Source organism: Saccostrea echinata, unplaced genomic scaffold (genome assembly GCF_033153115.1).
Source record: "Saccostrea echinata isolate AGI-Se365-2 ecotype Australia unplaced genomic scaffold, CSIRO_AGI_Sech_v1 ptg000054l, whole genome shotgun sequence".
In the NCBI taxonomy this organism is placed as follows: Eukaryota; Metazoa; Mollusca; class Bivalvia; order Ostreida; family Ostreidae; genus Saccostrea; species Saccostrea echinata.
In genome coordinates, this window is record NW_026889803.1 from 22,426,660 (window position 1) to 22,570,838 (window position 144,179).

Consider the following 144,179-nt stretch of genomic DNA (forward strand, 5'->3'; position numbering starts at 1 on the left):
TCGCCTAATTGCCATTCAGCTCAATCCCTGAAGGCGATAGAATTAGTACTATTGGTATTTTTCAGCACTTTTAAGTTGATCATCAATTGGGATCATACAAGTAAATCTTAATTAACTTGCATAAGTTATACAAACATTGTCAATTACCTGGTTACCGGTACTCTATTATTTAGTATTTTTATGAGACGCATAATTTCTGATAATTACTTAATTATTACAGGTCTTCCAATTATACCCATTTTTTTAAAGTCTTTGACCCTTTCTTCTGTTTTATGTGCTTCGAATAAAAATACGAGCACATGGTGTGCAACAATATGATACCTAACAATTTAACAATTTTAAAAAAAAAAAGGAATAAATGAAGGGCATATGGTATATAAAGGTACAAACTACGTGTATTATAATTTTATGAATTGTTAGGCCATTATTAAAAATATCTTTGTTTCCCCTAACCGGACCCTAAAATCTGAAGTTTGGTAGGTAGGTAGGTAAATAATTTTTTTTCTGAGAGCAGCTTTGAAAATAAATTCTGAATTTCTTATAAAAACCGGTTTTGATGAAATTTGTATTTTATAAAAGTTGATAAACATTAAAAAAAAAAAAATAGAATAATCTCAGACCTGTTTACCCATATTGTTGTCTCTCAGTATTTTTTATCAGATTTGTCAGTGAGATTTGGCATTTGTCAGTAAGGTTTCACTTTCCATCCATTTTACATACGTTTCTACAGAAAAACTACATTTCTGATTACCAAAAACATGGTTTAATAACAAAGAAAAACATGGTTTAACAAAATTTACTAAAGTGTTTGAATTCTTTCTCTTTTTCTACCGATTAAAAAGCGTCAAACCAAGACAGACTAACTGCTAAAATCCAAATGAACGGATTTCCGATCTCCGTATTTTCATAATAGCAAAACGTGAGACGTACTTTGGACTCAAAATCCATACAAAATACGGCGAAATCATAAGAGTAAACAGGTCTGCAATCTTCTTAAAAAAAAAAAATCAGTTGGCGGGATTTAATTGGGTCAGTCGAGTTAGGGTAACAAAGGTATTTTTTATTTTGGCCTTATAACGGGAACAATTTCTTTCTTTCTTTCTTTTTTTTTTTACATCGGGTTGTCCAGACATATTTATCTGTAACTATGTAAACGCATTCAAAGTGCTAACAATTATTGATCTGGAATTTTACCTCTGACAATTTTAATTTTTATGGACATGCTCAATTCATAAAAAATTAATGTGTAAAAATTTAAATCAACCTATTTTAACCAAAATTCATAAAAATTTACAGCAGTAAGAACAAGAAGTCTGTGAGCCAATGCTCACTATTAATACCCCCGCTGTGATCTGAATATACACTCTGATGTAAATGTACATAAGTACAGTTAAGGACAGACACAGGGATAAACAGGAAGTTGATATTGGATTCAAACAAAAATAAATCCCACCATATGGCATGCCTAAACAAACAGTGTGCTATAATTTCATACATCTGCAATGAGTAATTGCTGAGAAAAGTGCAACAAAAATTTGTTATGTATGGTACGAAGAAGCACACTGATAAACAGGAAGTTGACATTGGATTCATATAACAAGAGACCCATGGGCCACAACGCTCACCTGAGTTACTTTGGCCCTTCTGTTCTTCACTAGACTTCCCCCATATAATACACCTATTGTGGTCCAATCCTATCCCAGCAGGGTTCGACACTAACTTTTTTACCTTGGTGGACCGCAGGTCCACTAGTCAAAAATTATTGGTGGACCTTCTTAAATTCTGGTGAACCTTCATAAATGTTTGAATTAATGAATGAATTCATTACACAAGGCTTGAAACTAACTTATGTACCCAGTCCAGTCAGACTAATAAAGTATAAGTTAACAGAATCAAATCAATTAGTCAGGAGTTTTCAGCAATATTGTTAAACATATTTTCAATAATTAAAAAAAAGAACACAATCTAAATCTTCAAACAATGGTAAAAACCTGCATTTATTTCGCTTCCAACGGTAGATAAAAGTTAAATCCTAATTGTTCATATAAACAAGTGAATTTTTCATGTATCTAATGGCTAAATTTTTTTTTTTTTACTACGATGCAAAACAAAAGTATATGTATTTATTTATTATGTATATGTATTTGTTTATTATTATTTTTAATTATTATTCATTCAAATAAACTGCGATCATATGATTCTTTTATGTGATATTATGTATAGCAGAAAAAAAAACAGGAACTGCAGATACATGTAATGTATTCATAAAATATAAATCACGCCTGTTTGAAGATCTAAAAAATAAACAATGCATAAATGCAGCTGTCAATCAATTCTAATTATCTCTAAACCTCCATCAGTGTGCATTCAGGCGTGAAGTGATTTCCTGTTACCCAGTGTACATTTTCACACCTTTCTGTGCATTAAACAAACAAAGGACTGACTGATTAATTTGGCACGAATTTTACTTACTCCTTTTTCAAGGTCTGTGTTGAATGTTCTTGCGTGTCAATGTTATTGTTATTGTAGTCATCAATATTATATGTAAAATATATAATTAGTCGCTAGGTTCCCCTGATTAAAACAAATATTACCACATTTATTTCTTGTAACAAGTATGGATGAATTAATCATTTGATTTACGGATGTCGATTTTTAGGGGGAAAAAAAGGAATTTTACCGTGGTTTTTTAATACTGTGTTAAAATTTTAAGTGGACCGACGGTCCACCTAGTCCAGAACATTTGGTGGACCTTCCAATTTTTTGGTGGACTCGGGCCGCCGGTCCACCGTTAGTGTCGAACCCTGCCCAGGGGTCATGATTTTAACAACTTAGAATCTACACTATCCCAGGATACTTCCAAATAAGTTTCAGCTTTTCTGGCCCAGTGGTTCTTGAGAAGAAGATTTTTTAGACCCCACCCTATTTTTGCCTTTACTTGATTATCTCTCCTTGTAAGGGGACTTGGTCCTTCATTTTAACAATTTAACTTCCCCTTTACCAAAGGATGTTTTGTGCCAATTTTGGTTAAAATTGGTCCAGTGGTTCTTGAGAAGAAGTTGAAAATGTGAACAGTTTACAGACGAACGGACGGATGACAGACAATGGGTGATCAGAAAAGCCCACTTGAGCTTTCAGCTCAGGTGAGCTAAAAATGAATCCAACCATATGGCATGCTTAAATAAAGAGAGTGCTAAAATTTCAAGCCTCTGCAATGAGTAGTTGCTGAGAAAACTGCAACAAAATTAGTTATGTATGGTATGGACAGACACAAGGATAAACAACAAGTTGACATCGGATTCGTACAAAAATGAATCCCACCATATGACATGCCTAAACAGAGAGTGTGCTAAAATTTCCTCTGCAATGAGTAGTTGCTGAGAAAACTGCAACGAAAATTAGTTATGTATGGTACGGACAGACACACGGATAAACAGGAAGTTGACATTAAATTTGTATAAAAATTATTCCCTCCATATGGCATGCCTAAACAAAGAGTGTGCTAAATTTTCAAGCCTCTGCAATGAGTAGTTGCTGAGAAAACTGCGATCAAAATTTGTTATGTATGGTATGGAAAGACACAAGGATAAACAGGAAGTTGACATTAAATTTGTATAAAAATTATCCCCTCCATATTGCATGCCTGAACAAAGTGTGTGCTAAAATTTCAAGCCCCTGCGATGAGTAGTTGCTGAGAAAACTGTGACAAAAAATTTGTTATGGACGGACAGACAGCTAGACAGACAGACACACACACACACAGACACACAAGGGTAAAACAGTATACCTCCCTCTCCTTAGCGGGGGTATTATTATTGATGATGAACTAGAAATGCTTAACTTATACAAGGATGATAGAAATCAGACAAGAAAGCAATGGGAACATGTACATGACTCAGCATCGGCAGCTTCTCTCCTCCTCATAGATGAAATCGAGTCCTCCCTTCATGAATGGAAAAGAAAACTGGCATATGTTGATCAATATCACAATCTCAGCATAAATATCTACAGAAATGTTTCTCACATATCTGAAGTGCGAAGGAATGGATCAGACATATGGCTGTATTTGGTGCATTTCAGGAATGATATCAGGCCACCAATATGGACCAGAATTGAAGGCATTTCGCTGATGATGATTTCTAGGTTTCTGCAACGCATCACCGAGCAAAGGGCTCAAATGGTCAAAGTAATGGATGAGCTTTTTGGTCGCCCACCTTGTACTTGTCGTTAAATTTACAAATCACAGTTAAAACAGTTCTTATGCAAATTTTCTACACCTGTCAATCCCACACAACTCATACACAGTCCTCACATATCAACTTATGCAAGTTCAATTTTACATAATTATGCAATTTACAATTGATTTACATTGTTAGTATTTCACATCTGAAATGTTGATCAACAGTCCTCACACATTAACTTATGCAAGTTCAATTTTACATAATTATGCAATTTACAATTGATTTACATTGTTAGTATTTCACATCTGAAATGTTGATCAATCTCAACTTCAATTTTTATTTTTCCTTTTTCATAAATTTAGGCATTACACTAGAGAGGAATAATAGCTGTTCCTTGGTGCTAGTTTGGAGTGCACGCCAAACAAATTTATTGTTAGCTTTTATTTCTCTCCAGTATTCAAAATTAACAGACTAAGTTCTTGTAATTCTCCAAGAATTTCTGCAGGTTAGACTATATTCATTCTTGTAGTTACAGGAACATTCTAAGAGTTGAACATACATGTATAGTGCAGTTCTATACTACTGGTTCTAGGTCTTATTTTACTCTCGTGGTAAAAGTTTTCTACCTAACTTAAACCAGTTTTCTGCACTAATCTTTGGGCAACATGAATTGGTTTCAACATTGCATCCAGTTTTCCAGTTGTTAATTAGCATAATGCATCTTTAAGGAATGTACTTAGTGTATGTTGTGTACTTGTGAATTTATGTGCCAGCCTGAGTTACTCCTTAAACTGCTGGAGAACAGTACAGTACATACATGTAAGTACTTAAATCATTTATCTTGTTTTCAAAATTGTCATCTTTAGGTTGTTGTGTAAGTTGTAGGATATGGTACGTGTCACCTGCATAAGGTTTTCCCTGTTGTGTATTTGATTGTGATTGTACAATTCTTCCATTTACTGATGAGCATTACAGCAATTTGGAATCCTCAACAATTCCATGCAGCCTTTCAAAATTTAGAAACCAAGTTCAACGTTAAGATTGTTTTAAATCATATGACATTCAACTAGCCTTTTAGTCCATCAACTCACTGATGCAAAATTGTGTTCTGATCACCCGCATCACCAACTAAGCAAGCATTAAGAAGTACAACATAAATCCATAAATACAAAAGGTCGCCCACTATATATGTGTAACTTGTAAACAAGTAAAACATTTTGAGTGCAATAAGTGAAATATTAAAGTGAATTAGAAAAATGTTCAATGTTGACCACCAATCAAGCCAGCATTAAGAAGTACAACATAAATCCATAAAGACAAAAGGTCGCCCACTAAATATATATGTATCTGCTAAATAAGTGTCACCGGGTTCACAGGTGCGTGAAAGTCAGTCAATATATCGGGTCTCAGTAGCTCAGTGGTTAGAGCGCTAGCACGGTATGCCAGACGCCCTGGGTTCGAGTCCCGGTTGAGACTTGATTTTTCACCACCTGTGACATTTGACGCCCAACGTATAAATACCCACTATTCCCTTTGAGCATGCCTTACAGCATTTCCTTAACTCATAGAATTCGAGGACAAATTTCTACAAAGAGGGGGAATATGTCACCGGGTTCACAGGTGCGTGAAAGTCAGTCAATATATCGGGTCTCAGTAGCTCAAGGTTAGAGCGCTAGCACGGTACGCCAGAGGCCCTGGGTTCGAGTCCCAGTTGAGACTTGATTTTTCACCACCTGTGACATAAGTAAAACATGTTGAGTGCAATAAGTGAAATATTAAAGTGAATTAGAAAAATGTTCAATGTTGAATGGAAATGTTATTTGTGTGGTTCCTGATTCCAAAAAATATCCAAATCTTCAGCTGAGAATCTGACTTTGACATGATCTTTTAGTGAAAGACAGTTCCCGTGACATTATAAAAGTGTCTTAATTACGATGTCCAAGGACAACAGCTCAAATAGGAAATCAGAAACTTTCAAATGAAAAACTATGTTATTTTCAATATTTGACTTTTAATGATCTTTCATATGAGTGACTTCTAAGCGCACTTTCTTTTCATGTTCATCTTTCATTTCAATGACATGTTCATCTCAATGTTACAATGTATATAATTTATTTTTGAAGGGTTTGCTATGCTGCATAGTTCATATTTACAAATGTGCATACTTGATCTTATACTTCTCATGGTCTCCACCAATTTATCATAAATTTTACAGGAGTAAAATTAGGTGGGCAAGGGGGATGTATATATAGCCACTAACCAAAAGGTTAGGGGTCATACAAAATGTAAATTTAGAATTTTACTTTATTTCCCTTAATTTACAATATCTATTGATATCAAAGTTAAATAATTGATACAGTATTAAGGTCTACCAGATGGCTTGGCTATCACATTATTATTAATCCTTATGATGTGTAATAAGTTAATCTTCTTGGTCAATTAAGTTGCCTAATTATCTCTTCTTAAGGCATGACAGGTGTGACAACAATTATCACTCTACCTGTTCATGTCACCTACTCAATCATTGACAAGCCCATTTGAGTAAAATCAAATAATTACTAGAACTACTCTAAAACAAAATATATATTAAATAAAAAGAAGAAGTAGTCAGAGATGAAAGTGAGCTTGAGTTAGGGCATGCAGCTAGCAGACCCAGTCTTAGATGTGTATCTATAAAGTACATATATAGTCCTGTAATAAAGACTGGATAAGACATTCTTATGTCTTAATCCTTGAAGGTTTTATGTCAAGGAGAGTAACCAAGTCTTATGGTTACTGCGTGACCAAGTGTTGTAGGGTGCACTACTTATTCCGGGTGGACCCCTACCCTCCCCTGGTGGCGGTCACAATTCCGATATTCCGGTCTTGATATTCAACTTTGAAATATGACCCCTGGGTCAATTTTCCACCCAGGATCAAGAAATTCGACTTGAGCATCTGAAAAACATACTGCAAGCTTATGTTAAAATCAAGATACTCATAAACTCCATGAATCGTAGAATCCGAGCTGCATCTGTTAAATTATATGCATGGTAGATATACTCGCTATATTTCAATTTCAGAGTGGGCCAAGGGGGTGGATACTTTATGAATGCTTACCAGATTTTTAAATGTGTAAAACTTGTGAGGGAAAAGTGTGATTATGTTTGAATATACATGTATGTGCAGGGTTTCAGATTGATGTCGGCCATCGGCCATTTGCCAAAAAAAAAAAATAAAATTTAACTGCCAAAATGGCCTATCAGTTTAACAATTAACAGACGTGATGGCCACTTAAATTCTGTATGTAAAGACTGGTCATATTGGGTTTTTTTCCATTCAGATCCGATTAATTTCCTTTTAGTACTTTCTGCAATTGCAGATTTCTTGTTGCTGATATGCTTCTTTACCAATATTAACATGGAGTAGTGGACAAGCACATGCATCGCCGAAGAATAAACTTCTCATGGAATATAATATTTAATGGGCAATAAACTCTGCAATTTCGGAATTAGAACTCATTTGAATACAGTCAATGAAACTGAAGAATAAAAAGAATAATTTAAACAAGAGGCCCAGGGGCCACATTGCTCACCTGAGCACTCTGGCTAGCAAAAAGCAAAGATCAGTTCAGTCTTGAAAAGTTTTGATAAATAATGGCTATGCTGTTCTTAAGAAGACAATTTTTATTGATATATCATTTGTATTCCTTTGTATTAAACTATGATCCCCTGTTATGGCCCCTCTATTCTCCTGGGGGGGTCATGATTTAAACAAAATTTGAATCTACATTACCCGAGGATGCTTGGATTTAAATATGACTAATTATGGCTTTGCTGTTCTTCAGAAGTATATTTGAAAAGACTTCCCTTTTCCTATGTATTCCTATGTAAAACTTTGATCACCCATTGTGGCCCCACCCTACCCCTGGGGGGTCATGATTTAAACAAACTTGAATCTACACTACCTGAGGATGCACCCATAAAAAAAAACCAATTATGGCTTTGCTGTTCTTGAGAAGAAGAGTTTTACAAATTTTTCCTATATATTTTATGCAAAACTTTGATCACCCATTGCGACCCCACCTTACCCCTGGGGGTCATGATTGGAACAAACTTGAACCTACACTACTTGAGGATGCTTCCATGTAAATATGACCAATCATGGTTTTGTTGTTCTTGAGAAGAAGATTTTTACAGATTTTTCCTATGTATTTTTATTTAAAACTTTGATCGCCCATTGTGGCCCCACCCTACCCCCGGGGGTCATGATTGGAACAAACTTGAATCTACACTACCCGAGGATGCTTCCATATAAATATGACAAATCATGGCTTTGCTGTTCTTGAGAAGAAGATTTTTAAAGAGTTTTCCTATTATATTCCTATGTAAAACTTTGATCGCCCATTGTGGCCCCAACCTATCCCCGGGGGTCATGATTTGAACAAATTTGAATCTACACTACCTGAGGATGCTTCCATATAAGTTTCATATTTTCAAGCACAGTGCTTCTTGAGAAGAAGATTTTTAAATGATGCCATTAATTTTTCATCAATTCATGATTATCTCCCCTTGGAAGAAGGCTTGGCCCTTCTTTTGAACAAACTTGAATCCCCTTTACCCAAGGATACTTTGTGGCAAGTTTGGTTGAAACTGGTCCAGTGGTTCTTGAGAAGGAGCTGAAAATGTGAAAAGTTTACAACGACCACGACGACAGGCAACGGACAAATTTTTATCAGAAAAGCTCACTTGAGCGCTCGGCTCAGGTGAGCTAAAAACGGATAAAATCACACCAAATAGATGCGAAGATTTCGAAGTATATGGCTTAGCATTAACCTTAGGTATGACGCAAAGTCACCAAGCACAGGCAACATGTACGATCCTCTCTTTAGCCTCGGGTAGTAGAGAGCTCTGAGTGAACCCTGGTCTGTGCATGGCTTGAGAGAATGGGCATGACGGTTATCAACTAGCATCACTTAATGAGAATCCGTTAAAAACATGACTTTTAAATGTATAAAAGGCAATTTTTTTCCTAAATAAAAAAAAAATACGATTGAGTTCCACTTGTTCAGTATTTTATTTCTGAAGTTATTTACCTGACTTCATTTAATTACGCAGTTAAAGAATTGCTAAAAGAATTGTATATTTTCGACTATTAGTTGGCTATAGATAGAATGTTCTGTCTTTAAAATGATGTCTTATGGACCAGACCTGTCCCGAGACACAGTTACATTATTCTATTACTTGGCCTATAATTTTAGGAGAATGGCATATAATTTTTCTGGTAAATATGCCAGGTGTCCTATAGTTGCTTATTTCAATCTGAAACCCTGTATGTGTGACACGAGTTATGCAGCTTTTTTTTTAATCCCATTACCTAGGACTTAAAAGAAAATTCATCTGACGAAAATCATATTAAAAAAAAAAGATTCCATCCATCATTTATGAAGAAGATATAGTTGCTGTTGGAGAAGTCTTGACTACTTTTACCTTTATTATTTGACAGCAAATACTTAATTTATCACAAAGTAATTCCATCTAAAGTGCTCAGTTGCAACTTGTAACAATGACATCTTTAAGAACTCACTCACACCAGCTACTATAAGACTGGAATTATTTTCTATCACATATCATCAACTGTAAAACTGTAGAAAAGTTGCAGTTGCGACCAAAGGTGACTAGAAGTTCATTCTCAGACTTGTAGAACGCTGGGGCAGGGGGCACTTTTTCTGAGTATAGTATTTCGCTATAGTAAATATTTTGCTTTAGATGCTGCCCCCAACTTTTTGTTGCTGTAAGGTCGAGCACAGGCAAATTCCAGGACTTGGACATTTTTTTTTTTTTTTTTGCTTGTCAGATTGTTTTGGGAAGTTAACCCCCCCACCCACTTTTTTTATTTGCTTGTCAGATTTCTTTAGGAAGTTGCCCCCCACCCCACTTCTGAAACCGTTACTTCGTGCCCGATTCTGGATAAATATTGCTCAGTGGTGAGCTAATTTTTGTGTCGCCTGCAGAACAGAGCAGCACTAAGGGATCACTTTACCCGGCGTCTGTCTGTCTGTCTATCTGTCTGTCTGTCCGTATGTCACACCCTATATTTCAACAACAGTAAGAGGTATGGATTTGATATTTTGCACATATATTCCTTAGAACTATGGCTTTTGTAAATTACCATGGTTACTGACCTTGTGACCTTTGACCTACTTTTCAAAAAGCTCATAGTGCCCATAAATGGCATATTTTTAACATTTAAGAGGTAAGTCTATGCTATATAGCATGTGCTCTGTTTGTCATAAGACAATATGAAAAATACCAACATAACAATCCACCTGACCTTGACCTTTGACCTACTTTGCAAAAAATATCTCGGGCAGTTTAATTAAACTCATGACTTTAGAATTTTGAGAGGCAGGGTTTAGATGATTTGCATTTATACATGTTTATGAGCTCATGATAGTGTACTCTGAAACCATATGACACTCAGTTACCAGACAAACTAATACTTAAATACTATAAAAATACATCGGGATTGGTATTCCAGAATGGATCTTGTAGACTGAGAATTGCAGTAAAGACAGACTGAAATCTCTTTTAAATGATTATTGGAACATGTTTAGATCATAAAAAAGTACTTTGAAACTGTATGCTTTTCAGTTACCATACAAACATATTTAAATACCATAAACATAGGTAATCAGAGATTACAGAGCTCACCTCGACGAATGTTGTCTTTAAGTAAGGCAAAGTCCCACACTAAACTAATAATCTAGGAGTGTGCATCCCTAGATGCAACATTTATGCAATTTTGGTCTGATAGGGCTTGCAGTTACTTGGGAATAGACTTATCTGAAAACTTAAAACTAGTCACTCATCCAGAAAATGTAAGTCAAATCCAGCATCCGAAGCAAGTTTTGAGATTGTTCGTCCCTTGATGCATCATCCATGCAAGTTTGGTTCAGATAGGCCTTATAGTTACTTGGAAATGAGATCTCCTCCAAAAACTTTAACCTGGTTACTCATCCAGAAAATGTAGGTCAGATCCAGCATCCCAAGCAAGTCTAGTAGTGTGAATCCTTAGACGTATCATCCATGCAAGATTGGTCAATGAAATGACATCTGCTCCAAAAACTTTACCCTGGTTACTCATCTGGAAAATGTAGGTCAGATTCAGCATCCGAAGCAAGTTCAGTAGTGTGCATCCTTAGATGTATCATCCATGCAAGTTTAGTCAGTATAGGGCTTATAGTTACTTGGAAATGAGATCTGCTCCAAGAACTTTAACCTGGTTACTCATCCAGAAAATATAGGTCAATCCAGCATCCGAAGCAAGTTCAGTAGTGTACATCCTTAGATGTATCATCCATGCAAGTTTGGTCAATATAGGGTTTATAGATACATGGAAATGACATCTGCTCCAAGAACTTTAACCTGGTTACTCATACAGAAAATATAGGTCAGATTCAGCATCTGAAGCAAGTCCAGTAGTGTGCATCCTTAGATGTATCATCCATTCAAGTTTGGTCAATATAGGGCTTATAGTTACTTGGAAATGAGATCTGCTCCAAAAACCTTAACCTGGTCACTCATCCAGAAAATATAGGTCAGATCCAGCATCCGAAGCAAGTCCAGTAGTGTGCATCCTTAGATGTATCATCCATTCAAGTTTGGTCAATATAGGGCTTATAGTTACTTGGAAATGAGATCTGCTCCAAAAACTTTAACCTAGTCACTCTTCCAGAAAATGTAGAACAGATCCAGCATCCGAAGCAAGTTCAGTAGAGTGCATCCTTAGATGTATCATCCATGCAAGTTTGGTCATTATAGGGCTTATAGTTACTTGGAAATGAGACATGCTCCAAAAACTTTAACCTGCTCCAAAAACATTAACCTGGTCATTCTTTAGCTGAAATTGCAGCATCTGAAACCCTGACTGGTACAATAAAACACACTAGAAGCATCCTCCATGCATCTCTGACTAATATAGGCCATAGAAGTACTTGAAAAGAAAACTGCTCCAAAAACCTTAACCTGGGACGCCGACACCGAGGGTATTATATAAGCTCCCCCAACTTCGTTGAGGTGAGCTAAAAATGCATCGGTATTGGTATTCAACAATGGATCATGTATACTGACAATTGCAGTAAGACAGACTGAAATCTCTTTTGGAGGATTGAACAAACTTGAATCTACACTACCTGAGGATGTTAACCCTTTGTGTGCTGACTTGTTTTAAGTGAATGGTAGCCTCAGTACTGAGTTGTTTTGGAATATTGACAAAATTGTCGCACTGGCTTACTTGAATGCAAATATCTTAAAATTTTGACAACCAATTTGCATGAAATTTGGCAAATATGAAGCAAATATTGTGTTTTTTGAATTGATAAAGTTTTTTTCTAAAATTTCTTATATTTGATGTTGCCATGGTAACAAATTTTTCAAAAATACACAAAAACAATGATTCTTGAGTTTTTTTTTTTTAACTTATAATGTTCAGAAAAAAAATGTTGCTTTGATAAAAAATAAATCATTTGCTTCAAAAACTGAATCTTAAATTTAATATTAAATATAAATTACCGGGTAGTCAAGAATTCAATGTCATAAATATGTTGTGGAAAGTCATTGTATACTTATCTGAATAAGGAATATCTTTAAGTGAATACTGAATTACACATAATACGTTTTCAGTTTATATCCAAAAAGAGCATAATTATAAAATTCCAGTTAGCCTGTAAATCCAAATCCAGTGATCTTTTTTAGCAGTATTGGCAACCATATAAGAAAATTTGATTCCCAGTTAAGAAATATGCAGTCTTCGGGTCAGGAACTCTTGGTTCAAATTTGGTACACCGATAACGAAATTGTATCTTATAGCCCCAGTTATAGTCTATTATTCTTATACCTGTAAAAATCTTTCTTACTGTGCTTTTATAGAGGAGAATGCATTTCTCCAATATTGCTTGTAAAGTATTAGTTAACATTCATCACACCCCCCCCCCCCCCCCACTTAATACTCCCTACTCTTTAAGAAATGGGCATTTATTTTGGAAGTTTTATTCCTAGCTGGCAACAATGATTGCTAACATAAATTGCTAACACATCAACTAGAATATATGTTAAAGATATTTAAGCACCTTAAACAGTCATTTACAATATCTTCAACTTTATAAATATGCCGAAATAACTTTGTTGAGATCACTGATGAATATCTGATTCAGTTTTGATACATTTCAATGTTTTCAGTGCATTAATGCACTATCGATAAGTAATGTTTTATCACAATTATAAGCAAGAATTGAATGAGCTCCTATTTTTTTATTTTGACCTGTCCTTGAAGATCTATCTCCTTTTGTCTTGATTCAATAAAAAATTAATTTAAAAATAAATTTCTATTTGTTTAAACAAAATTCTATTTAAATATTATTCCTAATGATGAAATACATTTTTTCACCAGGGCATTTGTTTGTAATCTTAATAACTATTTAAATTTTCATATTTAAAAATTAGCTTATCTTTGGAGACCTCATTGTTGTGTCAATCTTTGTGGATCAATAACTGCTCAGGTATTTGTATTTTTTTGAAAATTTCTCTTGGAATTAAAAAAATATTCTCTTGAAAAAACCTAGTTTTTCTACTCTAAAATGCTTTAGACAAATGTGGCAGAGTATTCTTTATGAGACTGATATTTAGTGAAAGTGAATCATGGATGGAATATCTTAAAACAGGGATGTTGTAGAGATGATTGTTACATGCATGAATGAATGGCAAGGAAGTCAGATCCTTAGAGATTGAAGCACACTGTCAATGAGGGATGTAATGTAATTCTTGAGGGTTCATGGGCCCTATATACTTGTAAACTACAGGTCATATGATGTATTGATAGGTGAAAATAAACATTGAGTTTGAGAAATACAAATCCACCTGGCTTCATAGCATTTTAATGATGTACATGCAACAAAACTATTCACAAACTCCTCATTTAAAAGACTTTATATGATCTCCTTCCTATTCCTAAAAGTGATAATATATATAAACACTTAGTTTTGTCCGTTGACAACCTTATCCATGAAGCGTGGCCATGTGCAAAAAATGTCACCCTGGTAGTGGTAATTATCCTCTCACAACAGAGATGGTGGGGATATAGTAAAGTGCTTGTGTGGGGGTTGGGGGGGGGGGTGAATTAGTTTGTTCTTGTGTGCAAGGTTCTTTTCAAGGTAAAGAGGTACTTCCATAGACAAAGATGACAACTCGTCGATGGCTGTGTTGTTCTTAAGAAGAAGATTTTTAAAGATATTTCCTATATATGTTCTTTTGTAAAACTTTGAACCCCCACTATGGCCCCACCCTACTACTGGAGGATGCATTTTTTTCTATAACTTTGATCCCCCCTGGTGGCCCCACCCTACCCCATGGGGTTCATGATTTGTACAAACTTGAATCTACACTACCTCAGAGGATGATTCCATATCAATATGAGTAATTGTGGCTTTATTGTTTTTGAGAAACACAATTTCAAGATTTTTTCCTATATATTCCCATGTAAAACTTTGATCCCCCATTGTGGCCCCACCCTACCCCGGGGGGTCATGATTTGAACTAAGGATGATTCCATATAAATATGACTAATTGTGCCTTTGTTGTACTTGAGAAGATTTTTACTATAATTCCCATGTAAAACTCTGATCCCCCATTGTGGCCCCACATTACCCCTGGGGGTCATGATTTGTACAAATTTGAATCTACACTACCTGAGGATGATTCCATATCAATATGACTAATTGTGGCTTTGTTGTTCTTGAGAAGATTTTCAAAGATTTTTTTCTATATATTCCCATGTAAAACTTTGATCCCCCATTGTGGCTCCACCTTACCCCTGGGGGTCATGATTTCTACAAATTTTAATCTACACTACCTCAGGATGATTCCATATCAATATGACAAATTGTGGCATTGCTATTTTTGAGGAAAACTATTTCAAGATTTTTCCTATATATTCCTATGTAAAACTTTGATCCCCAGTTGTGACCCCACCCTACTCCAAGGGGTCATGATTTGAACAAACTTGAATCTACACTACCTGAGGATGGTTCCATATCAATATGACTAATTGTGGCTTTGTTGTTCTTGAGAAGAAGATTTTTCAAGATTTTTTTTCTATATATTCCCATGTAAAACTTTGATCCCCTATTGTGGCACCATCCTACCCCAGGGGGTCATGATTTTAACAATTAACTTGAATCTACACTATGTAATGAAGGTTTCACATAAGTTTCAACTTTTACAGCCCAGTGGTTCTTGAGAAGAAGATTTTTAAAAGATACCACCAAATTTTCATTAATTCTTAATTATCTCCCCTTGGAAGAGGGTTTGGCCCTTCATTTGAACAAACTTAGATCCCCTTTATCCAAGGATGCTTTGTGGCAAGTTTGGTTGAAATTGGCCCAGTGGTTCTGGAGAAGAAGTCGAAAATGTGAAAAGTTTACAGACGGACGACGGACAAAATGTGATCAAAAAAGCTCACTTGAGCCTTCGGCTCAGGTGAGCTAATAAAAAGCTGATCAATCTTAGGTTTATTTACACCTTTAATGAAGCTACAAAGCTGGCGACACATGCATTCATTGGAACACTCTATAGTCAGTAACTAATATTGAGATACATATATCCCATGATTTAGAACTTCTTGAAAAACTGATGATAAAATTTTTTAACTAATGCCTATTTAGCTCGATTCCTTTCCTTTAACAATTATGCTATGTTATGACCTTGGATCATAATCTAATGAAGTTACCGTCATTATGTTATCATATTTTTTTAAAATGATATCAAAAATTAAAAGTCTGTAGCAAGAAAACTAGAAAAATATAGATAGAAAATAAAAAAAATATATATATCCAGAGTATGCTACATGTGTCAGAGACAGATATCTTATTTTGGTGACAGCTAGGGCCAGTTATAAGTTTACGAAAAAGGAAGATCCGGTCTTTACAAGAACTGGAGTGTTCCAAGGAACACATGTGGTGTTCCAAGGAACACATGTGTCACCTGCTTTGTAGCTTCAAGATGTAAATAAATCTAAGAGTGGTCAATTATTTATTTGTTACTAGCATTAGAGTTTATGCATTTGTCTGCAAAGAAATTAAAATATCCACAGATAGTATATGACTGCGTTAGAATTTGACAATCAAAGAAAATATGGTTCCTAAACCCTCAAACAAACAATTGAATTGAAATTATAAGGAATAATAATTTATCATTTTATGGAAAAATATAGGGGTGATTCGAGTGTGCTCAAAATGAAATTCCCGAATTTAAATGGGGGTTCTCAAATGGGATGAAATGTGACATTGCTTTAAACACTGAGACATTATCATCCGAACACACCATAAACCTCCATATTTTGTTATTTGAGTATATATATGATATCCATTTGAAATTTGTTAATTGCATAATTATATGACTAATCATGGCTTTGCTGTTCTAAAGAAGAAGACTTTAGAATTTGCATAAAAATATTATCTATAGAGCCAGCAGGGAACTATAATTCTTTGATAAGATAAATTAAGATTTTAATTGTGGGTATCCATTAAGACAGCGCTGAGACTTTGATATCATCAGTTTTAATTGCACAAATAACAATGTGTGCCAAAAGCACAAGCCCGATTCCCAAACACTTTCAAAATTAGTCTAGTAAAAAATTCAGTCGGACTAGCAAATGAAGATTGGCACTAGCCCGATCAGACTACTAGAATTTTCAGTGGTATTTGTTTATTTCTTTTTCAGTATTTTAAACAAGAGTCCCACAGGCCTTATAGGTCACCTGAGTGTCATGCAACAACTTCGCCACAATTAAATTGGATTCATGTTTTAAACCAGAGGCCATGAAATTCACAATTTCAAAAGAGGCACACTTGCTCATCATAATTTAATATTTAGTAAGCTTACTTAATACCCAGAAAGAGAGCAGAGGATTATCAAAGAATTAATGCATTTTCACTATGTAATCATTAGAGCCCTGCCCTAACAGCAGAACCATGACCCAGGGGCCATAAAATTCACAATTTTGGAAGAGGCATCCTTACATATCATAACTATACTCTTAGTTCATCAGCTTAATACCCAGGAGAAAAGAAGACTTTCAAAGAATTATTGCATTTTTACTATGTAATCATTAGAGCCCTGCCATAAAACCAGAACCCCTGACCAGGGGCCATGAAATTCACAATATAAAAATAGGCACCCTTACTCATAACTATGCATTCAGTTTATTTGCCCTGGATCAGAGAAGATTTTTAAAAGAAATAATGCATTTTCACTATATATTCAACAGAACCCTGCCCTAACACCAGAACCCCAGACCCTGGGGCCATGAAATTCACAATTTTGGAAGAAGTACCTTTATCATCATAACTATGTATTTATTTGGTTTTCATAATATCCCAGAGCACAGAAGAAGCTTTTTAAAATAATAATGCATTATCACTATATCTTCAACAGAGCCCCAACCTAACACCAGAACCCCTGACCCTGGGGCCATGAAATTCATAATTTTGGAAGAGGCACTCTTTCTCATCATAACTATGTACTTAGTTCATCAGCTTAATACCCAGGAGCAGAGGAGAAGATTTTTGAATAATTAATGCATTTTCACTATATAATCATTAAAGCCCCCACCCAACACCAGAACCCCTGACCCAGGGGCCATGAAATTAACAATTTTAGAGGAGACACCTTTCCTCATCATAACTATGCATATTGTTTGTTTCCTTAATACCTAAGAGCAGAGGAGAAGATTTTTTAAGAATAATGCATTTTCACTACATATTCAACAGAGCCCCACCCTTGCACCAGAACCCCTGACCCTGGGGCCATAAATTTCACAATTTAGGTAGAGGGCTCAATGCTTATTACATTTATGCCAACAGTTTGCCTGCTTGATGTCCAGGAGTAAAGAAGAAGATTTTTAAAGATTGCATAAATTTTGATGGTTTTAGCCCCGCCCCTCAGGCCCCAGGGGGGCAGGGCCATGAATTTCCCTTCACATATAGATGCTATATGCCAAATTTGGTTGAAATTGCTTCCGTGGTTCCAGAGAGGAAGCTGAAAATGTTCAAATGTTAACGCACGACGGACGACGCACACCTACAGACAAAGACAGCAATAAGTCACCTGAGTAAACTCAAGTGACCTAAAAATTGTCAAAAACATTTTTGTCTGAAACATAAATTAGTTATCTTGATTGAATAATTACGACTTTCTCAGTGATTTTATTATAATCTCTCCAATCTTTTTTTGGTTATTTATAATTTGTTGTTTCCTGTTGCCATGTTTGCATAAAGCTTAAAAAAAGGAAAGAAAAAGTTGAAATGGAGACTGTCACTGACATCCCAAAATGCTTTGAATTACAATAAAACTTGAAAGTTTGAAATGCATGGATAGATGGAAGGACAGTAAGCCAGGACTCAGTTACAAACATATTGTGATGTATCATATATAATGTTTATAAGTACATCAGACTGCATCCATGTGCAAAACAAAACTAGATGCTGTCATGAGACAGTAATACCCGCACTAAGATATTCGCTTCTAAATCCACACTCCTTAATATTGGGCTTACCAAGGAACTTTTTTCAGTAATTGGGTAGGTAAAAACCTGTTTGAAATGCCACACCCAATCAATTTTGTCACACCCCCTCCCCCCCCCCCCCCCCCCACACACACAATTTGCCTGTTTTTGGAAATAGGCCTAGATAGCAAAGTTATGTAAAAACATCATTGGTAATGATAATTTAAAATTTCTTCTTTTACTTTACATGTATGTGTACACCTTTTTCGGCTTGCATCACCTTACTAGTATTAGTTTGAAATGCCACACCCAATCAATTTTGTCAACCCCCTCCCCCCCCCCTCCCCCCCCCCCCCCCACACACACACACACACAATTTGCCTGTTTTGGAAATAGGCCTAGATAGCAAAGTTATGTTAAAACATCGTTTGTAATGATAATTTAAAATTTGTTCTTTTACTTTACATGTATGTGTACACCTTTTTCTGAAAATTTCTACATCACATTGGGCTTGCGTCACCTTACTAGTACTAGTTTTACCATTATCATTTTTTGCACATGGTGCACACATCATTTATACATGTATATCAGTAGGAATTGATTCATTTTGCGTTTTAATTGGATTATATTTCATGAAGTTGACGGGACCTATGACAGTCGGTAAGTACAAGTTTAAGTATAGATTGGGGTAACATAAACTGAAATGCAATTGGTTAGGTTAAAGTTTAACAAGAGGCCCATGGGCCACATTGCTCACCTGAGTACACTGGCTAGGAAAAAAAGCAAAAATCAGTTCAGTATTGAAAAGTTAACAGGGGAGAGAGGGGAAGGGGGGGGGGGGGAGAGGGATGGGGGATTTTAAACTACCTGACAATGCTTTCATATCAATATAACAAATAACTTTGCTGTTCTTGAGCAGAAGATTTTTTCCCATATATTCATTTGTAAAAATTTGATCCCCCATTGTGGCTCCACCCTACCCCCGGGGGCGCTCATTTGAACAAATTTCATTTTATACTACCCAACGATGCATCCATATCAATTTGACCAATCATGGCTTTGCTGTTCTTAAGAAGAAGATTTTTAAAGATATTTTCCTATATATTTCTATGTAAAACTTTGATCCCCCATTGTGGCCTCACCCTGCCCCTGGGGGTCATGATTTGAACAAACTTGAATCTATACTACATGATGATGCTTTCATATAAATATGACCAATCATGGCTTTGCTGTTCTTAAGAAGAAGATTTTTAAAAGTTTTTCCTATATATTTCTATGTAAAACTTTGATCCCCCATTGTGGCCTCACCCTACCCCTGGGGGTCATGATTTGAACAAACTTGAATCTACACTACCTGAGGATGCTTCCATATAAATATGACCAATCATGGCTTTGCTGTTCTTAAGAAAAAGATTTTTAAAGATATTTTCCTATATATTTCTATGTAAAACTTTGATCCCCCATTGTGGCCTCACCCTACCCCCGGGGGTCATGATTTGAACAAACTTGAATCTACACTACCTGAGGATGTTTTCGCTTAAGTTTTATCTTTCCTGGCCCAGTGGTTCTTGAGAAGAAGATTTTTAAATGATGCCATTATTTTTTCACTAGTTCCTAATTATCTCCCCTTGAAAGAGGGCGTGGCCCTTCATTTGAACAAACTTGAATCCCCTTCACCCAAGGATACTTTGTAACAAGTTTGGTTGAATTTGGCCCAGTGGTTCTTGAGAAGAAGATGAAAATGTGAAAAGTTTACAACAACAACAACGCCAACGACAACAGACAACGGACAAATTTTGATCAGAAAAGCTCACTTGAGCCTTTGGCTCAGGTGAGCTAAAAAGGATCAAAGATCATCAGATGCCACAATAGACAAATTTCACATTCTGAAGAGTTATCTCCCATTGTCGACATTACATTCATTTTTTAGTCCTTTGTAAGTTACAGGCGCAGTTCCAGGAATTTTTTCCGGGTGGGGTGGGGGGCACTGGTCCATACCTCAGTCAAAAAAAGATTCCAACCCAGAATTTCCTGAGAAGCAAAAAATAAAAACAATGATGGTGGGGTCCATGTTTTTTTTTTGAGGGGGGGGGGGGGGATCCAAAGTCATTTTTTATTTGCTTCAGTGTATACTTTAAATAACTCTGCAAATTCCAAGGGGGGGGAAGGAGGGGACCGATCTCCTTGCCACTCCCTGTCACTGAATGACAAATGATCATGTGACTCAAAAATAGTAGAAAACTTTTCCATTTGACTATACATACTTTTGCATGTTTCTTGTGTTATTATCTTAAGTACATCTAATGGTATAAAGTAGGGATGTCAATCTTGTCAATAATTCATATTCGAATATTCAATGAAAGTATTCGAATATATTCGAATATTTGATAAAATAAATAAAATCTGGTTTATTTTAAATATGCATGATCCTACTCTCATGAAAGGTTTAGCGTAGGTATTCTTATATTGGAAGTAGACCGGTCCTTCGGATGAGACAGTATAAACCGAGGTCCCGTGTCACAGTAAGTGCTGGCATGAAAAAGATCCCTCACTGCTCAATGGCCTTGAGTGCCGAGTATAGGTCAAAATTTGTAGCCCTCCACCGGCAAGTGGTGGCATCTCCACATGAGTGAAAAATTCTCGAGAGGGACGTTAAACAACAAACAATCAATCAATATATTGGAAGTAAATTGTGTGAAGGCTTTTGTAAGTGTACAATGAGGAATTCCATTTGATATTTGTCAATGTTTGAAATAAATAATTGATTTAAATGTAGAAAAACATGATTTTAACAAATTTAATAATTTAATAAATTTATAATAGCTCCAACTGAGGAACCAATCGTCTTACCAAAGGCAGGATAGTCGTATACTGTTTAGATTTCAATACATGTAATTAATTACAATTATCATGCAGTCTAATAAGAGATGTGATTATAATCTTTAATAAAATATTTTTAAAATAAAAACAAATATTTCCATAGACAATTTTCCTAGGTAATTAATTAATTTACCGATGAATATAAAATTCAGGATTATGTACAACCCGAGATAATCAAGTAATTTACACATTTATTCTGAAATTGAGCCCTTTACAATAATAATTACAGACTAATTCTATCAGACACTCATTCAATGATCAATTAAATTTATTTTGATAAGTATACTCTTCACGTCTTTTAGACATTCTAAGAAGGTTTTCATTTAATCAAAATTTATTAATCACAGTACTTCTTTTTACGAAATCTGTAAAACACTGAATATTTGAATCTTAAATTTATATTTGAATATCAACTCATCGAATGAATATTCGAATATTCAAATATTCATTGACATCCTTAGTATAAAGGTAATGAACCTCTGGAGGTCATCCCCACTCTCTTAACGAACTGGAAATGTTCACAATATGAACGCATCAAATTAAATAAAAGTGCATCAATGATAAAATTGCTTGACATCTCATTCATGAATTTGGGTCAACCCACCCTCCTAGAATTTAGGAATGAAAATCATTCAAAGAGATGCACCATTAAACTATATGTATATATTCACATTTTTTTTATGTCAAAACAAAGTATTTAAGCTTGCATACATGAACAAATAGGGGTCTGTGAAGAGGAAGGGGCGAGGGGAAGGAGTTATCTTATGTCTTTATTGTTGAAAACTCCTAAAATGAATGTTAACCTCAAATCTGACTTGTCTTCATTATATACAATATATATGTACATGTTTATTAGTCAACAGATATACTTCTGGTCATATCTCTAGTTCTCCCTTGAATCAGAAATGATGATATAAATATTTTAAGAATGATTAAGAGTTGAAAAGGTTGTGCATCTTAAAATTGATTAAGCTCTGTGGTTGAATGAGCTATACCAGTTTAGCTTTATTTTGCTACTCAAAACACCTTGATTAACTATTTATAATCATACTGAAATGTGTAGTTTTTTAACATGGATACAAGTCATACATTTTCAGCTTCTGAAAACAATACTTGAAAAAAAACCCCTGTTTTTCAAATACTGTAACTCTTTCCAAGTACTTGTGATCATAAGTTTTTAGCTCACTTGAGCTTTTCTGGTTTTCTGATCACATTTTGTCTGTCGTCCATCTGTCCGTCTGTAAACTTTCACATTTTTGACTTCATCTCTAGAACCACTGGGCCAATTCAACTCAACCAACCTTGCCACAACACATCCTCAGGTAAAGGGGATTCAAATTTGTTCAAATGAAGGGTCACACCCTCTTTCAAGGGGGAGATAATCAAGAATTAGTGAAAATTTAATGGTATCATTTAAAAACATACGTCTTAACAAGAACCACTGACTGGGCCCAAAAAGTTTAAACTTATATGAAACTTTCTTTACAATAACATAGACTTAGTGTAGATTCAAATTTGTTCAAATTATGACCCACTGGGGTAGGGTTGGGCCACATTTGGGGATCCAAAGATATACTTAGAAATATGCAGGAGATTTTTCCATCATAAATTTTCTTCTCAAGAACAGCAAGAGCATTATTGTCCCCCGTTTTCATGAAAGGCAGGGGACATTAAATCTCATTTTTCTGTCAGTCTGTCCCTCTGTCAGTCTGTTCATCTGTCAGTCTGTCCGTCTGTCACAAAAAATTTAACCTTGGTCATAAGTTTTGAATGATAATAGATAGGGCTTTCATATTTCACATGTCCCTTACAGAAATTTCTGATAAGTGACTTATAAGTGATTTATTCTTTTACTTATAAGTTGTTTATACTGGACTAATACTTCACTGATACATTTAACTTATAAGTGACTGATAAGTGACTCATTAGGATTTTATATGCAAATGAGGTGCTTGACCTATAAGTGACTTATAAGCCAAGTATTAGCCACTTTTGCTTTATGCAAGTATAGTCACTTATAAGTGACTTATAAGTCAAGTATTAGCCCTTCATACTTCATCAAGTATAAGTCACTTATAAGTGAAGTACAGCACTGCCTTTAAGATCTTAATATAGAACAGAACTTCCAATCATGCAAGGGTTGCATGATGATCAAAGTTTTTTTTTTAAATATACATACGCATCTGCACTTAAGATGAAATAATCAAGTTAACATTTTATGAAAAAAAAAATTCCCTCTCATATGACATTCTTTGATGATGCAAACTTTATATATTATTTCAGTTCACAAACAAAAATGCTGGACAAAAAGAAATCAATTAAGATTTATTTAATGACCTTGAGGCTTCTTCAAAATTATGAAATCTGAAAGCAACTGAGTCAATTGATTCAAAATTTCAGGCAAAGGAAGTTAAAATAAAAAAATGATGTAAATAGACCCTACTTGTTTACCTGATGTGAAGGCATACTCAAAATAAATTTGAAATCTCCAACAACATCCTTTCACAGAAACTAACTTAGTTTCAAATTCTTGTTGTTTATCTCTGCAGAGACAAAGTTTCTGATTGGTTAGCTTGAATACCCACAATGCATCTCAAGCGAAGTCTAGTATAATGTAAAAATTCTAAGTCCACACTTATTCTGGCTACTACCATACTGATCTTCACTTATAAGTGAAGTATAAGTGAAATATTCACTGATATGTGGCTAATCTTCACTTATAAGTGAAGTATTAATAAAATCTGTTCCTCACTTATACTTACTTTGACTTATAGTGCACTTATAAGTAAATTTCAAAACTTATAGGTGACTTCTATGTTTCTCATAAGTGAAGTATAAAACACTTATAATTTTCTTTTGGTTTTTTCTGTAAGGGGTACATTACCTATGACAATAACTTTCCAAATATACTGTACTATGATTTTTGGCCCCATGACCTTGACCATTTTTTACCTACTTTTCAAAAGTTTTTACATTATTTTAAATTGATCATTTTGAAAGAGAAAAAATAGGGCTTTCATATTATACTTGTATATTACCTGTGACAAGACCTCTCTAAATATATCATGACTTTTGACCCTGTGACCTTGACATTTGACCTACTTTTCAAAAATGTTATATTTCCTTATAACTTTTGATTGAGAAGAGATAGGACTTTCATATTTGACATGTACATTACCTGTAACAAGTTGTTTCTGAGCATGCTATGATTTTTTTTACCCTTGATCTTCATTTTTTACCTAATTTTCAAAAATTTTAACTTTGGTAATTACTTTTGAATGACATATGATAGGGCGTGCATATTTGACACAATATGCCATGAATAATGGCATCCTATCCACTAAGACACCGAAAGCAGGGGAGCACAATTCTTTAAATTTGCTTGTTAGTCATTTTGGAAACATCCTCATATAGTGTAGATTCAATTTTTTTTTTTTACAAATCATGACCTCCGAGGGTAGGGTCAGGCCACAATAAGGGATCAAAGTTTTATACAGAAATAAAAGGAAAAAAAATCTTCAAAATTCTTCTTTTCAAGAACAACAAGAGCATGATTAATATGGAAACATTCTCAAGAAGTGTAGGTTCAAGTTTGTACAAATCATGACCCCATGGGTTAGGGAGGGGCCATTTTTTTCCTGCCCTTATTTGCCATCCACATTGATATGTAAATTTTAAAACCAATTTACACATCCACAGGACAAAACCATCATCTTCCAAATGATCATGATTTAAGGCTAATGCATAAAATATATGGTAAGTTTTGGGAACCAGGGTGTTTAAACATGTTAAATATTTTTTAAAATATCTGACCCCTATTTGACCCCCAGGGTGAAAATAAAAATTCTGAAACCTTAATGCACATCTACAGGACACCACCAACCATCTCCCAAATGGCTTCTATGTAAAATGTAAGAGGAATTCTGGGAACCAGGGGCTTTTTGCATAAAAAACATCATTTTTCGACCCCCATTTACCCCCAGGGTGAAAATGAAAATTCCGAAACCTTACTTCACATGTACATGACACCACCAACCATCTCCCAAAAGATGATTAGGCTACTGTGTAAAATGTAAAAGGAGTTCAGGGAACCATGGACTTTTTGCATAAAAAATGTCATTTTTCGACCCCCATTTGACCCCCAGGGTGAAAATGAAAATTTCCGAAACCTTACTGCACATCTACATGACACCACCAACCATCTCCCAAAAGATGATTAGGCTACTGTGTAAAATGTAAGAGGAGTTTGAGAAAGAAAAGTGTGACAGATGGATGGATGGACAGATGGACGGACGGACATGAGTAACAACAATATACCCGAACTTTCTTTAGAAAGTGAGGGTATAAACAGGACTAGGTCATTTCAAGTTTTTTCTATATTTAGAGTCCGCGTGCGCTTTGGTTTTTGACACCCCAATGACCCCATATCAGAAAAAACAAGCAGAATCAGGAGTCTTGAAATGGATTATTCTGGTCAAAATCTTTTATTATAATAATTCTGTCAATTTCTCTAAACATTTGTCTTCAATATGTCATATTATGAATATTATAAGCATAATTTAAGACCTTGACTTTGCTGAAGGATATGATAATAAATTCATAAAATATAATCCTGTGAATGATGTCTTTTTATGACTATAAAGTCTGTTTTATTTTGTGAATAGCAGAGTTGGCAGAATGTGCCGGATTACCGGCGATCTAGATTTTATACATGTCCGTAAAAGTTGAAACCATGCAGGACATCGTGTCTGGAAATTTATTTCACCAGTGTGAAAATAAAATTAATTTCAGTGTTCAAATTATTTATTTTTTATTATTATTTTAATGAATCACAACAATACAAACATTAAATGAAAGATTAAATTCTCAATATAAGGATAGGTACATTAAACTTTAAACAATATAATTTTTTGGTTTTAAATTTTACATGGAAGATGCCCATTTCCAGTTGCGAGATTCTGAAAAACGCACACTTAGGAATGTCGAGTGTTAAATATGAAGAAAACTAGCATGGAGCAGTGTCATGCCCTTTTTTCCAACACCATGTCCTTCTTTCCTCGCCAAAAAATGTATAAACATGCCCGAAAGTGGCGATATTTACTAGCTGCTCTGTTTATTCGTGCATACTGATTTGCCCTTCTGTTTATTTAATGCACGCAAAAGTGTGAATTCAGGGCAGGAAATCACTTCTCGCTTCAGCAACCTGGTCAAGTAACATGCCTCAGGCTATTAGGGGATAGGAGATAACATGAGAAAGCATATGATCATTCGATTGCATTGATTACGCAAGGATTTATATAAGTCCAATATGAAAGATTGATATACTTGTAAATAGTTAAATAATTTAAATCAGGACCACATTTTTTATAACCGCAAAAGTAGAAAAAAAAGAAAAACATAGTTGATGAAGAAAAGATCAAGACATCTGATTTTATCTAAATAAAGCCAACTTACATTGTACCAAAACATGAATACATGTATTATATGAGAAACAATAAATTATGAAGTTAGTTTTTTTTTTTATTAAAGGGTTTTTATATGGCCTTCCAGTTAATTTTATTTTTTTTGATTAGTTTTTACTTGATCATGTTTTTAGATTATTTTCTGGACAAGCAAAAATGTGCCATTACTAGCCAGACTAAGCTAGTGCTGAAAAAAGTTTTTGGCGCACACTGAAATAATTAAAATTTGATAATTTAAAATATTTAAAACAATGTTCACTGAGGAAGTTCATATACGATAATCAATTATGAAAGAACATTTTGTACAGTTGTACACAATTAAACATAATTAAGGCAATGGTAGCATAGATTCAAATGAAATGTTTGAAAAATAAAATATCACTGTTGAAGTGCTTAATGTATTTAAGGAATACCTGTCTAATTTTTTGGTTTCATGATGTGATCAATTGATTGGCTTGCGTGATAATTTGCATAAATGCCGAAGGCGTTTATGCATAAAATTATCACACAAACCAATCGATTGATCATCATCACGAAACCAAAAAATCCGACAGTTATTCCTTATATTTACATGCTTTTGATTCTGCAAATTCACGTGCTACAAGCCCCGCTTCTGTCTCTATCTGTCCCGCCCCGCACGTAATTTTTTTTTTCACCACGCCTATCGATGGACCAGTAGATTTATGTAGAAATAAAGTATTTTTACTATTTGAAATTTTACCTCAGACAAAGACATTGGAAATGTAAATATTAATACATAAAGGTTATCACATCACAAACACTAAAGTACAATCATTTGTGGTACTTGAGATGCTTATTTTTGGCACTTGTGATTGAAAATTTGGGACACCTGTAAAATTGTATTTGGGGTACTTGTATTGTACTTAGGCATTGGTAAACATCTTTTGGGCGCTCATCCACGACGTGTTCTGGTTTTGGAGTGAAACGACAGTAACACGACTAATCATGACTTTGCTGTTCTTTAGAAGAAGTGTGGCATGCATCGTACCTGTGTATTTGAAAATTCATTAATAAAAACTGTAAATACTTTAAGAATCTTCTATGGATATTGTAAAGAATAAAATTTATTCATATTGGCATTAACACAATGAGAAAATTTTGTGTAGGAAGAGCAGTTTTCAATAATAAAAAATATAATCTGCCCACCCAACCCAATTTTTAAGCAAATTAGGATGAGAATCTAAATTTTAAATTTATGTGGTCTTACCCCACCCAATTTTTACTATTTCATAATTATCTCCCTTTGCAAGAGGGTATGGTCCTTAACTTGAACAAATTTGAATCCCGATACTGACTGTGCCAAGTTTGGTTGAAACTGGTCTTACTAGTGGTTCTGGAGAAGAAGATAAAAATATGAAAAATTTACAACAGATAAACTTTGATCAGAAAAGCTCACCTAAGCCTTCAGCTCAGGTGAGCTAAAAAAATTAAAAATAAAACAAGACACTAGACAGAATAAAAGATCTTGTACATGTTAAGACAGGGAAGTATACACATCCTTGGTTTCGAATGCCCTTACATTACATAAATGCATAACTTTATTATGTCATTCTTCTTTTTGCTCTTAAATCTGAAAATGTTTTCCACTATATCTAGATAACGGTAGATCTATGCACTTACCTTTTTAGTTTAAATAACAATATTTCTCTGTAAAGTCCCATATAATCTACATTTTATGCAGCCTTGTCCCTTTGATTCTTCATTCAGTGATAGTTCTATGTAAATAAATCATAATGTATCACACATCTTTGGATGCATTGTCAAAACATATGAAAATAAGATTTAAGGTAGGTTGCGGGTTTACTGCATAAAAATTCTTACGAGAAAACATATCCTGAAAATCTGATATAATGTTCCTTAGAATTTGCCGCATATTATCTGAAATTTTTATTAAATTTTCTGGTTTTAATGCTATATTACTGTAAACATGGTATAGTTTTCGGTGCTATTTTTACACTTTACTATAGAAATACATAGGAAAATAGCATTTTTAGAACAATTTAACCGAAAGAGTTTCTTTAGAAAAGGTCGGATAACTTTTTAAAGACAATGTTCTTTTTATATCAATCGCAAGCCAGTATATAGTCTGAAATCTCAAACATTTGTTCTTTCTTGGTTTTTTTTTTTCTTTATCAATTTTTCATCGGCAAAATGTAAAATACTTGCATTCAGCTTATACATAGACAGCTTAATTTTGTTATATAGAAAAAAAAATGTATTTGATACTTGTATTTCGTAATACATGTAGTATATTTTTATCTGTTTACGGCATCATAAAGGTCCGATATGCCAGGTGTTTGTATGAATTTATTTTAACATGTTTAATGCATTTCACTATGACAAATTAATTCCTTGCTAGCCTGCATATAGAGAACGATTTTATCATATTCAAATACAAAATAATTTTTAAGAAAAGAGGAAAATGCAAATGTAATTAAGTTTCATCCGTATTTTTTAGTGTTGAGGATTTATTTTATCCTAAAAAATAACAAATTTGGTGTTTTTTCGGCTGTGATGAGTAACCATGGCGACTATGCACCTTCCCTTCGTTGCAAATTACGTGCATACATAGAGCCTTTCAATTTTTCGGCTTAGCAATTTACGGTTACTTTCTTTTAGCATGCCATATCTTTAATTTAGCATTGACTCATTTTGATTGACCTTTAGAAGTTTAGTATCATTTACAATATATATTATTCCTTGCATTTTGCATCGCATTTATCATGTTTTATTAGTTTGTTCTTAAACATTACACATACATGTATAATCAGAGCAGAATTCAATATAATACTCTTGGTTCATACATTTACGAGGTTTACGGACAATAACATGTACTTTCTACGCTTCGTACGGACTAGATTCTATTGCTAAAGTAATTTTCAGAGAAATAAAAGGGAAGGAATGCAATGTCGCCTTTGTGACGTAACTGAAGTCATAATCAAATGTGCACAAAACAACAGCTCGAATCGTCGAAATTGTGTACCGAAATTGATGACAAAAGCAAACCCGCGACCTACCTTAAGACATCGTAGCTATTGGACACTTGACGCGAGCTTGATATCATACTATAGTCCGCGTTTCCTCTTACCGTGCAAACGATTATAAACACTTTAACTAATTACTATTAGATTTTAGAGAAACTGTGGATTAAATAAGTGTTATCAAAAACTTCATTTAAATTTTCTACATAACTGCAGACTTTCATTCTTAGAATGTTTCGGACAAAGATCTGTTAGAGTACCTTTCAGGTTTTTTGATGGTATATTCGTTGCTACAGCAAATATGAAATCGGCGGCCGGTAAAACTAGTACAACCGACTCCCGATTCCTGACTCTCGGATCGACCTTCAGGTAATTGAAGACCTACAAACGGTCCTATAAAAATGTGGAATGTAAATATTGAAGCTGATATGATTTTCAGATTAAGCATGTCTTATATTTACAATATATACAAGAAAAAGAAATATATGTAACAAATGAATGCGAACTATTTTTTACGAATATACAATCTCTCACGGGTAACACGAATCACCGGAATGCCCGGTAATCACCGAAATGCCCCTTAAAATCACCGAAATGCCCAATGAAATCACCAAAATGCCCCTTCATATGATTTTACATGATGTTTTACATAAAAAATAATGCTCATATTCCTCATTAATGCATAACTGCTCGTAAAATTAAATATTTTCATGCGTTGCATCTCGGTGCGTATAGTAGTTCAAAGGGCGATAACTCGTATTGAAGATAAACCATCTTCGATATTGCAGAAAATTAATAATGAATTCTCTTGTAAATAATCAGGTGACAACTGATTATTATTCATACTTCATAAACTTAAAATGATAAATAAATGCTGAAATTCGTTCATAATCTTTATTATTACTGGTGCACAGTGAGTCAATAACATGTCATCAAAGCAGATAGCAATATATAATAAAACACAGAATATGTGAAGCTACTATTTCAAAACATCACATCATTTACATCTAAAAATATCAATGATGTATGAATAAATATAGATTTAAAAAATATTCATACAGCATATAAACCCATTAAGCAACTATAAGGGAGCGTCTCAGACACATGACGCATAGCTACTATTCTAAATCACATAAAATCAATAAAATTAATAATAAAAACATATATAATACATATAAAAAAAATAATCATGATGACAAGATGTGTGGCAATAAAAAAAATGCAGACTATTTCTGCACATGTGATTGCTTAATTTACTGGAAAAATCTTTTTTTCATGCGAATTTCAAGAGATTAGTAGTAACAATGGAGTCCCACCCATTTCTGGGCATCTCAACAACAAGATACGGCGTACGCACTGTTACTATTAACCAGCTGAATCATTCGGAAAATTTAATTTGTTTTGGTTTTTTTGAATGTTTTTGTCCTCTCGTTAATTTTTCGTTTTTGCTGGCCGATCTTTTTGCCTAGTGACCTGGGTTGAACTACAGTCATTGTACCGTCGGTAGAGGTTACAGTCATTTTGTCTTTTGGAATAAATAGAATTGTCTAAATCGTCTGTAATGTCTGTCACGTTCCTCTGTTGTTTTAGAGACCCAAACTGTCCTTGTTACTCCAAAGTGTTCATAGGTCTTCGCAAGTCTAAACTGTCCTGTACCTACGATTGCCTTCCTAATGTCTTTAAATTGGGCCTCTATGAGAGTTGTCAGGATGTTTACAAGGTCCAAAAGGGGTTTTGGTTTCCAATTTATTGCCTGCTTCAAGATATGATTGAGAAACTCAGAATTGTTATTTGTCCACGCGTTTTCTACTAACCCAGTACATAACGGTTTGTTCACTTTATCCTTCAAATTTGATTTAAGTTTGTTTTGAAAGTACCTTAGAAATTTGCCTGACAACTCTCTAGATGCGTCTTCAATGTCATCGGATTTCGCGTCGAAGCAAATACTATCGTCGGCATTGATAAGTCCGTCACTTCCAAAAATCATGTCTAAAATCTTTTGCCTATCAACCTTGTCAACGCAGTCATCAATCAGCTTCTGTTTTGTATTTTGAAAAAGATGACGTTTGCAAAGTAGATGGGTAGATTCGGGAAAAGCTGAGATAACTGCGTTCACAAGGGCGTGTTCTTCGTCTGACCCAAAAACAAGATTTGATTTGTCTGTCCCTGCTAGTTTTGTTCGGAGATGATTAAAAAAATTACTATACGATTCAAAATCACTGTTGTCATGTATAAATAATGGTCCTAGAAAAATTGGTGCGTCCCCCGTATTGTCAGAAATTACGCTAACTTGTTTGTAGCATGTGGCTGTTACGTGCATATCGCACAGATTGAAGGTTTTATCAATTCCTAAAATTGAGTGGCCTGTACAACACAAGTTTTAAGATCCGCAATCTGCTCGTCAGTGTACAATATAAGGCATGGTGCCTTACCCTGATCCCTAACGATTGATTTTACAATTGAGGAGCCATTTGCTACTAATTTATCGATTTCGCTTATGTGATCGGCTATGTTTCGTCTATGAACTACATGTCCGTCCTCAGTTCGTCTGTCCTTCTTTGTATCGTTTAATTTTTTGTCATAGACCTGTCGTTTACTTGTTGGCCCACTTAGTTCGTCATACTTAATTGAGAGTTTGTTGTAAACCTCGGTTGGTTTGCCGTTTTTAAGTAGGTTTGACATTTCGTTCATAACGTAGGAAGGGGTTCGAACATACTCGGTTTTTCTTTTTGAATTTCCATGTGGGGCCAAACCAGGAAATTTGCCTAAATACTCGACTACTGCAACATTTGTTGAGTCATCTGCGTTTAACCAAGAAACCCTTTTTTTGTAGGAGGAGTCTAATTTCAAAGTAGTGTAGTGACGTGACAAGATCAAAACAGAATTTTGTGCAGGTTGGGGCTCTAAAGGGACATATTGTCGTTTTCCCTTTACCTTTTTTTGGAAACAAAACAAGCCATTTTTTAGAAAGACGGTTTTCAGTTCACTAGCCGGTGTTTTTATGTAATAAGTTTTTGGGGTTGTACCTGAATTTGTATTCCAGACACCGCAGTCGTCAGAAAAGGAGCTTTTTTCGCCATTTGAACGTTTCTCTAAGTTTTTTGCATTCTGAACAACGAAATATACATCAGATTTGATGCCTGATGGAATTGTTTGGTGGGCTTCAGAAAAAGTGTAATTTTGTAAACAATCTATGAGGTCATTTACGTCTAAAAAAGAATTGTGAAGACACCCATTAGCAAAATGATGGACGGACTCGTTTTCAACAAAATTAGAAAAATTGTTTTCCACACTGTCGTCCTCGCTTTCTGTGACCCTTATGCAGTTTTTCTCTGCATTGACATTTATTTGAGACTGATCAACAACGTTTGTTTCTAACTCATTTACATCGATTTGTTCTGAATGATCTACAACATTTGACTGATCTAAAGCGTTTGACTCATCTGCAACATTTGACTGATCTAAAGCATTTGACTCATCTACAACATTTGACTCATGTACAACATTTGACTGATCTACAACAATTGACTGATCTAAAGCATTTGACTCATCTACAACATTTGACTCATCTACAACATTTGACTGATCTACAACAATTGACTGATCTAAAGCATTTGACTCATCTACAACATTTGACTCATATACAACATTTGACTGATCTACAACATTTGACTGATTGTTTTATACTGATTCATCTACAACCATTTGTTCTACAACATACGACTCATCAAGTGTGACAACGGAACAAGGTTCCTCAGTTATCAAACTAATCAAAGGTACAAAATGATTGGGAGAAAAAGAATGACCAGAAAAAATCATTTGTGTTCACATGAGAGTTACAACGGGTTGTTCTGAAACATTGACACCTCTACCCACTACTTTCCTCGTATGAGGCTCAGAAACAAATTCTGCCAACAACTGAGGTGGGTAATAAGATCTTATGGGTTTGCCTAGTGCGGCACTTAGAGCATACATATGCAACATGCTAGAATATGAATTTATTTTAACAGAGTCAATTGTAATATCTGAGTAGGTACCACACACGATTCTGTTGTCTTTGATCAGGTCGATATGCTTTCTGTGCGCGGTATCATAGTACTGGGGATGGGTCAGGATCTCAATGGAAGAAATTAATCTTAACAATACATGAAAGGACTCAGTCCCAGTTAGAGCTTTTGACACAGATCTGTACATACAGTTACCATCACCTATTGTCTTTGCTGGAAACACACTAGCAAGAAGAACAGGGTGATACATTCTTAAAATGTCAACAGACACAGAGTCGATTGTTAAACGAGCTTTATTAATTTCTGTTGATTCGGGAAATTTTACACCGTAAGTTTCCAGTAACAAGGATTCAGATGTCGCAGCCGCTTTCACCACACTGGGTTTGCTGCCCAAAACCGCCAAGAGCCTGAAATAAAACGATTGAAATTTATTAACTGTATAATCTCAAAAATGACATTGAACGAATGTGTACATGTGCATCAGACACTATATATTTTTTATAACAATACTAAGATTGTTATTCCCCATTTCAAGAATTTAACCTACACTCTAAGGATCTTGAGGACTTTAAAATTAAACAAAGATTTGAAAATCTGTAGATATAAAAACTGATTATATTTATGTTGTTATGCGGAAATAAATTAGATATAAGGGATGTTTCCAGAAAGCAAATACCTACAATATTTATTTAAAGCTGGGAAAATACGTAAATAATTTGTACAGAATTATGGGTCATCTTTTGTTTATCTTACCGATGAATAATTTTTGATTGTGAATCTTTATTAACAGCATGTTTATAGTATTATTTATTGTCTCCGTATTGACTTAGTATACAAGGAGATGGTATCCATATGCTTTGTCTGTTTCCAAATAAATCGAATGTACGTTATTTTTTAATCTCCCCCTTGCTTTCCCCCTTTCTTTCATTTTCATTAATTTTTATTGTTCCCCCCTCATTTTATCTTCAATTTTATACTCTGTAACCCTTTCAAATTTAGTTTATAATACCTGACTTTGTAAAACTTCAAATATGTACAATTTTTACATTTGTTCCTTGATCCCAGATGGAGAGAACTTCTTTGTATATAATGAATAAAATACTTCTTAAACTAAATGTCTATTAACTATCAAGGGAAATGTCTTATATAATTATTTATTACCGTACGTGGTAGGAATATTTCTTTTAATTCCGTAACGAATGTAACATACTTGACCTACATGTGATAAACTCTTTTTATGCATTTGATTTCATAATCTAGACAATATTCTGATATGAGAAAATGTAGTTTTAAATTGTAACATTCATTACATACCGGTGTATTAGTCGTATTACTCTAGTATACGAAGCCATCTTATGCTATATATATTTGTTGCATAATGTTGCGTAATATTCCACAACACCCCATTGCAAATTGAAAGTTGACATCTATTATGTACCAGGCACCTATATACTGGCGTTGGTATATCAGCTGTATATAAGTCCTTGTATCTACGGAGCAGTAAAAACTGTCCTTCATAATTAAATATCAAGAATTATGAACAAGTCTCTTTAAAAATTAAATATTTTTTTCTGCATACACATTTTCCATACACATTTATGCCTCTGAACACATTGCTATGATGATAATCAATTTCATAGTTTTTTTTATTATTATTTATTTATTTTTATTTCAGTATTTTTTTTTTTTTTTTTGTTTGGTTGCAAATGATTGTTTTAACCCATTAAATGCATGAGAAAAAGAAATTGGTTCCATCAATTATTCTCTCTTCATTAGTAAAGAACTAATTAAGATTGTATTTGGTGATAATAATTAAATTCTCAATATTATCTGATTTATAATTAGCTTGTATAATTGTGATAATGACCCAAACGATGAGCAGTGGAACTTGTGAAGAGCGGCAAGATTAAAACTTGAATTGTCCCTTTTTGAAAAATAAACTTTTATTATATATTTTTCTACAATTGATATTCAAATAAATTATCAATCAGATAACAATGCATTTGGTTTTCAGTTTATAAAGTTTATAAAGTTTTCATACATGCTTCAATTAGCGAGAGTTATCTTTCTTTGATGTTAATACGTATATCTTCAAATAAAAAATCTTAGAGTAAAAATATGAAAGTTTTATTACGTAGATAGACTTTAGAACATATGATATAATCAATATTTATTAATTTTTTTATCATTTTATAACAATATAAGGGGCATTTCGGCGGCATTTCGGTGATTCCTTGGGGTATTTCGGTGATTACGGGGCATTTCGGTGATTCATAGTACCGATCTCTCACCAGAGGGCGTATTATAGTTAGAATAATCTAAGGAACATACTAAAGACCTGATATATTAAAGACCTGATATTGACCTGATGAAAAAAAAAATTATCAATTTAAATATTATATTTCATATTTTTGGGGAAAAGTGTTTATGAAGATAGATGATGCTATTCTGAAATTCAATTTTAGGGGACAATTCTGAGAATTTTTGCATATCAAGGTTTATTGTCTGACGTCATGGCGTCAGACAGTACTAGATTCAGCCAAGGCTTGTTGGTCAAGTCGTTCAATAGAATTCTTGTGATAACTTGATCTTGGAAACTTCATACTATCTTAACTATCAATTAGAGATTATGAGAAGTAAAGGAAACATACTAAACACCCAAACAAACTATGCAAAGCATTGGACCTGATGTCATTATTATCACATTATACATTACAGGTTACATATTACATAACATTTAGCCATTCTCTAATGTATCATTCATCTCCAGCAAAACAGCAGGAGTGAAACTGGCCAGGTCCACACTTGTCGAATATCTTTATCAGATTAACTAATGGATGTTTATTTTCAATGCATACTTAGCCTCTCTACCTTTAGAATTTTAACAAATTCTAAACATATTCATAACTTGCAAACATTTGATTTATTCATAGCTTAAAAAAATCAAAGTGAAAAATAGATGTCACACATTAAAAGATGTTAGCTCATTTTTAACACATTTATTTTTTTAATTACATGTAAATATTTTATAATTTTCAAAACTGTTCAACTATTGATGTTAACGTATACATTTTTTATGGGTTGTAACTTTTTTTTCAAAAGCACCGGTTATAATGTATCTATGAACAGGCCCGTTGGAATAAATTTTACAGCGGCGGCGGTGGTGGGAGGGGGGGGGGGGGGGTTGCACAGCCAAACATTTTCAGATTAGGGTGGGCACTATCAAGGGAAAATTCCTTACCGAGCATATAAAAGATATCAGACGTTTTTACTAACATGGTTTAGGGTACATAATTTAAGCATAAAGTAGTTATGTATATAAATCGGCAAAATTATTGGGGTACTGTCCCCGAATCCTTCCCCCCCCCATTTCTACGGTCATGGAAGAAAAAGAAATTGAAAGTAATATAGTTTATATGGAACAAATTTGTGTCCAAGTTTTATTTTATGTTGATGCCACTTAATTGAACTTTTGTTTCTTAGCAAAATAATTTATTTCTGGACTCGGAGTCATGTTGATTACATTGGATTTAACTTTTCTTGATTCTAACTTTGCGTGATAAATTTTTGCTCACGTCAGACAAGCTTTCTAGGAAAGCTAAATCTTGTTATAGTCTATAAATAGTCCCTATGTAATCTATACAAACGTAAACAGTTCATAAATACAAAATACATGGTTACTGTCTTGAAATATAAGCGATATTTGGGCGAGGGTAAGAAAACGTGATAGAGGGCGAGGCTTGCCGAACCCTCTATCACGTTTTCGACCCGAGCCCAAATATCGCTTATATTTCAAGACAGTTTCCATGTATTTTGTTTAACCTGCAACATATTTTACGTGTCCTCCAAAACGAGCTATTTTCAATCGATTTAGGTACATCTCCTCTGCATTTGAAACTAAGACGCCATGGCGTAAACATTGCAATATTCATGACGTCACAATGCTTTTAGAACGTCGGAATACATCCACGAGGCTTTATTAAAAAATAAGGGGATGAAGGACACATGGTCACATGACTCTGTTTAACTACGTCATAGTCTCCGTTTATATAAGTGCAAAACGTGTAAAGCCTGTTCTTGTATAATTTTTTAACATTTTTTTAAACTTTGATAACCATCATATATTAAAAAAATAAAAAGTTTTTAAAGTTCTTGTAAACATTAACAAATTATGAAAAAGATTGATCCACTCCTCTGTTTCCCTAAACTGCGCGTCCAACAAGTCGGTGACGTCATACACTATCTGTTAGTACAGCAAGATCATACTCAGTGAATACAGGGGCGGTATTACTTTGTGAAAACAGGTCTTAATCATTATATGATAAAATATTCTGAGACACGGGGAATACAAAAATTATTTTTGCATGGCTGATGACGGAAATCTTATGTAGGTATATCTCCTTTCGCTTATTTAGCTACATGTGACGTCATAGTTGGTTTTTCCCGTACTCGAGAAATGTAAACATGACACGTTTTTGTAATGCTTATGCCCTCTTTAACGATGTCCTGTGCAATATTGAGGTCAGCTTCACCATTCGAAATTTTTACAGTTAATCAATAATTTGAAGGACTTACATTTCAACGTAAATTTAAAAATATTGAATGATAGCATTTTTGGTAAATTACGTTTTTTGTTGTTAAAGTTGTCTTAAAAAGTACGTAATTTTCGCTATCCAGATGCAATGTGATAGAAGGAACTTGCTTTTTCGAATTTTAAACCCTATTCATACTATGAAATATTTTAAAAGAGACATGTCCACTTACATATTTTTTATCTTTGCTTAAAAAATCCCATTATGGACAGAGTAATGGGCCCGGAAACATGGAGAACTAAAACTCTACCTAGATACTGTAGGGCATAGTATTTGTCAATCAATATCTCTAAAATAAGGTTAGAAACCTAATGATATAACTGCTTTAAGATATGTGGGACATACTTAATAAGAAATATACAAAATATGAAAAAAATTGAATGACAGGTATTTTTTCACCTCAAGGTCCTTCTTCCCCTTAAGGCATTGACCGAATAAAGCTTTGGTTTATTAGGTTACCTTTATTAGGTCAATGCAAGGGGTAGTCGCCTCGGTCAAAATTGATATTTTTCTGGTGAATAACAAACCATATTCACCACCGAAAGAGTCCATTAATTGTATAATATTCACACAAAATTTGTTGACCTGATAATTTTGTAAGACCTGATATTTTTACTACTAAAGACCTGATATTTTATAAGATCTGACATTTTTTAAAGACCTGGTGGTTTTAAATGACCTGATATAGTCTTAGAACATAATTTTAGAGAATCCAATCAGATTTCAGTGTTTATGAGATGAATATTTGCAGAAACTCATAAAAAAAGATTTTAATGATGACCTGATAATTTTTCTACTAAAGACCTGATTTTTTTCATGACCTGATATTTTCAAATGACCTGATATATTCTTATAGAATAGTTTTAGATATTAAAAATATATTTCAGTGTTTATGTGAGATGAACATAATTTTAGATAATTAAAATAGATTTCAATTTTTATGAGATGAATATTTACAGCAATTCGTGTGTGTCAGGGTGAGTGTGTGTGTGAGATTACCCGTATTGAAATATATATATTCACTCAGTCCATTGTATTTTGTAACTTTTATTCTTGTATAGAGAGGGTACATGTATTTATAGGCATTGCCTGTTGCCCAATCTATAACTGCGTCTCGGGACAAGCCCTCACCATGTATACTGACCCGGATTCATTTTTCAACAGCTTGGTAATCTCTTATCGCCTCAACACGTTGAAAATTGACCCTGATGAATATTGACCCCAACTACAAAGCTTTGACTTGTTTTTGAACTGGAAGTTGTTTTACGGGGATTATCTCAATCTAATTAAAATTAGATGTTCTGAATCCGCCATCACTTTGAGAAGCGGTAGCGGATTCGGAACATCTAATTTTAATTAGATTGGGGATTATCTGTGTCTATTTAATTTATTGATATTTCAGTTTTAAAATTTTCCTTTTTCCGGAATAAAGGAAGTAAGCATATTAGCCCGAATATGATATAACTTCACGGTTTTAACTTATTTTCATGCATGGCAACCTTACTTTTGACACCACTTTTTAAATTTCACAGCATACGTAATACAAATCTGTGAATAGGGCATAAAACACGGGCCCCTGGAAATCCAGAGGAGGGATCATCCGCTTTAGGTCTATGGTGGGATCATTAGTGTTTAGAAATGTGTAAGCATCCCCTGTTGATCGGTGTCGCATAATATTTGGTCCGCCTAGTTTAAAGGTCCTAGGGGACCCAATACGATAACATATATTAAATAATTTAAAAAAGATTAATTAAACAAATTCATTTCGAATCAACAGGGACCTATATACTATGTCACATTGGGCTCAGATTCAGGGCAGATTCGCCCTAAATCCATTGTAGTCCACCTGGCCCTAGTGACGCGGAGTACACGGAGCAAAACTGGGACAGGGAACCAGGCTATAAAGTACCAACTTCAAGTGAAAAGTCTAGAAACGTCCCGAATCAGTCAGCGGTCCCTCTATTATCGCCAAACCCCCTAACTCCGTCACTACCCTAACTGCGTCACTATCGGGAAACTCCGCGCTGTTTGTAAACGAGTGCGATTGTGACGTCATTTTTTACATGCTGAAAATCTAAAATCAAATGTCGATAAATTTTCACAGTCAAGTTCAAGAATGCGTCAAAAATAAATAACAATTACACCTGATCTATTGTATCAATCATATTTTATGTAAAATCAGTAAATACTTTTTCCTTTATGCGCTATTCCATCGATACTTCTGACAGGTGCATCAATATGCTCATTTTTACATGTCAGTCATTTTTATGAAGGTCTTTGCCAAAGGATTAATATGACATGCCATATTGAATAATTTTAAAAATATTTTATTTTTCGTCTCAATTTGTCGTAATATGCTACATGTCGGAGATAACGTAGCGTGACGTTATTACATAATGAAATACGTTAAATTAACGTTATTTTTTCTGTTGTCGATACTTTTCCTAAAATACAATTTAATACTATTTTAAATTTTCAAAACTAATTTTCTATGTTTACAAGTTTAAGATGAAGGGAAAAAAAGCTAAACTGGGAAAAAAATTTCGAATTAATACGTTGACATATTGTAGAGGGCCCTGGTGACGGAGTTAGGGTTCACTGGACGTTCACTGGACGTAATGTACACGGATGTGATACTAGTTCTATTTATAGCAGTTTTGTATAAGCCCGATAACTGATTTTTTTAAAATAGTTCTGAAAACAATGTTTAAGTTCATTGCCAAGCGTAGCAAACAAGAAACAAATCAAAAAATAATTCAGAGAGTAACCGGGCGTGTTTTCCGCTTATGGTGACGGAGTTTGGGTAGTAGGGGATATATGTCTCTGCCTGAAACGATAAATTGAAATAATTCTTAAAATAATGAAAATATACACATATTATTCAAAGATTTATCTTTAATATATCAAATTAAAGTAGTAACACATATAAAAATCAGTTTATTTGCATTAAATTATAAAATTTTACCAGCGTACTCTTAAGTACTCTATCGTACTCTAGCTGTTTAGTAGGACCTTGGGAAAGGCCCGAGAAGTTGCGATGATGAAATCGCTTTCTTTTTACTTTCACTTTGTAACAACGCTTTGTTCAACTTGTTGGAAAAATTTCAGAAAAGCTTGAAAGGTAATCAATATACATTTAATCAAAAATGTTTATCTTTTGTATGCAACTTAATTTTAAGAAATATTTCTTAAACTATTAAAACTATATAAAAGTTACTTCTTGAGTGAAATAACAAAGAAAACCAGCCTGGTTAACATGAGCACAAAGTAAAGTAATCATACTTATCCACTCCTCATCACACACATGGTGGTGTACATTTATTAAAACAATGGAAATACATCTTTTCCTTAAAAGTGTTCAAACGCAGCAATTAATGTTAAAACTATCTCTGTTTGAGATTGCTTTTTAAATAATACCTAAAATAAATATTAGCAGGTCCAGCACAATCTCTTGATTAAGCTATATAGCTTGAAATAGCTATATAGCTTTATTAAGCTATTTATATGCAGGTTTTCACAAAAATGTTATTTGTACAAAATAGACAAAAAGTCGCAAGTATTTGACTATTCATATATGCAATATGGGTTATCAAATCAACAACCCAAATCAAAGATAGTTCTAACATTGCAGCATTTGAATACTTTTAAGCAAAAGATGAATTTCCATTGTTTGGGTAACTGTACACTACCTTATGTGCGTTGAGGTATGGATAAGTATGATTGCTTCTCATTGTACTGAATTCTATTTCTTACCAATCAATTATCTTGTTGACCATAATTGACCTCCTTTATAATTTCATTGAAGAAGTAACTGTATCAATTGCTTTATATAGCCCCAAAACTTTTAGAACTTTGAGTACAAAGTCTCTTAAGGAGACACAATTTGATGAGTGATTTTTACATTGCATTATTTTCATAAGAGTTCAAGGTTGAATATCATCACTGCACCAAGGTGCGACTTTCTGTGCATACTTGGAAAATAACACATTTGAGAAAAAAGTGGGATAAAATAGCTAAATCAAGCTATTCTGAATAGCTAAATAAAGCTATATAGCTAAATCAAGCTATATAGCTTAATTAAAAGAGATTGTGCCGGACCTGATTAGTAGACATTTAATCGCGATTTTTTTGTCCTTTTAAAATAGAAAGCAAAATTGTGAAAAGTTGCCTTGAAATAGCTAAATAAAGCTACCTGAGGTAGGTAAATAAAGCTACGGTAGGTAATTTTAGCTTCTTAGCTAAGTGTACTGATTGGACTGGACCTGATATATATATCCCCTACTACCCAAACTCAAACTCCGTTACTATAAGTGGAAAACACGCCAGGTTACTCTCTCAATTATTTTCTTTAATTTGTTTCTTGTTTGCTACACTTAAACATTGTTTTCAAATATTGTTCTCAAAAATATTTTAAACTATCTGTCACCAGGGCCCTCTACAACAGCTGTACATTATGTCAACAAATTTATTGTATTTTTTTCCAGTTTGGTTTTTTTATCCCTTCATTTTAAACTTGTAAACATTGAAAATTAGTTTTGCAGATTTGAAATAGCATAAAATTGTATTTTAGGAAAAGTAACAACAACAGAGAAAAAATAGTGTTATTATAACATATTTTATATTTAATAACATCATGCTACGTTATTTCCAACGTGTAGCATATTAGGGCAAATTGAGACGAAAAATAAAATATTTTTAGCCATATTCAATATAGAATTGTTTTGATTTATTTGAAACAGATACTCAAAAACTGGATAATTATGTCAATAAATATTATTTATAGAATAAACCCTTAACTTTTATTATTTCAATGAATATTATTAGACACCAATTTCTATTTCTATAGAAAAAAATAGGTGGTCTAAATTGAGTTAAGCAAGTGACTTCATGAATTCACTATCCAATTTTCATTACTTTCTAAAATCCAATACATGTTCAAAACTTTCTCCTCAGATTATTATGAATACAAAGTACAAATTGTTGAATCAATAAAAAATATTGGTGGGAACAGGTATATTGACGGAAATGTGAGGGGTCAAATTATCTACCGTACTTTTTTATAAATTTACCCAAGTTAAACCGATTCCGACTGGAATTATATAAAGAAGAAAGCTAATATTTTTATTGTGAAATCAGAAATGTGGTTGTTTTGTTTTAATATGGTTTAAAAGTTACTTGATTTATTTTTAAGCATGTTTTCTAGCTGGCAATTGCCTTTAGTTTAATAACTTAATAATTTTGCATTAATTTGGATCAGGATCGGTTTTATTTTAAAAGTTAAAATTTCCTAAAATGGGCTCTTCATTGTATTTTATCATAAAAATATACTTGTATTTTATTTCTTTTCTGTAAGTAAGATGTTCTAGATGATTCTATTCAGAGATTTAAATAATTTTACATATATCTTAATTACTAAATATTTTTCACATCCATAAATATCTTTTTAATCACATGTAAAACATCTGTTTGATTTCTTAATACACACCTATTTGATAAGATATTTATTTCATACAACAATTAAAAGCTAATTTTAATCTTAATAAAATATCTCATTTCCAAGCAAAGTAATTTTTAAAATTATCTAGATCTAGAAAAAAAAGAAAATCTAAATAAAAAACCTTTAGTGGCAAAATTATATATATACATGCTTGTACTTTAATCCAGCAAGTATTTTTATATATTTACATTTCCAAATATTTTTCCTTAAGATTCTTTGCAAATTAAAAGACTGTTCATTTTCTCATAAACTACCATGGATGAGCATGAATATCTCTATTGTTACGTCATAATACCATACATGACGTCAAAACTATAGTGCAAACCGTTTTGCTTTAAAAATGACAGTTGAATTGTGGCAACTCATCAGAAAAATAATGTAAATATAAGAAATGAATTTAATTTTTGAAAATTCATGAGGTACATGAACTACGACGCTTCACGCCAGCATACTTATCATGAAGCGCTAACGCGCTTCATGAAATATGCCGGTGTGAAGCGTCGTAGTTCATGTCCTCATGAATCTTCAAAAATTAAATTCATTTCTTAAATGAATAGCCTCGGCTTTAATCCAAGTTTTTCATCCATTCATTGTATATATTAACAAATATTTTCCTGTTATAAGAAATTTAATTTGAAATGAATAAGGAAAATACTGTACATGTTACATACATATAATCATAATAATAGAGTCTAGAAATGATCGCACGAAGAAAAAAAGCGCAGGGGGTGGGTGGTCTGGGCGGCATCAGTGTTGTAACTGGTTTGATAATAATGAAATATTTTGGAATTTCAATTTACCAACATACTGACTTATTTTAATTCTATATGTGGAACAATTGTCAAATTTTAAAAAACGAAAATTAAAAAAAAAGTTTCACTGAATCATCTTCTGTTTTAGTGTCAGGTTGAAGTTATCAGAAATGTTCATTATAAATTACAATTATTTTTAGCAATTTTAAAATACCAGTACATGCATATGCTAGTAAATCATTATATACAAATTCAAATAAAACAGTTTAATCCTATTGTGATTACTGTAAAGATGTTTTGTACTTTTATCAATTTACAGACCTGCATTAAAAACATCTAGCCTAGCTGAGGTGCCATCCATGAATAATATACATTCTGGATCACAATATTATTTAACATCACATATGAGGATAATGCACTCTGAAGAGTAATTGAGAAATTGAAAAAGAGAAATTATTTAACTAAACATTTTGAAAATCTTTTTCTTAGCACATTTACATTATGAGTACTTTATTGTCACAGTACCGGCGTGGAATGGACAACACGTTTTCGTGTCAGTTATCTTAGATTACCTTTGTTTACATTCTATTATAATTTACTTGTATTTGTGTATACTGACCTGTGCAACTGTTTTAAGTTTCTGTGGTAACTTTCTCTCCTGTTGTGGAAGAAGTATATAACAAAGCTTTATGATAAATGTGATGACTTTATTTTTTTAATTGTCAACTTCCCTTACTTATGCAGATATACCCTTATCACCTGCATATGGGCTGTATATCTCTCAATTAATTTGATACGTAAGAGCATGTTCTACGTATGAACAATTTCTAAAAGTGGTAAGTTATTGACGAACAAGTTGATGAAACAAGAATATCAACAGTCTTGTTTCAAGTCATCATTCGTAAGTTCTATTGGTGATACACATGTACAACAGTGTGCGAAACTAACTTTTTTAAGCTATAGACAATTGGTCTACAATAATTTGAAATTCTATAGACCTGAGAAATTTCCTATAGACCCAAAAATTATATATCCAGGGTTCTCCATCATTTGAAATTTTACTGTGTTGCAGACTTTACGTGAACCACTAATATTCCAAATTCACAACTATTAAACCACAATTCATTATATTTACAAAAGCATATACATACAATTTTTTGAATCACCTATTCGTTACACAAATGGTATGGTTGTGCATATTAATAAAAAAAATTAATTAATGGATATTTAAAACAATTAGAATGTATTTATACAATAATTTACATTCAATGTACCACATGTATTAGACAAACCAACTGTACCCCCCCCTTCCCCCCCCCCCCCCCCCCCCAACACACACACAACTTAAAAAAGTAAGTATATATTTTTTAAATAAACTTATATAATATACTTGTATCACTATCTACAAGTTGTACATATATATTAAACCTTGATATTTGTGTGTATATACATGTGTAACTTCATGTTTAACACATGCTCTGAAGAGCAGAGGAAATTCTGATACAATTGATCTACAGTAAATTTGCCGTGATTTTTGTCAGTTGATCGAATCACAGAATTTAAAAAAAGAAACTTATATAATAGTAAAATACTTTTAAGGGGGGCCTTTAAATTCTTAAACAATACATTTACATGTTAATGCAATGTTCAGTTGACTCACAGTGCCAACATAATTCTAGAGACGTGGTTCTGAAGTACAAAGACATATATTTATAATATATCTTTAAATTTTGAAATAATATTTTGAAATGCAACTAGCAATTATACAGTTACATGGAAGTGTGAAAACAAATTATTTGTCTTTGTTCCTTCATGCGTAAAGTCCAGAGCGGGTCTAGGAGATAATTGATATGCAAGGGGAAGCAATACAAAGTGCCCTAATTAGGAGATAATTAATATAAGTGCTCTGCCTCAAAAATTGAAACACGGTAGATTTCTTTGATTAAAGTTTCAGTTAGAGAAAATTTATGTTCTGATTTTCTGATTATCACAGATCTTACTGTGTTGCAAATTTTTTTACTGTGTTGCACGCAAAAAATTTGAATCGCTACTGTGTCGGAGAAAATTTTAATGTGTCGGGACCTCAGGGGTTGAAATATACGGTAGCCCGACGCCCGGGGCTAGTCATTTTAAGACTCGGACTAGCTAATTTAAATGTAATGATAGTCTGTCGGACTAGCAGAACAGGAAAAAATTCTCATCAGTTTACTTTTACTTTTCTATGCAGACTGGTTTCTTTTGAATGAGAACTACATTGTAGTTTAATTTGTTTCTGTCACCACAGCATTTGAAACTGTAATTTAACTTGTTATGTTTTCATTTTGCATAAACAAATTTTGGGCTAGTTAGTTTGAGGTTTGGGCTAGTAATTTTTTACTGATCAGTAGCCCCTGGGCTAGTGGGTTTTCCAGGAAAATTTCAACCCCTGGACCTACACAGTAAAACAGCTCATGGAGAACCCTGATATCTGTATTTTTATTTAATTGTATATTTTTCAATGGCTTATTCCTTTTTCCCTACACTGCATTATTGTATGCATTGGCATAAGATACATGGATATTTAAAACCATGATTATTAAGTAATGATTTTAGGGTGTCTTTTTTTTACACTTTGAACATATGTTGAATTTTTCAGATGCAGGGTACATTAAAATTTCTAAGAAGATTTCAATTCTTGTTTATGAAAACTTGTGTGAATAGGCAAAAAATGTGTTTACTGTAACATGTTGAAGAAAAAAATTCTAGGCTCTTAGGGTTTTTTTTTTAGCTCTTCTGAGCCAAAGGCTCAAAGAGCTAATGCTATGGCCATTTGTGCGGTGTGCCTAAACTTTTTAGAATATGGGCCATAACTCAAGAGCCCCTTGGCCAATTATTGTCAAATTTGTCACAGGGTATCCTTGGCCCAAGGGCTCCCTTTTCTACTAAAACTAGGGTTGTGACCCTTAAACAAGGGGAGATAATTAGGAAAATAGAAACAAAAGTACTGGTTGCTGAAAAATCTTCTTCTCAAGAACCACAAGGCAGATTATCACCAAACTTACACAAAAGGATGAGGATATGTTGTAGATTAAAATTTGCACGGGGATTTACCCTGGGGCAAAGGACGTGGTCTCAAGGTCACTTCAAAGTTGACGAAAAATTACATTTTATTAAAATGTTGATATTTTGCTTACTATAAGGACTAGGATCATCAAATCTTGTCAGTTGATGCATCTAAGGACCTCATATCATGTTGACTCAAAATTAGGTCACGCTGACCTACTTTTTAAATTTTTCGGCCATTCTTTTTCAAAATGATTTAGAGGCATATTTTGAACAGTTTAAGGCCTATGATCATCAAACTTTGTCAGTTGATGTATCTTGGGTCCTCAAAGTATGTCAACTAAAAAGTAGGTCACCTTGACCTACTTTTTGAACTTTATGGCTAATCTTTTTCAAAACAATTAAGGTCATTAATTCGAATACCGAGAGGTTTAGAATCATTAAATCTTCTAAGATGATGCATCTTGGGGCCATAAAACATATTTATTAAAAAGTAGGTCACAGTGACCTACTTTTTTGAACTTTGCAGGCATTCGATTTCAAACCGTTTTAGAGGCATAATTTGGACATTTTAAGGCCTATGATCATAAAACTTTGTAAGTTGATGCATCTTGGGTCCTCAAAAAAGGTCAACTGAAGAGTAGGTCACCGTGACCTACTTTTCAATTAATATGACTATAATTAAATATTTCAGGTACTTATTTGCTTAGAATCATCAAACTTTGTCAGTTGATGCATCTTGGGTCTTCGGAGTAGGTCAACTGAAAAGTAGGTCACCATGACCAAATTTTGAAAATTTATGGCTTTAATTAAATATTTCAGGTACTAATTGGCTTAGAATTATCAAACTTTGTCAGTTGATGCATCTTGAGTCTTCGGAGTAGGTCGCCTAAAAAGTAGGTCACTGTGACCTACTTTTGAACATTTATGGCTCTAATTAAATATTTCAGATACTAATTGGCTTAGAATCATGTGACCTACTTTTGAAAATTTATTGCTTTACTTAAATATTTTGGGTACTAATTGGCTTAGAATCATCAAACTATTTCAGTCGATGTATCTTCGGTCCTTGGAGTACAACAACTGAAAAGTAGGTCACCGTGACCTACTTTTGAAAATTTAAGGCTTTAATTAAATATTTCAGGTACTGATTGGCTTCGATTCATCCAACTTTGTCAGTTGATGCATCTTGGGTCCTTGGAGTACAACAACTGAAAAGTAGGTCACCTTGACCTACTTATAAAATTTTATGGTTATAATTTTAAAAAATATCTTAGGTATTAATTGGCTAAGAATCATCAAACTTAGTTGATGGGTCCTCAGAGAATGACAAGTGATAAGTAGGTCACCATGACCAACTCTCAGGTACTAATTGACTTAGAATCGTCTTGGGTTCTCAGAGTGTGAATTGGAATTTCAAGGGTTTATCTAAATATACAGGATACTTAGAGGCTTCAAATAGAAGTGATAGGTTGTACAGTTTATCAGAAGAGCGATTCAATGCCCTTGGGCCTCTTTTTTCATTTGCCATATTGGTTAAAAAATTAATTAAGCATATTGCTGAAAATGAAGTTGATTTCTTATCATTTTTATGTACTAGTTAATCAATATAAGTGATATGTTATTTTATGTGATATTAATCAATAGTCATGCCACTAAATTTTATATACATTAACTATATTTCTATTCCCTTTTGCCAAGGTGCATACCTACAGATTATAGAGTGAACATTGACTTTTTGTTCATGTTAAAATTTCAAATGTACTTAAATTATTTTTTTATGTGATATAAATCAAACCAACACCCATTCTTTGGTTTACGGAAACAGGAAATAATTTTATGGGATATTTAGACGTATTTCCAATAAACAGAGGAATTGAGGAAATTGGGACTTCCAAAAAAAATACGATCGTTTTAGGAATGAATAAAATATGTAGTACTGCAAAATGGATCAGAGGAAGGAGATTTATAAACAATAGAGCATTGAAGCCTTTAGAAGTTTTTCCTTGGCTGAAAAGTGTTATTAAGTAAAACGGCCAATTTTACTCTATATATAGACAAATTGGTCTTGAGATATTCACCTTGCTACAGACTGGACGCAATTTTCTATAGATTTTGTCTATCAGTCTACTATTAATTTCGCACACTGGTACAATGACTTTGTCAGTTAATACAATCTATCATTAAGTCATATGCTGACTGACATTTTTCATCCTAATTATTAGGCCATTATTTACACACTGAATTGTTGACATTTTTTACTTATCATGACAAGGAGCACACGGCTAGCGTGACCGGTCGGCAGGGGATGCTCACTCCTCCATGGCACCTGATCCCACCTCCAATGTTTTTGGAGGTCCATGTTTGCTCTGCTCCTGAATTGTATTGTTTTAATTGACTTTGAGCTTGATACTATTTGTTATCTCCATATTTCATACATAGTTATATTTGTCTCTATGAAGCATACGTCCGTCTACACAGGGGACAACTGATTACACTGACCAGTGACTAAGTGAACAGCTTATATAGGGGCCCTCAGATATAATGATTGAATAAAAGAATATGGCAAACAAATTACTTGTACAAATTATGTTCAGTTTTAAGTTTGGAAATACCACAAACCTGGCAAATCATTTGTAACAAAAACATAATATGTTTCTTCAACAGATTGACATGTTTAAAATTAAACAAAATGAAAATAAAACAATAGATATTTTATTTCCAATTAAAGATCCACAGGTGATCACTTATGAGATAAAATTACACAATCAAAAACTATAAAATACATATTTAGGAAGTTGTTCTGCTGTAAAATGTTTAATATATATATATATATATATATATATATATATATATATATATATATATATATATATATATATATATATATATATATATATATATATATATATATATATATATGTATTTATTTTTTTATTTACTCATCTTAATAACAGGTGGATTGATTTAAGTATGAGTGTGCAAGACCTCAGTAGAGAACATTTGGAGAGTGAATTTGCTCCAATTCTAAATTTGTCAGCAGCTCTTCAGGTCAAACAACCTGCTATAGAGTATTTCCTTGGTCTGACAGGGTCGGATGATGGAAAGATGTTCATTGGAAACAGCACCAAGTTCATCAAGGGTATTATTGAATTGACCAATGACCCAGATGATGTTGTCACAGAAGTAGCTTATAAAACACTTATCAACCTTGCAACAAAAGATACAATATGTTCCAGAATTCTAAGCAGTGAAAACTTTTCTGATGTTGTTGTCAAAAAATTTGAAAAAATTCTACAGTCAAAATACAAACATGCTGATTTAGTCTGCAAATTTTTGTCCAACTTAAGCAGGCCTGAAGAATGTGCCAGAAAAGTGGCTGATATCATAAAGGAAAATGAAGACAAATTAAAAATCAATAAATTTGTAAATGCATTGTGTAAAACAGACTACAATGCTGAAGCAGATCTTCATTATTTGGCACCCATCATAGCCAATCTGAGCCAGATTCGTCACATACGAGATGAAATTTTGTCCAGGGATCAGTGGATGATTCAGCGATTGTTACCATTTGTAAACTACAAGGAGTCAGACATAAGAAGATTGGGAATTGTTAGCTGCATTAAAAACTGCTGTTTTGATGAAGGTCAGTGTACTTGAAAATATTTTGATCAAAAAAAGTTAAAATAGAATATCTCGTATTGTATGTGTTCTAGTTCTATTCTAAATTATATAGTAAAATTAACGATATAGTTTGGTAAACTTTTTTAGTATCTTCATCATGCAGTAAGTCGTCTGTGTAGGAACATAATATTTTAGGTTTTGTTTGTCAGAAAAGATTCCGACACCAGTCAGTGGGCCTTTAAAATTTCAGTCCTCCAGATAAGTTGGTTTCTTAACCTTCAATGTAGTACTGTGCACCATATAAAATCTAGTTATACCTAAACTTTCTAAAGAAAGTTCGGGTATATTGTTGTTACCCTGGTTCGTCTGTCTGTCACACTTTTTCTTCCTCAAACTCCTCTTTTATTTTAAGCAGTAATAAATCTTTTGAAATATGATAGATTGTGTCCTGCAGATGTGCAATAAGGTTTTGGATCTTTTATTTTACCTTTGGGGCCAAATGAGGGTCAAAAAAAGAATGTTTTTCTACAAAAATCGTTCCCTGATCTCCTCTTACAATTTACACAGTAGCCAAATCATCTTTTGGAAATTTATTGCTGGTGTCCTGTAGATTGTAGTTTTTGGAATTTTTACCCTAGGGGCCAAATGGGGATCAAAAAAATGATTTTTTTTTTCTACAAAAAAAACCAAACAAAAAACAACTGGTTCCCTGAACTCTTTTTACATTTTAAGCAGTAGCCAAATCATCATTTTGAAGATGAATGGTAGCGTATTCTAGATGTGCAATAAGGTTTCTGTCTTTTCATTAGCAACCCAGGGTTATGTTTCTAAAAAAAAAAAACAACAAATTTTTTCAACAAAAAAACCCAGGAGCCCAGATCTCCACTTACATTTTACACAATTGCCAAATTTATCTTTTGAAAGATGATTGCTGGTGTTCTGTAGATCTGCATTAAGGATACTGAATTTTCATTTTCACACAAGGGGCCAAATTGAGGCCAAAAACACTGTTTTTTATGCCCCGCCATGAATATGGCCGGGGCATATAGTGTTTGTCATGTCCGTCTTCTGTCCTTCCATCACGCTTTGCATTTAGCTCAGCTCAAAGTTCATTTTCAAAGAAACTATCCAAGATATTTTCATCAAACTTCATATGCTGATAGATATTGATGAGAGCTATGCAACTGCATCAACATTTTTTACCTTGACCTTTCATTTGACTCTGACCTCACTTTTCCTAAATTAGTGTTTAGCTCAGTTTTAAAGATACCATTCAAGATAGTGTTTAGCTCAGTTTTAAAGATACCATTCATGATAGTGTAATCAAACTTCATATGCTGATACATACTGATGAGATCTATTCAACTGCATCAACATTTTTTGACCTTGACCTTTCCTTTGACCTTGACCTCTTTTATCTTAATTTGGTGTTTAGCTCAGTTTTAAAGAAATCATTCAGGATAGTATTATGAAACTTCATATGCTGATACATACTGATGAGAGCTATTCAACTGCATCAACTTTTTGAACTTGACCTTTCCTTTGACATTGACCTCTTTTATCTTAATTTGGTGTTTAGCTCAGTTTTAAAGAAACCATTCAGGATAGTATTATCAAACTTCATATGCTGATACATACTGATGAGAGCTATTCAACTGCATCAACATTTTGAACTTGACCTTTCCTTTGACATTGACCTCAATTTTCTTAAATTAGTGTCAAACTGCATATGCTTATACACAATAATGTAAGCAATTCAACTGCATGAACATTTTTGACCTTGACCTTTCATTTGACCTTGACCTCACTTTTATCAATTTGTGTTTAATTCAGTTTTAAAAAAACCATTCATAATATTTTTTATCAAACTTCATATGCTAATACATACTGATGTAAGCTTTTCAACTGCATCAACATTTTTTGACCTTGACCATTCATTTGATCTTAATTTCATTTATTTTAAATTAGTGTTTAGCTCGGTTTTAAATAAACCATTCAAAATATTTTTATCAAACTTAATATGCTGATATGTATTTGTTAGAACTATTCAACTGCATCAAAAATGTTTGACCTTGAACTTTCCTATGACCTTGACCTCACTTTTCTTAAATTTGCATTTTGCTTAGTTTTAAAGAAACTATTTAAGATTTATTTACGTACGCTTATGCAGTTATTCATAATTTGGTGAGAATTGATCATCTGTATCAAACTTTTTAGATTTCAATTTTAAAGAAACTATTCAAGATCTTCTCAAATTTCATAAACTAATACAAATTTTCATGTTGCATTACTAATATACCCTCGGTGGGGCATTCATGTCCTATTGACATATTTCTAGTTTCAAATGAAGGGCCAAGCCTTTTTCCAAGAGGAGATAATTAAGAATTAGTGAAAAATTAATGGCATCTTTTAAAAATCTTCTCAAGAACCACTGGGCCAAGAAAAGTCAAGTTAATTTTCAGGTCACCTGAGTCACTCAATTTTGGCATATAGCATCTTTGGGTGGAGGGGAACAAAAATTGTGAATTTCATAGTCCCTGCCCCCCTGGTGCCCCAGGGGTGAGGATAAAACCAACAAAATTGATGCAATTTTTAAAAATCTTTTTCATTACTCCTGGACATCAAGCAGTCAATTGTTAGCATGATTGTAATAAGCAAGAGGCCCTCTACCAAAATTGTGAAATTCATGGCCCCAGGGTCAGGGGTTCTAGTGCTAGGGCAGGGCTATAAAGATCATATAGTGAAAGTGCATTATTTCTTTGAAATCTTCTTCTCTTCTCCTGGATATTATTTAAACAAGCTTAGTGCATGGTTATGACAAGCAGTGATGCCTTTTCCAAAATTTTGAATTTCATGGCCCCTGAGTCAGGGGTTCTGATGTTAGGGTGGGGCTCTATTGATTATATAGTGAAAGTGCATTAATTCTTTGAAAATCTTCTTCTCTGCTCCTGGATATTAAATAAACTAAGAACATAGTTATGATGAGCATGGTTGCCTCCTCAAAAATTGTGAAATTCATGGCCCCTGGATCAGGGGTTCTGGTGAAGGGGGGGGGGGAGCTCTATTGATTATAAAGTGAAAATACATAATTTCTTTCAAAATATTTTTTCTACTACTGGTTATAAAGCAAAGAAACAAGAGTATAGCTATGATGAGCAAGGGTACTTCTTCCAGAATTGTGAGTTAATGGCCCCTGGGTCAGATGTTCTGGTATAAGGGTAGGGCTTTATTTATTTAATAATATAGTGAAAATGCATTTCTTTGGAAATCTTCTATGCTTCTTGGCATATTTGAGGCAAACAGAGTAAAAGTTTTAATATGCAAGGGTATTTTTACCAGAACTTTGAACACCTGGACCATTTAGTCAAGTGTTCTGGTCCTGGCCAGGGCTCAATTAACTTGTATTCTGCTGTGCAAAGTTATTCCCCTTTGCCATTCACCTTTGATAATTAATCATTGTAAATAATGTAATTGAAAGGATAATAGAATGAGAGAATTATGCAAGAATATTAATTGTATAATACAAAAAGTACTTTCATAGTTTTAATGATCAGGTAGACTTGGAAATAATAGATGAATAAAATTGAGACAAAAATAACTTATCTTTTTAAATGTTCTTCTAAGGCCAAGAGAGGCTAATGTGAGAAGTTATAATATGGGGTTAATAAATAGACATTTTGGTAATACTCTGCATAGTAATAGTGATAAATGGGGGGACAGATATATTTTGTTGATGCTTATCATACTATTTTTCTTGCTTTTGGGTGACAAAGCTTCATTTATCAGTTTAAGGATCCTATAAATTGTTGTATTGTACTCAGGTGACCGTTAAGGCTCTTGGGCCTCTTGTTTATTAATGTAAAAAATAAACACACTGAAAAATTGTTATAAAAAAAATTAAGTAATTCCACCTCAACTTCAGTGAAACAACAGAACAGTTTCTAGTGTAATTTTCACTTCACAATTCTACTTTACAGACTCCCATGCTCTTGGTAGGGAGTGTAACAAAAATGTTAAAATTATTGTTGATCAAATATGAATAAATATAAAGAAAAAAAATACGAGTAGAATGTTTCTGGTTGACCTCAGTTGCTTACAGTGTTTGTCCTCTGAAGAAATTATACTATAAAATATATTTTATCTTCTAAATATATATTTTAGCTAGTTTTTTGACATAAATAGAGAATAATTAAAGATATAAAGCCAAGTTTAAATACTTTATGTGTTTTAATTATGAAGTATTGGACTATAAATATTGCACATTTTTGTTACCACTTGATGTTTCCTAGACTTTGTGAAATTTTGTGTTCTATGGTTTTAATTTTACTGCAGTCAGGAGTGCAACAAAACTTTTATTAATTTTCAATGATCTTCATCTATCTTTACTAAAAAATAAATTGAAAAAAAATGTTTGATACTATTTGATGTTCAAAGCATTATGCCTATCAACTAATTGCAGACATTTTACAGTCAATTCGGAGAATAGTTTTCATCACAACACATATTTTTAAATACAGTGTATATAAATATATATTACACATTGCAAATAATAATGTTTTGACGTCCTGAAAATATGAAAAACTTGCCGTAAATGATAAAAAATATCAAAAGGACTAACTGATTTACAAATTAAGAATGGTTTATTGCATGTTATAATTTTTAAAACTATGTTAAATAAAATACATATCAGATGTCAGGAGTGCATCACAATATTGTAAAATAGGGTCACGTCAAAATCTAGTATTTTTGTAAGAAAACTTGTATATCAGAATTCTTTTTTGGCTTAGATTTAAAGAACTAGCTGACTTAAATGGACAAAAAAATGATTTGGGGGGAATTCTACATTTCATATCTCTTTCATACTAAAACTTTTCAAACCAGAATAGAAAAAATAATGTAAAATAACAATCAGATAGCAGTTTTTTTTCACATACACATATATACAAGAGAAGAAACTCAATCTAGGTTTAAATCTAATCAGTTATATCCGTGATACCATTTTGAAGCATAAAAAACTATATTTTTTTTTTTTTTTTTTTGATTGTGTATTTTAGAAAGTCTTTTAGGGTGTAATGATAATTTCTTTTTTCAAATAAAGTTTTACTAATAAAAATTCTCAAACTTTTTTTTTAATCCAATTTTTTATTCTATTGCAACTTCAGGAAATTTAACTAGAATGCATGTACAATATGATGATATAAGTGAAAAATGTGCTATGGGTAGTTAAAATTTTTCAAAAATTTTCAATTTCATGGTTATTTTTTTTTAATTCTGAGTGACCCACATGTCAAATCTGTACAGTTGAAATAAATATTTCACTGTAGAATCTAATACTTATTTAGACTATATCAATGTGTCATCTTACGCAGTCGATAGGCAATAGATTTTATAGCCAATTTGGGCTGTTCCACTGACCTCCCCACAACTTGTACACTCCGTGATTTTACAGATAAAGCAATGAAATAGACAACTGATTTTTTTTAATTTTACATTCATTAAAAGTAATCAATATATATTACAAACAAATTTATAAATAATTAAAGGACATTTTTAATCCAATGAAATCTGAAATTGTCTGCATTTTATGCAATTGATACACAAGTAACAAACAAATTGACCCTCTGGTGTTAAATAGAACAGTGAAATCGCAACATGGTGACTTAATTCATTTCTCTATAGAGGAAATGGTCAGCCATATTCTAAAGCTGTTGGTAGAATAGAAATAAAGTCTGCGTTATCTTGAATGTTGCAGGATAACCTCTGAGGTCGAGAAATGTTGATTGAAATATAAAAGCCTCTGCTAATGCCTCGGCTTTTATATTTCAGACAACATTTTTCGACCTCAGAGGTTATCCTGCAACATTCAAGATAACGCGGACTTTATTTCTTAACTGAAAGATGTTATTCCCCATTGCTATTCTGCTGTAAATACATGTAATTTAGTTTACAGATCCATTGAATAAAAGAATTATACAAGAATTTTTATGTAAAGTACAAAAAGTACTTTCATAGTTTTCAAGGGTAAGATTAAGACTCCTAAATAATAGATAAATAAAAATGAGACAAAATATGTTATCTTTGCACATTAAATGTTTTTAAAAGACCAAGAGAGGCCAATGTGAGAGGGATTGCAGGGTTGTGGTTAACTTTTGAAACCTTAGGGGCCATGTGGGCTCCTAACTTTTCAAATTATACAGGCCCACGATGTGATCCATGGGCCCACATCATATGTAAATTAAAAATAACAACAAAAATCCTAAATTTTTCCAATTGCTTTTTTTAGCTCACCTCAACGAAGTTGGGGGAGCTTACGTAATACCCTCGGCGTCGGCGTCCCAGGTTAAGGTTTTTGGAGCAGTTTTCTTTTCAAGTACTTCTATGGCCTATATTAGTCAGAGATGCATGGAGGATGCTTCTAGTGTGTTTCATTGTAGCAGTCAAGGTTTCAGATGCTGCAATTTCAGCTGAAGAATGACCAGGTTAAAGTTTTTGGGGCTGGTCTCATTTCCAAGTAACTATAAGCCCTATATTGACCAAACTTGCATGGATGATACATCTAAGGATGCACACTACTGAACTTGCTCCGGATGCTGGATCTGACCTACATTTTCCGGATGAGTGACCAGGTTAAGGTTTTTGGAGCAGATCTCATTTCCAAGTAACTATAAGCCCTATATTGACCAAACTTGCATGGATGATACATCTAAGGATGCACACTACTGGACTTGCTTCGGATGCTGAATCTGACCTATATTTTATGGATGAGTAACCAGGTTAAAGTTTTTGAAGCAGATGTCATTTCAAAGTATCTATAAACCCTATATTGACCAAACTTGAATGGATGATACATCTAAGGATGTACACTACTGGACTTGCTTCGGATGCTGGATCTGACCTATATTTTCCGGATGAGTAACCAGGTTAAGGTTTTTGGAGCAGATCTCATTTCCAAGTAACTATTATCCCTATATTGACTAAACTTGCAAGGATGATACATCTAAGGATGCACACTACTGAACTTGCTTCGGATGCTGGATTTGACTTTCATTTTCCGGATGAGTGACCAGGTTAAAGTTTTGGAGCAGATGTCATTTCCAAGTAACTATAAGCCCTATATTGACTAAACTTGCATGGATGATACATCTAAGGTTGCACACTACTGGACTTGCTTCGGATGCTGGATCTGACCTATATTTTTTGGATGAGTGACCAGGTTAAAGTTTTGGAGCAGATGTCATTTCCAAGTAACTATAAGCCCTATATTGACCAAACTTGCATGGATGATACATCTAAGGATGCACACTACTGGACTTACTTCAGATGCCGGATTTGACTTACATTTTCCGGATGAGTGACCAGGTTAAAGTTTTTGGAGCAGATCTCATTTCCAAGTAACTATAAGGCTTATCTGAACCAAACTTGCATGGATGATGCATCAAGGGATGAACAATCTCAAAACTTGCTTCGGATGCTGGATTTGACTTACATTTTCTGGATGAGTCTATTCCCAAGTAACTGCAAGCCCTATCAGACCAAAATTGCATAAATGTTGCATCTAGGGATGCACACTCCTAGATTATTAGCTTAGTGTGGGACTTTGCCTTACTTAAAGACAACATCCGTTGAGGTGAGCTCTGTAATCTCTGATTACCTACGTATTTATTTGTAGTATTGATATGTTTCTCTTTTCTAAAAACTTTAATCCGATAATATGTTCATTACATTTTGTAGTGTTTAACTTATACAACTGAACCATCTATGGTTTAACAAGGGGGCACATTAAATAATAAATTACATACAACCTGTGATGAAGTTTGATTCCAATTTTTAATGTATGCATTTGACACGGTAATTCAAATTCCATCTGTGAATAACTAGACCGAATGGAGTGTGTGACAACCATAGCCGATTGTTACAACATTTCTTTTAGAACAATCTCAAACATTTGCTCTTGTATCAATGGAGATTTGACTGCTGCGATAAATCACAATATTTGATCTCAGTCACGTATATGTTTGAATAATATGTTTGTAAGCAACACAAAAAAATCTAGGTTAATAGAGCGTTTTCTTAAAAACTGAAAGTACATAAAATATAAAACTGAAATGTGATTATGTTCCGGAAAAAAATTGTTCACCATGTGGGCAACCAGATTTGTAATATCTAATCACCCACAGCAAATTTTACTTGCATTAATTGCAAGTGGGCGAGTGGTTATCCACAACTCTGTATTGTGATGGATTTACAAATGTAGTATATGAGCTCAATAACTATTGTTATACCCCCCGCAAACGAAGTTTAGGGGGGTATAACAATAGTTATTATTGGAATCACCATGTCCGTCTGTCTGTCTGTCTGTCTGTCCGTCTGTCTGTAGACAAGATTTTGTCCAGAGCGTTTCTCAGAAACTATTACATAGATCTGTCTGAAAATTTGTACACTTGTTATTCACCATATGAAGGTTTGCACCTGGTATTTTCATCATGATTGAATATTTTTTCTGCATTTTACAGGTGTTTTTTTCATTTTTATTATGTGGTTTTGTCCTGACCTTTTCTCAAAGACTATTTCATAGAATTGTATGAAAATTTGTACACTCATTATTTACCATATGAAGATGTGCACCTGATATTTTCAACATTATTTGATAATTTTTCTGCATTTTACAGTTTTTTTTTTTAATTTTTATTGACTTAGTCATTTGTGATTTATTTCTAAGGTTTGAGACACAGAATCTAGAATATCTGTACAAAAATGTTAACTACAGCTTAAAACTATTCATTAAAACAAAAAAAAATTCACCAAGTATTAAAAACAATTTTTACATTACACAGCAGATAGTGTAAATCCATTTGTCCCTTGGGAGTAATGAGTGGACATGCATTCATTAATTAATGAGTTCAGTGTGGGAAGCTGTTAGGGCATCTCTGATCAAGCATGTGTTATCTATATCTCCTGGGAATTTAAAGATCTCTGTTCTTTAATTCTCTCCATTGTACTTTATTGTCTGTCATAATACATAGTTAAAGGATGACCAGCCTTTCATTTTTAAAATGAATTTGATATAGAGTTATCAAGATTAATTTGATTTTGTAATTAATTGATTTTTTTTTTCAAAAATCAATTTGCAGAATGTCATGTCTCAAAAAGATGACAGATAGTTGCAATTTAATTTTTTCAATGTATTAAAAATAATGTAATTACAATGTATTGGTATTGATGTTTTATTAGGTTGTTCCTTAGTTTCATTCTTAAAAAAAATATAATGAGCAATTATTTTTTCACTCTAAATGTTAATAAGAAAATTGTGAACACCTCTTTGATCCATAAAATATTAGTGATTTGGCACCTCTGAAAAACCCAGCGGGGGGTATTTGTCCCTTTTGGACAGTTCTAGTTTAGTTTGCAAGGTAATTGTGACATATGGGAATGTATAATTAGCACTGACAAGTATTGTGATTTAATAATGAATAGTACACTGACTCACAGTTATGTTGATCACTGATCATCCTATTTTTCTTGCTTTGGGCAATATATCTTCATCTATCAGTTTACTTTTATTTTATTATATACTTCTGTGTATCTTTCACAGTGTTATACTCATGCAACCATTAAGGCCCTTGTTTATTAAACAGTTGATAAATTGTAAAAATGATTTCAAATGTTTTCACCTAGTTATGTTTAGAACAAGGATCTGCACACTTTGTCATCATGGACAATTTGTGCAGGTACATTGCTGCAAATGCATGACAATGTGCAATGCAAATCTGCACATGATATTGTTGGAAACAATATGTGCAACAGTGATAATATGTGCTGCCACAAGAGGCATTAGTATGGAGTGAGAATAAAATTTTTCATGGGAATAACAAGGGTAAAATTCTTTTTATTTTCAGCTTATTGAATGTAGAAGTAAAAGTAATTAAAGTTTAATCCACAGAACACCATGAGTGGTTACTGAGTGACAAAGTGGACATGTTGTCTTTCCTTCTGCTTCCTTTGGCTGGTCCTGAGGAATTTGATGACAATGATATGGAGAAACTACCAGAAAGATTGCAGTACTTACCACCAGATAAAACCAGAGAACCAAACCCTGAGATAAGATGCATCTTGTTACAGGCTATTTTAAAGGTTAATATATGTATCAAATAATTGTAATACATAGAAGCAAATTATAACCTGTTCTCTCACACAACTTCCTCATTTTGATGATAACAATTAAAATTTGTCTTGAAAGAAAATGTCAGTAAACATCAAAATTCTTATCATTTTCAAACTATTTTCTATGCAGATTGGATACACAAAACTTGAGAGAGAAAAAAAAGTATGTCACAATGATTCAAAGTCTTCCCAAATTAAACTTACACACTTACAGTTAATATCCACCATATCTGTCAAGCATTTTAAGGAGTAGTCATTATTTCCAGAGGTCATCTGAATGTGATATATACAAGTAAATTATTCCTAGTGTGCATTTACCTACAATATGTCATCAATAACAAATAGTAGAAAATCACAAATATTGATGAATTCCTTTTTGAAGTGGAACACATTTTTTAAAAGTTAAAATTCTTTAGATTGAATTTGCTGTTTTGTGTCTATAATACACAACTTAAACTTGAGAGGTCATCTCAAAGCAGATGGGGGATAGTTCTTTGATCCAATATAATTTGAAAGCCAAGCTTATGTAAAGGCTCAAAGAGCTAATGCTATGTCCAGTTGTGTATCAACTTTTTAGCTCACCTGAGCCAAAGACTCAAGTGAGTTTTTCGGTGATGAAGACTCAAGTGAGTTTTTTTAGTGACAAATCAAAAAATTTGTCCATTGTCTGTAATTCTTGTCATTAACTTTTCACATTTTCATCTTCTTCTCCAGAACCACTGGGCCAACTTCAACCAAACTTTACATAGAGTTTTGTTCAAATAATTGCTTGGCAAAAAGTATACAACTGCAGTCTAAAACTTTGAGGAGTGATAATTATTCATCAGTTAATGTGCATCATCAGAATCATATGTTGCTGTGACTTCCAGTCGTGGCAGGAAGTGATGCCAAAAAGTTATTTTTTCAATTTTTTTCTTTTTATAGAAATGTTTGGCTTATACTGATGTTAGATAGATCATGTCCATGCAAATTATTTTCACCAGAAGTGCCCACCAAAAAACCAAAAGTTGTCTCAAACATGGGTATTTTATTATGGAAACTTCTTGGATAATCAGTTGTAAATGATTTAGGTGTAGAATGACCTTTATTTTCATTTGGATCACTTCATGCCTAATTGACAGAAAGTGAATAAAGAAAACAGGAAAGCAATTTGTAATTAAAAATATTTTATTTTTCATCGGTATTTACATATCTTTGGAAGCTCTCAGATGACATCATTTAATCATTGATAGTTATCTAATTGATAAGATTGTGGTTTTTTTTTTCAAAAGAGTCGAGAAAACCTGAAGACCTTTTATTGCTTAGACAATAAGTGTATAGTTAATAGAGAGGTTGAAATCTTAAACTTCTACATGAACATGTACATATACTTTGACGTACACGTTCTTGTAATTTGTCTGTTGAGATTTTAATGACGTGTAACAAGAAGGTGTACATTGCAACCTGTGTTTCTGTTTCAACTATTTAGAAGTCTGTTGACATCAGTTTGACTTTAGCTAGTAAATAAAGCATGATTAAAATAAGTGCTTGTGAAATTATTCAAATTAAACATCCAAGGGGTGTGCAATTAAAAAATTCAAGCACTAGCCCACGGGCCAGTGGCAGCAATAAAGTTACTAGCCCCAAGTAAAAAGTTACTAGCCCAAATCATGCAAATATAGGGGCAAAAATTTTAAACCAATTGGGACCTATTGAACTGAAAAGAAGGTTAATTGTTGAAAAAATAGGGGTACTAAATAGGTCATTCATTTTAAATTAGTGTTTAATTTTCACTAATAAAATTGAATCATATATAAATTAATGATTATGCTAGAAATAAAAATGAATTTAATAAGTTATCTTTTTCTGATCACTGCACTAGCTCATCTAAAATGAAGCGAAAATCATTTTTTTTATCTTAAATGATTAAAAACACCAGAAATGTATTTTATGTTAATCACATAACATTTGTCTTTCAGTTGATTGAGTTATCGTAAATTATTTAATGAGATATCTGCATGTATTTAAAATAAACAGAGGAATGAAGGAAATTCGGATTAGGAAAAATCGATCGTTTTTGGAAGTAAATAAGTCAGGTAGTAATGCAAGATAGATAAGTTTATGGAGATTCACGGACAGTAGGAGCATGCTGCCTGGAAAATTTTCACTGGTTGGGAATTTAATAGCAAAAAATGGGTGAAAATACCGGTTGTGCTTTTCATGTAAATTACATGCATAGTTTTAATTTTTACTAGCCCAAGGGGCTAACTCAGTGCACAAAACCACTAGCCCGACCCCCAGAAATGGTAGCCCCGGGCATCAGGCAATGCTAATTGCACACCCCTGCATCCTAAATAATGAACAACAGTTACATTTTCACAAGTAAATTGACTAATTTTTATTAGCTCACCTCAACAAAGTTGGGGGGAGCTTATGTAATACCTCAGCTTTGGTGTCCCAGGATATAGTTTTTGGAGCAGATTTCTTTTCAAGTACTTCTATGCCTTATATTAATCAGAGATGCATGGAGAATGGTTCTAGTATGTTTCACTGTACCAGGCAAGGTTTCAGATGCTGCAACTTCAGCTAAAGAATGACCAGGTTAATTATTTTGGAGCAGGTTAAAGTTTTTAGAGTAGATCTCATTTCCAAGTAATTATAACCCCTTTGTTGACCAAACTTGCATGGATGATACATCTAAAGATGCACACTACCAGGCTTGCTTCAGATGCTGGATCTGACCTGCATTTTCCAGATGAGTGACCAGGTTAAAGTTTTTGAAGCAGATCACATTTGTTGCAATTTGATTGACTGAAACTTTGTATGGCTATAACTACTGTAGATTTCAAGAAAACAGGATGAAATTTAGAATATTAATAGGTACAACTGGTTCCTACCTTATGTTATTATCAAAATTGAATGCAATTAGGACATGGGGCACATGTCTGAAATCTGATTGGCTAATACAGTATACTCCCTATTAACCGCCCCTGCCCCTATAAGCGCCCTCCTAGATCTTTTTATACGCCCATCTTTAGACAGGACATATTATGTTATGGCATTCATGTCCGTCCGTCTGTCTGTCTGTTAGCTTTTCTCGTGTCCGGCTCATAACTTTAATACTATTAGGCCTAGGATTATCAAACTTTGTCAGCTGATACTTCTTGGGTAGAAGGTGTGTCGCGCACTAAAAGTAGGTCGTTCTGACCTTTAATTAAGATGCTATGGCCAAATATGGAAAAATCCTGTCCGGCTCATAACTAGAAAACTATTAGACTTAGAATCATCAAACTTGGCCAGTTTATGCATCTTAGGTAGAAGGTGTGTCGCGACCTATTTCAAGGTCACTGTGACCTTGAATTTAAGTGAAATTTTTTTTTAAAAAAACTGTCTTTTTACTATTAAATTACACAATCCCAAAAAATGTAGAAGTTTTGCAGTATCCTTATTAAAAAGATGTTAAAATCAAGAAATACTTACTTTTTTCATTATATACTTTACAGCAATCTATAACAAATATAATGTTACAAGAGAAGTTCCACCTCTCCCATGGGTGTAATTATCAAGCACTGGTCAAGGAGAATTTTGATAACAGAAAATTGCATGTTAAATTAGAGAGAAATTAATGAGTTTAGTGTGAGGAGCTAACTGGTAGAGCATCTCTGATCAAGCAGGTGTCAGGGATTTATCAGCGTATTTTGGGAAACGCCATTTTGGGGGAATTGGGAAAAAATTATCGGCTATTTGATGACATTGGGAAAAATTAAAAATGTTGCTTAAATCATGTATTCAAGTGTAATTCATTTAATATTTCAGCATGAACTCTAATTTGGGCAACCAAACAGACAATTAAATATGATCCAACTTCATCATACAAGATCAATTATGAATACTAGACTAATAAAGTAAAATTTACTTAAATGAGTATAAAGTATTGATACAACTTAGGGTAGTACATGTGTGTATGAGATTTTAATTTAGGTCATTATAGAATCTGTTTCTGGAAAATATAAACCTCCTGCAAAAAATTATACTGAAGTACATATTTTCTCAAAATCCTCTTTTAATATGTATTAAAACACTGAAAATATATTTTTCTATCTGAAATAATGCCTACAGTCCTTACCATTCATTTGTAGATCATTTGAGTAGGTGGAAATAACTTAGTAAATCTATACAATTACACAATATCACCATTTTCAGAAAAACGGAGGAAATTCGGATTAAAAGTTGGCGATGTTTTTTCAGTGTTGTTAAACATGTATTATGACTGTAGCTTTGCTAAATGAGTTAAATAGATGAAAATTACAGACAATCTGACAATTTTACTCTGTGTTTTTCCAAGAAAATTAAATATAAAAGCATTGTTCACCAATTGGGAAAAAATACAACCAAATTGGGAAAAACTGAGCTCATTTTCAATTGGGAATGGGACCGAATTTCGGCCCCTGAGAAGGTACTGATAAATCCCTGGGTGTTATCTATATCTCTTGGGAATTGGGCAGAGGAATCAGCCATGTTGGATGAAATAGTTTTTTGTGGGCTAGCCTAACTTTTAAAATGAATTTGGTGTAAAGTAATTAAAACTAATTTGATATTGTATAATAAACTAATTAATTAAAACTAATTATACTCGGGGGGGGGGGGGGGGGGTATGATATTGGATTTGGAATTAGCATGCCCATTGTCCATATGAATTGCAGCTTAAAACCAGTCTGACATTGAATCTAAAAAAAAAACAACAAGTATTTTAAAAAAAAGTTTTAATTATGGTAGATAGTCCCTACAAATCTAAGAGTCAAGCAGAAACCTTATTAAAAATGTTGCATCAAGACTACAATTTTTTTTCTTTTTATAAATCTTTGTAACAAATTGAAAAAAAAATCTTTGTTTTCAAATTTAATTTCAGAATGACATAAATATTCATTTTAATTGCACTACAAAGCAGATAGCACAGATCCATTCATCCCTTGGGAGTAATGAGTGGACATGCATCCAGTTAAAGATTAATTAATGAGTTCAGTGTAGGAAGGCTAGCTGTCTCAATCATTTCTGTTGGAGTATCTCTGATCAAGCAGTTCTTATCTGTATCCTTTGGGAATTAGACAGAAGAACTGCTGGTCAGTTTATAGCATATGTCATTTGATGGCCAGTCTTTTATTTTAAAATTAGATTGGTATAGATTAAGTTGTTAAGACTAAATTGATATTGTTTAATATGATATTTTTTTGCCCCGGGATCGAAAGATCCCGGGGGTATATTGTTTTTGTCCAGTCTGTCTGTTTGTCTGTTTATCTGTTTGTCTGTCTGTCTGTTGTCAACTTTAACCTTGCCCATAACTTTTGATTGTTTGGAGCTATGACTTTTATATTTTACATGTGTATTCCTTGTGACAAGACCTTTCTTTGGGTACCATCATATTTGACCTTGACCTTGGAGTTTGACCCACTTTTGCAAAATTTTATGAGACCCTTGGCCATAACTTCTGAACAGTTGGTGCTTGGGGTTTCAAACTTCACATGTGTATTCTTTGTGACAAGGCCTTCCTTTGGATACTAACAACTTTGACCTTTTGACCTTGACCTTAGAGTTTGACCTACTTTTGAAAAACTTAAACCTTGACCATAACTTTCGAACAGTTGGCACTTGGGGTTTCAAACTTCACATGTATATTCCTTGTGACAAGACCTTCCTCTGGATATCAACCTCTTTGACCCTTTGACCTTGACCTAGGAGATTGACCTACTTTTGAAAAACTTTAACCTTGGCCATAAGTTTTCAACGGTTAGAGCTAGGGCTTTCATACTTCACATATGTAATCCTTGTGACAAGACCTTCCTTTGGATACCAACCACTTTGACCTTTTGACCTTGACCAAGGAGTTTGACCTACTTTTGAAAAACTTTAACCTTAACCATAACTTTTGAATGGTTGATGCTAGGGCTTTCATACTTCACATATGTAATCCTTGTGACATCACCTTCCTTTGAATACCAACCACTTTGGACCCTTTGACCCTGACAAAGGAGTTTAACCTACTTTTGAAAAACCTTAACCTTGACAATAATTTTGAATGGTTGGTGCTAGGGCTTTCATTCTTCACATATGTAATCCTTGTGACAAGACCTTCCTTTGGATACCAACCACTTTGACCCTTTGACCTTGACATAGGAGTTTGACCTACTTTTAAAAAACTTTAACCTTCGCCATAACTTTTGAACAGTTACAGCTAGGGCTTTCAAATTTAACATTTTTTATCTTTTGGCCTGGATTTTGACTTGCATTTGAGAAACTTTAACCTTCGCCATAAGCTGCCATACGGGGGCATCAGTGTTTCACAAACACATCTTGTTATTTAATTTTTTGAAAATATCAACTAGTAAATTTCAGAGCATCATGTCTCACAAATATGAAAGATGTGTGTGTGTGTCACTGTGTGTGTGTGTGGGGGGGGGGGGGCTGCAGATAGGCATTTGTCAAGCTCTAACACTACCAGTTGAGGATCTACAGTTTTCCCCATCGCACGGTGGAAAACACACCGTGTGAAATGCTCTGTGTCACACCGTGTACACGGTGTAGCACGGTGTGTGTGGATTTGAAAAACACAGGTAGACACACCGTGCCGCACCGAGTCTTGAAAAATCCAAGCTAATGCTCCCCGTGTCGCACCGTGCCGAGAAAATTCCCTCCGTGCCGCACCGTGTCCATAACATTACAGAGAAAATCGTTTGGTTCAGATAAACAGTGTTACACTTCAAAATTTAAAAACAATTCATCACTTTGATTTATGTATGTATAATTATCGTTTTAAAATCTAGAAGACATTGACTGTGCTCTGAATCGTACTACTGACTCATGTAGTAGGATTAAATATCGATAGCAGAAAATTTAAATGGTTTTGAATTTATCGTGCGCCCAGAAGTTCGTATTTCATAAAGTTATTTAGTTACTTTTTAAAATTATCATTTGGATTGAAATTTTTAATGTCCAAAGAATTTAATTCCATGAGCTCATGCAACGAAGAAAGGCTATAAATAGCATGATCAATCGAGCTGCATTACATGTAGTATACAATCCGAGCTGCAGTTGTTAGCTCTACTGGGCAGAGACCAGAAGAGCTTATCCGATAGTAAGGTGTCCATCGTCCGTCCGTCTGTCTGTCTGTCCGTCCGTCTGTAAACAATTTTTCAAAATGCTACTCCTCCTACAGTTTTGGTCTGATTTCAATATTACTTGGCACACAAGTAGACTACACTAAGATACATAATTCTGTATATCGGTTTTTGATTTCGATGAACGGTGTTGCCATGGTTACTAAAAATAGAAATTTCTCTGAAATACTTTCAAAATGCTACTCCTCCTACAGTTTTGGTCTGATTTCAATATTACTTGGCACACAAGTAGACTACACTAAGATACATAATTCTGTATATTTGTTTTTGATTTCGATGAACGGTGTAGCCATGGTTACAAAAAAAAGAAATTTCTGTCAAAAACATTCAAAATGCTACTCCTCCTACAGTTTTGATCTGATTTCAATATAACTTGGCACACAAGTAGACTATACTAAGATACATAATTCTGTGTATCGGTTTTTGATTTCGATAAATGGTATTGCCATGGTTACTAAAAATAGAAATTTCTGTGAAATACTTTCAAAATGCTACTCCTCCTACAGTTTTTATCTGATTTCAATATAACTTGGCACACAAATAGACTATAATAAGATACATAATTCTGTGTATCGGTTTTTGATTTCAATGAACGGTGTTGCCATGGTTACAAAAAATAGAAATTTCTCTGAAATACTTTCAAAATGCTACTCCTCTTACAGTTTTGGTCTGATTTCAGTATAACTTGGCAAACAAGTAGACTACACTAAGATACATAATTCTTTATATTGATTTTCTGATTTCGATGAACATTGTTGCCATGGTTACTAAAAATAGAAATTTCCTTGAAACACCTTCAAAATGCTACCCCTACAGTTTTGGTCTGATTTTAGTATTACTTAGCACGCAAGTAAACTACACTAAGATACATAATTCTCTGTACCAGTTTCGGATTTCGATGAACAGAGTTGCCATGGTTACTAAAAGTATAAATTTTCTTGAAATACTTTCAAAACGCTACTCCTCCTACACTTTTTTGTCTGATTTCAATATAATGTAGCATACAAGTAGACTACAGAGATACATAATTGGTGTTATTGTTTTTTTGATTTTGTTGAATGATGTTGCCATGGTTACTTAAATCAAAATTTCTGTAAAATTGTTTTAAAAGGCTACTCCTCCTACAGTTTTAGTCTGATATAATAATAAATCTTGCCACAAAAGAGACTAAACTAAGGATCATTATTCTATTTATTGCTGTTGCAAAGTTTCAAGTCCAAGTGCTACTTTTATCTTCCTTTATAAATACAACCAGTAGAGCTACAGTCTCGTCAGAGACTTCTGGTTTTTAATTAGTATACAATCAAAGCATTAATTTTATATTCCTGAGTAGAGCACATTTATTTTGTTAGTCTTATATTATTCTGAATTTATAAGCGAGAAATGACAGCAAACACACGAAATCCCTGTGTACAATAATGTGCGTATTTTTCGTAGCAGATTTTCATAAACTAGTATTTTGAAAATCCTTTCAGTGTAAGGATGTAATAATTTTTTCTTTAATTGAAAAGTGTTTATAGAAACAATGTCAGAGAGAGAGAGAGAGAGAGAGACCCTTCCGCATAAATTTTATAATGTCCAAGTGTATTTCTCGTAACAGACGATTGTCTTTATCTTTTTATAAACTAGTATTTATGCTTTGTTGTAAAATCCTTTCTGTGGAAGTATTTAATACGGTAAGTTTTTATTTAAATGAAAAGTGTGTAAAGAAACAATGTCAGAGAGAGAGATTCTTATAAATTTAATTCTTCGTTTTATTTACATTACCAAAGTTCACAATTAACCATTCTATAATACTATTTAAATTCCATAACTTTGTTTCATATTCAACTCAGTTACAACATGTGTTCAATCAATTTGTTCTCCGTAACACCCGAAATCCTCATGCTCTACCTGTCAATAAAAATCGCAGCTAGATGGCCCTGAAAGTTTGTTTATGCGGAAAGTATTTCTCTTGTGATTTGAAACATTCTTATCGTCTGTTCCGAGTTTACACCTTTCATTAAAAGATACTGAGATACAGCCGGAGGCCCGGGGCGCTGTGTGTTTATCACACCTTTCAAATTCTTTCGTCCTGACCATATCATGTGTATAACACACTCAAGTGACTTCCAGCCAAATTCCTCTACCGGGTTACACCACCAGTCCACCACACGTGTACTTCGGCTTGATTACAAACTTACTTTGTAAATTATCTTTTTCAGACACATATAAACATGTAACCAGTTAGATAATGACTGTTTTATTTCAAATAACGTAACATATAAATCCACAGACTTTCGATTAATTTTTAATTAGCTGCGCTTTCTAGAAGGGGGGGGGGGGGTAACAAACATAATGCATGTAGCTTGAAAGAGGCTAGGTTTTTTTTTTTAATAACTTTCTTAACATTTTCTTCCTTAACACCATAACAATACTTTGACCATGAGAAGCTTAATTTGTTCTATACATCCCCGCTCTACATTGATTTTTTTTTTTTTTCGCAAACCTTACGAGACATTTTTCATAAAATAATCTCAGAATAAGGTATTATTTGTACAGTAGTTGAAAAGCAGATTTGAGTTACCAAAAGTTGGCTTTGTGTATGTGTGTGTGTGTGTGTGTGTGTGATATTTACCTCCATGTTTTACATGATTACAGATTGCAATAATCCTTAATCTAAAGTACATGTATAATTCGCTGAGTAATAATCAGAGAGTAGAGTTCATGTGTGTGTATCTGACACGTTTTTTGATTTTATTTATTTAGATGCATATTTTTTTTTCAATCATTTTACGTAGAAAATGATTTATAAAATAAACTATGCATCTGATAAATACCACATATGAATGCATGCGTACAGTAAAAGAGATCTTGTTAGGAAAATGACTGTAATTTAAATGAACACAGTTATAATCAAGAGAAAAGACAACCAGGTAATTAATTTACGAAAGGGTATTCCTTCGTAGTATAATAATAGTCTGACTATTAAACATATTTTTTTTCTCTCGTATAGTTAGGTTTTTGAAACATGACTTACATGGATGTACGTACACATTTTGAGAAGTTTGTATTTTGCTGTACAAGAGCACATGGATTTTTGATTTTGTGTTATCTTATTTGTTCAAACATCTGTATATCGGTAAAGAAGTAGTAATATTTAAGAAAAAAGTGAAAAAAAATCTGATTTCAAAGGAAATTGATATAATTGATTAAATAAAGAAATGAAAAGTTTTTATTGTAAGTTCTGCGTGATATCGTAATGGGGCACTGTGATACACCGCGCGTACACACCGTGTTACACGGTGCGCAGACACACTCACTTCAAAGACGCCGACATTGATCGAGGCCCACGCTAAACGTGGACTTTCGGTCCACGGGGCCCCGTGTTTTTCGGGGAAAACTCGTGGCCTGTACTGTATAATGTAATATTTGTTATAATGCATACACCACAGGAAATGTATAAACAAAAATTATAAGAAATGGAAAAATCTTGGAAATCCTTGTATCAAGGTTGACTTGATTTTCTTGCACTCTAAACTGTTCGTGATAATTGAACAATATTTGATGGGCGTATCATGCTGTGGCGGGGCACTTTATTCAATTGTAGGGAAATAAGGGCCCCCCCTGTTCAGTGATTAAAATCATCTAGAATCATATCAAAAGTACACCATAATTTGAAGAAAGTGAAAATGAAACTTGGTTAATTGGTAACTCGTACATAAAGTATTCCTGAAAGTGAAAGATTTTTAGAATGACCTAATCATTATGTATTTCTGAAAGTGAAAGTTACCTACAAAATATGTTCTCCTTGTGTATTCTCTAATATCTCGGTGGAAAAATGAATCATTTAGCATAATTTGGATGGATTATCTTAACTTAAAGGAAAGTTAGACAATCTTTTAGTGGTTCTCTGAATTTAATTTATTTTCAAAAGATTTCTTGAAGTTAAATATGAATTAAATATTATATTAATGAGAATACCAAAATAACCGCCCCTTTTTCGCAATTTTCTAAGCGCCCGTGGTGGTTAATAGGGATTATACGGTACTTTATAGGCTTTATATCTCTTACAATTCAATTAAATACTTTGAAATTTAAGACATGGATATATATTATTAGGCACTCTAAGAATACATAGATGAGAAATCAAGGAAATACATGCAAGCACATGTGCTAAAATCTGATTGGCTAAGGATTGTAAGTATTTATAACTTGTAGTTTTTAACGAAAAAAGACGAATTTCAGAGTATAGGTAAATGAAACAAGTCTCTACATTATAGAATCATTAAAAATTAAAATACATTTGCAGTGAAATTCTTTGAAATGTAAAAAGGAGGTCTTAATTATTATGTTTACCAAACGAAGTTGGGGAACATATTGTTTTTACTCTGTTTCTTATTATTATTAAGGTCTTCTGTTTCAGACAGAAGACCTTAATATAGTGATTCTTCTGTTTATTAAGGTATTCTGTTTCAGTCGAAAGACCTAATAGTGATTGTACTGTTTATTAAGGTCTTCCGTCTCCAAAGGAAGACCTTAGTGTCTTTGTTTGGTCTCTTTTTACCCTCTTATTATTATATAGGTCTTCCGTTTCAGACGGAAGACCTTGTATTGATTCTACGGTTTATTATTATTATTTTCCCGTTTTTTGTGTGATTTCTCAGAGATGGCTCGATGGATTTTCTTAAAACTTTCAGGGATTATGACAAAGGAAATAAACTCAAAACATTTTGAAGGATTTTGCAAAATTCACTTCCATCAGATATGTCCGATTTTAGTTTTTTCAAAAGAGATCATTTCCGGACGGGATCTCAGAAACGGTAATAACTTAAGATACCAAACTTAAAGGAATGAAAAATCATGACAAATATGTTTGCAGAATTAGTTCAAATCTGTCAGGTGTTACTTTCAGTCATCACAAGAAGTGATCAAAGAAATCACAAAATTTCAACTTTTCTTTTTTTAATTAAAACTTGCATCGCATTATTGCCATGAGAAAATGTAAAGGACAACATCAGGTGGAGAAAATAACAGCAGGCCAGATGCTGAAGAAATGAGACGTCTAGCCCGCTCTGACCTTAGCTATCATATCCTACAAAATGTTCATGGATCACCAGCCTTCTTTAACAAATTATTGTATGATCTTTTAGGAATGTTAAGGAGGCTGGGGGGTCAACAAATTAACCATCAGATATAACTTATTTTTTTTTGATATGATATCTTAAGCTGTCAGCTATCATTTGGCAAAGAAAAAATTCATTCATTTTAGTTTTAAAATTTGATCATTTTTGTATATCTTTATATGGAGCTCTTCTTCTAAAGGAGATCAATATAGTCTAAAAATGGCCACAGACCACCCAACCCTCTTAAGACAACTGGGAAGCTGTACATGATTCTTGATTGTCCTCTGCTGATATGAAGTGGAAAGATACAATTCAAGTGATAGCTGCACAACATAATCAGAAACTGTCAGATGAACAAGTAGAAAACATGACTTGGGAACAAAAAAGCACTTGGTTACGGACTAATCCTGTTACAGCTGCTAGGCATTTCGATCATAGGCTTCAGCTCTTCATGTCAACACTAGTTCTAGGAAAGTCGAAACCCATTGGAGAAATACAAGATTTCAAATACATGATAGAATCCAGCAAAGAGGATCACCCCACTGCCATATGCTACTATGGGTTAAAAATTTAGGACACAAGATGACAAGATGATCATCTTGCATCTCTGATTCAAACTGTTCAATGTCACATTCACTCTTTCACATGCAAAACCCATGGAACAAAATCCAGATTCAGTTTTCCAAAGCCACCTGTTTGTAAAATGTAAATCATATACGGTACCAATTTTGATTCACCAGATGCGCATTTCGACAAATTATGTCTCTTCAGTGATGCTCAAGCCGAAACATTGGGAATCCAAAATATTTAAATAAAAAAAGATTTGAAAGAGCTGAAAAAGATGCCAAAAAATGGAGCCATACAGTTGTGCTTCCACCAGACGATATACCAAACAAACAAACACAGACAATCTACACAGAGTTGTTGACAGCAGTTATGGGTAAACTGGAAGATGTACAACATAATCTAGAAGTTACATTAGAAGCCTTGTTAGAAGAACTTGAAATTCCTGAAGCTTTGTATATGAAGGCATTAACCTGGATAAAAACAAAGCAAGGCCAGCCTGCTATATTGTTCAGACGTAATCCATCTGACTGCTTTATTAACAATTACAGCCCAGCCCTGATGAAAGCCTGCAGGCAAACCTTGACCTTCAGTATGTCACAAATGTTTATGCCTGTATAATGTATGTGGCATCATATGTAAGCAAACCAGAAAAAAACATGAGGTGATGTCTTAAAGTCTGTTAGAAGAACTCAGCACCAGCTGGTCCAAAGAAGATGATGGAGACTGTATCTAAGAAGTTCCTTTCCCATCGTGAGGTCAGTGCCCAAGAGGCAGTGTACAGATTATTGCCTTTACCACTCACTATAGGATCACGACAGGTCATTTTCCTTCATACAGACTTAGCTGAGAATAGAACAAAACTTTTTAAACCCATGAAAGTTATACAGGAGCTTGATGATGATGATGAAAACCTATACCAGGAAGTCGTGCTGGAAAAATATCAACTTAGACCTGATTGCATTGAACACATTTTCCTTGCAGATTTTGCAGCAAATTATTCATATGCTCGGAAAACAAATACCAACCCAGATCCAGAACTGCTAGATGAAGAATATCTTGATCCGGAAACTGTAATCAACAATCTTCCTAAAACCATAAAGTTGAAAAATAAATCAACAATCATGACTCTCTGTTCAAGACCTGTCATTATCAGATCTCATCAGTTCTCCATCTTGAAACAGCCTGAGCAGTACTATCACTCCAAACTGTTACTGTACAGATCATGGAGAGATGAAACCGAAGACCTGTTGGATGAAGATGGTACATATAAAACAAAATACTTCAATTGTAGACCAACCTTCTGTAACAGAATGAACTATTATGAACCAAACAATGAAGAGTACACACAAGCTGTCAAAGAACTACAAGAAAATGGGCCTTCTGAAGATGCCTGGGCATCACTAGCTCCACAAACAGAACAACAGGAGAGGGAACATAGATACAAGGGAGCACAAGAAGATCCAGAGTTTGAAGCCATTGTTCCTGTGCATGGAAATGAAACATCAGATCTTGGGTTGGTTGCTTATCAGTATGAAATGGACAGTAGGAAGATATCAGCTCAGCAGTGGCTCAGTGTGACAGTGTCTCTCAATACTGAAAAGCAAGAAATCCACCAGTTCATTGTTGAATGGTGCATAGAAATGTCAATGACTTATAAAACAGCGAAACGTCCAAAGCCATTCCATGTCTTCATTTCTGGAGGAGGAGGCACTGGCAAATGGCATTTAATCAGAACCATAGTACAGACAGCAAACAAATTGTTTGGTGTAGGTCAAGGAGAAGATGACATTGTTGTTATGGTCTGTGCTTTCACTGTTGTGGCTGCTTTCAACATAGAAGGCCATACTTTGCATTCAGTTTACCAGTTAATCAGTCAAAGCGTGATGACTATATCAGACTCTCAGGAGAACAGCTATCTAGTATGTGAGAAAAACTAGGAAATGTTTGCCTTTTGATAATTAATGAGATTTCTATGGTTGGAGCTGATCACCTGAATATTGTTCACAGACGTCTGTCAGAGATTATGACATCTGATGAGCCTTTTAGTCGGATATCAGTTTTGGCTGTAGGTGACCTTTTTCAGTTGCCACCAGTTGCCCAAAAGACCAGTGTTTGACACAGTTTCTGATTCTTTTGCATCAGTGTATGGTTCATTGTGGAAGAAAAGTTTTAGAGCATTGGAGCTTTACCAAATAATGCGGCAGAAAGATGATGGTGAATTCGCTGAGGATCTCAACAGAATAAGATCATTTAAGCATACTGACGATGATATACAGCTCATTAAAAACAGAGAAACTGATGTTTCCACACCAACATATCCTAAACAAGCACTGTATATTTGCTTTCAATAAATATGTTGATGAACATAACAATTGAATGTTAGAGAGCATAGAGTCACCAGAAATTAAACTGTCAGCTATTGATGCCAAGACAGATCAACAAACTATTCATATTGAAAACATTACATTTGATGAAAAGAAGAAACCAGGTGGAATGTTGCAAGAACTGAAAATAGCTATGAGTTATGATGACCACAAATGTATATACTTGTGATGGGTTAACCAATTCCACTACAGGTACAGTGACTGGTTTTCTGCCTCAGCATCCAGATCCATCTGACCCTCAGTTTAATGATATACAGACCTAAATATGTGTTAGTCCACTTTGATGAACATTGGTGAAAAACTAAGATCCAAACTTAAGCAAATTGTACTTGATGAGATATCTGCACCCATTTCAGTCCTTGAGGTAACTGTAAAGCATAGAATAGTAACCGCAAAGAGGACACCATTTTCTCTTACCCTTGCATGGGGTGTTACCATTCATAAAGCCCAGGGTAGAACTGTTGATAATCTATAGATATCAATGAAAGGAACATTTAGAGCTGGGCAAATGTACACTGCATTAAGCAGGGTCAAAACTATGTTTTGTTACGGAGCACAGTTAAGGCTACAAAAAGGGGGCGGAGCTAATTTGTACGGGAAATATTTACTATGACATCATACACAACCAACAATTCTTTAAAATACCACAAAATGAAATGATTTGTGATTTTAAACTGTAGGAGACCATCAAACTACATCAAAACTTACTATAACATGCTGTTTTGTCTTTAGTTAAATCCCACATAGCAAGGTATAAACAAGGTATAGTCAGTCACCAACTCACAGAAAAGGAGGCTCACTTGACCATATTTTCATCAATAAACATTGTGATGAATCACAAATGTGATTCCAATTCATTATTCAGACCATTTCCATATCCATATGGCTGTGCCTTGCATGAAATTTTTTTAAAATGATTATGATGTCCTGGACCAGAGGAAAATGTGTGTGATAGAACTTTAAACAATGTGAATAATTCCATAATAGGTTTATATTGATAATACATATATCATATGATCATGTAAAAGCAAACACAGTATATTTCGGACAAGATGCTTTGGTTCCTACGTTTTGTTACTTTCTGGATAAACTTTAATGATGAAAAAAATGATGAACCTAAATGAAGAAAAAAATCTTAATAAGTACAATATTTCTTTAACTGAACTTGTGTATATCCATATGAGAGTGTAAATTCACATCAGAGTGGGGGTATTACTAGTGAGCATTCGCTCACAGACTTCTTGTTTGTTCAACACCTATTCAAAGATTTCTTTTCGTAGTGGAGATATGCCAAATGGAAATGTTTAGCAGCCATCCTCCAGGTCCTTAATGGGACCTTTTTACAAAACATTGAAAGATTCATATTAATTAGAACATTGTTCTGACCATCTTTTGTTCAGTATTGCTTATCAAAATATTTTCCCTTTTCGAGATATAAAGCGTCAAAGATTAAGCATTCTGGCCCTTTGTGACCCCTCATTACATAACATATGAACAAAATCTTATAATATGTTGATGCAAATCGTTAAGATAAACATCTTTTCTTCAGTAATATATTACAAAACATTGATCGTTAGAGAGTAATAGTTGAAAAACTTTTGGCCCCTCTAGGCCCCTAATTTGAGGGGTCAGCCCCTTTTTCTTGATATTGCATGAAAGGTCGTATCATTCAGCACAACTTTTCTTCTATATGTTTTAACAAATTAAGAACAGGTATGATGATATGAAAGAAAAGGTGTTAAATATTGTGAGATGTTTCTGAGACATTTTTTGAGCCTACCGAGCTTCGGCTCCCTTTGCGCTAGAGAGATTTGGACACTCATCTACAAATCTACCTTCACTGAAAGTTTTGACTCAATATCTTAAGTCGTTTCTGAGGAATATCCAGGACAAGCCAACACTCTGAAAATCCTAAATATCTCAAGATTGATTGTGACATCATCAACGAAAGATTTCCAACAAGGTTCAGATCAAAACCTATCAGATCTTAAAGTTTCATGAAAATTGGCCAAGCTGTTACTGAGAACTCGGGTGCACAAAATAGGAATAATAATAATAACTAGAAACTCATTGCGAGCAATGAGAGGTCTTCCGTCCGATTCTGAAAAAAGGAAAACTCAAGCTGAAAAAGTGATAAAAGAAATTCAGACTCTCTGGAGATTTAACCCTGGTCGTCAGCCTGAAAATCCAGCGTGCTAACCATTAACCATTCCCTTTTTTGCATCACTTCCTGTCACGACCGGAGGTAACGGCGATAGAAGATTTTGTCACGATTCAAATAAACTGATGACTGACTATCAGTCCTAAAAGTTTTAGACTTCAGTCGTTTACTGCTGCCGAGCAATAGACCGGAAGTTGATGTTTTATTTCCGGTGGAATCTAACATATTTCAAAACAGCGAAAGAGATGCAATAAAGTGATGCAAGTTTTAGTTTAAAAAAGAAAGAAGAGAATATGAGCGCATCCTCTGATCTAAAAAAAATAAAACAGGTTTTGTAATCCTCAGAAATAGTTCTATCATTTAATAGTTGCATATTTAAGATCAGAGATTACGTCCTATATAAAATTTTGAAAAATAGCTTTAAAAATTGGCTGTTTTGTAGAAATTTTCAGGATACGAGGAAAATGACGCATTTCGTGACGTTTTAATGCATAGGCTAGCCAGAAATTTACGTCATTTTTGATAGATACGCAGTCATCAAAGGTCTAAATGATATTTAATGCATTGTCAACTAAAATCAAGCAGTTTCAGTTTTTCTGAAATTCACAGGGCCAAAAAAGGCCCTAAGTGAACCTTGTTCTTTAATATTAAAACCACTTCACTAGCGCAATGTACCAGTCATCATTGATGTTTACCTTGCACTCATTCCCTGAAGTAACGAGTGTCAGGCAGGTTATTATTTTTTTCTTATAGTGCGGAATTATAGGATGAAAACTAGCCAGCTAAATTTTGTGCAAATGCTAGTAGATTTACATCGGATTTGTTACTTGAGTTTTAACAATAACTGATAGCAGAGAAAATAATCTGTTATTGATAAAAACTAAAATAAAAACCTATTGTGTTTACCTCCTTTATTCTTTATGCATTCAACTTTCTATTCTATGCAATTCCAAATACAGACATGTCCGTGTAATCTTTTTCTGTACTTCTACACTACTGCATCAGACAATTGTGAAAGGCGGGTCAAGATACATTATTTTGTGTCACGAGTAAATCTTCGCACCTTTTCTGTGAAATGCGTCTTCAATTGAATAAGTTTACGTGATAGCTTCAATGAAATTTGAAAACAAATATGTTGCTATAGCCTGATTTTCGAGCCTAAGAATGTTTATTTCTCACACGGTACATATAACATATCGTATACGGGCAAGTAACATAAAGGCAGTGCTAAGTTTTCTTACACATTTTATATTCCTCTTTACCCCCAAAGTGGACTATTCCATTCAGTAACACATTAATGAAAAGACTTGAATGTTTTGGAACAAAACACGTCTCGCCATATGACGCTCAAGGAATCTGATACCTATTATGTTCGGTAACTTGCATCTATAAAGGAATATAACCCTACTAAAATCAAAGAAAAATATTGAAAAACGTAAAAGTTAAAAAAAAAATGACTTTTTTAATTCGCTTCCGGTAGCGATCGGAAGTACTCACAATGCACGAAAAGGCAAACCCGCACATCTATAAGTCATGTTCTATGGTCTCCAACAATTCTCCAATTCATATCATTAGCCATTCTTTAGATCTCGCGCAGATAAAATTTCATTTCAAAACCAGAAAATGTCCATAACTTGGAACCGAAAAAGAATTGTTCAAAAAATCTTCCAAATGTGACAATGGCATTTAATAGCACATTATCCTTGAAAGATTGACAGAATTCTCGAGATATCGCGTGCACAAAATTCTCTGTCATCAGAAAAGTTTATTCCTCACTCATAACACTATCTGTATGACGTTGAGCATCCCTTTGTTTTCTTCATACATAAAATACTATAAAACGTAAATTCTATAAAATATCGCGTAATTCAAACGGAAAATAATACCAGATATCATTTCAAAGATACAGTCTTATATTTCAGCTAAAAAAGTACAAAAAAATCCAGATATTCTGGGAATTGAGTCCAGGTCGCCCTCGTGAAATTTGAACACGCTAACCATTACGATTAGCGGGACCATCATTTCTTATGGAGACTCTATTATCTCTGGTAAAATCATTAAAAAATATTGAGACAAAAAGTTGAAAAATTCGACTTTTTTAATTTGCTTTTGGTAGCGACCGGAACTATTGACGACGCACAAAAAGTCAATTCCACAAATCTAGAAGTGATGTTCTATCATCTCTAATAAGTCTCCAGTTCATATCTTTAGCCGTTCTTTAGATCTGCCGTGGAAAAAATTCCATTTAAAAATCAGGAAATTGCCCGTAGCATAGAAACCGGAAGTGTATTTTCCAAAATTCTTTCAAATGTAACAATGCCTTTTCAAACCAAGATCACCTTCGTGAAAATTCAATATGGAAACCACTACACCAGTGCAATTTTACCAGCCATCATCGATGTTTACTTTGTATCATTGCGTGAAGTAACCAGCGTCGGTGAGGTGAAAAGTTCTTTTATATAGTGTGGAATTATAGAATGAGAGCTAGCTAGCCAAATTTTGTGCAAGCAGATTCACATCGGAATTCCTTACTTGAGTTTAAACAATAAGAAAAAAATCTATTACTGATGAACTGATGAAACTGTTTATTACTTCTTTTATTCACATTTTTATTCCAAGCAATTCCATATACCTGTATTTCATACAAATGTGTCCGTGTAATCTCTTTCTGCACTTTTGCATCAGACCATTTTTCTACTATGAAAGAAGAGTCACGATACATTATTTTGCGCCAATCGTGGCGAGTTAATCTTTGCACTGTTTCTTTGAAATGTATTTCCTATTGAATGGTCTCCATTCTCAGATATATTATTGTATGTACCGTACAAATTACTCTTTTTATTGCATTTGGAGGTCAGAGTATTTATGTTTTTAAAAACAGATTATCCATTTCATAATCTGCCAGATCCAACGCAGTACAGTTAAGGTGCCAAATGGAAATATTGGCGAATTTTTTAGATAGAAAATACATTCTTTACAAGGATGAGCATTTCTTTTTAGGACTTTACTAATTATCAGACAAATGCAATGTGGTTGAAAACCAGATGTTGATGACGATTAGATTTCTTATTTAGACTTGTCACGTGATGTGGCAGTCATGTGATTTTAGCAAATATACTTGAAGTATTGAGGTCATCTATAAATTCTAATATTGCAAGGGCAAAACCAAGTTAAAAAATCTAAGTTTAACATATGATTATTTTCAACACTCATTGTAGTTTGTGAAAAGTGCTGCGAACCTATATAGATTCTACTACATGTACGAGGGGAGATCAAAATGTTCGCAAACAAATTGAATTACTTCCTTAAAAGAAATAAAATGTGGTTTCAGTTTTCATTATTTTTCAAAGTAGTCCTCTCCGATTTTAATGCACATCTGCCATTGTTCTGCCCATGCGCGAATCACGTGATCCAGGCGACCATGTGACATGCTTCTTAGCGGCCCGTTTACAGAAGCTAAGAGATTTTTCCAAGTCTTATATTTCTTACCACGCAAGTAATTTTTTATAACAAGAACAGACCATCTGTCAGAAATGGCCAAATCTCGCCAATAGGATGGGTGGATAAGGATAACCCTTCCCAGAATTACCATGGTGACCATCACAACCCGAGTCCCCTGTCTCGGGAGTGTCGTTTATCCAATGTGGAAATAGTATGGGCACCTTCTTTTTTTCATATCTCATATGTTTAAAGTCTAAAGTAAAAGATATTTTAGGAATTTAATAATTATATTATTGCTCACATATTCAACTATTTTTCTTACTGTAACTTGGCGATCTTTTAAAACAAATTGCTCAACTAAGGACACATCTTTTTACCGGCTTGCTTTCACTGGGCAACAAAACAGACATCATTTTAAACCATCTCCAAGCCTTCACTAAAACATTCAATCCAAATGATTATTGAACTTCTGGTAAGTCTTTTGTTTTCATAAACCTTGTACAAATTATCATATTCTACTGCAAAGGAATTTCAGAGATATACATTAAACTTTACAGCCGTTCGTTGCTCAAGTACAACTGAGTCAACCATTTTTTTTGTCACAATTGACTTACATACTGATGTCATTTTCACATTGTGAGGTCACAAACACGGAGCAAAACATTATTTAACAACTGCTATTTATAGAACATCTGTAAGACTATATTTGTGCTAAATTTCAATCTGATCTGAATTGTGGTTTTTTAAATATAGAGATAGTTCGCGAACTTTTTGATCACTCCTTGTATCTAATTGCTAAAATTACATTTATTAGACCGTATGTTGAATATTTTGGTGGTCAAGTACATAAAATATAGATATAATTAATTCATTTGCAAGATTTCAACAGATTTGCAGCACTTTTCAAATATCTTCATACGTCTAGAGTTTATGTGTAAAAGCTTGTCATAATTCATTGAGGGTATGCCCTTGCAATAAATCGATTTATTATGACCCTTCTATTACCTTTCAATGCATCTGCATACAAATATACGACAGTAGCACTTGTCTAGGGAATGTGCGGGAAGTATATGAATAAAATCATAAAATAGACATCGCATCCAAGTTAATGGCCTCTTATATATCTACAATTTATATTCTATTTAATTACAAAATACATTTTTCATTGTATATAACTTGATCCGCCTCTCACTGCATACAAACTGCTTCAAATTTTACAATATGACGTCACATTGAGAAGTGCATTGTGATCAGTGAATTGTTTATATACTGCTGTGTGAGATTTAACCAACGACAATATTGCATGCACTAGTTAGTATTGATGTAGTTTAAAGCTATTCAACAGTTTAAAATAGCAAATCATTTCATTTTGTGGTAATTTAAAGAATTTATATTTTTGTGTGATGTCATAGTAAGCATTTCCCGTATAAATTAGGCCCCGCCTCCTTACTGCAGCCTTAACTGTGCTGCGAACAACAATTCCTTCATATTTCATTGATCCTTGTGGTAGTTTCGATCAACAAGACACTCGGCTTTCTCCATAAACTCCGACCTGCCAATCGGCAATCTTCGACTGACTCAGCTATGCTCCATACAAACCTCGTAAGTGATTGGTGGAGAAGTATGCATCAAATCGATTACATTTCTCCGGAACTGCCTTGTAACACATTTCATATTTTACTCAGCATAAAGTTCTTCAAACATTTTTTTCTGTTTTCTAATTCTTCCTTGTATATTGGTTTTGATCACAGCATCATGTAAGTAGTCTTTGAAAGCAAAACATAGTGTTGCTTCATAGTAACTCACAGTTCAAAGGTATAACATTTGGAGGAATTTCAAATAAGGTCACATGACTTTATCAGCAACAAGGTACAACACTTTTGACGTCCAAGGTTAGTGTGCGAGGAACGAGCCACCCGAGGAGCTCCGAGTGCCAACCTGCTCGTCTGAGACAGCCGCCATTTTGGACCCGCTTTAAATTTTAAAATGCGAATATCTAGAGTTTGGATTGATCAATTTTAAAACAATTTGCATATTAAGCATTTACAAAAGAGATTTGCTAAAATTATAAAAAGAAAATTGAAAAACAAAAAAAGTTAAAAAATGCCCTTTTTTAAATTTGCTTCTGGTACAAACCGGAAGTGGTGACAATGCGCAAAAAGATGATTCTGCAAATCTAAAGGTCATGATCTATCTTCTCCAATAAGTCTCCAGTTCATATCTTTAACCATTCTTTAGAACATTCATCGACAAAAGTCCATTTAAAAATCAGGAAATAGTCCATAACTTGGAACCAAAAGAGAATTTACCAACTTTTCCTTGTGATGAACAAAGTTCATTTAATGACACATTTTTCCTGAAAGTTTCACTGAAAACCACTGAACAGTTTTCGAGAAAATGCCTGCACAAAATTTGGTCAAAAAAATAATAATAATAACTAGAAACTCATTGCGAGCAATGAGAGGTCTTCCGTCCGATTTTGAAAATAAAAACGTAAATTCAAGCTGAAAAAGTGATAAAAGAAATTCAGACACTCTCGAGATTTAACCCTGGTTGTCAGCGTGAAAATCTAATGCGCTAACCATTAACCATTCACTTTTTTGCATCACTTCCTGTCACGACCAGAAGTAACGGCGATACAAGATTTTCTCGCGATTCAAATAAACTGATGACTGACTATCAGTCCTAAAAGTTTTAGACTTCAGTCGTTTACTGTTGCTGAGCAATATTGTGAGAACAAATTCTAATTTTGAGGACAGGTAAACAAGCGACCGGAAGTGAATTTTAAAAAAAAAAAAAAATCTCTGATGTTTCTCTAGACATTTGCAGTATCTACAAAATGCATAAAAACATTTCAAGTACTTTATCGATAAGCAATATTTATGAGAAAGTTAAATATCGAAATAACGTAGTTTATCACCTAAAACCGGAAGTTGACGTTTTTGATTCCGGTGGAATCTACCACATTTCAAAACAGCAAAAGAGATGCAATAAAGTGATGCAAACTTTAATTTAAAAAAGAAAACTTAAAATTTTCGATTTCTTTGATCACTTCCTGTGACAACCGGAAGTTACGACTGACGTGTTTAACCAAAATGGTTTTGCCTACTCCTCAAGGTCTGTTACTCATAAAAATTTGGTGTTTTAATCTTTTACCTGTTTTTGAGATCTCGCTCAGGCAATTTCTCATTTTGATGACAGAAAAACACGCGACTGGATGTGAATTTTACAAAGATATTTGAGGTTACTCTAGAAATTTGCAGTCTCAATAACATATCTAAAATTCATTTCATATACTTTATCTATAAAGAATATTTATGGGAAAGTAAAATACTCAAATTATTAAGTTTTTCTCTTATAACTGGAAGTTGTCGTTTTTGTTTCCGGTGGCACCAACATCTTTCGAATCTGTGAAAAGATGCAATAAAGTGATGCAATTTTTAATTAAAAAAAGAAAAGTTGAAATTTTCGATTTCTTTGATCACTTCCTGTGACGACTGGAAGTGACGACTGATGCTCTGAACCCAAATGATTTTGGCTACATCTTAAGGTCTGTTGTTCATATAAATCTGGTGTCTTAATCTCTTACCGTTTCCGAGATCTTGCTCATACAACTTCTCATTTTGAGGACAGAAAAACACGTGACCGGAAGTGAATTTTACAAAGATATTTGAGGTTACTCTAAACATTTGCAGTCTGAATTACATATTTAAAATTCATTCCAAATACTTTATCTGCAAAAGATATTAATGGGAAAGAAAAATACTCAGATTATGTCGTTTTTCTTTTATAACCGGAAATTGACGTTTTTGTTTCCGGTGGGACTAACATATTTCGAAACTACAAAAGAGATGCAATAAGGTGATATAACTATTGATTTGAAAAAAAAAGTTGAAATTTAACGATTTCTTTGATCACTTCCGTAAGCGACCCGAAGTGCCAACGACGAACAGAAAGGTGCCCTCTCCAATCTAGAAATCATGTTCTATCATCTCTAACAAGTCTTCAGTTCATATCTTTAGCCATTCTTGAGAACACTCATGGACAAAATTTCATTTTAAAATCAGAAAATTGTCCATAACTTGGCACCGGAACCGAATTTACCAAAAAACGGAATTTTATATAAAATTCATATAAAGACCTTTTATCCCTGAAAATTTCAAAGAAATTCATTGAATAGTTTTCGAGAAATCGCGTGCACAAAATTTTGTCTAAAAAAAAGAAGAAGAAGAAGAAACAATAGAATCACTATAAGGTCTTCCGTGAAGACGGAAGACCTTAATAACTAGATACTTATTGCCTAGGCAATAACAGGTCTTCTGTTTTTTTGACTTCTTTGGAAAAAAAACACAATCTTCTCAAAAAGATTACTCTAAATAATTAACAAAAGTTATCCCAAGGCTTCCAAAGATATGTAAATAGAGATAAAAACAAACGGAATTACTTTTCTGTTTTCTTTATGTACTTCGTCATGAGCGAAAGTGCTCCAAACGAATAAAATGTTCATTCTACACCTAAATTATTTACAACTGATCATCCCTAAAAGTTTCCATGAAAAACTACTCATGTTTGAGACAACTTCTGGTTTTTTGGTTGGCACTTCCAGTGAAAATAATTTGCATGGTCATGGTCTATCTAACATCTGCATTAGCCAAACATTTCTGTAAAAAGAAAAAAAAACTTTAAAAATTCACTTTTTTTCCATCGCTTCCTGTCACGACCGGAAGTGACGGCAATGTATGATTTTCACATGATGTAGATAAACTGGTGACTGACAAAAAGTTCTGAAAGTTTTAGACTTCAGTCATGTACTGTTTTTGTGCAATTAGGTGAATAAAATCTCAATTTGAGGATAGAAAAACACACGACCAGAAGTGCATTTTCCTAAGATGGTTGACTTCACACTAGACAATTGCAGTCTCAATAACATATGTAAAAATCATTTCAAAAACTTTATCATAAGTGATATTTTTGGGAAAGTTAAAAATCCCAATTACATAGTTTCTCTCTTATAACCGGAAGTTGTCGCTTTTTGTCTCCAGTGAGACCAGCACATATAGAAACTGTGAAAGAGATTCAATTATATGAGTTTTATTTCAAAAAAGAAAAGTTTAAATTTTTTATTTCTTTGATCTCTTCCTGTAATGACCGGAAGTGAGGGCTGACGCTATTAACCCAAAGAGTTTTGCCTACTCATTAAGTTCTATTACTCGTGTAAGTTTGGTGTCTTAATCTCTTACCGTTTCTGAGATCTCACTTTGACAAGTTCTTATTTTGCGGACAGTAAAACACGCGACCGGAAGTGAATTTTACCAAGATATTCGACGTTACTCTAGACATTTGCAGTCTAAATAAGATATCTAAAAATCATTTCAAATGCTTCATCTATAAGCGATATTTATGGGAAAGTGAAATACTCAAATTATGTAGTTTTTCGCTTATAACCGGAAGTTGGCGTTTCTGTTTCCGGCGGGACCAACATATTTCGAAACTGCAAAACAGATGCAATAATGTGATGGAAGATTTAATTAAAATGAGAAAAGTTGAAATTTTCGATTTCTTTGATCACTTCCTGTGACGAGCGGAAGTGACGGTTGACGGATTTAAACATATTCCACAAACATACTTGTCATGATCTATAATCCCTGAAAGTTTGAGGTCTTAATCTTCTACTGTTTCTGAGATATCATCTGGACATGATCTCTTTTGAAAAAAAACGGAAATTGGACATATCTGATGACCGGAAGTGAATTTTGCAAAATCCTTCAAAATGTTTTTAGTTTATTTTATTTGTCATAATCCCTGAAAGTTTCAAGAAAATCCATCAAGTCATCTCTGAGAAATCGCTTGGACAAAAAACGGGAAAAAAAAAAAAAATAATAACTAGAAACTCATTGCGAGCAATGAGAGGTCTTCCGTCCGAATAACCATCCTTATATGTGATGTCCTTTGCATGTAAAATTACATTATATATGCTCGTAGTAAAGACGCCTAAAAATATATCATGGATCTTTCAAAAATGCAAGGATTTTTAAGATTTATTTTAAAACATGAAAAAAGCACAGATTTCACACAGAAAAAAAACGCCAAACATCATTTATAAGGATGAAAACGTAAACTTAAGCTAAAAAATGAGAAAGGAAAGAACAAGGTACGGTTTTAATACAAATGTTACCCTGTGTTTTTCTTAAAAATGAAAGTGATCTAAAAAATTACAACTCATGCTTTCTGAATCATTGAAATTCCATGCAGAAAGATCATACAAATCATTTTTCTCACATGACCTTTTAAATGCTTATTGTGACGTCATAAACTTGTGCATTTTCCCGTATTTTCTTAAATGCGTGTCTACGAGAAAACCATGCAAAATCCAAATTTTATTATGAAAGGCATTGTGATCATTTTGACTGATTTTATTGTTTCTGATTAGCATCATGTGTCCTCTAATAAATCACGGTATCAAAACTGTCAGGTACCTTTGGGGATCCCTATTATAGCCCTATATTCTATTTTTAGCACATTTTATGAAAATATTTTGAAAAACACCCAGAGATTAAGAGAAAAAAATTGCAGGAAAAAATGCACTTTTATTCAAATGTTACATATTAAATAAATTTAAAGGAAGTGCTCTAACTAGAAATATTTTATTTAATTTCATTTATCAACACTGATTCTGTAAAAGTGGGGTCTAAAATTAGATTAAATCAATGTGTTTAAAATACCACTATCTTTATAATGCTGTAAAAACCCAAGAAACGCTTAAAACATTATACATATCAGTTTAATTGCAAAAATCCTTCAAAATCAATATATAGTTAAAAGGAATTTGGTTGCAAATGGCATTATGCTAATTTAAAAATAGATTGAAGTTGGCTGAAACTATTAGAAAAATTATCTCCCTTAGTGGAACTCTCCTTATTTAAAGGAATTAAAAGTATGGTGTCTTAATGGCAGACGAAAAGATGAAGTGTTGATTTGACGACAATATTATGATAAAAGATCTCTAGCTTTGTTGAAAGATTGTAAAATAGATTCAGCTGAATATACAAGGTATATTAAATGCAGCACAGAAGACATTTCTGTCCCTGAAACGCTTCTTATCGTTAACCATCTTGAACCATGCAGCTGTTATGGGACTTGGACAGTCTATTTTCTGTAAACAAACCTACATGTACATGTATGTGTCAAACACAGAAATATACTTGGTCTACACTGGAAAAGGAAAAAAAGAACATGTTGTCACCCATACCTGATAGGGGAGACGCTATTATGCAAACCCGTTAACCGAGAGGGTCAAGCTGAATGAGGTTTTGCCTATTGGAACTGGTAAGAACATTATGCAGTTTTTGTGTGTCCCTCAAGGAATTAAAAACTTAAGGAATTTTGCTAAACCATTGAAATTAACTTAATTTCTGACCTTAAAGATTTCAGAGAGACACTGTACATGGTATTTGGGTTGTCCATAAGAAATGAAACAGATTTTTAAAAAAAAATTAAAGCATGTTGGGGGTTCCTCCCCTTAGTGAGGGTTGAGAGGACAATACCAGAGTATTTGGGGAATTATGTCATTATAGGTGAAGAAATTCCCCAGTCCCACAGGTCTTAAGGACAACCCTATACATGTAAATATAATATCACAAAGTGATATCATAATTGGAAATATTTACTGACTTTGTCTTTATAGTTTGTGAAAACCTATTGATATCAAGTTTATACAACTTGCATGTCCAATCTATTACATGTATAATGATTTATAATAATGATTTATATTTATCAACTAATTTGATTCCTAATTCTTACAGGTATATGTAAAAGATGTACAGAAACACACACTAAAAAATCAGTATGGAAGTAAAGCTGAAGGAAGAGCTTAAAGGTACATATACATATACTATGTGTTTATAATTATATGTAAAAGTTTTATCAAATTATTTCTGAAATTCACTCAGTAGCTTATACATCAAGTTTCACTTATGAAGCAAAATTACCTGCTTTTATTATTTTATAGCTGAAATACATGTAAAAAGTGAAAACTCTTGAGCAGCAGTCCACTTGCTAATTCTTGTTCTCATTCGAGTATATTTAGTACTCACATAAATTAAGGATTCTACAGTAAATGTTAAATGGTTTTTACACTCAATAGTTTCATTATATTGATAGATTTCACATGTAAATGATCCAATCCTGTTTGGAAATAAAATTTCAATTGCATATTATTTTGAATTAGTTCCAAAAATAAAATCTCAAGTATGATTTCTGTTTTATTTTATGTGTACATAACTGGTTATAAGTATTCATGTAACTATGAGGATTATTAAGTATTGTATAGTTAATATTAAAATTAATGTTTATTCTTTAGCAGAAATGTGTTCCTATTGACAAGGCAACAATTGAATCAAACCAAACAGGTGATCACTTACTGTTACAGTAATATAATATTTTTAAGGTACTACATAATAATAAAGATAATGTCAATGTTTAATATCTCAAAAAATAAAATTAACAAATATGTTTCATTTCCACACTGAAAAATATAACTAAGTGGACATTGTTATCATGAAGTTCAATGACATGAACCAGAGTTTGTACATGTGGTTAACATTTTATAATGTATACATACAAGTTACTATAATCATGATAATGTACATGTAACTGCTCATTCACATTACTGATAAGTAAAATAACAAAGAACAATTTATGTGAAGTTAGGTCTAAATGGTGAAGATGCCTGAATATGTGACTGATAAACTGAAAAGTCCAGTCCATATAGTTCAAGTTTTGAGCTTTCAAATTATTTAATTATGATTCATTCAAAATGTTTCACCATTAGCAGTTTTAGCATTAACTTTAATGTAGAAGAGTATATATACTTCATGGCTTTTTCAATTATTTTACAGAGCAAAGAGTGGAGGAAAATGGAAGAAGTCATGGACATAACAGAAAACATATGACCTAATACCTGTAGGTAACAGCCTCCCCCCCCCCCCCCCCCCCCCAAATAAATGTTTATCAATTATTTATAAATAACTTGTACAGGCAAGTATGTGTGTTTTTATGTAAACAGTTTATTTTGTTGTCCCTTATTTGTTGTACTGTAAGTGGGGATATTAATTTTAGTCTGTCCGTGTGTCATTCTGTCTGTACATGTATGTACTATAACACTTTAATCTGGGAACAATATCTCTTGAAGCCTTTGAGCTTTTGCAATATCATTTCATATCACAACTCCTTACAGCCTAGAGAAGATCCCTATTGATTTGAGGTCAAAAGGTCAAGGTTAGAAATTCCTACAATACAAAAAAAAATTCAAATAATAACTTTAGTTTCCCTTGAGCTTTTTCTGTTAAATTTTATATCATAATTCCCAATGACTTAAAGAAATCCCCTTTGATTTCTAAGTTAAAAGGTCAAGTTGAAAAATTTATATCTTGCAATAAATTATGTCCTGGTGATAATTCTGGTTCTCTTTGAGGTCTTGAATTTATTTCTTTAATAAAAAAAAAAGACACCAATTGACTTTAAGGCCAAAAGCTGAAAGGTTAAGGTTGACCTTTTTCTTTTTCCATCTGCATGTTTTTTTGTCCAGTTCTTCCATCCTCAATTTTTCCCCATAAGTGGGGGCCACAATTCTCTGAATTAGCTTGTTTTATATTTGGATCATTTGCAGGTTTGCATTAAACTCAAGTAGCCATTTAAGGCATTTGGATCTCTTACAAAATAGGAAATAAAGGTGATTCAGGCTAGCATTGCCAAGGTCCCTTTGTTGTAAAATTGAAATTATTCCCTAATTCCCAATGTCATTTAGAACATCAAAATACATGCTCTTTTGCTTTTGGGTATAAATGAAAATTTATTGTACTAAAATGTCTTCTTTGATTATCATGATTATTGCAATATCAATTATAAACTTTAATTCAAACATCAATTTGTCATTGCTTTTACAGATTTTGAATTCATATCATCAGTGCATCTAAATTGGTCAAAAGATGAAAGATCTCAGCATAAATTGTTCAATCATGCAAAGCATATCCTGTCAAATGAAGATTACCCTCCCTTAAAGTGTCAAGTATCTCAGAAATTGGACTATGCAATACTGTACAGGAATATTTTACATATGTCAGCACATTTAGCAATAGGGCCTGTTGCACCATGCCAAGGTACAAAGTTGATGCTTCAAGCTGTCCACAGCATTCCAAAGGAAAAGGATGAAACGTTTTTTTAGCTCACCTGAGCCGAAGGCTCAAGTGAGCTTTTCTGATCGAAATTTGCCCGTTGTCTGTCGTCATCGTTGTTGTCGTGTAAACTTTTCACATTTTCATCTTCTTCTCAAGAGCCATTGGGCCAATTTCAACCAAACTTGCCACAAAGTATCCTTGGGTAAAGGGAATTCAAGTTTGTTCAAATGAAGGGCCACACCTTCTTCCAAGGGGAGATAATCATGAATTTGTGAAAAATTGATGGCATCATTTAAAAATCTTCTCAAGAACCACTGTGCTTGAAAATAAGAAACTTATATGGAAGCATCCTCAGGTAGTGTAGATTCAAGTTTGTTCCAATCATGACCTTCCCCCCAGGGGTAGGGTGGGGCCACAATGGGCGATCAAAGTTTTACATAGGAATACATAGGAAAAAGCCTTTTAAAACCTTCTTCTCAAGAACAGCAAAGCCATAATTGGTCATATTTAAATGGAAGCATCCTCAGGTAATGTAGACTCAAATTTTGTTCAAATCATGACCCCCCCCCCCCCCCCCCCCCCCCCCCCGGGAGAATGGGGGGCCATAACAGGGGATCATAGTTATACAAAGGAATACAAATGATATATCAATAAAAATTGTCTTCTTAAGAATAGATTCAAGTTCAAATCAACCCCCCCCCCCCCCCTCCTCGAACCACTTTTATATCAAAACTTTTCAAGACTGAACTGATTTCTGCTTTTTCCTAGCCAGAGTGCTCAGGTGAGCGATGTGGCCCCTGGGCCTCTTGTTTTTTTTTTTTTCATGACAGTTTCGGGACTCCTTGATTTTCCTAGACACTAATTAATGTTTCATATATTTTGCTTTCTTTCAGTGTAGTACCTTCAAATGTGTTTTTATTTTTTGTTTTTTTTGTTGTTGACAATTTAAAATTAGAGATCATCTTATTAATAATTTTTTTTATAATGTTGCTGTCTTTAAATTTTCTATGTAAAAGTAACATGTACATGATACAATTGGTATTTTTCAAATGCAGTTGAAGGAATTTAATTGAGCATTGTCAAATACTTCATTTAAATACTGGTTGTGTTTTTATGACTTTATGGTATTAAAAAAGACATAAACTTTGTTCTGTTCATTCATTTGTATAATTTTAGGGCAAACAAAATCAGCATTAGAAACAACTTTTGCAGTGAAGAACTGTATGAAAGAACAAGTCTCAATAAGGCTTATCTGTGGTCCCCGGTTACTCGTCAAATTTCTAACATTTATTAAAATGTTTAAAAATTAAATTTTATTATTAATTGCTGTCTTTATTATTTGAATCATCATCTAAAAATGTCAAACAATAGATATAGGCAGCATACGAAGCTGCGCGTTGAAGGTAGGGTCCTTTGATTTTCATGAATATCAAAAGAAATCAGTGACATATACACACTTCAAAACTTTCGTAAACACCGAGCACAGGTTTGTTCAGAGTCAAGTTTGAAATATAATGTGTATATTATATGTGTAAAGGTTGAGTGAAAATATCTTTGTTGAACAACCTTGTGCTCTATGTTTTCTAATTAAAAGTATTGTGATTTTGAATCTCTTCGCTGACTTCATTTACATGCGATTAACCTCTCTATGACCTGTTTAGAATCATAACAAGCCACGTGGTTTTGTATCGTTACAGGTAAATGCCCCCAGTGAACGTGCTAGTTCTCAGTTGAAACGTACTCAGTTTTATATCGATCAGCATGGACTTGTTTGGTTCATCTTGTTATAGCTTTTATTCCCAAAGTTTTGTAAATAGAAAATTGTATTTGTAATTGATTGTGAATCTTGAACATATAATTCGTCTTTGAAAGAAAAATATTATACCAAGATCTTCTTTTTATAGTATCTAATCTAAATGTCTCCGCCCATTTCCATGTAATAGAGAAACCGTGGTCTGATCGGGGGAAAATGTTCCGGCATTTTTAAGTGCGATAGGTGTTAAAAATAGGCTTGTATTTTCTGATATGTTTAATTATTCATTATAAATACACAATGTTTTAATTAGAAATACTTTGTTGTTCACAATGAAAATAAACAAAATACCGTATGCTAATATTTAACCGGTAAACCAAGGGTGTAAAAAGGGACCACACTACTATACTTAAGTAGAATACTCCTTTGGACAACACTGTGAAAAAGTGGATTTTATTTACTGATGTGTTCATACTTTCGAACACTCTCTCTGTTAAACTTGCAATTTTATGTATTTGCAGTTTTTGCAATGTGCATTTTCATGCTAAGGGATCCTGTAAAATGAGCCCCATAGCTACATGTATAGCCAGTTCATTGCTATAATACATTAAGCCTTGTCAAAAACTCATGATTTTTAGCTCTACTGGCTAGAGACCAGAAGAGCCTATGCTAGGGATGCGCGATTTTATTGGTATACCGGTATATTGCGATTTTTTAATGCGTGATACGTATCGTGATGCGGAGACTAAAATACCTGTATTTGGTACATAACTATAAATTCCGGAAATTATTCATTTATTTGTTCAAACTATTGAATGACAATAACAGGAAGTGTAAAAAATGTTGAAAACAGTTAAACAACGGCATCAAAACATGCTTTATATTAAATAAATGAAAATTTAAAAAGTAAAGTTATGTTTTTATAGCATATTTTTAAGAAATATTATGGAAATTCATTTGAAATTGTAGTAAAATATGCGTGTAAAAATATCACGATTTATCGTGATATTTTTGGGAAAAAATCGTGATATATCTCGATACGAAATTTTTGCTGATACCCATCCCTAGCTTATGCGATAGTAAGGTGTTGGTCGTCTGTCTGTCTGTCAACAAAAGCTACTCCTCCTATAGTTTTGGTCTGATTTCAATATTACTTGGCACACAAGTAAAGTATACCGAGATACATAATTTTTTTTTTATCGGATTTTGATTTTGATGAGCGGTTTTGCCATGTTTACTAAAATAGAAATTTCTGTAATTTTTTTAAAAATCTACTCCTCCTTTAGTTTTAGTCAGATTTCCATGAAAAGAGACCAAATCAAGGATCATTATTCTATTTATTGCTGTTGCAAAGTTTCAAGTCCAACTGCTTCTTATCTCTTCCTTTGTTAGAAGTACAAACCAGTAGAGCTACAGTCTCGAATAAGACTTCTGGTTAAACAAATATTCAAATCATGCATCTTTGTGACATTCTGGATAAATATAAGCTAATTTCAGTCATGAAGATTGAAGGTCATGTGCCTGAAATGATTTAACGTTCAAAATGTAATCACTCCAGTAGTCCAGTATGCTTTCTAGGTCATGTGCCTGAAATGATTTAACGTTCAAAATGTAATCACTCCAGTAGTCCAGTATGCTTTCTACCCAGATATAGTGTAATTTTGCTAGGATGAAAAAATCAACTAATTCAAATGTGCCACCACATTGCCTGTTATTTTTACTAAAATATCTTAAAACAAATACTTTTTGATAAAAAATATAATCACTGAAGTGTCTCTTGAAATTCTATGCCTGTTTTTTCTACAGAATATCCCTTAGAATTATTGTGACCTTTTTGCACTTGCAGTTCTGCACTTACAAGAGTGAAAACTCCATCAATTTAAATTTGCAACCAAAATCCCATTAACACTAAATAAAATATTTAAAAACAATCACTTTTTAAAAATATGAAATCAATGGAAGCGTTTCTTGGAATTTTATAGCTGTTTTTCTGCAGACTATTCAAATATCCTTATTCCTTACAATTATCGTGACCTTTTTGCACTCGTAGCTCTTCACATTCAAAAAGGTATGTGGAATAAATTCTGTAAATATTTTTTTCAAAGGTTTTAATTCCTTAAATCCATTAGTTTTGAAGATATTATGGAAATTTTTTATACACAAACAGAATATGTACAAAAGGTGTTATTTTTCCATACTGGGTATAGGAATAGCCTGACGATAAACTAATTCTCCCTGTATCCATGGTAACAAATCAAATGACGTCACCAAACTTACGCAGTAAGTGACCTTGATCTCACTTTGTATGCAAAGTTTCAAGAAATTTTGAAAAACTTGCTTTCATAGCATTCTGCATGGTTTTCTCGTAGACACGCATTTAAAAAGTTGCAGAAGACACCAATTTTCAATGGAACTTTCTTCCGGATAATATTGTCCACAGGCATCGCCCACAAAGATAGTGTGGACACTATTTTCTTAAGGAAAATAACCCTTGAAATTGGTCATTTTGATGCTTTTTCTGTTTGAAATAGAGAAATGCATCAACTTAATGACGTAATATTTCCAGAATGGTACTCCTTCGGGCCATATTCTTTCCTGATTTATCACAGTCATATACTCAACTAATATTTAAACCAGTTTCAAAACTTTTTGAAAACATTAAATTTTTAGGGCACAATAAAGCTAAAACCGTACCTTCTTCTTCAGACATAATCGGGATTAAATCCAGATAGTCTGCGTGAAAATTCAATATGGAAACCTACACCACATCAATTTTTCCAGCCATCATCGATGTTTATTTTTTATCATTGCATAAAATAACGAGCGTCAGGGAGGTTAAAAGTTTTTTTATATATATATAGTACGGAATTATAGAATGAGACCTACCTAGCCTAATTTTGTGCAAGCAGATTCACAACGGAATTCGTTACTTGAGTTTAAACAATAACTGTTAGCAGAAGAAATAATCTATTACTGATGAACTGATGATACTGTTTACTTTCTCTATTCTTTATGTATTCAACTTTTTATTCCATATACATGTATTTCATACAGACGTGTCCACGTAATCCTTTTCAGAACTTCTGCATCAGACCATTTTTCTACTTCGAAAGGGGAGTCACGATTCATTATTTCGCGCCAAATGTCACGAGTAAATCTTCGCACCTTTTCTTTGAAATGTATGTTCTATTGAATGGGTTCGATTCTCATATACCGGTATATCATTGTATGTACCGTACAAATTACTTATTTAATAGCATTTGGAGGTCAGAGTATTTATGTTTTCAAAGACAGATTATCCATTTCTAAAATCTGCCAGATCCAACAATTCCTTCACATTCCACTGATCCTTATGGTAGTTTCCTTCAACAAGAAGCTCGACTGTCTCCGTAAACTCTGACCTGCCCATCGGCAATCTTCAGCTGACTCCGCTACCTCCATACAAACCTCAGATGTGATTGGTGGAGGAATATGTATCCAATCGATTACATTTCTCCGCTGAAAACTGCCTTGTAACTCATTTCATATTTCGCTCTGCATAAAGTTCTTCAGAAAGTTTTTATCTCTCTTCTTATTCTTCCTTTTATAGTTGTTTTGATTACAACATCATGTAAGTAGTCATTGAAAGCAAAAACATAGTGTTGAGCGTGCCACAAAGTAACTCAGATTTCAAAGGTATTACAAATAAGATCTCATGACTGTATCAGCAACATGGTAGAACACCGTTGACGTCCGAGGTTAGTGTGCGAGGTATAAGCCTACCGAGGAGCTACGAATGCTCGTCGGAGTGTACGGAGAGAGCCGCCATTTTGGACCCCGCTTCAAATTTTAAAATGCCAATATCTTGAGTTCGATTTTATCTATTTGAAAACAAATTATATATTAAGCATTTTCAGAAGTGCTTCTATTAACAGTACTACTATCAAATAAAAATATTGAAAATCAAAAAAGTATAAAAATTCAAATTTTTAAATTTGCAACTGATAACAACCGGACGTACTGATGACGAACAAAAAGTCAAGTCCCGGCGAGTATTTATCACGATCTATAATCCCTGAAAGTTTCACATTGATATCTTTTACCGTTCTTGAGATTATCCGCGGACAAAATGACATTTTAAATTCAGAAAATGGTCCGAAACTTGGCACTGGAAGTGAATTTCCAAATTTTCTCTCAGATAGATCAGGTTCATGTTACAACACATAATTCCTGAAAATTTCATGTAAATCCATCCAATAGTCTTCGAGAAATCGCGTGCACAAAATTAGAAAGTTAAAAAAATAATAATAACTAGAAACTCATTGCGAGCAATGAGAGGTCTTCCGTCCGATTCTGAAAATAAAAACGAAAATTCAAGCTGAAAAAGTGAAAAAAGAAATTCACACACTATGGAGATTTAACCCTGGTCGTCAGCGTGAAAATCCAACGTGCTAACCATTAACCATTCACTTTTTTACATCACTTCCTGTCACGACTGGAAGTAACGACGATACAAGATTTTCTCACGATTAAAAAAACTGACTTGAAAGTTTTAGTCTTCAGTAGTTTCCTGTTGCCAAGCTATATTGTGAGAAATAATTCTAATTTTTAGGACAGGTAAACACGCGACCAGAAGTGAATTGTAAAAAATCTCTGAAATTTATCTAGACATTTGCAGTTTCTACAACATACGTCAATTCATTTCAGGAACTTTATCGATAAGCAATATTTATGAGAAAGTCAAATATCAAAATAACGTAGTTTATACCTAAAACCGGAAGTTGACGTTTTATGTTTCCAGTTGAATCAAACATATTTCTAAACAGCGAAAGAGATGCACTAAAGTGATGCAAGTTTTAATTTAAAAAAGAAAAGTTAAAGTTTTTGATTTCTTTCATCACTTCCTGTGACAAGCGGAAGTGACGACTGACGCTTTTAACCCAAATGGTTTCGCCTACTCCTCAAGGTCTATTACTCATAAAAGTTTGGTTTTTTAATCTTTTACCTGTTTTTAAGATCTGATCAGACAACTTCTCATTTTGAGGACAGGAAAACACGCGACTGGAAGTGAATTTTTGAAAGATATTTAAGGGTACTTTAGACATTTTCACTCTGAATAACATATTTAAAATTCATTTCAAATACTTTATCTATAAAGAATATTTATGGGAAAGTAAAATATTCAAATTATGTAGTTTTTCTCTTATAATGGAAATTTGCAAAAAAGATGCAATTAGGGGATGCAATTTTTAATTAAAAAAAGGAAAGTTGAAATTTTTGATTTCTTTGATCATTTCCTGTGACAACAGGAAGTGACGGCTGATGCTCTTAACCCAAATGGTTTTGCCTACATCTTAAGGTTTGTTGTTCATATAAGTTTGGTGTCTTAATCTCTAACCGTTTTCGAGATATTTCTCAGACAACTTCTCCTTTCGAGGACAGAAACATAGTGAAAATGCATTGATTCTTTGAAAATCTTCTTCTCTGCTCCTGGGTATTAAATTAACTAACTAAGTGCATAGTTATGATGAGCGTGGTTGCCTCTTCCAAAACTGTGAATTCCATGGCCCCTGGGTCAGGGGTTCTGGTGTTGGGGCAGGGCTCTATTGATTATATAGTGAAAATACATTAATTCATTGAATATTGATTATTTAGGAAAATTGCATTAATTGTTTGAAAATCTTCTTCTCTGCTCCTGGGTATTAAATAAACTTACTTAGTGCATAGTTATGATGAGCGTGGTTGCCTGTTCATAAATTGTGAATTTCATGACCCCTGGGTCAGGGGTTCTACTGTTCTGGTGTTAGGGCGGGGCTCTATTGATTATATAGTAAAATTGCATTAATTCTTGAAAATATTCTCCACTACTGGGTATTAAATAAACTAAGTAAGTGCATAGTTTTGACGAGCATGGTTGCCTATTCCAAAACTGTGAATTTCATGGCCCTTGGGTCAGGGGTTCTGGTGTTAGGGCGGGGCTCTATTGATTATATAGTAAAATTGCATTATTTCTTTGAAAATCTTCTTCTCTGCTCCTGGGTATTAAATTAACTAACTAAGTGCATAGTTATGATGAGCGTGGTTGCCTCTTCCAAAACTGTGAATTCCATGGCCCCTGGGTCAGGGTTTCTGGTGTTGGGGCAGGGCTCTATTGATTATATAGTGAAAATACATTAATTCATTGAATATTGATTATTTAGGAAAATTGCATTAATTGTTTGAAAATCTTCTTCTCTGCTCCTGGGATGAAATAAACTTACTTAGTGCATAGTTATGATGAGCGTGGTTGCCTGTTCATAAATTGTGAATTTCATGACCCCTGGGTCAGGGGTTCTACTGTTCTGGTGTTAGGGCGGGGCTATATTGATTATATAGTAAAATTGCATTAATTCTTGAAAATATTCTCCACTACTGGGTATTAATTTAACTAAGAAATAGTTATGGTGAGCATAAGTGCCTTTTCAGAAATTGTGAATTTCATGGCCCTTGGGTCAGGGGTTCTGGTGTTAGGACGGGGCTCTATTGATTATATAGTAAAATTGCATTATTTCTTTGAAAATCTTCTTCTCTGCTCCTGGGTATTATATTAACTAACTAAGTGCATAGTTATGATGAGCGTGGTTGCCTCTCCCAAAACTGTGAATTCCATGGCCCCTGGGTCAGGGGTTCTGGTGTTGGGGCAGGGCTCTATTGATTATATAGTGAAAATACATTAATTCATTGAATATTGATTATTTAGGAAAATTGCATTAATTGTTTGAAAATCTTCTTCTCTGCTCCTGGGATGAAATAAACTTACTTAGTGCATAGTTATGATGAGCGTGGTTGCCTGTTCATAAATTGTGAATTTCATGACCCCTGGGTCAGGGGTTCTACTGTTCTGGTGTTAGGGCGGGGCTATATTGATTATATAGTAAAATTGCATTAATTCTTGAAAATATTCTCCACTACTGGGTATTAATTTAACTAAGAAATAGTTATGGTGAGCATAAGTGCCTTTTCAGAAATTGTGAATTTCATGGCCCTTGGGTCAGGGGTTCTGGTGTTAGGACGGGGCTCTATTGATTATATAGTAAAATTGCATTATTTCTTTGAAAATCTTCTTCTCTGCTCCTGGGTATTATATTAACTAACTAAGTGCATAGTTATGATGAGCGTGGTTGCCTCTCCCAAAACTGTGAATTCCATGGCCCCTGGGTCAGGGGTTCTGGTGTTGGGGCAGGGCTCTATTGATTATATAGTGAAAATACATTAATTCATTGAATATTGATTATTTAGGAAAATTGCATTAATTGTTTGAAAATCTTCTTCTCTGCTCCTGGGATGAAATAAACTTACTTAGTGCATAGTTATGATGAGCGTGGTTGCCTGTTCATAAATTGTGAATTTCATGACCCCTGGGTCAGGGGTTCTACTGTTCTGGTGTTAGGGCGGGGCTCTATTGATTATATAGTAAAATTGCATTAATTCTTGAAAATATTCTCCACTACTGGGTATTAAATAAACTAAGTAAGTGCATAGTTTTGACGAGCATGGTTGCCTATTCCAAAACTGTGAATTTCATGGCCCTTTGGTCAGGGGTTCTTGTGTTGGGGCAGGGCTCTGTTGATATATATAGTGAAAATGCATTAATTTTTTTAAAAATATTTTTTATCTGCTCCTGGACATTAAGTACACTTAGTAAAAAGTTATGATGAGCATGGCTGCCTCCTCAAAAATTATGAATTCCATGGCCCCTGGGTCAGGGGTTCTGGTGTTAGGGTGGTTTCCTATTGATTATATAGGGAAAATGCATAAATTCTTTCGAAATCTTCTTCTCTGCTCCTGGGTTTTTTTTCAAACAAAGGAAGTGCATGATTATGATAAGGAAGAATGCCTCTTCCAAGTAAGTGAAATTAATGGCCCCTGGGTTAGGGGTTCTGTAAAGGGGGGGGGCTCTATTGATTATATAGTGAAAATGCATAATTTCTTTCAGAATATTTTTTTTCTACTACTGGTTATAAAGCAAAGAAACAAGTGTATAGTTATGATGAGCAAGGGTTTTTCTTCCAGAATTGTTAGTTCATGGCCAATAGGTCAGATGTTCTGGTGTAAGGATGGTGCTTTATTTATTTAACAATATAGTGAAATTGCATTTCTTTGAAAATCTTCTTTGCTTCAGGGCATATTCGAGGCAAATAGAGTAAAAGTTTTAATATGCAAGGGTATTTTTACCAGAATTTTGAACACCTGGACCATTTAGTCAAGTGTTCTGGTCCTGGCCAGGGCTCAATTAACTTGTAGTATGCTGAACAAAGTTATTCCCCTTTACCATACACCTTTGATAATTAATCGCTGTAAATAATGTATTTGAAAGGTTAATAGAATAAGAGAATTATGCAAGAATATTTATTGTATAATACAAAAAGTACTTTCATAGTTTTAATGATCAGGTAGACTTGGAAATAATAAATGAATAAAAATGAGACAAAAATAACTTATCTTTTTAAATATTCTTCTAAGGCCAAGAGAGCAGGGTGAGAAGTAATATTATGGGGTTAAAAAAAAAATTTTGTTAATAGTCTGCATGGTAATAGTGATAAATGGGGGACGTATAGATACTATACCAATTATTTTGTTCATACTAATCATAGTAATTTTCATGCTTTTGGGCAACAAAGCTTCATTTATCAGTTTATGGATCCTCTAAGTTGTTGTTTTGTACTCAGGTGACTGTTAAGGCCCTTGGGCCTCTTGTCTTTATTTACTTTGTCATGACTGGAAGTGCTCCAAACAAATAAAATGTTCATTCTACACTTCAATTTTCACAACTGATCATCCCTAAAAGTTTCCATGTAAAACTACACATGTTTGAGACAACTTCTGGTTTTTAAAAATAATTTGCATGGTTATAGTCTAACATGTGCATTAGCTCAACATTTCTATAAAAAAAATTGCAAAATTCACTTTTTTGCATCGCTTCCTGTCACCACCGGAAGTGACAGCAATGTACGATTTTCACATGATGTTGATAAACTGATGACTGACTATCAGTCCTGAAAGTTTTAGACTTCAGTCGATTACTGGTGCTGAGCAATTTGGTGAACAAAATCTCATTTTGAGGACAGGAATACACACGACCGGAAATGAATTTTACGAAGAAGTTTGACGTCACTCTAGACATCTGCAGTCTCAATAACATATATAAAAATCTTTTAAAGAACTTTATCAATAAGCAATATTTATGAGAAAGTTAAAAATTCCTATTACGTAGTTTTTTTCTCATAACCGGAAGTAGTATGTGTTTTGTTTATAGTTATGTGCAACAAGACAGGGAAGATTGTTTGTGAAAGAGAAAAACACGTACATCATCATCCGTGAATTACACAAGTGGGAGAGGCAGCGAAGTAATATAATACCCATTATGAATTTGATTGATATCTTGATTGGTGATGAACCAGAGGAAGGAATGGAGAACTTGCACAAGGTGGAAATTCCTGAACACCTGAAGGAGAAGTTCATAAAGGAAGATCAGGAGGATGAGAAGGAGTATATGCATTGAAACTGCTAATAGATTTTTACTTGTAAATCACAAAACTGTGCATTTATTATTGTCAAATGGTTTTGTACAGTGTTCTTCGCTCTACTGGTCAGAGACCAGAAGAGCTTATGCCATAGAAAGGTGTTCATTGTGGTGGAGAATATGGATTGCTGTTCATCAGAAAAATATTCATATAGAAGTTTTTCTCTGAATATCAAACCATATTCACCAACTTAAGAGTTGGTAGATACATGATATTGATTGGGCCCAACTACTTTATCATTGGTAAAAGAGTATCCAATTTTTTTTTTAACAAGTCAAACACAAAGATTAAAAAAATTCAGATTTGATATAGCACATAGAATGTTTGTTTGTTTGTTTATTGTTTAATGTCCCTCTTGAGAATTTTTCACACATATGGAGATGCCACCATTTGCCGGTGGAGAGCTACAAATTTTGACCTATATTCGGCACTCAGGGCCATTGAGCAGTGAGGGATCTTCTTCCTGCAAGCACCTACTGCGACACGGGACCTCGGTTTATACGGTCTCATCCGAAGGACCAGTCTCCACATCCCACAGTGGGATTAGAACCCGTGACGTAAGGATCAACTCCCTATGCCTCGACTCTAGAGTGAATGCTCTAACCACTGCTCCACGTGGGCTACAGCACAGAGAATGAAAATCAAACTTGGATATCCAGATTGCAGAGTGAGTCTTTAACCCACTATGCTACCCCTTCACTTTTTAAAATCAATGCTTTGTGCCACATATATACAGCGTATATATTTAATTATATTTTAAACAGTAAATCCCATATTTTCTGAAAATATTACTGCAATACTTAATTGTTTATAGTAATTGTGGGTTATCGCAACAGTACAGTAACAACTAATTAACTAAGATAGGATTAATCATAACGGCCAATTAAGTTTATTATACCCCACGCAACTAGTTGCGGGGGGTATAATGTTTTTGACCCGTCCGTCCGTCAGTCAGTCCGTCAGTCCTGTTTTTTTTGTCAGCACAACTCCTCCTAAACCGCTGCACAGAATTTCGTCAAACTTTGCAGATATTTAGGGCACAATGTGTAGATGTGCATACTACCAGGAAATTTCGATTCCTTTATTTTTTTCTGGGAATTTTGGCACTTTTCAACTTAGATTTTTGGCCATATCTTGAATATAGAGATGAACAGTTTGTCAGCACAACTCCTTTTATGCCGCTGCACAGAATTTCGTCAAACTTAGCAGATATTTAGGACACAATGTGTAGATGTGCGTATTACCAGGAAATTCTGATTCCATTATTTTTGCCCTAAGAGTTTTGCCTATTATTGAAGAAACTTTCCAGCTAGGTAATAAGGAAATCCACACTTGAATCAGCCTTTGTAATGACATTTTTTGTGAAATATTTTATGACCTTAAAAGACCCCTATTGATTTTGAGGTCAAAATATTAATGATTTAACACACACACAAAATTTTGAATCTTGGATAGTTCTCTCTCTCTCTCTCTCTCCCCCCCCCCCCCCCCCCCTCCCTTCAAATTGGTGCTTATAAATTCATAAGTACAGTATATAAACAAATTCATATGACTACATCATAATTTTGTTTCCATCAATTATTTAAATGTGTAAGTTGTCATGTGTTGGACATGGACTTACACTCATTAACAAATCGAAATCACTGAGGAATTTAAATAACAGTTTGTCAGCATAACTCCTGCACTGAATTTCCTGAAATTTTGTAGGTATTTCAGACATAATGTATAGATTTGTATATTACCAAGAAATTTTTATTCCATTATTTATCTAGAAACTTCAGCCCAATTAAATTTGTAACATGCAAAGATTTGAATGTCCTTATATGCAAGAAGTTTTGATGTGATGATTTTTTGCAAGTTAATGCCCCTTTTTGAATCATACTGTGTATTTAAAATGCACTGTGCTATTCAGTACATGTTGCATTGTCAAGTTTTGGGGGAGCGTGGGGTATGTGAGCTTGCTCACTTTTTCTTTCATTCACTTAAAACATGGTAAAAGAGATACAATTATATATATACAAGGACATTTACAATTGATCAAGCGGGTTTGGTGTGGGGGGGGGGGGGGGTTAAATTAGATATATCTAAAGAGAAAACAGACCAGACTAATTTTTTTGAGAACATGACTTCACAAAATCTCATAGTATTTGGTTTAGAACAAGTTTTCTGGATCCAAGAACTTTTTACGCAAATAACATAAAACATTATTCCAAAATATAGTCCTATCATTTCTTGTTTGGATGTTAAAAAAACAATGATTTTTTTCAGTTATGCCCACTATTTATTAAATTCAACTTTTTTTCTTGTATGTTGAAGTTCATTCAAGCTTGACTAAGAAATGAAAATGACCAATAAAATTCCGAAGAAAATGGTTCCTTGTACTTTATTTCCATATTATACATTACCGTACACGTCAATCAGGAATACTGTTTAAAAATTTACATTTTCCCCCACACTATTACATATTAATCAGAAGCCATATCTTGACCGTTTCTATCCAGTATGCAAGTCCGTAGTGCCCTCCCCCCTTCCTGAATAACTGGTAATGGAAAATGAGGGATAACAACAGAGACGCCCCCCCCTTTCTCCCCACAAAATATGTTCTTCGCTTTTTAACTCTACTGGTCAGAGACCAGAAGAGCTTATGCGATAGTAAGGTGTCCGTCGTCCATCCGTCTGTCTGTCTGTCTGTCCGTCTGTCTGTAAACAATTTTTCAAAACGCAACCCCTCCTACAGTTTTGGTCTAATTTCAATATAACTTGGCACACAAGTAGACTACACTAAGATACATAATTTAGTGCATCAGTTTTTTATTTTGATGAATGGTGTTGCCATGGTAACTAAAAATAGAAATTTCTGTGAAATTCCTTAAAAATGCTATCCTTCTACAGTTTTTGTCTATTTGAATATAACTGGGCACACACTTAGATGCATAATTTAGTGCATCAATTTTTCGATTTTGATGAACGTTGTTGCCATGGTTATGAAAAATCGAAATATCTGTGAAATTCCTTTAAAACGCTACTCCTCCTACTGTTTTGGTCTGATTTCAGTATAACTTGGCACACAAGTAGACTACACTAACATACGTAACTTAGTGAATTGGTTTTTTTAATCCAATAAAAGTTGTTGCATTGGTTAATAAAACTAGAAATTTCTGTGAAATTGCTTTAAAACTCTACTCCTCCTACAGTTTTGGTGTGATTTCAATATAATTTGACATACAATTAGACTACACTGCGATACATAATTTAGTGCATCAGTTTTTATACGGCTGTCTTTAGACGGGATGTATTATGTTATCGTCCGTCCATCAGTCTGTTAGCTTTTTTCGTGTCTGACTCATAACTTTAATACTATTAGACCTAGGATTATCAAACTTTGTCAGCTGATACTTCTTGGGTAGAAGGTGTGTCGCACATTTAAAGTAGGTCGCTCTGACCTTTAATTAAGATGCTATTGCCAAATATGGAAAAATCCTGTCCGGCTCATAACTAGAAAACTATTGGACTTAGAATCATCAACTTGGCCAATTTATGCATCTTAGGTAGAAGGTGTATCGCGACCTATTTCAAGGTCACTGTGACCTTTGATTTAAGTGAAATTTAAAAAAAAAAAAAAAACTGTCTTTTTACTATTAGATTACACAGTCCCAAAAAATGCAAGAGTGTTGCATTATCCTTATTTTAAAAAATGTTAAATCAAGAAAATACTTATTTTTTTCATTACATACTTTACAGCAATTAATCTATAACAAATGTAATGATTCAAGAGAAATTCCACCTCTCCCATGGGTTTAAGTATCAAGCACTGGTCAAGGAGAATTTGATAACAGAAAAATGCATGTCAAATTAGAGAGAAATTAATGAGTTTAGTGTGAGGAGCTAACTGGTAGAGCATCTCTGATCAAGCAGGTGTTATCTATATCTCTTGGGAACTGGGCAAAAAGAATCAGCCGTGTTGGATTAAATAGTTGGCTGGACTAACTTTTAAAATGAATTTGGTGAAAAGTAATTAAAACTTATTTGATATTGTATAATAAGAGTAATGCAGGAACCTTATTAAAAATGTTGCATTAAGATTACAAATATCTAGAACAAGTTTTTTGTTTCTCTTTTTTTTATAAATCTTTGTAACAAATTCAAAAAAAATCTTTGTTTTCAAATTTAATTTCAGAATGACATAAATATGCATTTTTATTGCACTACAAAGCAGATAGTATGGATAGATCCATCCCTTGGGAGTAATGAGTGGACATGCATCCAGTTAAAGATTAATTAATGAGTTCAGTGTAGGGAGGCTAGCTGTCTCAATCATTTCTGTTAGAGGATCTCTGATCAAGCAGCTCTTATCTGTATCTTTTGGGAATTAGACAGAAGAACTGCTGGTCAGTTTATAGCATATGTCATTTGATGGCCAGCCTTTTATTTTTAATTAATTTGATATAGATTAAGTTAAGACTAAATTGATATTGTTTAATATGATTTTTTTATTTAATTTTTTTGAAAATATCAACTAATTCAGAGCATCATGTCTAACAGATCTGAAAGCTGGGGGGGGGGGGGGGGGGGGGCTGCAGATGGGCATTTTTCAAGCTCTAACACAACCAGTTGAGGATCTATAATGTAATCTTTGTTATAATTAATGCCTACACCACAGGAGATGTATAAACAAATATTATAAGGAATTGAAAAATCCTTGAAACCCTTTATCAAGGTTGACATGATTTTCTTGCACTCTAAACTGTTTATGACAATTGAACAATATTTGACGGGCGTATCATACTGTGGCAAGGCACTTTATTGATTTTGATAAACGGTATTGCCAATTTTACTAAAAACAGAAATTTCTTTGAAATTACTTTAAAAAGCTACTCCTGCTACAGTTTTCGTCTGATTTCAATATAAGTTGGCATTCAAGTAGATTACACTACGATACATAATTTAGTGCATCAGTTTTTGATTTCAGTGAATTGTGTTGCCATGGTTACTAAAAATAGAAATTTCTGTGAAATAAAAAACTCAACTCCTCCTACAGTTTTCATTTGATTTCAGTATAACTTGGCACAAAAGTAGACCACATTAAGATACATAATTTTATTTATTTCTGGCTATTGCAAATTTTCAAATCCAAGTGCTACTTTTGCTTTGTTATACGTACAGACCAGTAGAGCCTCATCAGAGGCTTCTGGTTTTAAATAGTTTTAAGTTTTTCCTCAAACATTTTTAAAAATCATTTTAATTTTTTTATTTGCTTGTCATTTTTTATTTAAATTTGCCTTTTCTTTTCTTTTTTTCACCCCCTTCTTTTCTTTTGAAAAGCGATGCTAAGACTACGTGCCTGCTTCATGTGTGTAGAATATCTTGAAAATGTGATGCTGCACTTGAGAAATCAAATCCAAGTGCTACTTTTGCTTTGTTATACATACAGACCAGTAGAGCTTCAGTCTCTTCAGAGACTTTTGGTTTTAAATAGTTTTAAGTTTTTCCTCAAACAATTGTAAAAGTCATTTTAATTTTTTTTTATTTGCTTGTCATTTTTTTAATTTGCATTTTCTTTTTTTTCACCCCCCCCCCCCCCTTCTTTTCTTTTGAAAACCGATGCTAAGACTACGTGCCTGCTATGTAGAATATCTTGAAAATGTGATGCTGCAATCAATAATGCGAAATGTTCCACACAATTTCCAGAAACTATCTTCGAGTTAGTCTCAAGTTTTGCTTCCAACATCATCCACTCACAAGGTACATATTGTATCAATTCATTAGCGATTGTTAAACCTGTGTTTCTGTCAAAAAAAGTACCATGAAATTAGAATTCTAGAGATGGTTCTTGAAATTATGTTTTCTTGTAGTTTTTTCAGGAACAATAGAGTTGTATGTAGGTATTGCCTTGAATTAAGCCCCACCCCCTTTTTTTTTTTTAAAAAATTTTGATTGATATAAAAATAAAACCTCAGGTCGGCTTTGAACTTCATGAATAGAGTGTCCTTTGGTAGAGGGTATGCAGTGACCTTGGACCAATTTTCTAGATGATTGATTGTACATGTATGTTGTTTAGCGTCCCTCTCGAGAATTTTTCACTCATATGGAGACGCCACCACTTGCCGGTGGAGAGCTGCAAATTTTGTCGTATACTCGGCACTTAGGGCCATTGAGCAGTGAGGGATCTTTTTCGTGCCAGCACCTACTGCGACACGGGACCTCGGTTTATACGGTCTCATCCGAAGGACCGGTCTCCACGTCCCACAGTGGGATTAGAACCCACGACGTAAGGATCAACTCCTTACTTCGCGACTCTAGAGCAGACGCTCTAACCACTATTTTCTAGATGAAAGATCAAGGTCAGAAAATTTCTTTGCACAAGAAAACCTTGTTCAGAGTATTATTGTCTTCTCTACCCTTTGCCTTACCTGGCTCAAACTTTACCCATGGGTTGAGGAAGTTCAAAGACTTTAACCAATTTTTTCAAGCAAAGGTCAAGGTCAAAATAACCTCCTTGTGTAAAATTCTTGTTTAGAATATATTTTCTCTCCCCTTGGCTCTTTTGGGCTCATAGTTTATCCACATAGTACTCTTGGGTAGAGGGTGTGTAGTGACCAATTTTCTAGACGAAAGGTCAAGCTCAAAAAATCTCTGCATAAAAAAATCCAGAGCATAAGTTCTTTCTAATTTTTATAGATGAAAGGTCAAAGTCAGAAAACTCTTTGTGTACAATCCTTGTCAAGGGTTTGTTTTTTTTTTCTCCCCTTGATCCTACCTGGATCAAACATCAATTTTCTAGGTTGGTTGTCAAGTTTATAGAAAACCTCTGAAAATAAATTTCTTAACCATTTTTCCTTCCATTCAAGTCACACAAAAACTACAACTGGGTTCAAGGCTTAAATCCATTACAGAATACATGACTGTCTTCATATTTTGAGTATGCAAAAATGAACTAAATTATGTTTGAAACTTACTCACATAGACCCTCACCTGATTGGTTGTAGATGGGTAGGTATACCCTTAGGGCTTAATGACCCTAAATGGGCCTGTTCAAAATTTGATTAGGCAGGATTAAATCCTCATTATCATAATCATAATTAAAATTACAAGAAACACTAAGAGTTAATTTCTCTTATAAAAAGTTATATTTTGTTTGTTGTTAAACCTTTCCCTTGCATCAATGTGATCCCTCCCTTTGCTCAGTACCAAACCTCATGGTACTTGAGAAAAGTATTCCTACATACTTATCCTAAGCATCCCCAAGGATAGAATGGGGCCATAAGAGGGGATCAAAGTTTTACATGGGAACATAGACGAAGAAAAATCTTCTTCTTTTTTTTTTTAAAAAAAATCTTTTCAAGAACTACTGGCAAGAGCAATGGAAACTTATGTGAAAGCTTCATTACATAGTGTGGAATCAAAATTAGTCTTACAAAACATTACTCCTTCCATTTTTAACTCACCTGAGCTGAAAGCTCAAGTGAGCTTTTCTGATCACCTGTTGACCGTCGTCCGTCCGTCCGTCCGTCTGTAAACTTTTCACATTTTCGACTTCTTCTCAAGAACCATTAAGCCAATTTTAACCAAAGTTGGTACAGACCATCCCTGGGTAAAGAGGAGTTTAAATTGTGAAAATGAAGGGCCAACCCCCCTTACAAGGGGAGATAATCAAGAAAAGACAAAAAGGGTGGGGTCATTAAAAAAATCTTCTTCTCAAGAACCACAGTGCCAGAAAAGCTGAAACTTGTGTGGAAACGTCTTTGGGTAGTGTAGATACCATAGGGCCAGAAAAGCTTAAACTTATGTGGAAGCATTCTTGGGTAGTGTAGATTCTAAATTGTGCAAATCATGGTCTCCGGGGGTAGAACGGGGCAGCAATAAGTATTACAAGGTAGGGGGGTCTGATGAAAAACAGCAGGGCAAAGAAACTCGGGTGAGCATTGTGGCCCATGGGCCTCTTGTATGCAATTTAAATGAGACTGCATAGGAAGATTTAACTAAGATACATAATTAATTATATTTATCTTATTTGATTTTATGAACAGTGTTGCCAAAAAGAGATACAGTCAAACCTCGTTATCTCAATGGAGATGGCACCAAAATTAAAGTTTGAGATAGCTGATGATTTGAGATAACCTTGAAATTATGTTCGACCACCATTTGACACCCAGGGTAAAAATGAAAATTCTAAAATCTTATTGCACATCTACAGGACATTACCACCCATCTCCCAAAAGCTGATTGGGCTACTGTGTAGAATGTAGGAGGATTTCTGGTAACCAGGGGCTTTTTGCATAAAAAACGTCATTTTTCGACCCCTATTTGATTCCCATGGCTATGGGTACTCTGTGGAACGAAACAAAACGGAACGGAACCAGTTGTGGGGCACCTTGCGGGGGGAATAAAATGAATATAACACGTTACTTTATTACAATTTATTCTTTTTTATATCTTAAGGAGAAAAAAAACAGTGTCAAGTAGAGGGCCATAAAATAAAATGCCCATAAGTTCTAGTTTATTTATTATTTTGTCGTGTGGGTTTTTGATCTGTTGTGTCGTCTGTAGTGACTACGTAAACTGTATTGAATGATAGATGTACGTCTATTATTGATGTAAAATACATTTCCTTCCAAGTTTATTGTCAAGAGTTTAATTATTATAAAAAGAATATCGTTCACGTCCAGTCTATATGTAAAGAGAGTTTTACACTTTGCTATAGCATAACATTCCCTGGTTCCGTTCCGTTTCGCTTAATACCAATATCCGTGTGGATATAAGTATTTAGCAAAACGGAACAAAACACAGTAAAGTTGGAATGTAATGATACACATACAAGCACTCTGTTGTTATTCATTTCATCTCATCTTTTTAATCATTCAAAATTAAATTCAGGGGAAAAAATAATTAAGCCTAAAATTTTATTGTTTTTTTTTAATTTTCAAACTTCTTCGAAAGTTTTGTTTTTATATCGGTTATATCATATATACTAATACAATCACAGGCCTTGATGTTGATAAGAAAGCGTAAATACCATCTCTCAATCTTCAGCTAAGTCGACATGTAAAGTAGTTATAACAGTATTATGTAAATGCGTTATTTATTATAGGCTAACAAGTATGTTTACTACTTGAACCTTTATGATATCCTTAACATTAAGTTCTGCACTACTAAGAAAAAATCCACAACGGGTTACGTTCCGTTCCGCAAAATACCAATATCCACTACGATATTGGTACTTTGCGAAACAGAACGGAACCATAATATCAAAGGTTTTAAAACCGTGGTAATGCGATCAGTTTTGTGTCCTGCAGGTAAGGATTTGATTTTTAAAGTCATGATTTGCAAGGAAATGAATATTACCATAGTCCATTTGTGTATAGAGATGCAAGAAAGCAAAAACAAAATCTTGTTTTTCTTTACATGTTTTTAAACTAAAAGTTTTGTTATGTTTTTATTTTCATTTTCTTCAAATAAATTAAACATTATTTTTATTTAAAAAAAGAAGAGGAAAGAAACGATATTTCAATATGATCAAATCTTGTTCATTCCATTCTGCAAATTACCAGTACCCACACGGGTATTGGTATTTTGCGGAACGAAACGGAACCACATCTTTTCATTTGAAGAGAAAGCAAGAACCAACCAAAAGCAACCTAAATCCACCGGTGTATTCAACAGCCAATTTATAAGCTGTCATGAATTCTGGGTAATTCGGAATATTCTAAATGATTGTATTACGCAAATTAGTTTACCTGATAGAATATCTCATTTTTTAATGAAAAAAAAGGACCTTCATGTAAAAAACTTATTTCTTCATATTTTATTTCATTATGTTTCAATTTCGATGTGTTTTGTTTCGTTCCGCTTAATACTAATATCTTCACAGATACTGCTATTTAGCGACGTGGAACCAGTTATGAGGAACCTTGAGGGGGAATAAATATGACTATAAAATGTTACTTTAGTATAATATATTAATTTACCTAGATCTTAACATCCAATTTTACTTAAATCAATTCACAGCGAGACGTAGAATGCCGTGAGAGAAACGCACTAAAATATATACATTATAGTGTTGTGTGGGTTTTTGATCACCAGACGATATCTGTAGATATTATGTAAACTGTATTTAATGATTAATATACATTTATTATTGGTACAATGTATAACATGCATTGATATACAAATTTACCTTCACCACAGTTCTAAAAATTTTGTTAACTAACAAGTTTGTGTAGTAAAAAGAGTTGTCACGCTTTGCCAGCATGGTCATTCTCTGGTTCCGTTCCGCTAAATACCAATATCCATTGTTAGTGCATTTAGGCAACTTCCATGAGCCACACAATTCTCAATTTAGAGGGCCCGATACAGTGCTGCGGCTTTTCTTATTTCTATTTCATACTGAAATCGTTTTGAATGAGTACTTAATTATTGACTGTATTATTATGACAGCAAAGTATTTCGGCGGTTTGATATCGTATTGGTGTTTTAAAAATCAAAATCACGGTCCCGCCTTCATCAGGGATCCAACCGTAAATTCTATTGTGGCAAAATAGCTTTTGTAAGCATCTTTTCATCTTTACCAGCAAAGAGTTGGAATTCCTTACAGGTACTTACAAATCAGATGACTGAGGGCCCATAATTCAATGTCAGATTACTTATTTTATTGCCTTTTGAGGACAGAGTATTAAAATTTTCAAAGACGGGTTATTCATTTCCAAAAACGCCATCTCCCCTTTTCTTAATTACCAAATAACTAGGGATGTCAACGAATATTCGAGTACTCGACTATCGTTCGATCATACCGACTATCGACTAAAATTTCTTTAGTCGGTTATTCATTAAAAATGTGTTACCTGAAAGTAATTTTAAATTCAAGGTAATAAACTTGGATCCGCCCATTTCATTTATATACAGATCAATGTTCTCGCAGGTAAAACTCGGGTATGGTTTAATTGTTCAAAGGAAATTATTTGTATGTCAATTTATGTTCGGCAAATATGCCTCCAAAATCTAGTTCTGGAATACTTTAAAAGATGTCAGGATGGAAAAACAGTTAAAATTACGTTATCAAGGTTATGTGAAACTGAACTTGTATTCTGCAGTGGAACATCAAATATGATGTATCGTATGCCGAATCCGTCAAACATACATGTAGTAAACACAGTCTTCAAGTGAAATTTTTCTGTTATCAAGGATTGTCTACCACTTATTGTTGTAAACTGAGAGGACGTTCAAGAATTGTTTGGTTTTGTAGATTCAAATTAAAGTTTTAACCTGCAATTCCATAAGATCTGACGTAATGCAACTATATATTCATAAAGAATTATAATTAAACAGCTCTTACGAAATTGTAAATACATATAAATCGGGGGACAGTTATGAGCGTAATTAAATGATGTTTCTTTTTGATATTAATATCATGCAGTTTTTTAAAGATTGTATTGATTATTTGCGCAAAATCTCATAATTAAAATTTAACGCAAGCTCTCTCTGTTTTTATAAGAAGCACGCTTTAACTGTTTATAAGTCAAAGCTCACTGACACGACACGTAAAAATGGCTTCAATTAACGGGTACATGTACTATCGTTATGAAAAGAAAGGACAAATGCAAGCGTCTGATATCCTACATTAAGATAAAATGTGCAGTAAATATTATATCAATTTTGAAATCAAATGCATTGGATAAATGTAGATGTACAGTATTTATTGTACTACGTAAATGTTAACGATTCAGAAATTCGTTGTGTAATGATGATAGCGTAGGTTAAACATTGTACAACTAGTCTATAAAAGACAAATAAAGAAAATGACATGGAAAATTAATTTCAACGAATATTCGACTATCGTTCGACTAAAGCCTCCGACTATTCGACTAAGCTGTCCGAATAAAATTGACATCCCTACAAATAACCTCTATGAAAGTCATTCATTTCTTTTTTAGAAATTGGATAGAAAAGTCTTATTTGTATTAATTTTAAATTATACTGAAAACTATGATAATATTTTTTGTCCTTTTGATGAATCATTAATGCTTTCACCTACGAGAATAGCCAAGGTGGATTGAAATTCAAATGCATACAAGAATTTGAATCCAATGTTTACTCAAACGCCCGCAATAAACTCAATATGGACTTCTGAGAAAACATTCGATTCAATGTAATGATCTCCTAGACGTCCGCAATTAATTCAATGTGGACTTCTGAGAAAACATTCCATTTCATTAAATGTTTTCTTAGACGTCCACTATGAATGAGATGTGGACGTATGTGAAAACATTGGATTGAAACTCTACTTCTAAAAAGTATTTCAATCCATCATTGAAAAAATATGAATATTTCGAGTTTAGATCTATCAATTTTCAAACAAATTACATATTTAGTATGTTGGAAAGAATCTCTATTATTCCTGTAAATTTCATTAAAAAATATTGAAAAACGTAAAAGTTGAAAAATCCGACTCTATAAATTCACTTCTGGTAGCGACCGGAAGTACTAACGACACATGAAAAGATGATTCTGTTCACCAATAAGTCATGTACTATCATCTCCAACAAGTCTCCAATTCAAATCTTTTTGAAAAAAAAAGGGCTACAAAATTTCATTTTGAAATCAGGAAATTGTCAATAACTTTTCACCAGAAACAAATTTTCAGATATCCTCCAAGATGTATCAAGTTCCTTTGGATGCGCATAATTCCTGAAAATTTCATTGAAAACCACTGAATATAGTTGCTAAGAAATCGCGTGCCCAAATTTAGGGGGGAAAAGATAACTAGAAACTCATTACTAGTAATGAGAAGGTCTTTCGTTATACGACTTCCTGTTTGCATGAACATGTCTTTTCAAACTTCGGTATTAGCCTAAAACTTATGCAGAAACAAATTAACTTAAAAAATTACTTTTTTGCTTCGTTTCCTGTCACGACCGGAAGTAATGACGACACATGATTTTTACCCGATGCAAATGAACTGATGACTGACTATAAGTCCTGAAAGTTTTAGACTTCAGTCTTTTACTGTTGCCGAACAATTGTGAGAACAAATTCTAATTTTGAGGACAGGAAAACACATGATCGGAAGTGAACTGAATAGAAATCTCTGAATTTTCTTTTGACTTTTTAAAGTATCTACAGCATATGTAAAAAATCTTTTCAAATACTTATCTATAAGTGATATTTATGAGAAAGTTAAACCACGAAATAACGTAGTTTATCTCTTAAAACCGGAAGTTTGAAGTTTTTGTTTCCGGTGGAATCTAATATATTTCAAAACAGCGAAAGACAAGCAATAAAGTGACGAAAGTTTTAATTTTAAAAAGAAAAGTTGATATTTTCGATTTCTTCGATCACTTCCTGTGACGACCGGAAGTGACTGCTGACGCTCTTAACCCTATGTGTTTAGCCTTCTCACCAAGGTTTATTACTCCTATAAGTTTGGTGTCTTACTCTCATGCCGTTTCCGAGATCTCGCTGAAATAACTTTTCATTTTCAGGACAAGAAAACACGCGACCGGAAGTGAATTTTACTAAGATATTTCACGTCACTCTAGATAGCTGCAGTTTAAATAACATAAATAAAAATCATTTAAAGAACTCTATCTATAAGCGATATGTATCGGAAAATTTAAAAACCCTATTATGTAGTTGTCTCTTATAACCGGAAGTTGTCGTTTTTTGTTTCCGGTGGGACCAGCCCATATCGTAACTGTGAAAAAGATGCAACTATATGATGCAAGTCTTATTCCAAAAGAGAAAAGTTGAAATTTTTGATTTCTTTGATCACTTCCTGTGACGACCGGAAGTGACGACTGACGCTCTTAACCCAAAAGGTTTTGTCTTCTCCTCAAGGTCTTATACTCCTATAAGTTTGGTGTCTAATTCTCTAACCGTTTCTGAGATCTCACTCGGACAAGTTTTCATTTTGCGGACATTTAAACGCTTGACCGGAAGTGAATTTTACAAAGATATTTGACGTTACTCTAAACATTTACAGTCTTAATAACTTATTTAAAAATCAGTTCAAATATGTTATCTATAAAAAATATTTATGGGAAAGTAAAATACTCAAATTATGCAGTTTTTCGCTTATAGCCGGAAGTTGTCGTTTTTGTTTCCGGTGGGACCAACATATTTTGAAACTACAAATAAGATGCAACAAAGTGATGAAAAAAAAATCAAAAAAGAAAAGTTGAAAATTTCGAATTCTATGATCACTTCCTGTGATGACCGGAAGTGACGGCTGACGCTCTTAACCCAAATGGATTTGCCTACTCATCGAGATCTATTACTCTTATAAGTTTGGTGTCTTAATCTTTTACCGTTTCTGAGATATGACTCGGACAAAATATTTTTGAAAAAAAAAAACGGAAATCGGACATATCTGACGACCGGAAGTGAATTTTGAAAAAATGGAAAAAAAAAAAAAAAGTCGGGGGGTATCTTCATTCTCTATCATCCCTGAAAATTTCAAGAAAATCCGTCCAGCCATCTCTGAGAAATCCTGCCGACAAGAAAAGGAAAAAAAAGTAATAATAATTAGATGCAATCTCGTTGCGAGCAACGAGTGGGTCTTCCGTCCGATTTTTGGTTAGATGAGATATGAATTTGACTGAGATTTTCGTTCATAAATATATAAATAGTCAAAACGTACAATTTTGTAGAATTTATTCTGTTATGTTTAACAAAATTTTGATCATTAAAAAGTTATAAATAAAAGGTTTTTGGCCCCTCTTAAGGCCCCCTAATAACGTAATATTTGATAAAAATTTTAAGAAATATATAGTTGCAGATCGTGAAGGTGAACATTTTTCGCTCCAATAATTAAAATCAAAATATTTACCGTTAAAGAGTTATAGATGAGATACTTTTGGCCCTTCTCTGTCCCTAATTTGAGGGGTCAGCCCCTTTTTCTTGATATCACATCAAAGGTCTTGTAATTCTGAAGACTTTTTGTTCAACAACTATTCAGAGGTTTCGTTTCGTTTTCGAGATATGTAGACTTTAAATATTTAGGGGCCGTCCCTTTAAGTCCTTATAGGGGCTGTTTAGGAAAAATTAAAAAGTTGCACGTTGTTGGGAACAACATTCTAAGCAACTTTTGTTCCATATTGCTTTTCAAAATGTTTCCCCTTTTCAAGATATAAAGCATCAAAGATTTAGCATTCTGGCCCCTTTTGGCCGCTAATTATGTACTATTTGATAAAAATTTTAAAATATATAGTTGCAGATTATGAAGATGAACATTTTTGCTTCAGTAATGATATCAAAATATTTACCGTTAAAGAGATATGAATTAAAAACTTATGGCTCTTCTGAGCCCCTAGTTTGAGGGGTCAGACCCTTTTTCTTTATATCAAATAAAAGATCTTATCATTTTACACAAATTTTGTGCAATATGTTTTAACAAAATAATCATAGCTTAAATGATATGGTACAAAAAGTCTTGAAAATTCACTTATAATTCGTGTCCTAATTTTTTACCCCTAGCGAGCTTCCATACTAATCACTTCCGGAAAATTTGAAAACCCAGGTGCACAATGGCAACATGTCCACTATCATCGCTTAAAATTTCAACGTTCTAGCTGTATCCGTTTTTGAGTTCCATCGCAGACAAGGAGGTCCTCTGAATTTCGATTAAACGGCGATAACTTCTGACCGGAAGTGATTTTCAAAAAATGATATTGCCGGGATTAACTTCAGATGACATTGCATCAACCACGAAAATTTGAAGAAAATCAAATCAGCCATCTCCGAGAAATCTTCTAAACAAAATCGGTAAGGAAAAAAAAGAATAACTAGATGCGATCTCGTTGCGAGCAACGAGTGGGTTTTCCGTCCGATTTTTGATAAGATAAGAATTTGACTGAGACTTTCGTTTAAATATAATGATATAAATAAACTGTTAAGACGAATAATTTTGCTTCAGTAATCTGTAACAAAATATTGATCATTAAAGATTATAGATTAAAGACTTTCGGCCCGTCTTGGCCCCTACTTTGAGGGGCAATCCCTATTTTCTTGATATCTTCTTACAGCTCTCATGATTTTGAACACTTTTTGTTCAACAACTATTCTAAAATTCTTTTTCGTTTCCGAGATATATGCAAAAGAAATATTTAGGGACCGGCCCTTCTACTCCTTAATCGGGACGACTAGCAAATATTGAAAGGTTGCATATTGTTTAGCACATTATTTTGAACATCTTTTGTTCAATATTGCTTATCGAAATATTTCCCACTTTCGAGATATAAAGCGTCAAAGATTTAGCATTCTGGCCCCTTATGGCCCCTAATTATGTAACATATGAGATAAATATCATAATATATAGTTGTAGATTGTTCAGATAAACATTTTTGCTTTAGTAATATATAACAAAATATTGATCGTAAAAGAGTTATGGATTTAAGACTTTTGGCCCCTCTTGGCCCCTAATTTGATGAGTCAGCTTTTTTTAGCTCACCTGAGCAGAAGGCTCAAGTGAGCTTTTCTGATCAAAATTTGTCCGTTGTCTGTCGTCGTCGGTGTTGTCGTTGTTGTCGTTGTAAACTTTTCACAATTTCATCTTCTTCTCCAGAACTACTGGGCCAATTTCAACCAAACTTGGCACAGAAAATCCTTGGGTGAAGGGGATTCAAGTTTGTTCAAATGAAGGGCCACACCTTCTTCCAAGGGGAGATAATCATGAATTCATGAAAAATTAATGGAATCATTTAAAAATCTTCTTCTCAAGAACCACTGTGCTTGAATATATGAAACTTATAAGGAAGCATTCTCAGGTAGTGTAAATTTAAGTTTGTTCAAATCATGACCCCAGGGGGTAGGGTGGGGCCACAATAAGCGATCAAAGTTTTACATAGGAATATATAGGAAAATTCTTTAAAAATCTTCTTCTCAAGAACAGCAAAGCCATGATTGGTCATATTTATATAGAAGCATCCTCAGGTAGTGAAGATTCAAATTTGTTCCAATCATGACCCCCGGGGGTAGGTTGGGGCCACAATGGGCGATCAAAGTTTTACATAGGAATATATAGGAAAACTCTTTAAAAATCTTCTTCTCAAGAACAGCAAAGCCATGATTGGTTAAATTTATGTAGTAGCATCTTCAGGTAGTGTAGATTCAAGTTTGTTCAAATCATGACCCCCGGGGGTAGGGTGGGGCCACAATGGGCGATCAAAGTTTTACATAGGAATATATAGGAAAATTCTTTAAAAATCTTCTTCTCAAGAACAGCAAAGCCATGATTGGTTAAATTTATGTAGTAGCATCCTCAGGTAGTGTAGATTCAAGTTTGTTCAAATCATGACCCCCGGGGGTAGGGTGGGGCCACAATGGGCGATCAAAGTTTTACATAGGAATATATAGGAAAATTCTTTAAAAATCTTCTTCTCAAGAACAGCAAAGCCATGAATGGTTATATTTATATGGAAGCATCCTCAGGTAGTGTAGATTCAGGTTTGTTCCAATCATGACCCCTGGGGGTAGGGTGGAGCCACAATGGGCGATCCAAGTTTTAGATAAGAATACATAGGAAAAATCTGTAAAAATCTTCTTCACAAGAACAACAAAGCCATAATTGGTCATATTTACATGGAAGCATCCTCAAGTAGTGCAGGTTCAAGTTTGTTCCAATCATGACCCCTGGGGGTAAGGTGGGGGCCACAATGGGTGATCAAAGTTTTACATAAAATACATAGGAAAAATTTGTAAAAATCTTTTTCTCAAGAACAGCAAAGCCATGATTAGTTTTTTTATGGGTGCATCCGCAGGTAGTGTAGATTCAAATTTGTTAAAATCATGACCCCCCAGGGGTAGGGTGGGGCCACTATAGGCGATCAAAGTTTTACATAGGAATACATAGGAAAAAGCAAGCCTTTTAAAATCTTCTTCTGCAAAGCAATAATTAGTCATATTTAAATGCAAGCATCCTCAGGTAATGTAGATTCAAATTTTGTTCAAATCATGACCCCCCAAGGAGAATAGAGGGGCCATAACAGGGGATCATAGTTATACAAAGGAATACAAATGATATATCAATAAAAATTGTCTTCCTAAGAACAGCATAGCCATTATTTGTCATATTAATTCAAAAGCATCCCTTTGAAGTATAGATTCAAGTTCAAATTAACCCCCCCCCCTTTAAAACCCCATAAAAACTTTCTGGAAAGTTTAAAGGTCATTGTCTCATTTACCTAGAAGATATAAACTTTATCGGCAAGAACAAGAAATTCAGAAGTGCCTAAAATTTCTTTTCTGGTGATCGGAGAAACAAGATATACATTTTATCTAGAATTTCTTCAAATATCTGTGATGTCATTTGTTTCTTCTGTTATGATTAGTTAATTTCCTTTCAGATATTTATCTTCTTTTTCAAACATCAAATTTATTTTAATTTTATTTAGAATTAATTCATCTTGTAAAATATGCTTTTTGTGATCATGAAATGAGATTCATGTCCCCCCCCCCCCTGTACCTTCTAACTTTACACGATTTGACTTTAACTTATGAATCTACGAAACACTTGAGGATCCACCCCGTATTTTTGTTCTACGCATTTTAGGTGGCAGCGAATTTAGTTTCATACTAAAGTCCTGGTCAAATATCTTAAAACACTGAGATCTCTTATGTTTGATGTGATATTCGATGTAGCAAAATGAAAGGAACCATTATGGGATACATGGCGAGTCTAGCAGAGCGCTTGTTGAAAAAGTATAGCTACGCAGCCAACAGGACCAAACCTTACTTTCGCTTTCTACGCTCACCAACCGTGCAAAGAACGATAACTCTAATTACGCGATGAAATCAAGAGAACTCTAAAAGTACTGTTTTTCAGGCCTCTGAAACTCCTATAAGGGGTCAAAAAGTGACCCCACGGACCATAATTTTTAAAATGTACTCTTCGTGCTTAACTCAAATCCGAAAACTGTTTACAGATTGGTTGAGAAATAAAGTTACAGGGAAAAAACTTTTTTTTTGTACTGGCCCCTAAAAATCCCTTATTTTGTGGAATTTTTTTTTTCATCACCTAATCACCTGAAGACAGTGTCAAAGTAAGTATTCCACTTAAATATGACAAGAATTGCTTGCTTCCTTTCTGAAATAATGGAACATGCGTGATTTCAATTTAACATAGAAACTCTCATAGACAATTGACTCATAAATCCGAAAGTTCTGCTTGGATTGACTTGAAACTAACCGTACATGTTCTATTAATCACTCTTAACAATATGTAGTCTTCAAAATATTTTTCCTACATGGTTTTTAAATTCTAAAATTTCCATCCCCCCTTTTTCTTAACTTTGGAGTCTTAGAACACAAAAATGTATCATAGATTCAATAATGCTGTCGCTAACTTTTTTGTAGGATTTACTTTGAAGACTTTATTCCTAAAATTTAAATGAATTTCCATATAAAATAAGAATTTTTTAAGCTCCTAAAGAAATCTTAGTTCTCTACTTGTAAATACCAGAAGTGACATTTCCGGAAGTACAAAACCTTACATACGGGAGACATTAAGATATGCTGTCTAACGGTTTTATAATAAAATACATATAACCAAACGTTTTCTTTAAATCCGAAACGTAAAAGTGTTAGGTATAATACTAGTAATAATAATAACTAGAAACTCATTGCGAGCAATGAGAGGTCTTCCGTCCAATTCTGAAAAAAAAAAACACGAAAATTCAAGCTGAAAAAGAGGTAAAAGAAATTCGTGAAAATTCAATATGGAAGCCACTACACAAGCGCAATTTTACCAGCCATCATCGATGTTAACTTTGTATCATTGCCTGAAGTAACGAGCGTCAGGGAGGTTAAAAGTTTTTTTTATATAGTGCGGAATTATAGAATGAGAGTTAGTTAGCCAAATTTTGTGCAAGCAGATTCACATCGGAATTCGTTACTTGAGTTTAAACAATAACAATAATCTTTTACTGATGAACTGATGATACTGTTTACTTCCTTTATTCTTTGTGTATCAACTTTTTATTCCATGCAATTCCATGTACCTGTATTTCATACAAACGTGTCCGTGTAATCTTTTTCTGCACTTCTGCATCAGACCATTTTTATACTATGAAAGAAGAATCACGATACATTACGTCACGAGTAAATCTTCGCGCCTTTTCTTTGAAATGTATGCTCTATTGAATGGTCTCCGTTATCATATATATTATTGTATATACCGTACAAATTACTCATTTTATTGCATTTTGAGGTCAGAGTATTTATCTTTTCAAAAACAGATTATCCATTTCTTAATCTGAAAGATCCATCAATACCTTCATATTTCATTGATCCTTATGGTAGTTTCGTTCAACAAGACGCTCGGATGTCTCTGTAAACTCTAACCTGCCAATCGGCAATCCTCGACTGACTCCGCTACGCTCCATACAAACCTCGGAAGTGATTGGTGGAGAAATATCCATCAAATCGATTACATTTCCTCGCCGGAAACTGCCTTGTAACTCATTTCATATTTTACTCTGCATAAAGTTCTTCAAACATTTTTTTCTCTTGTCTATTTCTTCCTTGGATATTGGTTTTGATCACAACATCATGTAAGTAGTCTTTGAAAGAAAACATAGTGTTGGGCGTGTTTCAGAGTAACTCAGACTTCAAAAGTATAACATTTGGAGGAATTTCAAATAAGATCACATGACTGTATCAGCAACATGTTAGAAACCATTGACGTCCGAGGTTAGTGTGCGAGGAACGAGCCACCCGAGGAGCTCCGAGTGCCAACCTGCTCGTGGTAGACAGCCGCCATTTTGTACCCGCTTCAAATGCGAATATCTAGACTTTGGATTGATCAATTTTAAAACAAATTGCATATTAAGCATTTACAAAAGAGTCTCTCTTAAATTTACTAAAATTATAAAAAGAAAATTGAAAAACAAAAAAAAGTTAAAAAATGCCCTTTTTTTAAAATCGCTTTCAGTAGCAACGGGAAGTGGTGACGACGCACAGAAAGATAATTCTGCAAATCTAAAGGTCATGATCTATCTTCTCCAATAAGTCTCCAGTTCATATCTTTAGCCGTTCTTTAGAACATTCAGCGACAAAAGTCCATTTAAAAATCAGGAAATAGTCCATAACTTGGAACCAAAAGAGAATTTACCAAATTTTCTTTGTGATGAACAAAGTTCACTTAATGACTCATTTTTTCTGAAAGTCTCACTGAAAACCACTGAACAGTTTTCGAGAAAACGCCTGCAAAAAATTTGGTCAAAATAATAATAATAAGAAGAAGAAGAAACAGTAGAATCACTATAAATCTTCCGTGAAGACGGAAGACCTTAATAATAATAATAATAACTAGAAACTCATTGCGAGCAATGAGTGGTCTTCCGTCCGATTCTGAAAATAAAAACGAAAATTCAAGCTGAAAAAAGAGATAAAAGAAATTCAGACACTCTGGAGATTTAACTATGGTCGTCAGCGTGAAAATCAAACGTGCTAACCATTAACCATTCACTTTTTTACACCACTTCTGGTCACGACCGGAAGTATCGGAAGTAACGGCTATACAGATTTTCTCATGATTGAAATAAACCGATGACTGTGAGATCAAATTCTAATTTTGAGGACAGGTAAACACGAGACAGGAAGTGAATTTTATAAAAATCTCCAACTTTTCTCTAGACATTTGCAGTATATACAACATACATAAAGTCATTTCAAGTATTTTATCGATGATCAATATTTATGAGAAAGTTAAATATCAAAATAAAGTAGTTTATCTCCTAAAACCGGAAGTTGACGTTTTTGTTTCCGGTGGAATCTAACATATTTAAAAACAGCGAAAGAGATGCAATAAAGTGATGCAAGCAATAATTTAAAAAAGAAGAGTTAATTTTTTTTTAGATTTCTTTGATCACTTACTGTGAAAAGCGGAAGTGACGACTGACGCGTTTAACCCAAATGGTTTTGCCTACTCCTCAAGGTCTATTACTAATAAAAGTTTGGTGTTTTAATCTTACCTGGTTTCGAGATCTCGCTCAGACGTCACATTTTGAGGACAAGAAAACATGCGACCGGAAGTGAATTTTTGAAAGATATTTAAGATTACTCTAGACATTCGCAGTCTGAATAACATTTAAAATTCATATCAAATACTTTATCTAGAAAAAAAATATTGCTGGGAAAGTAAAATACTCAAATTATGCAGTTTTTCGCTTATAACCGGAAGTTGTCGTTTTTATTTTCGGTGGGACCAACATCTTTGGAATCTGCGAAAAAGATGCAATTAAGTGTTGCAATATTTAATATAAAAAAGAAAAGTTGAAATTTTTTATTTCTTTGATCACTTCCTGTGACGACCGGAAGTGACGGCTGACGCTCTTAACCCAAATGGTTTTGCCTACATCTTAAAGTTTGTTGCTCATATAAGTTTGGTGTCTTAATCCCTTACCGTTTTCCGAGGTCTTGCTCCGACAACTTCTCATTTTGAGGACAAAAAAAACACGCAACCGGAAGTGAATTTTACAAAAATATTTGACGTTACTCTAGACATTTGCAGTCTGAATAACATATTTAAAATTCATTTCAAATACTTTATCTACAAAAGATATTAATGGGAAAGAAAAATACTCAAATTATATAGTTTTTCTCTTATAACCGGAAGTTGACGTTTTTGTTTCCGGTGGGACCAACATATTTCGAGACTACACGAAAGATACAATAATGTGATATAGGAATCAATTCAAAAAAGGAAAGTTGAAATTTTACGATTTTTTCGATGACTTCCGTACACGACCGGAAGTGCCGACGACGAACGAAAAGGCGATTCCACAAATTTAGAAGTCACGTTCTATGCTCTCCAATAAGTCTCCAGTTCATATCTTTGACCATTCTTGAGATCATTCGCGGACAACATTCCATTTAAAAATCAGGAAATTGCCCGTAACTTGGAACCAGAATGGAATTTTCCAAATTTTCCTTGTGATGAACAAACTTCATACAATGACTAATTTTTCCTGAAAGTTTCACATAAAACCACTGAATAGTTTTCGAGAAAACGCCTGCACAAAATTTGGTAAAAAAAAAAAATAATAATAATAACTAGATGAGATCTCGTTGCGAGCAACGAGTAGGTCTTCCGTCCGATTTTTCGATGAGATGAGATATGATTATGATTAAGTTTTCGTTCAAAGATAATGATATAAAGATTTCCCTCCTTGGATTTCATTCTTTTGATTTATATAATATAACTTGAATATCTTTCGCTCAATATTGCTTTTCAAAATGTTTCCCCTTTTCGAGATGTGAAGCGTAAAAGATTTAACATTCTGGCCAATTATGACCCCTAATTACGCAACAGAGAATCAAAATTTTACAACATATTGTTGCATATTGTTATGTTAAGCATTTTTGCTTCAGTAATTTATAGCACATTCTTGATCGTTGAAGAGTTACATATTAGTCTTTTGGCCAATCTGAGCCCCTAATTTGAGGGGTCAGTCCCTTTTTCTTGATATCAAATGAAAGGTCTTGTGATTTTGAAGATTTTTTGCTCAACACCTATTCAGAGATTTTTTTTGTTGTGGAGATATACAGAATGGAATATTTAGGGGCCACTCCTCCAGGTCCTTAATGGGGTCGTTTGGCATAAATGGAAAGGATGCATATTGTTTAGAATATTATTCTCACCATCTTTTGTTCAGTATTGCTTATCAAAATATTCCCCCTTTTCGAGATATAAAGCATCAAAGATTTAGCATTCTGGCCCCTTATTTCGCAATATATGATCCCATTTTTATAATATATAGTTGCAAATTGTTAAGATAAACATTTTTGCTTCAGTAATTGATAACAAAATATTGATAGTTAAAGAGTTATAGATGAAAGACTTTTGGCCCCACTGAGCCCCTAATTTAAAGGGTCAGTCCCTTTTTCTTGATATCAAATGAAAAGACTTGTGATTTTAAACATGTTTTGCTCTACAACTATTTAGAAGTTTCTTCTCGTTTTGAGATATGTAGAATAGAAATATTTAGGGGCCAACCCTTTAAGTCCTTAACGGGTCCGTTTTGCAAAAAATGAAAGGATGCACATTGTTTAGAATATTATTCTGAACATCTTTTGTTCAATATTGCTTATCAAAATATTTCCCCTTGTTGAGATATAAATCATCAAAGATTTAGCATTCAAGCCCCTTTTGGCCCCTTATTACGTAACACATGACCTTAATTTTATAATATATAGTGGCAAATTGTTAAGATGAACATTTTTGCTTTAGTAATTTATATCAAATTATTGATAGTTTAAGAGTTATAGATGAAAGATTTTTGGCCCCTCTGAGCCCCTTATTTGAGGGGTCAGCCCCTTTTTCTTGATATCAAAAGAAAGACCTTGTGATTTTGAAGACTTTTTGTTCAACAACTATTCAGAAATTTCTTTTCGTTTTCGAGATATGTAGAATAGAAATATTTAGGGGCCACCCCTCCAAGTCCTTAATGGGACCGTTTTACAAAAATTAATAAGGATGCAAATTGTTTAGAACATTATTCTGAACATCTTTTGTTCAATATTGCTTATCAAAATATTTCCCCTTTCCAAGATATAAAGCATCAAAGATTTATCATTCTGGCCCCTTATTACGTAATATATGATCCCGATTTTATAAAACGTAGTTGCAAATTGTTAAAATTATCATTTTTGCTTCAGTAATTTATAACGAAATATTGACCGTTAAAGAGTTATGGATAAAAGACTTTTGGCCCCTCTGAACCCTTAATAGGAGGGGTCAGCCCTTTTTTCTTAATATTAAATAAAAGCTCTTTTCATTTTGCACAACTTTTGTTATATATGTTTTAACAAAATATTTACAGGTATAAAGATATAAAAGAAAACGTGTCAAATTTTGCGAGATGCTTATGAGCCTATTTTTTGCGCCCAGGCGAGCTTCAGCACCTTTTGCGCTGGGAAGATATAGACTAAAAAAAAGCACATCTACAATCCTTCCTCTACCTTCACTGAGAATCTCAACTCAATATCTCTAAGCGTTTAGGAGTGATTGCCAGGACAAGCCGACCCTCTGAAATTCAGAAAATCGTCCATATCTCACGACCGGAAGTGACGTCATCAATATAAAAAATTTCCAATAAGGTTCAGATCAATATCTATCAGATCTGAAAGTTTCGTGAAAATCGACCGAGCCGTTTCCGAGAACTCGCTTGCACAAAATCGGTAAGAAAAAAAAGAATACTAATAATAACTAGATGAGATTTCGTTCAGAGCAACGAGTAGGTCTTCCGTTCGATTTTGCGATGAGATGAGATGTGATTTTGATTAAGTTTTCTTTAAAAGATAATGATATAAAGATTTCCCTCCTTAGATTTCATTCTTTTGATTTATATAACATAATCTTGAAAATCTTTCGTTCAATATTGATTTTCAAAATATTTCCCCTTTTCGAGACATGAAGTGTAAAAGATTTAGCATTCTGGCCCTTTTGGCCCCAAATTACACAATGGAGAATCAAGATTTTACAACATATTGTTGAATATTGTTACGTTGAGCATTTTTGCTTCAGTAATTTAAAACAATTTCTTGATCATTGAAGAGTAACATATTAGTCTTTTGGCTCCTCTGAGCCCCTAATTTGAAGGATCAGCCCCTTTTTCTTGATATCTAATGAAGACTTGTGATTTTAAACATTTTTTGTTCAACAACTATTCAGAAGTTTCTTCTCGTTTTCGAGATATGTAGAATAGAAATATTTAGGGGCCAACCCTTCAAGTCCTTAATTGGTCCATTTTGCAAAAATTTAAAGGATGCATATTGTTTGGAACATTATTTTGAACATCTTTTGTTCAATATTGCTTATCAAAATATCTTGAGTTGTTGAGATATAAAGCATCAAAGATTTAGCATTCTGGCCCCTTTTGGCCCCTTATTACGCAACATATGATCTTATTTTTATAATATATAGTGGCAAATTGTTAAGATGAACATTTTTGCTTCAGTAATTGATAACAAAATATTGATAGTTAAAGAGTTATAGATGGAAGACTTTTGGCCGCTCTGAGTCCCTAATTTGAAAGGTCAGCCCCTTTTTCTTGTTATCAAATGAAAAGACTTGTGATTTTAAACATTTTTTGTTCAACAACTATTCAGAAGTTTCTTCTCGTTTTCGAGATATGTAGAATAGAAATATTTAGGGGCCAACCCTTCAAGTCCTTTATAGGATCGTTTTGCAAAAATTGAAAGGGTGCATATTGTTTGGAACATTATTCTGAACATATTTTGTACAATATTTCTTACCAAAATATTTCCCCTTTCCGAGATATGAAGCATCAAAGACTTGTCATTTTTGGCCCTTTATAATGCAATATATGATCAAAATTTCATAATATATAGTTGCAAATTGGTTAAGTTGAACATTATTGCTTCAGACCTTTATGACAAAATATTAATCATTTAAGAGTTATTGATAAAAGACTTCTGGCCCCTTTGAGCCCCTTATTTGAGGGGTCAGCCCCTTTTTCTTGATATCAAAAGAAAGGCCTCATGATTATGAAGACTTTTTGTTCAACAACTATTCAAAAGTTTCTTTTCGTTTCCGAGATATGTAGAATAGAAATATTTAGGAGCCAGCCTTCAGGTCCTTACTGAGATCGTTTTGCAAAAATTGATAGGGTGCATATTCTTTAGAACATTATTCTGAACATATTTTGTTCAATATTGCTTATCAAATATTTCCCCTTTCCAAGATATAAAGTATCAAAGATTTATCATTCTGGCCCCTTACGGCCCCTTATTACGTAATATATGATCCCAATAAAAGGTAGTTTTAAATTGTTAAGATAAACATTTTTGCTTCAGTAATTTATAACGAAATATTGACCGTTTAAAAGTTATGAATAAAAGACTTTTGGCCCCTTTGAGCCCTTAATAGGAGAAAACAGCCCCTTTTTCTTGATATCAAATGAAAGCTCTTATCATTCTGCACAACTTTTGTTTTTATGTTTTAACAAAACATTTACAGGTATAAAGATAAAAAAGAAAACGTGTCAAATTTTGCGAGATGCTTTTGAGCCTATTATTCGAGCCCAGGCGAGCTTCGGCGCCTTTTGCGCTGGGAAGATATAGACGCAAAAAAGCACATCTACAATCCCTCTTCCACCTTCACTGAAAATCTCAACTCAATATCTTGAGTCGTTCAGGAGTGATTGCCAGGACAAGCCGACCCTCTGAAAATCAGAAAATCGTCCATATCTCACGACCGGAAGTGACGTCATCGACGACGAAAATTTCCGACAAGTTTCAGATGAATATCTATCAGATCTGAAAGTTTGGTGAAAATCGAGCGAGCCATTTCCGAGAACTCGCGTGCACAAAATCGGTAAGAAAAATAATAATAATAAAAGGGAAAAAGAAACCGAACGAAAATAATAAGGTCTTCCGTTGGAGACGGAAGACCTTAACTAGAAACTCATTGCGAGCAATGAGTGGTCTTCCGTCTGATTCTGAAAATAAAAACGAAAATTCAAGCTGAAAAAGAGATAAAAGAAATTCAGACACTCTGGAAATTTAACCCAGGTCGTCAGCGTGAAAATCCAACTTGCTAACGTTAACCATTCATTTTTTACATCACTTCCGGTCACGACCGGAAGTACCGGAAGTAACGGCTATACAAGATTTTCTCACGATTCATATAACTGATGACTGACCACCAGTCCTGAAAGTTTTAGACTTCAGTCGTTTACTGTTGCTGAGCAATATTGTGAGATCAAATTCTAATTTTGAGGACAGGTAAACACGAGACCGGAAGTGAATTTTATAAAAATCTTTGACTTTTCTCTAGACATTTGCAGTATATACAACATACATAAAGTCATTTCAAGTACTTTATCGATGATCAATATTTATAAGAAAGTTAAATATCAAAGTAAAGTAGTTTATCTCCTAAAACCGGAAGTTGACGTTTTTGTTTCCGGTGGAATCTAACATATTGCAAAACAGCGAAAGAGATGCAATAAAGTGATGCAAGCAATAATTTAAAAAAGAAAAGTTAATTTTTTTTGGATTTCTTTGATCACTTACTGTGACAAGCGGAAGTGACGACTGACGCGTTTAACCCAAATGGTTTTGCCTACTCCTCAAGGTCTATTACTCATAAAACTTTGGTGTTTTAATCTTTTACCTGATTTTGAGATCTCGCTCAGACAACTTCACATTTTGAGGACAGGAAAACATGCGACCGGAAGTGAATTTTTGAAAGATATTTACGATTACTCTAGACATTTGCAGTCTGAATAACATATTTAAAATTCATTTCAAATACTTTTTCTAGAAAAACTATTGATGGAAAAGTAAAATACTCAAATTATGTTGTTTTTCTCTTATAACCGGAAGTTGTTGCTTTTGTTTCCGGTGAGACCAACATCTTTGGAATCTGCGAAAAAGATGCAATAAAGTGATGCAATTTTTAATATAAAAAAGAAAAGTTGAAATTTTCGATTTCTTTGATCACTTCCTGTGACGACCGGAAGTGACGGCTGACGCTCTGAACCCAAATGGTTTTGCCTACATCTTAAGGTCTGTTGCTCATATAAGTTTGGTGTCTAAATCTCTCACCGTTTCCGAGATCTTGCTCAGAGAACTTCTCATTTTGAGGACAGGAAAACACGCGACCGGAAGTGAATTTTACAAAGATATTTGATGTTACTCTAGATATCTGCAGTTTGAATAACATATTTAAAATTCATTTCAAATACTTTATCTACAAAGGATATTAATGGGAAAGAAAAATACTAAAATTATGTAGTTTTTCTCTTATAACCGGAAGTTAACGTTTTTGTTTCCGGTGGGACCAACATATTTCGAAACTACAAAAGAGATGCAATAATGTGATGTAAGTATTGATTTAAAAAAAGAAAGTTGAAATTTTATGATTTCTTTGATCACTTCCGTAAACGACCGGAAGTGCCGACGACAAACGAAAATGTGATTCCACAAATTTAGAAGTCACGTTCTATGCTCTCCAATAAGTCTCCAGTTCATATCTTTAGTCATTCTTGAGAACACTCGTGGACAAAATTTCATTTTAAAATCAGGAAATTGCCCGTAACTTGGAACCAAAATGGAATTTTCCAAGTTCATACAATGACTCATTTTTCCTGAAAGTTTCACAAAAAACCACTGAATAGTTTTCGAGAAAACGCCTGCACAAAATTTGGTCAAAATAATAATAAGAAGAAGAAGAACTGGAAAATCATTGCGAGCAATGAGAGGTCTTCCGTCCGATTCTGAAAATAAACGAAAATTCAAGCTGAAAAAGTGATAAAAGAAATTCAGACACTCTGGAGATTTAACCCTGGTCTTCAGCGTGAAAATCCAACGTGCTAACCATTAACCATTCACTTTTTTGCATCACTTCCTGTCACGACCGGAAGTAACGGCGACACACGATTTTCATACGATGCAAATAAACTGATGACGGACTGTCAATTCTGAAAGTTTCAGACTTCAGTCGTTCATTGTTCCCGAGCAATTGTGAGAACAAATTCTAATTTTGAGGACAGGAAAACACGCAACCGGAAGTGAATTTTGTAAAAAATCTCTAACGTGTCTCTAGACATTTGCAGTATCTACAACATATGTTAAAACATTTCAATTCTTTTTCTTTAAGCGATATTTATGAGAAAGTTAAATATCGAAATTATGTATTTTATCTCCTAAAACCGGAAGTTGACGTTTTTGTTTCCGGAGGAGTCTAACATATTTCAAAACAGCGAAAGAGATGCAATAAGGTGATGCAAGTTTTAATTTAAACAAGAAAAGTTGAATTTTTTTATTTCTTTGATCACTTCCTGTGACGACCGGAAGTGACGGCTGGCAGTTTAACCCAAATAATTTTGCTTACTCTTCAAGGTCTATTACTCATATGAGTTTGTTGTCTTAATCTCATACCGTTTCTGAGATCTCGCTCAGATATTTTCTCACTTTGAGAACAGAAAAACACGCGACCGGAAGTGAATTTTGCAAAGATATTTGACGTTACTCTAGACATTTGCAATTTGAATAACATATCTAAAAATCATTTCAAATACTTCACGTATAAGAGATATTTATGGGAAAGAAAAATACTCAAATTATGTAGTTTTTCTCTTATAACCGGAAGTTGTCGTTTTAGTTTCCGGTGGGACCAACATATTTCGAAACTGCGAAAGAGATGCAATAATGTGATGGAAGATTTGATTAAAAAAAGAAAAGTTGAAATTTTCGATTTCTTCGAACACTTCCGGTGACGACCGGAAGTACTGACGACGAAAACCAAGGTAATTTCGAACATCTAGAAGTCATGGTCTATCATCTCTAATAAGTCTCCAGTTCATGTCTTTAGCCGTTTCTTAGATCCTTCGAGGACAAAATTTCATTTCAAAATCAGGAAATTGTCCATAACTTGGCACAGGAACCGAATTTACCAAAAAACGGAATTTTATATAAACTTCATATAAAGACCTTTTATCCCTGAAAATTTCAAAGAAATTCATTGAATAGTTTTCGAGAAATCGCGTGCACAAAATTTTGTCTAAAAAAAAAAAGAATAATAACTAGATGGTTCTCGTTGCGAGCAACGAGTGGGTCTTCCGTCTGATTTTGGATAAGATTAGTCAAGATCTTGACTGAGATATTCGTCTGTAAAAATTGAAAGGTTGCATCTTGTTTAGAACATTATTTTGAACATCTTTTGTTCAATATTGCTTATCAAAATATTTAACCTTTTCGAGATATAAAGTGTCAAAGATTTAGCATTCTGGCCCCTTATTACGTAACATATGATCAAACTTTTATAATATAAAGTTGTAGAGTGTTAAGATGAACATTTTTGCTTCAGTACTTTATAACAAAATATTCATCATTAAAGAGTTATAGATGAAAGACTTTTGGCCCTTCTGAGCCCCTAATTTGAGGGGTCAGCCCCTTTTTCTTGATATCAAATGAAAGGTCTTGTGATTTTGAAGACTTTTTGTTCAACAACTATTCAGAAATTTCCTTTCGTTTAAGAGATATATAGAATAACAATATTTAGGGACCAGCCCTCCAACTCCTTAATGGGGATGTCTTGCAAAAATTATAAGGGTGTATATTGTTTAGAACATTATTCTGAACATCTTTTGTTCAATATTGCTTATCAAAATATTTTCCCTTTTCGAGATATAATGTGTCAAAGATTTAGCATTCTGGCCCCTTATGGCCCCTTATTACGTAACATATGATCAAAATTTTATACTATATAGTTGCAGAATATTAAGATAAACATTTTTGCTTCAATAACTTATAACAAAATATTCATCATTAAAGAGTTATAGATGAAAGACTTTTGGCCCCTCTGAGCCCCTAATTTTAGGGGTCAGCCCCTTTTTCTTGATATCACATGAAAGGTCTTGTAATTTCGAAGACTTTCTGTTCAACAGCTATTCAGAAATTTCGTTTCATTTTCGAGATATGTAGACTTGAAATATTTAGGGGCTGTCCCTTTAAGTCCTTATAGGGGCTGTCTAGGAAAAATTAAAAGGATGCACATTGTTGAGAACATCATTTTAAACAACTTTTGTTCAATATTGCTTTTCAAAATGTTTCCCCTTTTCGAGATATAAATCGTCAAAGATTAAGCATTCTGGCCCCTTATTATGTAACATATGACATAAATATTATAATATATAGTTGTAGCTTGTTAAGATAAACATTTTTGCTTCAATAATGTATACCAAAATATTGATCATTAAAGAGTTATCGATTTAATACCTTCGGCCCCCCTCGGCCCCTAATATGATAAGACAGCCCTTTTTTCTTGATACCATTTTAAAGATCTTGTCATTCTGCACAAATATTGTTCAGTATGTTTTAGCAAAATAATTATACTTTAAAAGATATGATACAAAATGTCTCAAAAATTCACTCATGATTCGTGTCCTAAATTTCGACCCCTACCGAGCTTCCATACTAGGCACTTCCGGAAAATATCTAAACCCAGGTGCAAAATGGCAACATGTCCTCTATCATCACTGAAAATTTCAGAGCTCTAGCTTAAGTCGTTTTTGAGTTCCATCGCAGACAAGGAGGTCCTCTGAATTTTAATAAAAGGGCGATAACTCGCGACCGGAAGTAAATATCCCTTAACGGACTTGCCGGAATTAACTTCAGATGTCAACGCATCTACCTTGAAAATTTGAATAAAATCGAACGAGCCATCTCCGAGAAATCGTCTGCACAAATTTTGTAAGGAGAAAAAAGAATAATAATAATAATAATAATAATAATAATAAAGGTAAAAAAGAAACCTAAGAATAATAGAAGGGTCTTCCGCTGAAGACGGAAGACCCTAATAAGAAACAATAGAATCACTATAAGGTCTTCCGTGGAGACGGAAGACCTTAAGAAGAAGAAACAGTAGAATCACTATAAGGTCTTCCGTGAAAACGGAAGACCTTAATAAGAAACAGTAGAATCACTAAAAGGTCTTCCGTGAAAACGGAAGACCTTAATAAGAAACAGTAGAATCACTATAAGGTCTTCCGTGAAGACGGAAGACCTTAATAATAATAAAACAAGACGAAAACTATAGGGCTTTTCGCCAAAAGTCGAAAAGCCCTAATAATAAAAGTGAAAAAGAAACAATAGAATAATAGAAGGGTCTTCCGTTGGAGACGGAAGACCCTAATAATAATAAAAGTTAAAAAGAAACATAAGAATAATAGAAGGGTCTTCTGCTGAAGACGGAAGACCCTAATAATAAGAAAAAATAGAATCACTATAAGTTCTTCCGTGAAGATGGAAGACCTTAATAAGAAACGGTAGAATCACTATAAGGTCTTCCGTGAAGACAGAAGACCTTAATAAAAAGTACAATCACTATAAGGTCTTCCGACTGAAACGGAAGACCTTACTAACAGAATGGCGTGTAATGTTCACGTCAAAACATGGCTGACGCAAAACAATTCCTGAATTTTCCCCTTCAGTTTGAGCATTTCTGCATTGGACAGGGTGATGTTTGTTCATGAGATGATAAACTATGTGTAAACTTTTTTAGTTTAGCGGAATCATGAACATTTTCGCCGTGATGAATAATTTGTTTACAGTAGTGATGAGGCTTTCGCGCACCTGCAGGAGCAGATCCAAGGATTTACGAATTTAATAAAAACGATGGAAATGAAGTTCTAATACTTATATATATTATTTAATGAAATTATTAATATGCAAGTAATAGATATACAAGAAAACGCTAAGGAATGCAGCTGACAATCGCTACTTTCTAAAGATAAATTGATTCTAAATAAAATAATTATAAATTCTATAGACAAAACAGAAGAAGATTTAACATGTAACAATGGCATTTAATAGTGTATTATCCTTGATAGTTTGACAGAAAACTATTGAATAGTTCTCGAGATATCGCGTGCAAAAAATTCTCTGTCATCAGAAAAGTTGATTCCTCACTAATAACACTATCTGTATGACGTTGTGCATTCCTTTTATTTCCTTCATACATAAAATACTATAACACGTAAATTGTATAATATATCGCGTAATTCAAACGGAAATTATACCCAAAAAAGTACAACAAGAAATCCAGACATTCTGGGGATTGAGTCCAGGTCGCCTAAGTGAAAATTGAACACGCTAAGCATTACGCTAGCTGGGCCATTTCTTATAAGGGTCTCTATTATCCCTAGCAAAATAATAAAAAATATTGAGAGACAAAAAGTTGACAAATTCGATTTTTTTAATTCGCTTCCTGTAGCGACCGGAACTATTGACGACACACAAAAAGGCAATTACGCAAATCTAGAAGTGATGTTCTATCATCTCTAATAAGTCTCCAGTTCATATCTTGAGCCGTTCTTTAGATCTGCCGTGGAAAAAAAATGTGCAGTAAATATTATATTTCAAATCAAATACATTTGATACATATATTTATTACTACGTAAATGATAATGATTCAATAATTTGTTGTATAATGGTGATAGCGTTGATTAAATATTGTACAGGCTAGCAGTCTCCTAAAGACAAATAGGAGAATGACATGAAAAATTAATTTAAATTTCAACGAGTACTCGACTATCATTCGACTAAAGCCTCTGACTATTCGACTAAGCTGTCCGAGTAAAATTGACATCCCTATTAATTATTAAGTTGCACAGGTTTTTTTTATTTTAAATAAGAAATTTCAATTTCTTTTGGATAGGTGTGACTGTCATCTGATAACTGAAATTTGATACCAAGCATGATCATATTTGCCAGAAGAGCATCTGTTGGGAGATGACAAAGAATAAGCAGCATAGTGAAATTTAAACAGTCACAAAAGGATAAAGTCCTTCCAGCGAGGATTATGGACACATAAGCCTTAATACATTAAGAACTTGTAATATATGTATTTTTACAAAATAATTTAGAGAGAACTGCTATTTTGGCATTTACAACAACAAGTGATTTCAGTGCTAAGGGCATGTACATGTACGAGGGTTGTTAGAAAAGTTTGCAGACACATTGATTTACGGAAAATTAACTGTGCACTTTGAAAAATGACATTTGTCTGATTAAATTCTTATAGGCCTATTTTGTTTACCTGTTCATTAGTATGGAAAAAATCCAGTCCATTTACTAAAATTTTGAAAATATACATTATACAATGATTTTTACTGTTCAGTCATAGGATTCACGGAGCGATCATTTGATGTTTTTTGTCGTTAGGTGATGTGACAAAATGATTCCTAACCTGTTAAGCTTTTCACAGCTATAATACTTACTAATACTTTTCAGTTCTATACACTTCACATGTCTTTTCCCTACTTTAAAATTGAATAACTATAGCAAGTCATGTTACTTTTTTTCTTTTGCTGTGTATCAAATATTAGTGAGATCATCATCTTAAAATTTATGTTTACGCAGTAAAGCAATAGGTATGGAAACAATGCAAGGCACAATGTCCATGCGATAAGCAGTGTACTAACTGAGATATCGCGTGGACTGGGTCATCAAAAATGTCAATCCTTCTTTTAACAAAGCTACTACTACTTGAACACTTTTGTCATAGATATGAATAGGCAATCCCTGAAGCATCTAAAAACAATTCAGTCTCTTTTGGGTATTTTCCTGCCTGCATCCTCACAATGTCAAGGTTTTGTGATTTCGGAACTCCACACAAACCCTTGACATAAGTCGCTATTTAAAAGTTGGGCTAGAAAGCTACTATTTCATTTGTTCCTGATCTAGGACTGGAATCAATAAGAAAACAGCTTTTATTGTAGGTAAATTTTGTAAACAGATATGACTCGTCTTTAAAATGGAAAGTATCGATGTGGTAGGATTTGTGACTAGTTACGTTAAATAAAACATCGGGGATTAATTTTTGGAAGATCGTCATCCTAACAGTAACAGAAGATATGCTCTGGAGTTGGCCCATTTGAAAATGACGGATTTAATAAATACATTCTCCTTGGTTAGTTTATAATTACCTATTATGTGATGGGTAACCACAAACCCAACTTTTTTTCCGAAATCACAAATCCTTGACATTTTGAGGATGTCCTGTCTGAAGAAATAATTTTTTAATAGCTAGGTGCTCTCCAAGACTTTCAATGATGTTGCAATTCTCGACTTTGTTTTTTCTCATTGATCATCTATAATTAGCGATAAAACAGTCATAACCCCTCTAATTAAATTCAAAATTTTGCAACATGACCTTTCATGATTGTAGCGGCATGTAAAATACATGTCGCTACAATCATGAAAGGTCATGTTGCAAAATTGGAAGACCCACCCGTTGCTTTGCAACGAGCTTTGCTCTAGTTAAGGTCTTCTGACTTCCCTCGGAAGACCTTACTGTTTTTCTTCTGTTTTCTATTATTATTTTAAGGTCTTCTGATTTCCTTCGGAAGACCTTATTGTTTTCCGTCTGTTTTCTATTATTAAGGTCTTTTGACTTCCTTCGGAAGACCTTATTGTTTTCCGTCAGTTTTCTATTATTAAGGTCTTCTGACTTCCTTTGGAAGACCTTATTGTCTATTATCATTAAGGTCTTCCGTCTTCACGGAAGACCTTATAGTGAATCTACGGTTTCTTATTAAGGTCTTTCGTTTCCACGGAAGACCTTATAGTGATTCTATTGTTTTTTTATTATTAAGGTCTTCCGTCTTCACGGAAGACCTTATAGTGATTCTACTGTTTCTTATTATTAAGGTCTTCCGTCTCCACGGAAGACCTTATAGTGATTCTACTGTTTCTTATTAAGGTCTTCCGTCTTCACGGAAGACCTTATAGTGATTCTACTGTTTCTTCTTCTTCTTCTTATTATTATTATTTTTAGACAAATTTTGTGCATGCAATATCTCGAGAACTATTCACTGGTTTTTCTTCAAACTTTCAGGGATAATGCGCTTTAAAATGCCATTGTTACATTCGGAAGAATTTAGGAGAAATTCGCTTCCAATTCCAAGTTATGGACATTTTTCTGATTTTAAAATGAAATTTTATCCGCGCGAGATCTAAAGAACGGAGATATTAACTGGAGATTTGTTGGAGAGCATAGAACATGACTTTTAGATGTGCAAGTTTGCATTTTCGTGCGTCGGGAATACTTCCGGTCGCTATCGGAAGCGAATTTAAAAAGTCAGTTTTTTTTTTAACTTTTACGTTTTTCAATATTTTCCTTTGATTTTAATAGGGTTAATAGAGACTCTTATTGTAATGCTTAATATATAATTTGTTTTTAAAATTGTCTACCAGAATACATTTTAAAAATAGATTTTTTAGAAAAATCTTGTGCACGCAATATCTCGAGAACTATTCAATGGTTTTCCATCAAAATTCAGGGATAATGCGCTATAAAATGCCATTGTTATATTTGAAAAAAATTTGGAAAAATTCGTTTTCAGTTCCAAGTTATGGATATTTTCTGATTTTGAAATGAAATCTTATCCACGCCAGATCTAAAGAATGCCTAAAGATAAGAACTGGAGAATTGTTAGAGACCATAGAACATGACTTATAGATGTGCGGGTTTGCCTTTTCGTGCGTCGGGAGTACTTCCGGTCGCTACCGGAAGCAAATTAAAAAAGTCAATTTTTTCAACTTTTAAGTTTTTCAATATTTTTCTTTGATTTTAGAAGGTTAATATTCCTTTATAGATGCAAGTTACCGAACATAATAGGTATCAGATTCCTTGAGCGTCATATGGCGAGACGTGTTTTGATGCAAAACATTCAAGTCTTTTCATTTATGTGTTACTAATTGGAATAGTCCACTTTGGGGGTAAAGAGGAATATAAAATGTGTAAGAAAACTTAACGCTGCTTTTATGTTACTTGCCCGTATACGATATGTTATATGAACAGTGTGATAAATAAACACTCTTAGGCTCGAAAATCAGGCTATAGCAACATATTTTTTTTTAAATTTCATTGAAGCTATGACATACACTTATTCAATTGAAGACACATTTCAAAGAAAAGGTGCGAAGATTTACTCGTGACGTTTGGCGCGAAATAATGTATTGTGACCCGCCTTTCACAAATGGTCTGATGCAGTAGTGTAGAAGTACAGAAAAAGATTACACGGACATGGCTGTATTTGGAATTTTAAAGAATAGAAAGTTGAATGCATAAAGAATAAAGGAAGTAAACACAATAGTTTTTTTTAAGTTTTTATCAGTAACAGATTATTTTCTCTGCTATCAGTTATTGTTAAAACTCAAGTAACAAATCCGATGTAAATCTACTAGTACTTGCACAAAATTTAGCTGGCTAGTTTTCGTCCTATAATTCCGCACTATAAGAAAAAAAAATAACCTGCCTGGCACTCGTTACTTCAGGGAAAGAGTGCAAGGTAAACATCGATGATGGCTGGTACATTGTGCTAGTGTAGTGGTTTCAATATGAAAGAACAAGGTTCACTTAGGGCCGTTTTTGGCCCTGTTAATTTCAGAAAAACTGAAACTGTTTGGTTTTAGTTGACAATGCATTAAATATCATTTAGACCTTTGATGACTGCGTATCTGTCAAAATGACGTAATTTTCTGGCTACCCTATGCATTAAGACGTCATGAAATGCGTCGTTTTCCCCATATCCTGAAAGTTTCTACAAAACAGCCAATTTTTAAAGCTCTTTTTCGATATTTAATTTAGGACGTAACCTCTGATCTTAAATATGCAACTATTAAATGATAGAACTATTTCTGAGGATTACAAAACCTGTTTTACTTTTTAGATCAGAGGCTTCGCTCATATTTCTCTTCTTTCTTTTTTAAACTAAAACTTGCATCACTTTATTGCATCTTTTTCACTGTTTTGAAATATGTTACAGTTCCAACCAGACCCAACCTGACACCTAAGCAGTCCCAGAAAGCAGTCCCCGGGACTGCTTTGGGACTGCTGTGGGACTTCTCTGGGACCGCTGTGGGACTGCTCTGGGACTGCTCTGGAAAGCAGACCCAGCAGTCCCAGGGACTGCTTTCTGGGACTGCTTTGTTCACTCATGCATGAAAAAGGTTCTGAGTGATATGATAGCTCCGCCTCTTGTGTATTCTGAATTTGCAGGCTCCCTGTTGTTGTTTTGTTTACTTTCAGCAGAGAGGTGTTTAAGATAAAGAATTAAAAAAAAAACCCAAGGATTTCTTAGAAATTTTTTAATAAGTAGAGATAGATTTACATGTAATTACTAAATGTCTTCAGGGGCTGTAAATTTACACAATTGTAGTCTAGAATTAATTTTAAAAAATGAAAGTAGTTAAAAAGGGAAGAAAGTAGTTAAAAAGGGAAGTCAGGAGATGACTTTTATTCCTTAAATTAAACTTTAATACAGGTGTCTGAAAAAAAATATCTAGGCCTATTTAATTAATTAATGCTAATTAAAACTTCAATACAGGTGTTTTTTAAAAAAAAAAAAATATAGGCCTATTTAATTAATTAATGCTGTCAAATTATGTACTCAATTTTTGCATTAGCACTATTTAGAAAACAAACAAACAGTAAGATATTCAGAGGGACATACTGTACTGGATTTTTTTTTTAAATTGAAAAGGCTAAAACCATGCTAAAAAAGAGCAGGCTAATTTTTTACCGCCCTCAAATAAAACCTAATAATTTTTCAAATGACAATGAAATAAAATTATTCTACCATTCTTTAGTCATTTAAACATTGTGAACAATTATTGGGGGATTTATTTATGAATTTGTTTTTGATTTATAAACAAGTTATTAAAAGAGTAAATAAACATTTGAAAATATAGGGAATGGTGACTTAATTCTTAGTTGTTTTGTTTGTGTTTTCCTGGCCAAATAATAAAAAGCAATACAGATGTATAAAATGGTGTCAACACCTGAGGTTTCAATCGTCTTGGGCATGATTAGCAGAAAGTCAATGCATGTTATTTTGGGTATCAATGTTACACATCACTGAACACGCTGGTCAACAATGACACTATTTTCAATCTATGCACTGCAAAAAATCTTTGTTTCAATAAATGTGTATAAATTTATTTCGGGATTAATTTATTTTGAACATAATCTGAGGGTTCCATTCGCGTGATTTACAGATGTACACTCGAACGTTTATATATTAAGAGTGTTATTGTTTTCTGTTACATAGAGAATCTAACGATAATAAAATTGGCAGGTCAGTGAAAATAATCTTAACTGAAATATAATACTCGGCAAAATTTAACAAAGAATTTTTCAAAAGCTCCAGTACTTAAGAAAAATGCATTCAGAGTATAGTATGGAAATCGGCCGTATTCTATAATTATAAGATTTATTTAAAGTTAGTTCTGATAGAAAATAAATAACTCAAGTTTAATTTTCTATAAAGAAAAAAATAAATAAATATGGAAATTAGTAAATTAAGAAATTGATTTATTTTGGTGAAAAATTAATATACTATATAACTGATTTTAAATATTCAGGTTATTAGTAGGTGTGAACGTCTTCTTTGTTCAATGTTATTTGTTCTATACACCTAGTGTTATTTTTTAACAGTTCAGAAATAACTGTCGCATGAGAATTGTAAATATTTTTTGACACTGCTCAGAAAGAAATGCATCATCAATTTCAACTGCCTTTTATAGTTACATTGTTTATTGGTAATCTCATTTCTGAGTAAACTCCGCCCATTAAATTAATTAACCCCGCCCACTGGGACTGCTGGGACTGCTTTCTGGGACTGCTGGGACTGCTTTC

At 33.7% G+C, this 144,179-nt stretch overlaps 2 protein-coding genes and 1 long non-coding RNA gene across 5 annotated transcripts in view; 2 read left to right on the forward strand and 1 right to left on the reverse strand.

Moving 5' to 3' along the window:
• LOC133206083 (coiled-coil domain-containing protein 74A-like) overlaps positions 1-28,797 on the reverse strand; it is a 214,685-nt gene extending 185,888 nt beyond the window's left edge. For both annotated transcript variants that reach the window (XM_061342014.1, XM_061342013.1), the window contains exon 1: positions 28,703-28,797. The gene's annotated coding sequence lies outside the window, so the exon portion shown is untranslated. The remainder of the gene's footprint in view (positions 1-28,702) is intronic.
• Positions 28,798-41,719: 12,922 nt separating this feature from the next.
• On the forward strand, positions 41,720-104,338 carry LOC133206152 (protein HGH1 homolog). 2 transcript variants are annotated; one of them, XM_061342083.1, is made up of 4 exons: positions 41,720-41,783; positions 50,911-51,599; positions 61,518-61,708; positions 103,750-104,338. In XM_061342083.1, the coding sequence occupies exons 2-4, from the start codon at positions 50,927-50,929 to the stop codon at positions 103,993-103,995; spliced, it is 1,110 nt and encodes a 369-aa protein (XP_061198067.1). In that variant the 5' UTR covers positions 41,720-41,783; positions 50,911-50,926; the 3' UTR covers positions 103,996-104,338. The 2 variants fall into 2 exon arrangements, with proteins under 2 accessions (XP_061198067.1, XP_061198066.1); XM_061342082.1 differs by lacking the exon at positions 41,720-41,783 and having other exon boundaries at positions 50,902-51,599.
• LOC133206159 (uncharacterized) lies at positions 90,385-92,823 on the forward strand. Its single transcript, XR_009723713.1, has 4 exons — positions 90,385-90,423; positions 90,907-90,955; positions 91,445-91,508; positions 92,492-92,823. It is a non-coding gene; the product is annotated as an uncharacterized LOC133206159 (long non-coding RNA).
• Positions 104,339-144,179: the final 39,841 nt, after the last annotated feature.

What these genes read in the sequence shown, in the direction of transcription:
- LOC133206152 (XM_061342083.1), top strand. Translation starts at nt 50,927, where the DNA reads ATGAGTGTGCAAGACCTCAGTAGAGAACATTTGGAGAGTGAATTTGCT. An exon ending in AAACTGCTGTTTTGATGAAG is followed by an intron (nt 51,600 to 61,517) that starts GTCAGTGTACTT and finishes TTTAATCCACAG; the next exon opens with AACACCATGAGTGGTTACTG. An exon ending in TGTTACAGGCTATTTTAAAG is followed by an intron (nt 61,709 to 103,749) that starts GTTAATATATGT and finishes TTTTGTTTATAG; the next exon opens with TTATGTGCAACAAGACAGGG.